This window comes from Bos javanicus, chromosome 23, assembly GCF_032452875.1.
Source record: "Bos javanicus breed banteng chromosome 23, ARS-OSU_banteng_1.0, whole genome shotgun sequence".
Lineage (NCBI taxonomy): Eukaryota > Metazoa > Chordata > Mammalia > Artiodactyla > Bovidae > Bos > Bos javanicus.
The window spans coordinates 50,958,302-51,088,769 of NC_083890.1; the positions used below are offsets into that span (position 1 = coordinate 50,958,302).

Genomic DNA, 130,468 nt, shown 5'->3' on the forward strand with positions numbered 1-130,468 from the left:
CATGGATGAAGCTTAAATGACTATTTCTCAGTAAAAGGCCAGTCTGAAAAGGCCACATACTGTTTGATTCCATTCTGTGACATTTTGGAAAAGGCAAACTACACATGCAATAAGAAGATCAGTGGTTAAAAAAAAAAAAAAAATCAGTGGTTGCCAGAAGTGTGGGCATAGAAGGGGAGGAATGAACAGGTGAAGCACAGGGAATTTCAGTCGAGTGAAACTATTCTATATGACACTATCACGTTGAGTACATAAGATCAGACATGTCAAAACCCACAGAACTTGACTACACCAAGAATGAACTTTATGCTCCTAATAATTTAAGAGGTCTGGAGATTAAAAAAAAAAAATGTAGACTGTGACAAGAGAGCGTAACTATCACAAAAGTACAAAACGACCACACCAAGGAGAGCTGGGGGTGGGGAAGTGCTGATCTCGGTCTCTGTGGAAAGGAGAGGAGTCCCTAAGACTAAAGCAGAAGGAACTGCACACAGGACAGCACTTCAGGGGATAAAGTCAGTTCCAACGGTGCACCAGTTCACACAGAACAGCCCTTCAGGGGACAAAGTTGGTTACCACGGTGCACTGGTTCACACAGGACAGCGCTTCAGTGGATAAAGTCAGTTCCCATGATGCACCAGTGCACACAGAACAGCGCTTCAAGGGACAAAGTTGGTTCCTATGGTGCACCAGTTCATACAGGACTGCACTTCAGAGGACACAGTTGGTTACCACGGTGCACCGGTTCACACAGGACAGCCCTTTGGTGGATAAAGTCAGTTCCCATGATGCACCAGTGCACACAGGACAGCGCTTCAGGGACAAAGTCAGTTCCCACGGTGTACCGGTTCACACAGGACAGCGCTTCAGGGGACAAAGTCGGTTCCTACGGTGTACCAGTTCACACAGGACAGCGCTTCAGGGAATAAAGTTGGTTTCCATGATGCACCGGTTCACACAGGACAGCCCTTCAGTGGATAAAGTTGGTTCCCATGGTGCATCAGTTCACACAGGACAGCTCTTCAGTGGATAAAGTCGGTTCCCATGGTGCACTGGTTCACACAGGTCAGTGCTTCAGTGGATAAAGTCAGTTCCCACTGTGAACCGATACACCAGACAGCGCTTCAGGGGACAAAGTCAGTTCCCATGGTCCACCAGTTCACACAGGACAGTACTTCAGGGGATAAAGTCAGTTCCCATGGTGCACCAGTTCACACAGGTCAGCACTTCAGTTGATAAAGTCAGTTCCTGCGGTGTACCAATTTCACAGTTCTGACGCCATTATACATGTTTGCTGGGTCTGAACAATTGAGCAGATGGATGGTGGATGGTGGAAGCCAGTTTTCTTGTCAGAGAATTTACAGATAAGAAAGGGGGGGAAGCTAGAATAATCCACATGGAAGGGACAGAGTAGACGATGGTAAGAACTTAATGTGGATACAGATGGCTGCACAGAGAAATACTTACAGATACAGACATACACATACGTTGGCTGCACACATACATTTCTTTACTCTGCCAGCTGAGGGAGCCTGAAAGAGCAACCAGCAGGCCCAGTGACCAGAACTTGTTTCCAAAATGGTTCTCAGTGGCCAAAGCTGGAAGACATTGAGCAAGATACCTTAAAAGTTGCATCGGAGCTTCCCTGGTAGCTCAGTTGTAAAGAACCCAACTGCCAATGCAGGGACATGGGTTCCATCCCTGGTTGGGGAAGATTCCACATGCCAAGGAGCAACCCAGCCTGTGCTTCACAACTACTGAGTCTGGGCTTGGCAGCCTGGGAGCAGCAACTACTGAAGCCCACACTCCCTACGGTCTGTGCTCCACAACAAGAGGAGCCACCACAAGGAGAAGCCCGTGCACTGCAACAGAGAGTACCCCTGCTCTCTGCAGCCAGAGAAAAGCCCGCATGGCAATGAAAATCCAGCAGCCAAAAATAAGTAAATAAATAAAATTATTTTTTTTTAAGTAGCATTGGATTATAACCTAAAGTAGAAAATAACATCCATGAATGCATACTGATACAAATAAATTACTAAATAAATAGGGAAGAAATAAATCTCCTATGCAGAAGAATTCCAAATAAATTATAAATGTATTTATAACTATATAAATCCAAATAAATTATTTACAAACTTACTGTATTTACATACATTAGCCCCCTAGGCTAGCCAAGGGGGAGCATGACTCCCACTCTTCAAGTGTGTCATCCACAAGGTGACTTCTTTCCAAAGCACACACCATGGAAAGGTGGCATACAGAATACAATGGCTTCAGCCAGCTGATCAGATCAGGTTCAATACCAGTCATCATAAATCCTATTGTGAGTATGTACCCTCGACATGGTGAGATGAAAATGGCATTCTCCCTCTGATCTTCCTCAAACCATAACTCCAGCCTAGTGACGAAAAAGAAAAAAAAAAAAAATCAGGCACATTTGATTAGAGGGACATCCAATATAGCTGACCAACATTCTTCAAAACCCTTAAGGTCATTGAAAGTGAGAATCTCAGCATTCTCACAGATAAAAGAAGCCTAAGAAGACATGACAACTAAATACAACATGGTATCATGAACGGAACCCTCGAACAGAAGAAGAGACATTAGATAAAAACCAAGATCATCTGGATAAACTATGGACTTTTAAAAATAATAAGGTATCACTGTTAGTTCATTAATTGTAACAAGCATGCCATATTAAAGTAAGATAATAAAGGCGAGAGTGCCAGGCTGCGATGGCGCAGGAGCTGCCGAGAGGACCTATCCCACGTGCAAGGTCAGGGGCAGTGCCCAAGAGGAGCTACCCCATGTCTGAGGTCAGGGGCAGTGCCCAAGAGGAGCTACCCCATGTCTGAGGTCAGGGGCGGTGCCCAAGAGGAGCTACCCCATGTCCAAGGTCAGGGGCAATGGCTGAGAAGAGCAACCCCACGTCCAAGGTCAGGGACAGCTGCTGAGAGGAGCAACTCCATGTCCAAGGAGTGCGGGCGCAGGAGGGCCGAGAGGACCTACTCCACATTCAAGGTCAGGAGGGGAGACTTGTCCTAGGTAGGGAGCAGTGGCTGCGCTTAGCTGAAGCAGCCATGAAGAGTTACCCCACGTCCAAGGTAAGAGAAACCCAAGTAAGACGGTAGGTGTTTTGAGGGCATCAGAGGGCAGACACACTGAAACCATAATCACAGAAAACTAGACAGTTTGATCAAACGGACACAGCCTTGTCTAACTCAATGAAACTAAGCCATGCCATGTGAGGCCACCCAAGACGGATGGGTCATGGTGGAGAGGTCTGACAGAATGTGGTCCACTGGAGAAGGGAATGGCAAACTATTTCAGTACCCTTGCCTTGAGAACCCCATGAACAGTATGAAAAGGCAAAATGATAGGATACTGAAAGAGGAACTCCCCAGGTCGGTAACTGCCCAATATGCTACTGGAGATCAGTGGAGAAATAACTCCAGAAAGAATGAAGGGATGGAGCCAAAGCAAAAACAATACCCAGTTGTGTATGTGACTGGTGATAGAAGCAAAGTCTGATGCTGTAAAGAGCAGTATTGCATAGGAACCTGGAATGTAAGGTCCATTAATCAAGGCAAATTGGAAGTGGTCAAACAGGAGATGGCAAGAGTGAACGTCGACATACTAGGAATCAGTGAACTAAAATGGACTGGAATGGGTGAATTTAATTCACATGACCATTATATCTACTACTGTGGGCAGGAATCCCTTAGAAGAAATGGAGTAGCCATCACTGTCAACAAAAGAGTCTGAAATGCAGTACTTGGTTGCAATCTCAAAAATGACAGAATGGTCTCTGTTCATTTCCAAGGCAAACCATTCAGTCTCACGGTAATCCAAGCCTATGCCCCAACCAGTAACACTGAAGAAGCTGAAGTTGAATGATTCTATGAAGACCTAGAAGACCTTTTAGAACTAACACCCAAAAAAGATGTCCTTTTCATTATAGGGGACTGGAATGCAAAGGTAGGAAGTCAAAAAACACCTGGAGTAATGGGCAAATTTGGCTTTGTAGTATGGAATGAAGCAGGGCAAAGGCTAATAGAGTTTTGCCAAGAGAACACACTGGTCATAGCAAACACCCTCTTCCAACAACACAAGAGAAGATTCTACACATGGACATCACCAGATGGTCAACACCGAAATCAGACTGATTATATTCTTTGCAGCCAACGATGGAGAAGTTTATGCAGTCAGCAAAAACAAGACCAGGAGCTGACTGTGGCTCAGATCATGAACTCCTTATTGCCAAATTCAGACTGAAATTGAAGAAAGTAGGGAAAACCACTAGACCATTCAGGTATGACCTAAATCAAACCCCTTATGATTATACAGTGGAAGTGAGAAATAGATTTAAGGGCCTAGATCTTAGATAGAGTGTTTGATGAACTATGGATGGAGGTTCATGACATTGTACAGGAGACAGGGATCAAGACCATCCCCATGGGAAAAAAATGCAAAACAGCAAAATGGCTGGCTGGAGAGGCCTTACAAATAGCCGTGAAAAGAAGAGAAGCAAAAAGCAAAGGAGAAAAGGAGCTATTCCCATTTGAATGCAGAGTTCCAAAGAATACCAAGGAGAGATAAGAAGCCTTCCTCAGTGATCAACGCAAAGAAATAGAGGAAAACAACAGAATGGGAAAGACTAGAGATCTCTTCAAGAAATTTACAGATACCAAGGGAACATTTCATGCTAGGATGGGCTCGATAAAGGACAGAAATGGTATGGACCTAACAGAAGCAGAAGATATTAAGAAGAGGTGGCAAGAATACACAGAAGAACTGTACAAAAAAGAGCTTCATGATCCAGATAATCACGATGGTGTGATCACTCACCTAGAGCCAGACATCCTGGAATGTGAAGTCAACTGGGCCTTAGAAAGCATCACTACGAACAAAGTTAGTGGAGGTGATGGAATTCCAATTGAGCTATTTCAAATCCTGAAAGATGATGCTGTGAAAGTGCTGCACTCAATATGCCAGCAAATTTGGAAGACTCAGCAGTGGCCACAGGACTGGAAAAGGCCAGTTTTTATTCCAATCCCAAAGAAAGGCAATGCCAATGAATGCTCAAACTACCGCACAATTGCATTCATCTCACACGCTAGTAAAGTAATGCTCAAAATTCTCCAAGCCAGGCTTCAGCAATACATGAACTGTGAACTTCCAGATGTTCAAGCTGGTTTTAGAAAAGGTAGAGGAACCAGAGATCAAACTGCCAACATCCGCTGGATCATCGGAAAAGCAGGAGAGTTCCAGAAAAACATCTATTTCTGCTTTATTGACTATGCTAAAGCCTTTGACTGTGTGGATCACAATAAACTCTGGAAAATTCTGAAAGAGATGGGAATACCAGACCACCTGACCTGCCTCTTGAGAAAACTATGTGCAGGTCAGGAAGCAACAGAACTGGACGTGGAACAACAGACTGGTTCCAAATAGGAAAAGGAGTACATCAAGGCTGTATATTGTCACCCTGCTTATTTAACTTATATGCAGAGTACATCATGAGAAACGCTGGGCCGGAAGCAGCACAAGCTGAATCAAAATTGCTGGGAGAAATATCAATAACCTCAGATATGCAGATGACACCACCCTTATGACAGAAAGTGAAGAAGAACTAAAGAGCCTCTTGATGAAAGTGAAAGAGGAGAGTGAAAAAGTTGGCTTAAAGCTCAACATTCAGAAAACGAAGATCATGGCATCTGGTCCCATCACTTCATGGAAATAGATGGGGAAACAGTGTCAGACTTCATTTTTGGGCTCCAAAATCACTGCAGATGGTGACTGCAGCCATGGAATTAAAAGACGCTTACTCCTTGGAAGGAAAGTTATGACCAACATAGACAGCATATTCAAAAGCAGAGACATTACTTTGCCAACAAAGGTTCGTCTAGTCAAGGCTATGGTTTTTCCTGTGGTCATGTATGGATGTGAGAGTTGGACTGTGAAGAAACCTGAGTGCTGAAGAATTGATGCTTTTGAACTGTGGTGTTGGAGAGGACTCTTGAGAGTCCCTTGGACTGCAAGGAGATCCAATCAGTCCATCCTAAAGGAGATCAGTCCTTTGTGTTCATTGGAAGGACTGATGCTAAAGCTGAAACTCCAAAATTTTGGCCACCTCATGCGAAGAGTTGATTCATTTGAAAAGACCCTGATGCTGGGAGGGACTGGGGGCAGGATGAGAAGGGGACGACAGAGGATGAGATGGCTGGATGGCATCACCGACTCAATGCACATGAGTTTGGGTAAACTCCGGGAGTTTGTGATGAACAGGGAGGCCTGGCGTGCTGCGATTCATGGGGTTGCAAAGATTCAGACACGACTGAGCGACTGAACTGAACTGAACTGAACTGAATAAAGGGGAAACTGTATCCATGGGCGTGCAGAAATTCTGCCCTATCTTTCAATTAGTCTATAAATCTAAACTGTTCTTTTAAATGGTCTATTAATTTTTAAAATGCTAAAAAAGATCAGTCGGCTGTACTTGTGTGGGTGTATCCCTCTCTCTTTAGTTGATCTTGTGTTCATTACTGCAGCTTTAGGGTAAGTCTTCAAGCTGGGCAGTGTGGATCCAAATGTATGCTTTCTCAAAACTGTTTTAACTATTCCAGCTTCTTTGCCTTTTTCTATACATTTGAGCATCAACTTCTCTGTATTTACCAAAAATCTAGGATTTTGACTGGAACTGTATTAAATGGATGTATAAGGGAATGTGTAAGGGGGTGGCTGGGGAGAATTGACTTACTATTGATTCTTCCAATCCACAATTACGGTGTGTTTCTATATTTAAGGATCTACTCTAATTTTTTGTTATCAGTGTATAGTTTTCAGCATAGAGACAGTGTTCATGTTTTGTTACATTATTTCATTTTTCTCTCATAAATATTTTAGTTTCAGTTTCCAACTGTACATTGCTATTATATAGAAATACAGCTTGCTATTGTATCTTGTGACCTCACTAAACTCTCTAATTTGTTCTGGAAGTTTTTTTTGTATATTCTTCAAAATTTTTTATGTAAGCAATCATATAATCTACAAACAGGGACAGTTTTAGTTTTTCCTTTGCTGTGTGTGTAACTTCCATGTCTTTTCCTTGTTGCCCTGACTAGGTCTTCTAGGGTGATATGGAATAGGAGTGGTGGGTGGACATCTTTGCCCTAGTCTTTATCAGAAAAAGTTTAACATTAGCTGTAGGTTTTTGTGAAAGTGAAAGTCACCCAGTCGTGTCCACCTCTTTGTGACCCCATGGACTATACATATACAGTCCATGGAATTCTCCAGGCCAGAATACTGGAGTGGGTAGCCTTTCCCTTCTCCATGGGATCTTTCCAAACCAGGGATTGAACCCAGGTCTCCCAAATGCTCCGTATCAGCTTGCCGCTGCTGCTGCTAAGTCGCTTCAGTCGTGTCCAACTCTGTGCAACCCCACAGACAGCAGCCCACCAGGCTCCCCCATCCCTGGGATTCTCCAGGCAAGAACACTGGAGTGGGTTGCCATTTCCTTCTCCAATGCATGAAAGTGAAGAGTGAAAATGAAGTCGCTCAGTCATGTCTGACTCTTCTCGACCCCATGGACTGCAGCCCACCAGGCTCCTCCGTCCATGGGATTTTCCAGACAAGAGTACTGGAGTGGGGTGCCATTGCCTTCTCTGCTGTATCAGCTTAGGGACATTTCTTTCTATCCACGTTTGCTGAGAAAGTTTTGTTTTTGTTTGTCATGAAGGATTCTACTGTGCTAATTAACGTAATCATTTACTTTTTCTGCATTAATGTATAATGGATTGCATTGATTTTTAATTACTGGACTGCCTTGCATGCCTGAGATATATACCCACATTGTCATGCCATTTATAAATTTGACCTTGGAGTACAAAATGAAGCAGTTCAAAGGCTAACAGAGTTTTGCAAAGAGAATGCACTGCTCATAGCAAACACCCTCTTCCAACACAAGAGAAGACTACACATGGACATCACCAGATGGTCAACACCAAAATCAGATTGATTATATTCTTTGCAGCCAAAGATGGAGAAGCTCTATACAGTTAACAAAAACAAAACCGGGAGCTGACTATGGCTCAGATCATGAACTCCTTATTGCCAAATTCATACTTCATTGAAGAAAGTAGGGAAAACCACTAGACCATTCAGGTATGACCTAAATTAAATCCCTTATGATTATACAATGGAAGTGACAAATAGATTCACGGGATTAGATCTGATAAACAGAGTGCCCGAAGAACTGTGGATGGAGGTTCGTGACACTGTACAGGAGGCCGGGATCAAGACCATCCCCAAGAGAAAGAAATCCAAAAAGGCAAAATGGTTGTCCGAGGAGGCCTTACAAATAGCTGAGAAAATAAGAGATGTGAAAGGCAAAGGAGAAAAGGAAAGATAAACCCATTTGAATGCAGGGTTCCAAAGAATACCAAGAAGAGATAAGAAAGCCTTCCTCAGTCATCAATGCAAAGAAATAGAGGAAATCAATAGAATAGGAAAGACTAGAAATCTCTTCAAGAAAATGAGAGATACCAAGGGAATATTTCATGCAAAGATGAGCACAATAAAGGACAGAAATGGTATGGACCTAATAGAAGCAGAAGATATTAAGAAGTGGCAAGAATACACAGAAGAAATATACAAAAAAGATCTTCATGACCCAGATAACCATGATCGTGTAATCACTCACTGAGAGCCAGACATCCTGGAATGCGAAGTCAAGTGGGCCTTAGGAAGCATCACTACCAACAAAGCTAGTGGAGGTGATGGAATTCCAGTTGAGCTATTTCAATCCTAAAAGATGATGCTGTGAAAGTGCTGCACTCAATGCCAGCAAATCTAGAAAACTCAGCAGTGGCCACAGGACTGGAAAAGGTCAGTTTTCATTTAAATCCCAAAGAAAGGCAATGCTAAAGAATATTCAGAGTATCACACAACTGCACTCATCTCACATGCTAGCAAAGTAATGCTCAAAATTCTCCAAGCCAGACTTCAACAGTATGTGAACTGTGATCTTCCAGATGTTCAAGCTGGATTTAGAAAAGGCAGAGGAACCAGAGATCAAATTGCTAACATCCATTGGGTCATCGAAAAAGCAAGAGTTCCAGAAAAACATCAACTTCTGCTTTATTGACTACGTCAAAGCCTTTGACTGTGTGGATCACAATAAACTCTGGAAAATTCTTCAAGAGATGGGAATACCAGACCACCTGACCTGCCTCTTAAGAAATCTGTATGCAGGTCAAGAAGCAACAGTTAGAATTGGACATGAAACAACAGACTGGTTCCAAATAGGAGAAGGAGTACGTCAAGGTTATATATTGTCACCCTGTTTATTTAACTTATATGCAGAGTACATCATGAGAAACACTGGGATGGATGAAACAAGCTGGAATCAGGATTGCTGGAAGAAACAGCAATAACCTCAGATATGCCAGGAGAAGTAAATGGCCACTCCATTATTCTTGCCTGGAGAATCCCATGGGCAGAGGAGCCTGGTAGGCCATGGTCCATAGGGTCACAGAGAGTCAGACACTACTGAAGCGACTAAGCACGCCCGCAGATATGCAGATGACAGCACCCTTATGGCAGAAAGCAAAGAAGAACTAAGTCTCTTAATGAACGTGAAAGAGGAGAATGAAAAAGTTGGCTTAAAACTCAACATTCAGAAAACTAAGATCATGACATCCGGTCCCATCACTTCATGGCAAATAGATGCGGAAACAATGGTGAACAGTGACAGACTTTATTTTTTGGGCTCCAAAATCACTGCAGATGGTGACTGCAGCCATGAAATTAAAAGACACTTGCTCCTTGGAAGGAAAGTTATGACCAACCTAGACGGCATATTGAAACGCAGAGACATTACTTTGCTAACAAAGGTCAGTCTAATCAAAGCTATGATTTTCCCAGTAGTCATGTATGGATGTGAGAGTTGGACTATAAAAAAGCTGAGCACTGAAGAACTGATGCTTTTGAACTGTGGTGTTGGAGAAGACTCTCAAGAGTCCCTTGGACTGCAAGGAGATCCAACCAGTCCATCTTAAAGGAAATCTGTCTTGAATATTCATTGGAAGGACTGATGCTGAAGCTGAAACTCCAATACTTTGGCTTCCTGACGCGAAGAGCTCACTCATTTGAAAAGATCCTGATGCAAAAAATGGGCCAAAGAACTAAATAGACATTTCTCCAAAGAAGACATACAGATGGCTAACAAACACATGAAAAGATGCTCAACATCACTTATTATCAGAGAAATGCAAATCAAAACCACTATGAGGTACCATTTCACACCAGTCAGAATGGCTGCGATCCAAAAGACTACAAATAATAAATGCTGGACAGGGTGTGGAGAAAAGGGAACCCTCTTACACTGTTGGTGGGAATGCAAACTAGTACAGCCACTATGGAGAACAGTGTGGAGATTCCTTAAAAAACTGGAAATGGAACTGCCTTATGATCCAGCAATCCCACTGCTGGGCATACACACTGAGGAAACCAGAAGGGAAAGAGACACGTGTACCCCAATGTTCATCGCAGCACTGTTTATAATAGCCAGGACGTGGAAGCAACCTAGATGTCAATCAGCAGATGAATGGATAAGAAAGCTGTGGTACATATACACAATGGAGTATTACTCAGCCATTAAAAAGAATACATTTGAATCAGTTCTAATGAGGTGGATGAAACTGGAGCCTATTATACAGAGTGAAGTAAGCCAGAAGGAAAAACATAAATACAGTATACTAACACATGTATATGGAATTTAGAAAGATGGTAACAATAACCCGGTGTACGAGACAGCAAAAGAGACACTGATGTATAGAACAGTCTTATGGACTCTGTGGGAGAGGGAGAGGGTGGGAAGATTTGGGAGAATGACATTGAAACATGTAAAATATCATGTAAGAAACGAGTTGCCAGCCCAGGTTCGATGCACGATACTGGATGCTTGGGGCTAGTGCACTGGGACGACCCAGAGGGATGGTATGGGGAGGGAGGAGGGAGGAGGGTTCAGGATGGGGAACACATGTATACCTGTGGCAGATTCATTTTGATATTTGGCAAAACTAATACAATTATGTAAAGTTTAAAAATAAAATAAAATTAGAAAAAAAAAAAAGGAAAAGATCCTGATGCTGGGAAAGATTGAAGGCAGGAGGAGAAGGGGACGACAGAGGATGAGATGGCTGGATGGCATCACTGACTCAATGGACATGAGTTTGAGTAAGCTCCGGGAGTTGGTGATGGACAGGGAAGCCTGGTGTGCTACAGTCCATGAGGTCGCAAAGAGTTGGACATTACTGAAAGACTGAACTGATAAGTCACTGGGTCTGATTTGCAAACTTTTTGCTGAGAATTTTTGCTTTTATGTTAAAAACACACAGTGGTATAGTGATATGCCACAGGTATAGTGAGAAAGAATTATTTATTTACTTAATTGCTGTTATGGTAATGTTAGCTTTGTAAAAGGAGTTGGGAAATATTCTCTCTTTTATTTTCTGGATCAGATTGTGTAGAATTGATTTTTTCCTCATTTAAATAGTTGGTAGAACTCACCAGCAAAACTATATGGACTTAGAGACTTCGTTTTTGAAAGGTTATAAATTCAGTTTCTTCAGTAATCCTAGGACTATTAATTCTGTCTATTGCAACTTGGGCACATTTTAGTGGTTTGTAGTTTTCAAGGAATTGGTCCATTTCATCTAAAGTTTATGTGTGTAAAAATGTTTATAGTATTATTGGCATCTTAGTTTTTTTATTGTCTGCAGGTTTGTAGTGACATCCTGTCTTTAATAATTGTATCAATAATCTGTGTCTTTTCCTTTGTTGCTTTGTCTTTCTAGAGATTTATCAATCTCACTATTGTTTTAGAGAACCAGCTTTGAATTTAATTGATTTTCTCCATTGTTTTTTTTTTTAATGTCACTTCTACTCCTATCTTTATTATTTCCTTACTTTTGTTTCTGTTGGGTGTATGTAGCTCTTTTTATTTTTACTTCTTAAGGTGGATGCTTAGATTGATTCAAGACCTTCTTTTCTAATATAAGCACTGAATGCTATAAATTTCTCTCTGCTGCTGCTACTGCTGCTAAGTCGCTTCAGTCGTGTCCAACTCTGTGCGACCCCATAGATGGCAGCCCACCAGGCCCCTCCGTCCCTGGGATTCTCCAGGCAACAACACTGGAGTGGGTTGCCATTTCCTTCTCCAATGCATGAAAGTGAAAAGTGAAAGTGAAGTCGCTCAGTCGTGCCCGACTCTTAGCGACCCCATGGACTGCAGCCCACCAGGCTCCTCCATCCATGGGATTTTCCAGGCAAGAGTACTGGAGTGGGGTGCCATTGCCTTCTCTGAAATTTCTCTCTAGGCACTTCTCTAGCCGCATCTCACATATTTTCATGTTGTATTTTCATTTTCACTTAGTTCAAAATATTAAAAAAAAATATTTTCTAATTTCTCTCAAGACTTCCTCTTTGACCCATGAATTATTACCGTATTTATTATTTTGGGCTATTCTGGGTCTCTTGCTTTGCACGGGCTTTCTCTAGTTGTATCGAGCGGGGCCTACTCTTCCCTGCAGTCCGCAGGCTTCCCATCGTGGTGGCTTCTTACTGCGGAGCACAGGCTCCAGGGCTGGGGGCTCCAGTGCTGTGGCGTCCGGGCTCCAGAGCAGAGGCTCAGTAGTTGTGGCACGTGGGTTTGGTTGCCCTGCAGCGTGTGGGCTCTTCCCCAAGTGAAGTCTCTGTGTCAGCTCATCCTCACATCTGTGTCCTCTTGGTGTTAGCATCTCTTGATTTTCTTTTCCATGCAATTTGAGATCTTCCTGGTTCTTTGAACTCCAAGCAGTTAGTTTTGAACTGTGTTCTAGCTAAGTTTCATATTATGTCATGAAACCCTGGGTCTTACTGAAATCCCATGGAGAATTCTGTTAGTTTTTTTTTTTTTTAAGCAGGTAACCAACCTGCAATGAGGGAGACCTGGGTTTGACCCCTGGATTGGGAAGATCCCCTGGAGAAGGGAAAGGCTACCCACTCCAGTATTCTCACCTGGAGAAGTCCGTGGACTGTGTAGTCCATGGGGTTGCAAAGAGTCAGACACGACTGAGCGACTTTTACTTTCCCTTTAAACCTGGTTAGGTTCAGCCCGGTAGTCCCAGAGGCCATCAGTGGGCTGTGGTTCCAGGCCGTGCAGGTCTTAAAACCTCGGCCGGGCTGTTCCGACGCAGCTCGTGTGTGCCACCTAGTGTCCAGTCTGGAACCTGAGCTGTGCTCTGCTCTCAGTCCTTGGTCAGGGGACTGGAGTCAGAGCTACATGGTGGTAGCTTGCAGGTGAGCCCAGGAGTTCACAGGCAACTTGAGGCTATGAATTTCCTGTGCTCCTGTCTCTGCCTCTCCATGGTCTCCCCAGTACTCTGTGGTACTATGGGACCTTATTTCCAGTGTGCAGAGAGAAAGCTGGGACTTTAATTTTCACAGACTCTGACACATGCCCCACTAAGTGCACCCCTGTCTGGAGTCAAGAGATGGGAGGAGACAAATGGAAAGAGTCACGGGGTCTGATCCCAGGGTCTTGGGGCCATGGTGTCACTGACTGGAGAGGACGGCTTTGGGATATCCCAGGCTTCATTAATTGCCATGGCAGGATTACTTGCAAGCTGGATTGCTAAAGAAAAAGAATGGAATATTTCACACTTCCCTGAAAAGGAGCAATTCTCATTCTTGCCATTCAACCCAGAACCAGAGGGCTTCTCCTGGAGATGTTCTGTCCTTCAGCCTATGCCTACTTCAGGGTCTGGGGCTGTGCTGAGTTCAGGGGGATTCCCATTGCCAGGCTGGTAGGACTTCAAGCACTGGCCGTCCCCAATCTGTCTGCAATTTCACTTGCTACACTCCTGTAATAGCTTCTCAAAGCATCTCTCCCTGGTGGCTCAGAGGTTAAAGCATCTGCCTGCAATGTGGGAGACCTGGGTTCGATTCCTGGGTCAGGAAGATCCCCTGGAGAAGCAAATGGCAACCCACTCCAGTATTCTTGCCTGGAGAATCCCATGGACGGAAGAGCCTGGTGAGCTACAGTCCACAGGGTTGCAAAGAGTCGGACACGACTGAGCGACTTCACTTCACTTCACTTCAAGCATCTCTCCAGGCTTTACAGCCGCAGTTAGCAGGAGAGACTAGGTAGAAGACTGTGCCTTTCTTACCTAATTCAGAACCATAAAATCAAGCCAGAACTTCACATCCAGATGGTTCTACAGGACAGTTCTACCAAACATTCAAGGAACAAACAATTTCACTCTTAATCAAGTTAATCCAGGATACAGAGAAAGAGGCTGCACTCCCAACTCATTTTTTTTGCGGTTAAGTTTCATATTAAAATCTGACAAGGAAAGAGGAAAGAAAATTACAGGCTAATCTTAACTCATCAACATAAATGCAAAATCCTCTATTAGCAAACAATTCATAGAGATATAAAAAAGATAATACACAATGGCCCAAGTAGGTTTCCCAAGAAAGCATGGTTAGTTTATAATCAGGAAAGCAATCACTAAAATTTACTGAGTCAAGAGATTGAAGTTTAAAACATGCTTACCTTAATACATTTATACAAATAATGGAGAAATTCATCAATGATTCTTCATACTAATGGTGAATCCTTAAAAGCATTCACATTAAGATTAGTAATAAGACAAGGATGTCCAGCTATGGTATAGGAAGTTTCCCTAAAAACACAAGAAGGCGAAAGTGGACAAGAGTTGGAAAAGAAGAAACGAAGCGATCCTGTCCATGGATGAATGATGCCTCTGGTGGGGGTGGGGGCAGCTCAGAGCTGGCGCTCACAGGGTACCCCCGGGAGGTGCAGAGCTGTGCACCACGGGGACGTGGGGAGATGACGTGTCCTCCCGGTGGCCGGCAGCGAGGACAGTGACAAGCTGCGTGCACCTCTGGCAGAGGAGAGGCAGAGGCGGCACTGGCAGGAAGAGCTCTCATGCTTGGTTTTCTGAAAACAGACGGACAGTGCTTGTTGCCCAGTCCTCGTACACAAATATGCTTACACACACATGTACACACACATGTACACATTGCACACAGAACAATGGCAAAGCAAACAGGACCACGTCAACAAAACTAGTTTTTCATGCCTTTTTCCTTCTGTCTCCGCGCTTCATGCCTACTTTACATTCTGCTGTTGGGAAGGGCGAGGCCCCGAGGGCACTGAGCCTGCTGAGTGTTCCCGTGCTCCAGTCCTGTCCCTTCACCCAGGGGCTTCCCAGGGCTGTGTCTACAGTGGGCGGCTGCCAGGGAGGTGCTAGCATCTCTGTTCAGGAAACAGCAGGCTCGCCTTGGCTTCCTCTAAATGCAGTGACTTCTCTTTTTTTTTTTTTCCCCCCTGTTTAGGAAGCATAAGCTAGGGTTCTGCTTCTGTAGAGCTGCCCTCTGCCGGTGAAGGCACCCTCGGGAGGGTCTTGGGGAAGGGAGGGGAGGGGGACCCACCACAAAAGAAGGATAAGCTCTAGCACCGCTCTCGCTGTGGGTCACAGCATCCTGTGTCTTGCCCAGAGTCTCACGACTTCTGCCGAAATAGGATGTGACAGGCTGGCTTGTCAGCCCTAGGAGCTGCCCCTTCTTTGGTAAAAAAAAAAAAATAGTAAAAGTGTTAGTCACTCAGTTGTGTCTGACTCTCTGTAATCCCATGGACTGTAGCCCCTCAGGATTCTCTGTCTGTGGAATTTTCCAGGGAAGAATACTTGAGTGGGGTGCCATTCCTTTACGCCAGGGGATCTTCCTGACCCAGGGATTGAACCTGGGTCTCCTGCATTGTAGGCGGATTCTTTACTGTCTGAGCCACCAGGGAAGCTCATTCTTCTTCATCTTTTTTTATTTTGATGTATTTCTTTTTCACTGAAGGATAATTGCTTTACAATATTGTGTTGGTTCCTACATCAACATGAAGCCCATTCTTAATGATTGCATAATCCTGCTTCACCTGATTCCAACTCACAGTGAGCAGGTTTCTAGGCCATGAGTAACACCATGTATTTTTCCTCTCAGTTTGTGCCATTATGTCAGTGTGATACAGTGAAACTTGCTTCATCAAATAATACTTAGAATTTTCTTCATTAAAAAAAAAAGTAACTTGGTGATTTTTAAACAATTTTCTTCAGATAAGTCCTCAAGAATGAACTTAAGACTCTGATGCTGGGAGGGATTGGGGGCAGGAGGAGAAGGGGATGACAGAGGATGAGATGGCTGGATGGCATGACCGACTCAATGGACATGAGTCTGAGTGAACTCTGGGAGATGGTGATGGACAGGGAGGCCTGGTGTGCTGTGATTCATGGGGTCACAAAGAGTCGGACACGACTGAGCGACTGCACTGAACTGAACGGAATATTTTCTTCATAAATTCTCATTACTTCCAGAAAGGAGAAACAGCAAGGGTAGAAGAACACACGGCTCCGTACACGTATCTGTGACGAGAAATCACCGTAGTGGAGAATGAGGTCCATGAAAGCACCAGACAGCATCATGGGACGTGAACCCAGGGGTCTCTGGAACAGCCTTTGAAGATGTGGAAAGGCTCGACTTGACTGGAAGATATCAGTCACCCTAATTCATGGAAGTTTCTGACCATATGGGTTATTGATCATGAAGCCTTTATGTGCAACATGAAATGGAGCTGTCCCAGTGCAATCAGGAGAGTTGGACCATAAAGAAGGCTGAGCGCCGAAGAATTGATGCTTTTGAACTGTGGTGTTGAAGAGAGTCCCTTGGATCCAACCAGTCCATCCTAAAGGAAATCACTCCTGAATATTCATTGGAAGGACTGATGCTGACGCTGAAACTCCAATACTTTGGCCACCTGATGTGAAGAGCTGACTCATTAGAAAAGACCCTGATTCTGGAAAAGATTGAAGGCAGGAAAAGGAGGTGACAGAGGATGAGATGGTTGGATGGCATCACTGACTCAATGGACATGGGTTTGAGTAAACTCCGGGAGTTGGTGAAGGACAGGGGATCTGGCGTCCTGCAGTCCATAGAGTCACAAAGAGTTGGACGCGACTGAGCAACTGAACTGAACTGAGGAGGTAGAAGGCACATAGGAGGTTAAATAGGAGTTTAACATGAGGAATGTATCAGAGGAGCAATGAAAGAGCGCATGGAAGCCCTCAGCAACTCTCCAGGCGCCCCCGGGCCGAGGGACACAGCCCGCCAGAGCACAGCTGGCGGGGGGTTCAGGCCCAGTGGAGAAGGTGCGCCTCAGGCTGGCGTGGCTCTGGAGCTGCTGGGCGAGCAAGAGGCCACCCTGGGGAGCAGCCCCGAAACCCCAAGTGAGCAGGGCCGAGGCCTCCACGCACGGGCTGCATAGACCCTCCCTCCCAGCCGCAGGTGGCTGGGTGCGACCGGGGGTCTGGTTCCCCTGCGGAGGGGGCCGTGCTGGTGGCATGTTCAGCTCCCTGCTGGGTAGGATCCAGTGGGCGTCCTGACACTGTGCCGTGGACCCCTGGCCTCCCTGGAGACTGCCCCAGAGCCAGTGGCCCCCTCTGTGGGCTGAGTGCCCGGCTGGTTACTGCCCAGGTTATTGGTTATTGTCCTCAGAGGACTGCCAGCCCCGGGGCCACAGTGCCCATCACTTTCCTTTCTCTGAGGCGGCCTCGGGAGCAAAACTCATGTGATGGCAAGGACCTCAGACGTACAAATGTGCAGCCCACAGCACGGACATCACACAGGACCGTCAGCTGGAACCCCCCCCCCCCGCCTCCCCCGCCACGTTCACTCAGAGAAATGAGCATCCCAAAGCCCCTTCAAGACAGGCTGAATGCCCCTAAGCTCAAAGCAGACGCCCTAATGCGGCCTAGCCAAGCAGACTGAGTGGGGTCAGGCCCAGTGCACAGGATGTCCTGGAGTGACGCCTGCGGTTTTTCTGCCTTCTGCCTGCGGCTGAGACCAGCTATGGTCCAGGTCCCATGGAGCAAGAAGGCAGTTTCCCGTGGTGGCCATCACACTTCAGAATTCCACTCTCAGAGCCTCCAGCCACCCCCTTTCTGAGCAGACACGCTTCCTCCTGGAGACGGTCTTCTCTTCGGCCTTTGCTCCACGTAGACGTCCTGCATCCTGCAGGGAGCAGCATGAGGTGGCTGCGCTTGGTTCCAGATGCCCTGGGGGCACCATGCTGGCATGTGTCATCCTGCTGCAGCCTCAGCCTGGGGGTGCCTGGTGCACCGCGTCAGAGAACGCACCCAGAAGGGCTGCCCTGGGCTCCGTCCCGAGGACTCGGGGTCAGTGCTCAGCGGGCATCGCTGGAAGGTGCTGTCCTTTATTAGCACAGTGGTCCCCAACCTTGCTGGCACCAGGGACTGCTTTCGTGGAAGACAACTTTTCCCTGGATGGTGTGGGTGGGGGATGGCTTCTGGATGATTCACGTGTATTACACTTATTGTGCCGTTATTACTACATCAGCTCCACCTCCGATCATCAGGCATTGGGCCCCGGAGGCTGGGGACCCTTGCTTCAGCACAAAGCTTCACACAGCGCCAGAGAGGAGGCCACGAGGGCAAGGTAGGCGATCACGTCCCAACTGGAGTTTCGTCTTTATGTTCAGATTCAGCTCTTCAAGCTGATGACTGATTGTCCAGGCTGACTGTCAGGGCGGATGGGGGAGGGCCGGCTCACACCCCTGCCGCAGGGAGCAGGGCCGGGAGGAGGTGAGCTCAGTGGGACCTGCTTGGGCTGGGGTGTCTGTCGTGCTGCACCCCTGGGAATGAAGGAGGGGAGGGAACAGTTGGGGGAAGAGCCGAGGTGACACCCAGCACAGGGTGTTCATGATAGACTGGGATGGGAGGAACCCAGGGGATGGGGGAGAGTCACGGAGCCCCTCCAGGGAGGCCACCTGGTCCCTGCTCCCTCCAGCACCCGCCACCAGAGGGAAGCAAACGCCCAGCCCAGCCCGTCCCCCTCGGTGCTGGGGAGTGGGTCAGAGGCCCAGGCTCGGGGCTTCCTTCCCTCTGAGTCACTGGAGACCCAGACACCCTGGGGCTTGTTTGCTCTTCCACAGGCCCAAGGCCAGGATGTACGGTAGGGGGCTTGCCACAGGGGGCTCCATGGCTTAGGGTGGCCGCACCTCAGATGAGAATTGGTATGTGGGCAGGTGTTGACTCTCTCAGGCCAGTGTCCATGTGTGAAGATCACGAGCAGGGGACAAGCGTCAGGGTGCACAGAGACATGGGGGACTCTCCTCCAGTCCTCCAGCCTTGTCGGGCAGGAGTCCTGGGATCCCAGGGACCAGGACAACGGTGGCAAGGCCAGGTCCAAGCTGGCCACAGCCGGGCGGAAGGAATGCGGCTGACTGAGAAGCCTCAGCTGTGTCTGGCTTGGAGACTCAGAACATCAACTTTGTGGTCCTTGCGGTTCTGACTGTGTCCCCAGGACCACCCTCCCGTGGACTCGGACATCAATAACAACTAAGTGTGGACGCGTGTGAAGTACTAGATGGTGTACGACACGGAATGCCTGCTGCATAGAGACATTCTTTTCCGTAAAATACACAAGCTTGAAGCTTGTTATCTCCATCCTACAGACGCTGACACCAAGCTGCTGAGAAGATGACCTGCTCAACATCCCAGACTCAGCATCTGGCAGGACCAGGATGGCAGAGTCGGAGATCAGAACCATTAGCGGTGGAGCACGTGCCTAAGAGTTTATGAGCATGCTTTGTCTTGAGTGGGCAAAGTCCGAACCTGTTCTGATATCCTAAGTTTAAAACTCTGCTGTCCTTTTTTTTTTTTTTTGGACCTGTTATTTGGATAGGAAAGAGAGAGGGAGAATGACGGAGCATGAGGTCTTGTATTTATGAGAAAACCTGCCCTTATGAGAGCTTCCAGTCACTTGTGACCTACAGGCTTGAGGTATCAGGTAGTGCTGTGTTAATGAACAATGTCGTGTGCGTACACATACTTCATGCAAACGTCTGTGCTAGGTGCTCCATCTTTTGAGGACAGCAAACAGAACCAGTACAAGCTGTCGGGTCAGATGAGACTGGTCTAGTCCAGCAGCGCTGAAAGCCCATCTCAGGCCCATGAGCTTGGTCAATCGGTAGCTCAAAGGGCTCATTTGTCTGCACTTGGACTGGAAACGGATGTTCATGGCTTTGAAATGTAAGGGGGTACCACCAGCTCCTCTCCCTAAACCCCACTCCTGGATTTTGTTTTGCCATTCAACACGTGGTCACAGCTGGATAATTTCTTATGAAGAAAAAGAAGGGAAACCTTTAGAGAATGGGTGTAAATATCAACTGTAAACTCACCAGAGGCATCTTCCCTGCAGCCCTCAGCTCCGCGTCCACCACACAGAGATGGCACGGTACAGCCGCGGCCCTGCCGGCTCAGCTCAGCCACCTCCGGGGCACTTCAGGGATCCACTGAAAGACAACGGACAGTGACCACCTTCTTACCTAAATCTGGAAAGAAAGCCTCCCGGGAAAAAATTCCTCTCGGTGGTAATTCAAGGAAGAAGAAAAGCATCAGCAGCCTTACTGCGGCCCAGCTGAGCAGGAAGGCTTGCTCAGTGCACACTCTTTAACACAGAGATGGTTCACACTCAGCGGTAACTTGCACTGTTCACTGTCACTCGATTTCACAACACATACACCTGGAAAATAGGACAGCCTAAGTCACATCCTCTCATGATGAAACAAGCAAACCATTAGAAATCTTGTCTAACTTTGTTATTTTAGGTGATCAGTTTTGTGCTCTTCTGAAGATAAAAGGAGTTCACGTTGTAGACCCAGGCTGATGGGGCACTGATTCTGCCCTCAGCCACAGCCACACCCCGACAAGTATCGACCTGATTGTATTGTCTTCTCCTCCAGTCCTGGACTCAACCCACAGTGGGAAGGACTGGCCTAAGCTCCCTGAGACTGAGACCCATTACACTCAGATGGCAGGGTGACCACAGAGGCACAGGACCTGGGAAGGCCTGCAGGCTCGCTTGTCCTGTGCCTCGCTGTCCCCGGCCAGGGGCTCTGGGCTCTCGGATGCCCCTGTGAGGATGTTCGTCCTCCCAGGAGGTGGGATGGGAAATACCCCCATGCCAGGGGGCAGCACCAAAGGCCAAACGCTGGGCTGGGGGACAGAGCGATGCAATTACATCGTCAATTCTTGTTCTGCATCAGACCTTAAAAAGATAATACATACATAACCCAAAAGTGTTTTAGGTCATTCTTCCAAGGAGTTTGAAATTCAAGTAAAATTCTTGTCAAGGCTTTTCATCCTCATCTCCAATAGCCCATGCTTCTAAACCTGCCACCTCTTGGAAAGATGGTTTTCTTCTTCCTGAAGAATTTATTCAGGGTTCCCAAATGGATGTTGCCAAAGGGGCCCTCTGTGAGCTCTGGCTTGTCTGCCAGCCCCAAACCCAGGGCCGTGGGCTGGGAGAGGACGGTCTTCAGAGGAGGGGTGGACAGAAAGGCCTGGGCTGGCAGGGCCCTGCTCCAGCAGCAGCTCAGGCCACCTGCGGCACCAGCTTCGGGCACAAATCCTTCGTGTTCCTCCAGTCAATCCCATGGGTCCTTAAATGCCCTTATTCACTGGGCTCCCCACTTCTACCCAAACTGCACAAAATTCTTGTTTGTTTTCTAGGGGTTTTCACTTATAACCCCTAAGAGGTGAAGGGCTTAGAAGTCTGAACTGCCCGCCAGCACTGTGTCTCTGACCCGGCCATCTGGGGGTCACAGTCAGGTTTGGACTGAGCACAGCCTCTGGACTTAGTCCACTGAGACAGTCACGTCTTAGATGGTTCAGAGCCCACCCAGCCCCTGGGGCTCCCACGGTAGGCTCTGAAAAAGCAACTCTCTCAGCTCATTCCCTCAGAAGGCTTTACAACAGTAAATACCTAGACTGACTCTTGTTACTTTTGCAAATGATTTCGAATGTATAGCTGTCATAGCTGATTTCTCAAAGGTCAGTAAAGACCTTTGTGCCCCTCCCATCACACTCCTATTCTGAATATTTCATTTTCATTCTACCACCTCAGTAGAATCTCCAGATGAGTTTGTGTCTGGCGTGTTTGTACACTTGGTCACGTGATCTTCTGTGACACTCGACATTATGCCTGAAGTGCATACATCCACTCTCTCTCTATCCGTGTCTAACCAACTGCTTCACCTAGTCACTATTTTTTCAAACCCATTTGGTCACTTTTGAGTGTCTCTTGTTTGCTGCTCAGGTTTGATTCCATTTCCATTTCTTTAAATACCTTATACGCTGTTACTTTGTGTTATCTATCTCATAGCACTGATATCTGAAGCTCCTGCGTGGTAAAATTTACCACCTGGTGTTTCTGCTGATTTTCATCTCGTGCGGTCTCTGCATGTATTTGGCCATCTGGGGGTTTCTGTGAGGCTGACTTGCTCAGGGAGCATCCTCACAGGCGTAAGATGATGTTTTTCTCTGGAGCAAATCTGTTGACTTCTTCCTCTACTGAGGACATTGTGAAGTGAAAGTCACTCAGTCATGTCTCTTTGTGAGCCCATTTGATTATACAGTCCATGGAATTCTCCAGACCAGAATACTGAAGTGGGTAGCCTTTCCCTTTTCCAGTGGATCTTCCCAACCCAGGAATCGAATCGGGGTCTCCTGCATTGCAGGCAGATTCTTTACCAATTAAGTGGGCCCACTTAATTTCTTTAGATTTCCCCTTGCTCTGTAGATGCGGGCAGAATTAGTCCCACTCCAGGACCCCACAGTGCAGGAGAGAGACTCTTCTACCCAGAGCTGAGACGGAGACAGCTCAGCGTCCTGTCTTACTGTGAGAAGGGCCTCCTTCTCAGGTGGGCAGCCCTCTCTATGCAAGGTCTCAACTGAGCTGCCCCCAGTGCACACACCCAGGGCCTGGTCTCTCGCTTCTTTCTGTGCTGGAATACTGGTATCGTAGAGCACTGCTAGTAGACAGTACTCGTAACACAGGGTATTGGTGTCAGCATGTGACCCGGAAGGTCCATATTTCTGTCCATTCTGCCGCCAGGAGCTCGTTAGGTGTTGTTATGGGACAAGGCTGCTGTGTGTGTTGCGGGGGGAGGGTGGACAGAGCTGGGACATTTCCCCGTTTCCTAAGATGTGTTTTTAGAAGTGTGTTTCTTGCATTTAAATGGGCTGTGGGGGCAGTGCTGCAGGAGGCCTTTTGAGAAATCTCATCTGCCATCTGCCAGGAGAAGGAACTGGAAGTCTCAGTAGGATTTCAGTCTCAGTAGGATTTCAGTCTCAACCAGAAACTCTGTGGAGGCACCCGTATGACCCACAAACATGGGGCCCTTGCTGGGCTGGGCACTTGGCTCAGATTTCCTCTTTCCCCACGATGAACTCACCATGGGGTCTCTGTACACCATTTCTCAAAAAGGGCCTCTGTTCAGTGCTGCCCCAACCTCTGCCAGGTTTCTGAACCTGAGTGGCTGTGAGCCCAGGTGCCCTGCTGTGAGCCCAGGAGATCCCAGCAGAGAAATCCATCTCCTGGGCAGCAGCCAATGACACCCCCGGAAAGAAGGCTGGTTCCCCGACACTGCTGAAGACATCAGCTCCATACATCAGGCTACCTGGCTTCTCCGTGATGGTGCGTCGGTCAGGTTCCTCTGCAGACACACACGATGGTGTAGCAAAGCCGAGACACCTCTGCAGAGAAAACCCAAACCCCCAACCTCAGGAGCAGGGGAGCAGGGGAGAAAGGCCTTGGGCTGATGGCTGGCTTGTCCCCAGACATCGCAGCAAAGCCTTCCACGCCCTTTCTAGCCAACGCAGCATGACCACCAAGGAGATGATCTTAACAGGAGATGGCGCTGCCGTTTTCTGAAGAGTGAATCACATGTGAACATCTCCGCATGGAGAAGAAATCAAGTGAGGGCCTGGATACTGAAGGGCAGAACAAGGCTCAGGAGAGGTGCAAGCTCCCCAGGAAGTGGTCTCTCAATAAAAGCCGCAGGACTGTCCCGAGCAAGCTGTGACTGAGCTGTGACCGAGCCAACATCATCAAAGATGCTTTGTTGTGTGGATTCTGAGGATGGTCCACACATGCTGAAGGGGGCAGAGGAAACCTCCGAGGAGTGTGTCCAAGGTCTGGGCCAGTTAGGAAGCTCCTCCTCTTGGACAGATGTCCAGATACAACCTGTGTCCCAAGGGCACAGAGGAGACTGGTGGCTAGATTCAAACCCTCCATGGGAAGGACATTTGGTGATTCTCACACCTTTGTCCCAGGATGGGACCAGGCTGAGGAGACCCCAAGAGAACGAGGGTCGCTTCAGTGTCCTGAGGCCACAAGGGCAGTCAGTGTTCAAACCCCATCTTTGCTTCAAAGCACAGGGTCTCCTATGTAAGGTCCTGCCTGAACATCCCAGCACACCAGGATGAAGGCTGAAGAAGCTGCAGCAAGCACGGCATTTAAAGAATTGACACATGAAAGATAGAAAACACAGAAGACGGGAGGTTTTGAAGAAGATGCGTCTGAAAAAGTTGCTCAAAAAGAGGGCCCAAAGAGTGTCTGAAGAAGCCAGTTCCAACGGTTTGAAAAGAACGATCTCGAGAGAACCGAGGCTCAAAAGAGATGATGAAGACAGTCTGGAGGGGACCCTGAGCAGGCACCTGGGGGGACAGCCCCAGAGAGGGTCTGGGATGGTGGCGCTGAAAGAAAACGCGGGGACGCTCTGAAAAAGCCTGAAGAAAATGGTGTCGAGAAAGGCAGAAAGAAATGACCCTGAAAAATCAATCTGATTCGAAGATAACAGCTCTGAGAGAGGGATGAAGATGTGAAGGGAAGCTAAGAACACGGAACACCGTCTGGTGGTGGATCAGGTGAAGAGGAGAAAGAAAATGAGGGTGGAGGAGGGTCTGAAGACACCTGTGGGGCCAGGGGGGTGGACAGGGAGGAGGCAGGTGAGGGCGTGTGACCAGGAGGTGCAGCTGGGAGTGTGATGGGGATGGTGGTGGAGCTGCTGAGGAGAAGGGCCCCGTCCTGGGCAGTGATGACGACCATGAAGAGGAGGGGCGGGGGGCGGGGAGACACTCTGGCTACATGTGCCCGCACCTCGGGGCCACGGCCAGTCCCATTCCCGGGACTCGTGCACACTGACAGACGCCTTCTCACTAAGGCCAGTGCCCTCACTTAGTAACCGGCCCTTAGGAATTGTAAAGAGATGCTGAGTAGTGCTCAATTAAAACTTAACACTCATGATATAAAAAGAAAAATGCACAAGAAGTTTAAACAGAGCACTACGACACAAGCTGTGAACAGATTACATTTTCCTCTGAAAAACAGAAATTCAAGTCAGTTGCAGAATAAAACAAATATCTAACAAATCCAGTCTCGTGCCAAAACTACAGACAAACACTACCTGCGAAGGCTGAATAAAGGAGAAGGAAAGGTATTAGAAACAAAAAGCGAGCCTGGGAGAAGGACCTGCCACCCCTCAGCAGAGAATCTGGGACAGCCAGCGGGGGGTGGGAGCCAGCCCGCAGGACCCTGGAGACACAGTCACACCCTGGCTGTCGTGACATCCTTTATTACATGCGCCTGAGTGGCATTACACGCGTCACAGCTCCCGTGTGGCCCCCGCAGTGTGGCGTGGCCTCCGTCACTGCCCAAAGTACCACGGGGGCGAGCACTGGATGGGCTCCTCCTCCCAGAGGGTCTTCAGCCTCTGCGCCCAGGAGGCCACCATCCCCTTTCTTTCTTCTTCGGACGCCATTTCAGGACCAAAACTGATCTGAGGGGCAAGGACTTTAAATCCGCAGAAGTGCAGTGTGCCGTGCTACAGCGCAAAGAGGGGAGCGCGGTGAGAAGCCGCCTGCCGCTCAGTCACCGGGGGAACGTGCACAGCTGGCCTCCAGGGAGCTCAGAGAACCTCCCACCACCAGGGAGCCGAGAATGCGGGCGCTGCCCTGCAGCCTCAGGGCCTGGCCGCTCCTGGGGGGCAGCGAGTGCTGGGTGGCTCCGACACAGCTGTCTAATCTCTGCTGCTGAGTCGCACACTAAGTTTTATTGTTTTGATTGCTTAGGTAAATTATGGCAACTCATGAAAGGGAAAGTTGCTCAGTCATGCCGGACTGTGCAACCCCATGGACTATACAGGCCAGAATACTGTAGGGTAGAATAGGGTAGCCTATTCCTTATCCAGGGGATCTTCCTGACCCAGGAATCAAACTAGGGTCTCCGGCATTGCAGGTGGATTGTTTACCAACTGAGCCACCAGGGAGCCCTGAATGAGGCTATTCCAGCTAAATGTGCCACCACGGAAGGCTGCTCAAGACACGTGTTAGGTGTAACAACAAGAAATGTGAAGCAGTACTTGCGGTGCACTGTTCATGTAAGAAAAGAAAGAAATATGATAGGCTGAGTCATCAAATGGACATGTGTAAGAACACAGGGCCCTCCCTGGTCCAGCCAGCCCAGTGGCCGGCACTCCATGCTCCCCGTGCAGGCGCCTGGATCCCATGTGCTGCAGCTGAGGGTGAGCATGCCACAGCTGAGGAGTCTGCATGCCCTGGTGGAGACCTGGCTCAGCCAAATAAATACGTGGATAAATGTTTTTTAAAAAGAATATACATGGGCTGTAAGGAAATACATTAATCATTGAAAGTGATTGTTTTCAAAGGCATTAAGAGAACTGAATTTCTCTTTTTCACAGTCTCTTTGTTCCCATATGTACTTTTGCAAACTGAAACAAATGTGAAGAGTTTTAAAGCAGGAAGAATTGAAGCTCATGACACACGGAGCCACCTCAGGGCTCCTGTTTACCCAGAGCGGATACCGGCCAACCGGGCTCGGCTTGGCCTCTGGCCAAATAGCATCAAAGGTTCTCATGATCACAGAGTTTTCTCCATCAGGCAACCTTTTCAGGGCTGCCAAGTAAAACATCCAAAAGGCTAAGAGGTTATGATATCCTGCTTCCAGGGGAGTCAGCATGGCCTGGCCTTCAGGCCCCCCTCTCACCCGGGAGGAGCTAGGAGAGCTGTGTGTGGGGGGTGCATACCTGGAGGGGCCACAGGAAGTACCGGAAGTCTCCGTTCACCCCAGTCTTGGAGAACATGCTGGCCGTGCCGCCTGTGGTTAAGGACAGGATGGCCAGCTTCCCCTGTGGAGGACAGCACGGGATTGTGGACCCAGGGAGGGTCATCTATAGTGACTGGAGGGAAACCGAGGCCAGCTCCCCCGCCCCAGCTTCCCTAATGGACGGACACACACTCCCATCTCTGTCCGGCCCAGCGGCAGGCGACAGCGACATCTGACAGGGCGGGGGAGGGGCAGCCAGAGGGAGTGGGCTGGATGGACAGCGCTAACGGGCCTGATGCTGGGGGAGTGGGCTTCGGGGGTGTGGGTGCGGGGGTTGGCTGGGAGGGTGCATGACGCCTGCAGCCAGCGGGGCCAGGCTCCCGGGGCTGGTCAGCAAAGGGCTGAGTCTCTTCACGGCCTGAGACGCCTCTCACGTCTCAGCGCTCTGTTTGTGCACACTTGTTTTCTGAGGCTTTTGGAACTTGAACATCATCTGCTTGCACAGGAAATCCACAGCTACCATATCCTGTGCAGCGGCTGGGTCCACCATCCACTCGGGTTATCCTGCTTTCAAGGTGGGTCCAGGTGCTGAGAGGCGAACAGGTGCATGGCCAGGCACGAGTCCACGCTGCAGGGCAGGTGCCCCAGACCCCTGGCCGAGCACGCCGCCGGACGTGGACACCCTGCACCCTTTGCTGGAGGAAAGGGCTGTGACCCCAGGAACCGTGCTTTCTCACCCGTGTAAGCCCTGCACACAGATGGTGCTCCGTGGGAGTTTGGTTAACAAAGGCAAACCAGAGGTGACTTGCTGAGATGCCCCGTCCTTCTCTGATGGACAAGGGTCCCTCATCCCAGTGGGTAGGGGTCATACCTTGAGGAAGCCGTCATCGTAGGAGCCGGGGAAGTCGAAGGCAAAGCCCTGGCAGAGCACCCTGTCCATCCAGCCCTTCAGCACGGCAGGCACGCTGAACCAGTACAGCGGGAACTGCGGGGGAGCAGGAGGGGGTGCTGGGGTGTCCGTCCGCCTGGGGCTTCGGGGGTGCCGCCCCCTCCCCGGCCTGGGCAGGCGGGTGCCCCCTGGGGCCACACGCGTGGGCAGCTCTTCCCCCTGCTCTGAGGTGTGTAGGGTGGCGGCGGCGGCGGGCTGGGCGGGCAGGGCTGACAGTGTTTTGGTGGCTGCCGCAGGTGGCTCTGGGTCCCCCTGACGTCGCGACTGTGGGCCCCTGCCTGAGCCCGCTCTGGGGCAGCAGAACCATGATCCCAACCACGGGGCCAGGGGGAGGGTGCGGGAAGGAGCCTGCCCCCTCTCCGCCTGGGGTGAGACGTGGCGTCTGGGAGTTGGGCCCAGAGGTTCTGAGGAGCTGAGCCTGACTCCACACTGCAGCAGGGAGGTCTCCCTGGAGCCACTGTGGTCCCCACAGAAGCCCCAACACCGCGTCCAATGACAGTGTCAGGGAAAAGAGACGAACACAGGCAACAGTCCGTTCCCAGAGGGGGAAGGGAACCCGCGCTGGGGGCCGTACACCGTGGCCAGCAGCGTCTCTGGACAGAGTCTGCACACAGAGCCGGTACAGCAACGAAAGGGAAAACCAACCTGGAATATCACCAGGTCGGCCTCCTGAAGCTTCTTCTGCTCCTCAATGATGTCACTGCTCAGAGACTGCTTCTTGTAGGCCTTGTGGGCCTCCACGCCATAGTTGAAGAAGCCAGGGTTGGAGAGGGTGCCTGGGAAGCAGGACAAAGGCTCCCACTCAGCGGGACATCCATGGCCCGCCAGCCCCACAGTGACACTGCTGCCTGGATGCCCCCCAGCAAGGTCACTGAGACCTGACCGGGGGGTGGGCCCTGGGGTCAGACTGTGGACACAGAGGAACAGCTAGGGTCCTCACCTTGGAGGGGCCAGAGTCCGGGAGGGACAAATAACCACATGATTAACACGGAGCACGACAGGGCAGTGAGCTCAGGGCAGCCCCATGGCACACGGACCTCACTGCCCAGATGCGGGGGCCTCGCCCATGTGGGCAGCAGGTGAGCAAAGCGTCACGGGGATTTGACGATGGAGCAGGAGTTCTGCAGGCGGTGTGGAGGACCGGAGGGGAGGGGGCTCCAGTGCGTGATACATAGGGGACCGCAGCGCTGGCCAGAGGCAGGCCTCGGGGAGCTGCCGGGCCAGGGCAGGAGGCCGGGGGCCGCGGGTGGCCTGGCTGCAGGGCTGCAGCTCGGCCACGGGGGCTCAGCTCTGCGTGCACATGGGTTGCAGAGGGGGCCCATGGTTTATGCAGGAAACAGCCATTTTCTCGATTCAGCTCTGAAAAAGCTGTGGCCTCAGCAATTCTGGAGCAGGCCTGGTTGCAGGGGTGGGCTCAGGCAGCAGCAGGGCTGGGCCCTGAGGCAGGACCCCCACAGTTAAACGGAAAGACGAGGCCTCGGTGGGTTCCTGTCCAGCAGCACGACTCGCCTAAGCACTGCCCAGTGTTAACTGGTGGTTGAGGGTCTCCTCGTACCTCACTGGGCTCTAACCTCATCATAACAGGCTGTTTCTACCTTTCATAACAACACGAGGGGCCAGGTAATTCCCAAGCGACCAGAGAGGAGTGGGAGGCTCAGGGTGGCCCCCCAGCACACAGGCCTTCAGGGTGGCCTGAGTAGAGCCGGCGCCACCTTTGGGCACCACGGCCGAGAGCATCCCAGGGCCCAGACTCCCCGGGCCTCACCTTCACTCAAAAGCTTGGCTGGGACCCTTCTGTGCGTGAGGTTGTGTGCTGACCAGAGCCCCCAAGGAGGAGAGCCTGTGTCTCAGGCAGGCTGCCACCCCCAGGTGTGGAGCCCACCGCGGCCTCTGTGTGCTGCTGAGAGTGGTAAACAGATAACACGTGTGTGGGCCACATGTACTCCAGGTAGAGTTTAAAGGTGAGAGCAGAGCAGAGGTGTGCAAGCGTCGGGGAAATGGGGATGTTTTATATGTGTGGGTGTGGATGCACTTTTTAGTAAGGCAGGAAATCCAGAGTCATGCAGACATACTGACTCACAGATTGAAACCAAAGATGGAGACAAAGCTAAATCAACATGGGAACTGGTAAGTTATAACATGTACCCTGAAGTGACACGGTCGTTAATAAGACTCCTGAAAGCTCCTCTGAAGGAGTAAATCCCTGTTTGTACCTGTATCTGCAGAGCTCCTAAGCTCTACAGGAATGTGCGCTTTGTTAACATCTGGAGTAAAATCTACAATGAGCCACACCAAAGAGTTCTGCCTGCTTGACCTTGGGGCCGCGGGACAAGGAGGGTGTGTGAAGGGGCTGCTAGTGTTCACCCTCTGCCCACTGTTTACCACACTTAAAATGCTGTTTCTGCAGAGCCCGTGTCTTACCTGATTCCCTGAAACGCCAGTGGCCCCAGCACACAATACTCTGTGCCTCCCTAGCCCCTGCTCTGTTGCTTTTCAGTGAAAAGAGCTGTTTGGTTTATTAAAAGGGAAGGAAGACAAGGAGAGGCAAGGATACAACCATTACCACCAGTACTAAATGCTAAATCTGGACTCTTGTTAACACAACTGCAAACAGGAGGGACCTAAAGGTATTTAATTTACTGGGAATTACTGGAAAGGCACGGGTGAAATTATTACTTGCAGATGGTTTGACTGTGTATCAGGAAAGACCCAGAGAATTGGCTTAAAACTACAAACAGTGAGAAAGTCGTAGCAGCCGCATGCACGCACGCACACAGACATGCACAGATCAGTCCTCTTCATGTAGAGGAACAAAACCCAGTAAGTAAGATTTATGCAAGATCTGCGTGAAGAGAACTCATAAATACACCTGGAGGGTTGTAAAAGAACGTGATCACATGAGGAACCACGCCTGTTGCTGGAACAGAAAGAAGTGGCACTGAAGTTCCGCTGTAAACAATCCGTTACCTTTAGAATCTTGCCAACTAAAGGCTGGAGCTTGCCATCTGCTCTATAGGGATTAAGTCACAAGCTACTATAGCCATTGATCTCCAACACCCCCCTGGAAGGAGTTCAGGGTGGAGATCAGGAATGAGGCGCTCTGTGCTCCGGGAAAAAGTAGAAAAACATGCCTTCAGATAGGTGTTTTCAGAAGATTTTCTGAGCCCAATTCTTGTAAGTCCTCATGTCTTTAAAGCACTAAAATCATTAACGGTGGCATCTGCTCCTCATGGCTAGCAGCAATGTTCTGCCAAAATGAGCGCCTGATGACTGCATGACCCCTCTTCACCAAATCCCACACATCCTGACCTTCCCTCCACCTCTCTGGAGCAGTTTCAGAGATAGCCGAGAGGCCATCTCCCGGGCCATAGTCCTCACTTTACCCCACACAAAACTTAACTCACAGCTGTCTTTCCTGGTGGTTCAGACAATGAAGAATCTGCCCACAATGCGGGAGGCCTGGGTTTGATCCCTGGGTTGGGGGCGCCCCCTGGAGGAGGGCATGGCAACCCACTCCAGTCTTCTTGCTTGGCGAACCCCATGGACAGAGGAGCCTGGTGGGGTACAGTCCACGGGGTCACAAAGAGTCGGACATGACTGAGTGACTAAGCACAGCACAGCTGGCATGGTGTGCTTTTTATTTTTTCAGTCAACAATCTGGAAAGATAATTCAAAAAATCTTTATGGAAAAGTCAAAGTAGCTGTAAAAAAAAGTAAGACAAATGAAGGTGACCTAACTCTATGAGATAGTAAATGATTTGCCAAAATAATGAAAGTCACATGGTGCTGAGTCATGGACAGGAAAATAAACCAGCGCACAAAGGCAGAAGACGCCAAAACATGGGAATTCACGTCACAACAAGGGTGGCTTTTAAGTCAAGGCAAACAGCTAGATAATGTAATAAATGGGGATGAGAGCTGAGTACATACTTGGGAAAAACTGAATCCACACCTCACATCACACATTGAGAGAAATTCTGAGTAGAGAAAGTATTTAACTTTAAAAAGTGGAACCTGCCAAATACTATAGCACCTTAAAAAAAATAAGCTTAGAGTTTATATAACACAAAATGCACAGGTCTAAATTAAAAGAGAAGCCACCACAGCAAAGCCAAAACAAAAATTAGGTATAAATGTATTTACAATTCATATTTCAAACCCTATACCAGAGACCATTTTCCACCTGTCTGATTGGCAGTTATCAGAAACTCGGTATAACAAGGAAACGAGCACTTGCGAGCACTGTGGGCTGGAGAGTGAGCTGGTACAGCACTCACGGAAAGCAGTTTGATATTGTCTATGAACATTCGAGACACACATTCCCCCTGCCCAGCAGCTCCGTCTACTCGCACACGCAGGAAAGTGCCGGCCACCGTTCTTGCCGCAGTCCTGCTATCACAGCCAAAGAGAGAAGCAGCCAACACGGCCTGAGTGCGCACTATGGAAACCGCGGTGCCTCCAGACAACGGGGGTTCTGAGGCAGAAAGAGAGAGCAACACGCAAAACAACTCGTGGGAACGCATGTTCCCATTTTTAAAAAGCGGAGAGAAAAGCCGTTATACTGTGAATTGCTTTAGGCACACCCAGAGACAGCACAAACTCGCCCCAGAAAGATGCAGAGGCAGTGGGAGACCCTGGTTCCTGTGGGAGCAGAGAAGCTGGCTGGCTGGGCGTGCGGGAAAAGCCACGCACTGCAGACCTTTTCCACATGAGAATTGTACATCACGTCCAATGATGAGTTTTGTTTACAAACTTTTTTTTTAATTAAAAAAATAATTCAAAGAAGGCAAAAAAACTCCTAACAATCTTATTTAAAAACAGGCAGAGGATTTGAACAGGTATGTTTCTGAAGAAAACACAGATGGCCAACAGGCATGTGAAAAGACGCTCAACATCACTGATTATCAGGGACACAAAGCAAAACCACGGCGAGATACCACCTCTTGCCGGTCAGAATGGCCGTCAGCAAGACAAGACACACCCAGCGCTGGTGAGGACGTGGAGGACGGCGGACCCTCGTGCGGCTGGCGTAAAGTGAAGCCACCATGCGGAACAGTGTGGAGATTCCCCAAGAAAGTTAAAAAAAAAAAAACCCAGAGCATTTATGACTCACCAGTGATATCCTTCCCTGTGGCCCTGGGCTCAAAGTTCATGGCATAGAGGTCCGAAACGATGACGCTGCAGCCCTGCTGGCTCAGTTCAGCCACCGCCACGTCCTTCAGGGACCCGTTCAGAGACCTGGGCTCTTGGTGTGCGTAGACGATGAGCACTTTCTTACCTAAACCCAGACAAGAAACCATTTGTCTTGAAGAATAATTCCTCTCTGTCAAAGCTCCACAAGGACCAAGCTGACGAGAGGGCGCACACAACGGTTGAAGCTAAGTATGGAAGACCAACGCTTTTTACGGGAGACGGCTGTAAAACAAGGAGCATTTTAGGAACCTGGTTGTATCAGTTCACCACTACTTGAGTTTACTAACACAGGAGTCCAGTTACGACTCCCCAAGAATGACATGACTGCATTCTTTCAAAGCCCAATCTACTCTGGTTATCCACCAGGAGACGCTTTAGCCACGTTGCCTAAGCTCAGAATAAGAAACCACTGTGACTAATCTTTTGTGCTAACCCCTTGTTGGCAGGTCAGTCGCTGACACACAGCTCTGCTTCCTTCGTCTCCGCTGAAAACTGACACATAAGGTATTTAAAAAAAAAAAAATCAGATCCTGAGTCCCATGGGAAGGCAGGGCCTATATGAAGCCTGGCTTCAGTGGAGAGCCTAACAACAGAGGCTCCATCCACTGCCTGGCGGTGTCATTCATACCAACAATCTCTGAAGCTGCACGGAGAAGGCAATGGCACCCCCCTCCAGTACTCTTGCCTGGAAAATCCCATGGACAGAAGAGCCTAGGAGGCTGCAGTCCACGGGGTCACAAAGAGTCAGACACAACTGAGTGACTTCACTTTCACGCATTGGAGAAGGAAATGGCAACCCACTCCAGTGTTCTTGCCTGGAGAACCCCAGGGACGGCGGAGCCTGGTGGGCTGCCGTCTGTGGGGTCGCACAGAGTCGGACACGACTGAAGCGACTTAGCAGCAGCAGCAGCTGAAGCCGCACTGTCCTCCTTCAGGACATTCTCCAAGGTCACGTACCAGTTCCTTCTAGAAGGCAGCTGTGGGGATGTGTTTAAATTTTCTGTGGGAACCTCTTAAGACTAAGATATTTAAACTCTTGATCCATATTATTCTGTTTAGGCCCTTAAGGAGAAAATATAAATGTTAGTTTGAAGCAAAGAGCTTTGGGGCACTCAGCAGAGTGTAAAGGCTGAACTGCACGAGTGAAATTAATGATTAACAGTTTTAACTTCTCAGACTCATTTGTTATAAAGGAACTTGGGGGCTTAACAGGAAACAGGATACAAATGAAATATCCACACTGATGGTTCTCAGCCAGGGAGTGCTACCTCCCAGGGAGTGTTTCACAACATCTGGAGACATTTCTTGGCTGTGGCATCTGCAGGGAGGCACTGCTGGGTCGTGGAAGACAGAGAGCAAGGCTGCTGCGGAACGCAGCTGGGGACAGGCCCCCGACAGAGCGCTGATGCCAGCAGCGCCGCAGGTGAGAAACCCTAATGTACAACATATGCGTAAAATAACGTGAATTTTTATGTTATGAAATGCAAGGATTTTCATGCTATGGTGTTGAACAAAAAGATGTCACAATGGGATGCCTGAGTCATGCGGTTATTTCTAACCATGGTCACTCTTGGGGCTCAGTCACTCCATATCTATTGACTGAGCGGCTATGATGTCCCAAGGGGTCATCCCAGAGGCTGGAGGCAAAGCAAAGACAAGTTAAGCATTCTATTTTGGTGGGGCTGAAATGAACAATAAAACAAGTAAGAAAATACAAAACAAGATAATTCCAGGTAGCAGTCCACATTATAAACAAGATTTATACACCAGTGTTGTCTGGAGTTTTTATAACAAAGTATTCAATTTCTAATAAATTTTTCTTTTAACAAAGTTTAACTCCCCCATAGCTAATAGTCACCTGCCATGTCCCAGGAAGATGGGTATTTTCTCTCTGAATCCTGCCGAGAGGAGGGTGTGCAGGGGGCCCTGAGCTCTCAGGCACGGTCACGCTCAGTGATGCCAATGACCTAGAAGAGGAAACAAATGCTGAGGGAGGTGGGGAGACACGGTGGGCAGCTGAGCATGCAGCCGTGGGCAGGCTGAGGCAGGGGAACAGCAAGCATGAGGCAGCGTTGGGACTGGCCTGGGGTGCTCAGAGAGCCTACACGGTGGACATGTGGTTACAACAGAGCTGGGTGGTGGGAGATTCCGTCCAAGGGCTGGGTGGGTCAGTAGTGCAGGGGTGAGGACTTTATCCTGAGCCTAGCAGAAGCCCCCGGAACATGTCCAGAGAGTGATGGGCTGCAGACTCAGGGAGTACCTGGTCCTGAATTCCCCGGGGTCAGGGCCCAAAGACAGTCTGGTTTAGGAAGAAAAGCTTGCATTTCAGTGCTGACAGCAGGGGAGGCATCCCCTTATCGCCCTGCCTGGTCCAGTGTACCTAGTCACGTCACCTGCCAGGCCGCTGGAGGCCTTGGAGTTCTGACTCCTCGTGGGGTCCAATTCTCCTAGTTGTACAGAATGAGAAACTGAGGCTCAAGAAGCAGGCCACTTGCCCAGCACTTCCCCACTGACCTTGCGCCACAGCAGGGAGAGCCTTCTCCTTCCGTGGAGAGGGTGCCCTTATCAGGCCCACAGGAAAACAGAAGCGTGCGGCTGCTAAACTACGTACATCAGGCCACACCAAACGCGCTGACACCTTTTATGCACTCTATTTCGTTCCAGCCTCCTCGATCGCTCCTCTCGTGTTCCCTCCATCCCCCCTAGAACCATAAACATCGGCGCAGGAAGCACACACCACATACATGTCCCACTTCTTGGATTTTCTGGCTGAGATTCTCAGGGACTAAGGTTGGAGAAGCTGAGTTTCGGGTCCTGGCACCCGGGGCAAAGGCCGAGCCGGAACCCCGAGGGCCCAGGCCTGGTCTCCGCGCCGCCCGCTCGCCGACCCCAGGCGGCCCCTTGCCGTCCGCGCGTGGGGTAAGCGCGGGCCGAGTCCAGGGCGGAGGGCAGCGGCTGGGGGCAGTGACGGGCCTGCGCACACCTGCGCCCCAGGCCTCGCAAGTGCAGGGGGAAGCTTGGGCACGCCGGGGTGGAAGCCCGCGGAGACCCAGGTCCCGGGAAGCGGCCCCCGGAGAGCGCGGACACTCACCTCGGCCAAAACGCCCGAGACGACCGGCAGGACGAGACTTCCCTCTGGGAGAACGTCCAGCGTCCACGCCACGATCCGGCCGCGCGGACTACGCACTCGCAGGCGTCGCGAGCGGACAATGCAGATACTCTCCTCTGGGCAGGACGCGGGGGCAAGGCCGGCGGGGCCCCGCCCATGCCCCGCCCACGAGCGCCGAGGCCACGCCCCTCCCCTCCTCTGTCCGGAGCGCAGCCCCGCCCCCGACCTGTCTGGACCTCTCCTCGCGCTCGGCGTCCCGCCCCGGCATAAGCCCCGCCCACACGCCCTTCGCTCCGCCCCTGCCCTGTCCTAGCCCCTGGGAGCCGGACCGGGTGGCTCCGCGCCGCGGCGGCTGAAGGGATGGCAGTTTTAGTTCTGGGAAGGGGGGGCGCCGTGTCTGCCCCTCCCGCCGCCTCCGCCCCTAGGCCCACTCAGGGTCAAAACACTCAGCCGTAAAAAGGATGAACGATCGGGGCCGCAGCAGCTGGGGCGAATCTGCAGAGAAATACGCTGCATGAAAATCGCCAATCCCTGAGGGTCCCCTCTGAACGATCACGTTTATGTAACATGCTTGAGATGAGATTCTAGAAACGGAGAACAGGTTAGTGGTTGCCGGGTTTCTGGTGGGCAGGTGTGATTCTAAGAGGGACCTTGTCGTGTCCCTCTTAGTCGTGTGCTGATGGGAATGTGCGGTGTGTGATCGTTCAGGCGGTGGCGTTGTTCTGTGGTCTGGCCTGACGTTCTTATTGGGGAGTCTGGGGGTAAAGGGCACACAGGCTGGTTCAAGGCCAAGGAGATGCCCGGAAGGCAGAGAGGCACCGAACTGGAGCCTGCAGACATGTGTGGGAGGGCTGCTGGTGGGCACTTTGGGCCAACTGTCTCTTTTCTCTCTTTCCAGCACTTTCTGGCCTGCACCACCTCATTTGTAGATCGCCCTGCCATTGGGACTCACTCGAGGACCCTCCCAAACTCTGCCTTGATTTCTGGTGTCCCGGGATGGCCCTTGGGGCTCTCCTGGTGGCTCAGACGGTAAAGAATCTGCTTGCAATTCAGGAGACCCAGGTTTGATCCCTGGGTCAGGAAGATACTCTGGAGATGTTCATGGCAACCCACTCCAGTACGCTTACCTGGAGAATTCCATGGACAGAGGGTCCATGGGGCTGCAAAGAGTTGGACACCACTGAGCGACTAACTCTTTCACCTTCAGGATGGGCCTAGAGAGCGAAGGCTGGTTCCCCTTGGAGCATAACCTTCCTGATGCAAACAGCTGCAGCGTCCGCAGCGTCTGGGTGGTCTGTCCGAGGCTGCTGTCTTTCTTGGGTTCAGAGTGAGGACGTGGCCTCTATGCGTGACATGCCCTCATGCCAGCAGTGGACAGGCCACCTTATCTTGTGAGCCTGGGAGGTGCTGGAGGCCGCTTTCATTTTAGAATGACCTTCACCTGAGGGAAAAGTTGTGGAGGCATTTCCAAATGTTCCAGAATGTCCTCAAAGATGAGATCTGGCTTAGTTTTCTTCCCTCTTTCTTGTCAGACTGAGATGATGTCCGCAAATCATCTTTGAGTCACGTGAAATGATTGCGACTAAGAAAGGCGGATGCAGGGACTCTGGGGCGACCTTCCAAGGGGGGTGACTGACGCTGTTGTCCCTTGGGAGGGGGGTTGTTCACGTCTTTGGTGCCGTGAGGTTGTGGTTGTTTATGCAAAGTCGTGTTCAACTCTTGTGACCTCATGGGCTGTGTAGCCTGCCAGCCTCCTCTGGGATTTCCCAGACAAGAATACTGGATTGGTTTACCATTTCCTCCTCCAGGGCATCTTCCCAACCCAGGGATGGAACCTGCATCTCCCACTTGACAGGCAGATTCTTAACCACTGAGCCACCAGGGTGGTGTGAGGACCATTAAGGAAAGCAGCCAGATCTCGCGGTGACTGTGGAGCCGCAGGCGACCAGCCCGGGAGCCGTCTAGACCCTGGTGTGTGGGTGGAAGTGCTGGGCCGGAAAGGAGACCAACGTGCGACCCCGCCTCTGAAAACTCGCAGGTGCAGGGAGCTTCTGGGTCCAGCCGCGCTTTGATCCTAGTCCGCGACGAGGCAGCACCATCTGGCGGCCGCACGCGGGAATCGCAGGTGCGGAGGGGACGTCGCCCTCCGGACAAGGTCAGCTGGCCAGCCGGCAGGCCCTCGCCTGGGTCTTCAGGATGGTGAAAGCGCCAGCGGTGGATTGGATAGGGGCCCGTCTGACGAAGAGAAACATGATTCCCTGCTAATCTGGCATTTACTGCAAACAAGACATTCCTACCGTGAGACTAAGGAGGAGGCGGTGCTATTAAAATGTAGGTGTAGCAAGCATGACCTCTAAGGGTCACGAGTGGACTGTTCATTTCACCTCTTGCAGTGGAGAAATAGGCTTAGGCTTTCCGGCAGGTTGGGGGCGGGGGAGGCAGTTAAGCCAGCTGCATACTTCTTTCGCTCAGCTGCCCCTTATTTTGTGTTTCAGATGAAAATTAATACCGAGGGTTACCTTAAGACTAATCGAAGTAGTTTGAACGTTTTCCTAGAGAAGTAGTTCCTTTTGGTTTTATTTAATGGATTTTCTTTCCTCTACGAACAGCATCTGCCTTCTTTTGGGAAACAAACTTCCTGAGAACTCAGGTTGTGTTTATAAATATATTTATCCATCTCTCTGCCTGGCCGCACTGGGTCTTGGCTGGGCTTGTGGGATCTAATTCTCCCACCAGGGATCAAACCCCGGGCCCCTGCATTGGGAATGTGGAATCCTATCTCCTGATCACCAGGGAAGTCCCTCTAGTTAATCTTTTTTTTTATGGTGGTAAAATCTCTGTAACAAAGATCTGTCATTTCAACCACTGTAAGTACACAATGGCATTAATTCTATCCAGTGGCATTAATTACACTCATAATGCTATGCAATGTCACTATTTTTATTTCTGACAATTTTTCTTCACCCCGAACAGAAACTCACTAATCCTTAGGCAGTACCTCCAAACTCCCCACTCCCCACCCAGGTTCTGCACCGATAATCTTTCTGCTTTCTGTGAATTTGCCTTTTCTAGGTATTTCATACAAGTGGAATCATACAACAGGCAGCCTTTTGTGACTGGGTTCCTTCACTTAGCCTAATGTTTTCAAGGTTCATCCATATCGTAACACGTATCAGAACTTCACTCCCTTTTACTGCTGACTAATATTTTATTTTATGCATATACCACGTTTTATCTGTTCATGTTGTTTTAACCTTTCACAGGTTGGTGGACACTTGGGTCATTTGGCTGTTGTGAATAATGCTGAAATAATTATTGGTGCACAAGTGTCTGAGCCCCTTTTAAACATCTTTTGGGTGTATGCCAAGGAGCGACATTGCAGCGTCATGTAGTAACGATTTTGCTTTTTAAGGAGCTGCCAAACCGGCTTTCACAGTGGTTCCACTGTTTTGGAGTAGGATCTGGCAATCCACTCCAGTTTCTTGCCTGGAGAATTCCATGGACTGGCTACAGTCCATGAAGTTGCAAAGAGTCAGACACGACCGGGAGACTAACACGTCACGTCCACTGCTTTACATTCCGATTGACTTCACTACATTTCTCATCAACATTTGTTATGTTGCTTTTTTTATTGTTGTTGTAGCTGCCCTAGTGGTTTTCGTACTGTCTCACTGTGGTTTTGTTCTGCTTTTCCCTGGTGACTAATGATGTTCAGAAGCTTTTCTTGTGCTCACTGGCCATTTGTTTACCTTTGATGAAATAGCTATACAAATCCTTTGTCTATTATGTAATTGGGTTGTTTGTCTATTTGTTGTTGAATAATAGGAGCTCTGTATATATTCTGGATGTTATCAGATTTATAATCTGCATTTTCTCCCATTCTGTAGGTTGTCTTTCACTTTTGGGGGGAGGGTCCTATTCCTCTAAAAGCAATTAACCAGACTTTTTCTTAGTTCCCTCTTATGGTTACTTCTCTTGATGAAAGTGAAAGAGGAGAGTGAAAAAGTTGGCTTAAAGCTCAACATTCAGAAAACGAAGATCATGGCATCTGGTCCCATCACTTCATGAGAAATAGATGGGGAAACAGTGGAAACAGTGACAGACTTTATTTTGGGGGGCTCCAAAATCACTACAGATGGTGACTGCAGCCATGAAATTAAAAGACGCTTACTCCTTGGAAGGAAAGTTATGACCAACCTAGATAGCATATTCAAAAGCAGAGACATTACTTTGCCAACAAAGGTCAGTCCCGTCAAGGCTATGGTTTTTCCTGTGGTCAGGTATGGATGTGAGAGTTGGACTGTGAAGAAAGCTGAGCGCCGAAGAATTGATGCTTTTGACCTGTGGTGTTGGAGAAGACTCTTGAGAGTCCCTTGGGCTGCAAGGAGATCCAACCAGTCCATTCTAAAGGAGATCAGCCCTGGGTGTTCATTGGAAGGACTGATGCTAAAGCTGAAACTCCAGTACTTTGGCCACCTCATGCGAAGAGTTGACTCATTGGAAAAGACTCTGATGCTGGGAGGGATTGGGGGCAGGAGGAGAAGGGGACGACAGAGGATAAGATGGCTGGATGGCATCACCAACTCATTGGACATGAGTTTGAGTGAACTCTGGGAGATGGTGATGAACAGGGAGGCCTGGCGTGCTGCGATTCATGGGGTCACAAAGAGTCGGACACGACTGAGCAATTGACCCGAACTGAACTGATAGTTGTTTCTAGCTTGCTGCTGAGTTCCCCAGGATAAGACTTGGAAGATGGTTGGAGGCATTGTCTTTGCTCAGGGAACAGGCTGGTTGTCTGAATCTCTTCAGGTTTCTTTGGACATTTCAGGATTAGCAGATGTCTTGTGTTTTCAGGGTGTCCCTTGTCTCCCTTTGAAGATCATCCAAACCCGGAAATTTCAAAAAGCAACATAGTGGCTTTTCTCAAATGTAACTAGAAGACATCGACCTGGCCAGTTTCGTTAGGAAATTAGCTATTATGATGATTCCCTTACAAAACCCCTGGTTTCTGAGAACTTTCACTTCCTGTGGTATTTTGGGAAGACCTGCTGCTTGTCAAGAGTGATCCATCTTGATTCCTCAAATGCTATGGCTGGGATTCTAATGGCAACATGTCATGAACTGGCTTTTTCATTAATAAGTCGTACGTGGATAATGTCCTAACAAAATGGTAATCTGGAGACCAGATTCAAGTAAAAAACTCTGTGGCTAACTAGGTTTTTTATGTTAAATGGCCAGTCATGCCATGAATAATTGACTCATTAAAAACGAGAATGCAGGCATCTCATATTTTAACTTATTTTAAATCATTGGCTCAATGGACATGAGTTTGAGCAAACTCCAGGAGATAGTGAAGGACAGGGAAGCCTGGCATGCTGCAGTCCATGGGGTCGCAAAGAGTGGGGCATGACTGAGTGACTGAACAATTCAGCAGTTAGTTGACAATCAAATACTGGCAAATTCAACATGCTTTTTGAAATTACTTTTGCATGTGCTTGGACCCAAGCAAACCTATAACTCCCTGTTTTTACCCGAAACCAATCGTGTTTTGGCAACTGTAGGAATAGAGATATTAGGCTCTCACGGTACACAGTGATCTATGGTGAGTGAGAGTTTGACTGAAAATTAAAAGTAAAGGGTACTTTCAAGCGTACTACTGGAATTGCAAAGATATTCGAGCAGAATTCTGTTCTATGACTTGTCTTCCTACTTCATGACTCAGTGATGAGTGTTGGATGAGAGGATGTGAATTGAATAAGTCCCTCTGCTATTCAAGGACAAGCTAGAACGGCACTTGATATTTCTGAGTAATTACTAGAAATAAGAACAGTGGGTTCGTGCCATTAGCATCAACACAGCGCTTACTGAATGCCCGCAGTGTGCTGCGTTCTTTTTGTGGATTAGCTGACTTAGTCCCAACAGCAGCACCCAATGCAGTTTCTATTGTTATTCCCATTTCACAGATGAGAAAACTGAGGTCCAAAGAGTCTAGTAAAGGTGCAAAGCACCCTAGCTCGAGAGCCCACCTTAAACTACGATACTGCATTAAAGATAAGTGTCCCCAGGGATAGGGCTGAAAGGGGGTGCAGGGACGTAGGAGGTTGTTCATTTCTCATAAGGTTAAAAAAAAGAACATCAGCCCAAACCACATTCCCTGCAACAGTAGAGGCTCGTAGGGGCGGGAGCAGCCTCTGACGTGCATGAACGTGACTCAGAGCACTGAGCGCGCAGCACTCCTGTGCCTGTGTGCGTCGTGGGTGGCCCTTAATTCAAGCTTGGTTTCCGGCGTCCCTTACTTTCTTGATAATGTCCTTAGACACATGCAGCTTTTCAATTTTGATGAAATCCAATATATCTATTTTTTTGTTTTTGTCTTGAATTTTTGGTGTCATATCTAAGAGCCCATTGCCGAGTCCAAAGGTCCTGGACATTCACTCCTGTGTTTTCTTCTAACAGTTTTATAGTTTAGTTCTTATATTTAGGTTTTTGATCAATTTTGAGTTTTTTTTGTAAGGGGAGAACTTCATCCTTGAGTATGGAAATCCAGTTGTTCAGAATCACCTACGGAAGAGAACACCCGTCCCCCACTGAATGAAATCAGTTGACCATAGATGTTTTAAACGAGGTTTCTCTTATTTGTTTTCACAAAATGATCGTGTGTGTTTTTCCCCCTCTTCATACTATTCCTGTGACGTGTGGCAGTGATAGCCTCTCTTACGCTGAGTCACCATTGTGTCCTGGACGAAGTCCCTCGTGGTCATGATGTGTAGTCCTTTTAATATCTTGTTGGATGCGATTTGCTAGTGTCTTGCTGAGGCTTTTGCATCAATATTCATACGGAATATTGTCCTGTAATTGTACTTTCCCCTGGCGTCTGTGTCTTACTTTGGTGTTGGCCTGTGAGTTCACAAGTCCTCCCCACCCGGTTTCCTGTAAGAATTTGGGAAGGGTTAGTGTGAGAATTTGCCAGTGGGCTACCTGGTCCTGGAATCTGTTGGGAGGTTTTCCTTTTCCTTTTTAAAAAAACTTAACATTGAAGTGAGATATTTGGTTTGTGGGGAGTCAGTGAGGGAACTTGAGGAGTCAAGAATTATGTGTAATTTAATTCAGGCCCATACGACCTCATAATGATGTAACAGTTTCTTAATTTATTTCCTGTGATAGACTTGCCCATATTCTGGTCGTTCCAAATATTATGGTAATTATGTTTCCTAAATCATTGCTTTTCCTTGTCACGCAATACTCAAAAAGCGCGAATGTCTTCCTGTTGCTTGTAGAATTATTCATAATTTTTAAAATTTCATGAATTTTAAACAGATAACTTATTAATTCAAATTAATAATTTTAAAAGTGTAAATAATTGTAGAATTATTAATAATTTCAAAAAGTTTTAGCATTCTACTCAATCTTCCTTTTGACTCTTTCTCACCTAACCTCTAAATAAGCTGCTTCTCCTGCCCTTATGGGAACTGTGTTCCAGAAAGACTGGTTCATTCATTCTCACTTCCGTAACTACTTCTTTCTGGTTAAACCTGAAATAAGGAAGTGTTTAAGAGCAAAGCCCTACCAATTATAAGCCATGATCTTGAGCAGTCATCCCAAAGATACATATGTGTGCATTTTTAATTCACGTTGGGCTTTTTAAATAAAGAGGCTTTAAGTGGAGACTCTTATGCTGATGTTACATGTTCTGCCTCAGTGCAAATGTACATTGCCTGTGTTTTTCCCAGACCTTAGGAACAGAAGCTAATTATCAGGCTCTGCGAACGCCTTTTGTTCCCAGGGAGAAGTGAAACGAGTTTAGTGTAATGTCTCCGCCATTCATCTGCCGGTGTGTCTGAAAGTCCCGCTGGAGCCTCCTTCCCCTCCCTCCTTCCAGCAACTCCGGGCCTGACCAGGTTGCCCTCATGAGCTCTTCCTTCCAGGCCCCAGGCCCCAGGCACGGCCCTGCTCACCGCCTGCCACCTTTCCTCTGAAGCATCGCTGCACGGACACCCCGCGCCCAGGGAGCAAACCTCCGCCTCCCCACCCCGCGCTGCTGCAGAGCCATCTTCCCGATGCACCTTTCTGCTGTGTGACCCCAGCGCTCGGAATCCTCCAGGGACTCCCGCTGCCCGTCAGACAAAATACACACGTGTAGGCTGACAGACGAGGCCCTTTGTAGGTGTCCGGCCTGAACTGCCTCATATTTGTGGCCCAGCAGTAGTGACTTGTGTGTCTCCCCAGCCACGTGCACTTTTCCGTTTTCCCATCGCTGGTTTGGAAGCCCCTCCTCCTGCGGGCCTCTGGGCTCATCCTCCTCTTCGCATCTCCACTGAGAGCAGTGGGTTCAGGACCCCTCGCTGAGTCTCCAGCCAGGCTTCTTGCTGTGTCTACTCACGCTGCCCCTCAAACGCAGCGTCATCACAGCACTGTGGTTTAGTTGCTAAGCCACACCACGTCAAATGCTGTTTATTTGCATGTCTGTGCGAGGAAAAACCTCAGTTCAGTCTTTCCCTAAATGGGGAAGAACCCAGTTCCTCCCTCCCAGGGTCTCTCTTCCTTATTCCTCACACAAAGCACTTCCCTGCTGACTCTTCTGGTGACCAAATGCGTGGAAGGCTTTCCCATACCAGTCAGTTCTCACGACACCAGCTGGGCGTCCTACAGTTTAAGTCGATTCCGACACTTTGTACCTGGAGACAGGGTCAGATCCCAGAGGCTAAGGGCTCAGCCCCGCAAGGCCGCTCGCTTGTCCCCCAAGTACCAGTCTGTCGCAGGTGACCCAGGGCTCCTGTCTGATATGACAACAAATCAGAGGTTCCCACGGCCCCCTCCTGAGGCTTGATTAACTTGCTAGAATGGCTCCTAGAACTCAGTGAAAGGCTTACTCATCTTTACCTGTTTACTAAAGCATGTGATAAAGGACACTAATAAAGAGCCACCCACGGTGAGGTCTGGGTGGGTCCCAAGAGTCTCTGTCCCCATGGACTTAGGGTGCGTCCCCTCCCCGTGTGAATGTGTTCATCCATCTGGAAGCTCTCCAGGCCCCACACTATTCGGATTTTATGTGCAGAGGCTTGATCAATTATTAACTCCATTTTCAGACCTTCTCCCTTCTCAAGAGAATGTGGGGGTGAGGCTGAAGTTTCCAAGCTTCTCATCATGGCTTGGTCTTTCTGGGGAGCAGCCCTCATGCAGGAGCTCCACCCAGTCATCTCATGAGAACTGAAGACACTCCCATCAACCAGGAAATTACACGGGTTCCAGGAGCTCCATGTCAGCAGCTGGGGTCAGAGACCAAGACACTCCCAGTGTTCTTATCACTTAGAAAATTACCAGAGTTTCAGGGACTCTGTGCCAGGGGCTGGTGGCAGACACAAATCACATATTTTTCTACTATCTCACAATATCTATCTGGTATCCTGAGGCCGGGACTATGTCTCTTACCATGACGTCCCCAGACCCCAGGGCAGCTCCTGGCCTACAGCGGGTACTCAATAGCAGGCTGTGGAAGGGGGCCTTCCCTGGGGGTCCAGTGGTGAAGAATCTGCCTTTCAACGCAGAGAACTCGGGTTCAATCCCTGGTTGGGGAACTAAGATCCCACCCACCTCGGGGGCAACCCTGCACACAGCAACTAAGACTCCATGTGGCAGAATAAATAAAATGAAAAAGAATAAAAGAGAAGTTCTGTAAGTTACACATTAAAAAAAAAAAAGTCTGTGGGATGAATGAAATAATTAGTTGTCGCACCGGCTGGTGTTGTCACCGTGGGCATTTCATGAATTCTGGGTGTTCAGGTAAAAAGTCATTGAGGGCGACGCAGTCACGCGTCATCTGAGAATACTCCGTAGACGAGCCCAGGGCTGGCCGCGGCCCAGACGGCTCACAGGAGGAGCGGCCCCAGGTCCTCGCGCAGGTCCGCGCTGCCTTTGGAGTCGGGGAGCCCTGGAAGCGGGGGCAGTGTGTGCGCTGCTGCGACTTGGCGCGGAGGGGAGGGCGGCCCAGAGGCGAAGGCAGACTTCCCGCCCGCGTTGCGCTCTGTCCCCTCCTGACGAGGGGCTGGCGGGTGGGCGACCTACGGGCGCATGGGCACCTAGAATGTGCTGAAAGTGCTTGCTTTCTTTAGAAAGAAGGAAAATGTTCTGAGCACCCTCCCCAAGCAGGAATAAGGAAAAATGCGTATCTCATGTCCCTTTTGGCTTCCGTCCGGACGCCTGTGAAACTTTAATGAATGGAAACCCTGGGTAGACAGACAGGGGTCCAGCAGGGGGCGCTCTCGCCCTGCAGCCACAGCGGAGCCCCACCGTGGAAGGGGGAGTCCCCTTCCTCCCCGCCAGGACTCCGCCGTGAGAAGCCCAGGCTCTGTTTACCCAGCCGGCCCGGCCCGTGTCCCCTCTATGAAAGCTGCTCCTTCCCTTGCCGGGTGGGGTCTTGCATGTGGCCGCCACGGCAGAGAGCCTTAAGTGCAACTCCCTGCTGATCCCGAATTGAATAAACCCAACTTTGCTGCAGAAACACCTGCGGTCTGTTTGCTTCAGGTCAACAGACGCAAGCTTGCATTTTGGAATGTAACCTCCTGCCCTTTGTGGGAAACCCAGCAAGTCTTCAAGGCCATCCCGCTCCCGGAGCACTAGGCCTGGCCAAGAAGGCACCCCCCTAAACCTCCAAGGCCATGCCCTACAGAGCAGGTCCCATTTCAGGCCCCGTGCCCCAGGGCACCACCTGCTGGGGTGGCAGCATCTGGGCGGTCTTGGCGGAAATTGGCCTCGTAACAGCTGAGCCCTGCTTGCCACAGCTTTTGTTCGTTTAGTTTTGGCAGATTCGTTGCCGCAGGGCCCGGTGAGGACTGCTCTGATCAAACCACTAGGTCTCTCTTGGCATTTGAGGAGGCAGTTCTTGGAGCTTCTCACGAAGATTCACCCAGCTCCCTTCCATGACGCTGCCCGGTGGCGGGCCCCATCCTGGACAGCGGGCCCTGGCTCATCTTGCTCTTCACTTCTTGTGACATGAGTCACCCAGGTGATTCCAGAGAAAGTGAGTGTCTCTAGATAAGAAAAGGAAAGAGAAAAAAGTAAGGGTGGGGGACCTTCTATTCAGTTATTTCACTATTTCTTAAAATTTTATGATCAGCAATGTTAAAAAATCTTGAGTAACAAGATTCCCTTAATTTAACTCAGATTTTAAGTGAGAGCATAACTGCAAAATAGATGACAAGTGAATAACTGGATCCAGTAAAATGGTGAGACCCAGATTCTGAAGGACCTCTTCCAGGTTTCAGGTGATTCAAGCCCAGGTAAAGCCCCTCTGTGCCTCACAGACCTTGCTGTGGGCACCTGTCTTTCAGATGCTGGGTTGATATGTACAGCTGGAAAGTACAAGTTTCATCTGAGCCACTAGATTAAAGACCTAAAATAATGACAAATACTTACCAAGCTAGAAAAAGCAGGGTTATTTTGCTTTGCTCTTGTGAAAGTGGAAGTTGCTCAGTCGTGTCTGACTCTTTGTGACCCCAGGCACCGTAGCCAGCCAGGTTCCTCTGTCCGTGGAATTCTGCAGGCCAGAATACTGCAGTGGGTAGCCATTCCCTTCTCCAGGGGATCTTCCCAACCCAGGGATGGAACCCAGGTCTCCCGTATTGCAGGTGGATTCTTTACCAGCTGAGCCACCAGGGAAGCCCAAGAATACTGGAGTGGGTAACCATTCCCTTCTCCAGGGGATCTTCCCAATCCAGGAATCAAATCAGGGTCTGCTGCATTGCAGGCAGATTCTTTACCAGCTAAACTACCAGGGAACCCTGGCTCTTGTACTCTTGACAAAATAATCATTTTCCGGTTTAGATTTTCCTAATTTCCTAATATTTTACAGTTGTTTCTGATTGTCACCATTCAGAAGGCAAGCGACACGCTCCTCTCCATTCTGTCCTTAGAACACAACCTTCCTTCCAGTTCCTGCGGCTCCGGCCAGCATGCTCCCTCTCCCTCCTCCCTCTCCCTCCTCCCTCTCCCTCCTCCCTCTCCCTCCTCCCTCTCCCTCGGATTCCCCGATTCTGGGGCTTGTAGGGCAGTGTTGATCTGTGGTGAGGAGCAGCCCCTCACCCTCCTAACTCTCCACTTCCTCCTCAATTAAAGCAGACAATACCGGCCCCTTCTGGACACTACAGTCCAGCTTCCACCTGGCCTTCTCCTCCTCAGTCTTCCTGGCTAGGTGCCCTTTCCGCTTTTTAACTGCTGATTAGCTCAGCTGAAAAAGAATCTGCCTGCAGTGCGGGAGACCTGGGTTCAATCCCTGGGTTGGGAAGATTCCCCTGTAGAAGGGAAAGACTACCCACTCCAGCATTCTGGCCTGCAGAATACTATACATGACCATACAGTCCATGGGGTCGCAGAGTCGGACATGACTCAGTGACTTTCACTTGCACTCTGGCGGAGCCTCAGCTTCTGTCCTCAGCTATGACTCTGACACACAGGCGCAGCTGGGCCGGTGAATCCCGCACGGGGCTCCTGCACCTACGTTCCATATCCTGTTCTGTTCCTACTTGTCTCCTGGACACCTTCACCTAATGCTCCGCAAGCACCACGAGTCCTCTTTGACAGAAGATGCGGGTTTGATCCCTGGGTCAGAATTCCCTGGAGCAGGAAATGAAAATCCTACGGGTGGATTTTCAGTCCATGGTGGGCGACAGTCCACAGGGTCTCAAGGAGTCCGGCACGACTGACGACTGACGACTGAGCACAGCAATGCTATGCTACACCCCTGACCCTCCCCTTCCCCGGGAGGCTCTCTTTCAGTTAATCACATCACAATGAGTACAGATACCTGAGTTACACTAGTAACTGGCACCTGCATCTCCACTCCTTTCCTGGCCCCTTGCCCCCAGTCCACCTGGTTCTCACATCCTGTGATGCCCGCCCTCATCAGCTCTGGGCAGCATCCCGTCACTGCTGCACTGCCCAGGCTCAGGCCCACCTGGCTGTGCCCTGGTCCCCAGAGCCGAGTCCTAGGGGCCCCTGGGTCCTCTCCCCCTGCACCCAGTCCATCCTGAGGGCCGGTGCTAGAGTCAGAAAGGAAACGGGAGGGAAGGAGGGGAGGATATGGATGAATGAAGGAATCACATTACTCGTCCAGTTTCAATCTTACAATGGTTCCCAATGTTCTTGTTCAGTCCCTCAGTCGTGTCTGACTCTTCACAACTCCGTGGTCTGCAGCACGCTAGGCTTCCCTGTCCATCACCATCTCCCGGAGCTTGCTCAAACTCATGTCCATTGAGTCAATGATGAATCCAACCATCTCATCCTCTGTCGTCCCCTTCTTCTCCTGCCTGCAATCTTTCCCAGCATCAGGGTCTTTTCCAATGAGTCAACTCTTCACATCAGGTGACTAAAGTATTAGAGCTTCAGCTTCAGCCTCAGTCCTTCCAATGAATATTCAGGATTTACTTCCTTCAGGATTATCTGGGTGATTGCCTTGCAGTTCAAGGACTCTCAAGAGTCTTTTCCGACACCACAGCGCCATGACTGACGGATAAAACCCCAATTCCTCAGAACGGCCTCCAGGTTCTTTCCAGTCCAGCCCTGCTCAATCCTTCCAGCCCGCCTGCCTCACCTTGGGCGCTCCCCGGCCCACACCCTCTGCCCGGTCCTGAGTGTACCTCCTGGGAGCGGGAGCCCTTTCCCACCAGTGACTCCGCCTGGTTGTTCCTCCTCCAGCCGCCCCTGGACCTCACCCCTCCCTCGGGCTCGGCTCCTCTGTCACCCGGGGAGCCCAGCCCACGCCCCACCGCATCACTAGCTCTGACCCTCTGGCCCCTTCGGGCCGGCTACGTGCCCATCAGAGCCTCCACCCGCTGCACAGAGACACAACCTCTTTCCTGTCCCTCTGAACCCACAGAAGAGGAAGAGCGTGTTTGATCAGTTCTATCCCTCACCTCCTTTGTGACCAGACAGAGTCTTCCATACAATCAGCTTCCAACCCATAGAGCGTGGGGGTTCCAGCTCTGCTACCTAGTGGGGCTTCGTGGGTAGGAAGATCTGTTGCTCCCGGTGCAGGTCTGTCTGTTGCCCCGCCCTCCTACATGGCCCGGTCCTCCCCGCCCCTCCCGCTCTGCCCCGCCCCCCGGTCGTCCCGGCCCGCCCCGCCCCTCTGGTCGCGATATTTGGGCCCCAGAGCCGCGATCCCCGCCCAGCCCGCTCCTGTCGCACTCCGTAGCATATGTGTGGGGCGGTGGGGCCGCGACAACTGCCTGTGCGAGGCGGAAGGCGGGCGGACCGGGCGGGAACTCGCGCTGGGCTGGGTTTCCTTTCGGACCCGGTGGCCGCGGCAGACGTCACGACGCTGTGACTGTGGATCCTGGACCCCCGTGCCTGCTCGGGATCCTGGTGCAACGTGTATGGTTCTTACTGGCATGTGCATGCAATGCAGAAGAGCTGTCCCTTAATGTAAAAGTCCCACTAGATGGTTTATCGGTTTTTTTTGGTATCTGCAATGTCTTTATGATAAACTGCTTAAATTTGGTCCCAAGTTTTTTTTCTTTTTTAGGATAAGACTTCTTTAATCTTTTTATGATTGACCAACCCTAACCCTAACCCACTCCAGTACTCTTGCCTGGAGAATCCCATGGACGGAGGAGCCTGGTAGGCTGCAGTCCATGGTGTCACTAAGAGTTGGACACGACTGAGCGACTTCACTTTCACTTTTCACTTTCATGCATTGGAGAAGGAAATGGCAACCCAGGACTGAAGCGACTTAGCAGCAGCAGCAGCAGCAGTAAGGATTTTTATGTTATTACAAAGTGATCATGAAAGTCAGCTTATGATTATGTGACAGGTTATTTTCAAATTCATGGCTCAGGACAAACAAGAAGGATCTTAGTAAGTGGTACTCAGTGTTTGGAGATTTACTTCACAGTTGACAGAGGAACTAGGTAATGAACGAAGAAGTGGTTTTTAAACGTGAAAGTATTGTTTTCCTCTGCTCATAAAAGTAGTTTGTAGATGTGTGACCATGTATTCAGCTTCTGTCTCTCGTGTTGTTCAGTCGCTCAGTCATATCCGACTCTTTGTGACCCCATGGACTCCAGCCCGCCATGCCTCCCTGTCCTTCACACACTCCCAGAGTTCATCCAAACCCAAGTCCATTGAGTCGGTGATGCCATCCAACCATCTGATCCTCTGTTGTCCCCTTCTCCTCCCGACTTCAATCTCTCCCAGCATCAGGGTCTTTTCAAATGAATCAGTTCTTCGCATCAGGTGGCCAAAGTATTGGAGCTTCAGCTTCACCATCAGTCCTTCCAATGAATATTTAGGTCTGATCTCCTTTAGAATGAACTGGTTGAAACCTTAGCTGCCTCTTTATCTCCAGTACCAGCGGCAGGATGGAAAGTCACCCGGTGTACATCCATGACGTGGTCAGAACCGACCCCATCTCGTGAACAGGACCTGTCTGCTCATCTCTGACCCCGGGGGCAACTGAACATGCTCAGGGAGTGTGCACGGTCAAGCGCTTGAACACGCCTCTGACCACAGATCCTCCAGTGCAGACACAGTGGCTCATTGATGGACATCTCCCGGTCTGGGTTCATGGCCCTCCCCTCTTCTGCTGCTTTATGGAGGGCTCACATTTTGTCTCCCCTCGGCTGCCATAGCCTCTGCTTCGCTCTGGTCTCAGGAGCAGGGCCACTGAGCAGAGGAGAAAGGGAAGCCCCGCTCATCCTTCCAGGCCTGGAGCAGACAGCGCTCTCCCCGAAGGCCTGGACGGGGTGGGCGGAGGGAGGACCCAGAGAGCAGGCAGCCAGTGCTCTCCACCGACGGGACCACCGAGCACCCGCCTCCGATGGCAGCTGCAATTTTGAGAAGGCACGGGACACGAGAACACATGGGCACACACACACACACAGACACAGACACACATGCACACGCACACGCACACAGACACAGACACACACAGGCGCGCCCACACACACACATACAGACACAGACATACACAAACACACAGACGTACACACACACACAAGTCACACACACAGACACACACAGACACACACACAGACACACACAGGCACACGCGCACACATACACACACACAGACACACAACACAAACTCACAGGCGGTCTCAATCAGCCCTTTATTTGTGGACCTTCACCAAGGTCACCTGGGTTCCAGCTCTTTGCAGAGATTGGGGAGAGCGGTGAGGAGCACTGGGGGCCCCCCCACCTCGTCACGGCGAGCAGAAGCGGCCGCAGAACAGGATGGCCCCGGTCTTGCTGTGCTGGATGAAGAAGAGGAAGGGGTGGTCGGCACAGAAACGGGGCACGATCCTCAGGATTCTCGGGGTGATCCTGGCCACTGTGGCGGCTGCGGCCTCTGTGCCCTCTTCAGTGACCTCCACGAAGGACTTGTGCACGATCTTGGACAGATGCAAGTCTTGCTGGCACGACATCCCGCTGAAGTCAGCCTGGGCCGCCTCGAAGGCGTCGGTCACGCCCAGGTCTCGGAGGACGCACTCCATGTCGTAACTCTCCTCCAGCGTGAAGCGGGGCAGGAACACCTCCACCTCGTCCTCGTCCATCACATCCAGCTTCGTCCAAGTGACGAATTTCTCATAGGTCAGGGCCTTCTCCACCTGGAGGAGAAGGTAGAAGATCTCAGGGTCTGCAGCAGCGCTGCCCCGGGCACCTTCCACTGTGACCCGCACACTGTGCCTTGCGGGCCCGGGGCAGCCTGCCGGCTGCACACGAGTTCCCAGAGCCCAGTGCCCAGCATGGATCCCGATGAGACCCCATGGGGCCACGGCTGGCTGGTTACCGTGTTCAAGTCTGTGCTCTCACTGGGCAGCAGGATGACCATGTTCAGTTCTTTGCCTACGTAAGGAAGCACCAGAATCTGGGTGCTTATTTCTCCAATGTAGGTTGATTTAAAGGTGGACTTCTTGAACATCATTTGCACAGGTTTCTCCATGTTCTATAAAAGGAATAGATAAATGTTAAGTTGAAACAAGACCTGTGGACACGCTGGATGAGTCATCAGAGCCATCCACCTGAGCCCACACATTCTGTCCTGTCTTCCAGACCCACCCCAGCTCCGTGTCGTCAGCTCGTCTGCACGGCTCCAGCTCCCACCCCTGGTTCCCAGCACTCAGGCCTCAGGCTGCTGTTCTCCTGCTGACCCAGGAGGGCTCCACACAGACTTACCCAGCAGGACCTCTTCCCCGGCACCTGCCCACCTGACATCTGCATCTGGATGCAAAGGAGCCTTCAGGTTGGCTCCCACACTGGCGTCTTGTGTTCCCCTCGACCTGTTCCATCTATACTTTCCCATCTCTGCTCATGGCGACACCACTCATCCCCCAGGCAGACCCTAGAGTGTCTTGGGCCCCTGTCCTTCTCACCTGATAGCTGACCCATGAACAACCATGTTGGCTCTACTTTTAAAGACAACAGGGCTGCCCTGGTGGCTCAGGGGTAAATAATCTGCCTTCCAATGCAGGAGACACAGGCTCCATCCCTGGTCTGGGAACACCCCACAGCCCAGGGGCTTCTAAGCCCACGGGCCACAACTACTGAGCCTGGGCTGAGAGCCCGGGAGCCGCAGCTCCTGAAGTCATGGGCCTGGAGCCTGAGCTCTGCACCAACAGAAGCACCGGCAGGAGAAGCCCGAGCACCGAGCCAAGAGGGTCTCTGCCACGGCAGCTGCAAGAAAGGCTCTGCGGCAACAAGACCCTGCACAGCCAAATAAATAGATACAATTATTAAAAAACAAAACAAAACAATCTGACTTGTGCTTCCTACCCCCACCACTCTCAGCCCAGCCATGGTCATCAGGAAAACTTCCAAGTAACCTCCCTGGTCCTGCACACGGGCCCACAGGGCTCTGGGGGATCAGAGCCACTGTGAGAGGCCACAGGCTCTGTGAGAGCTCAGAGGAGGGACACAGGAACCAGGAACCTGGGCTGCGGAGACCGCTAGGAAGGTTTCTGGACAGCCCTGCAGAGAAAGGCGTCTGTGTAGGTAGCTCCTGATGGGAGGGGGACAGACGGTAGGAACCAGGCCCATGGAGCGTCACAGCCACAGTCTGGAGTTTGAACTGGATCTCAGGGGTTTTAGGAGGCCCAGACACCTGCAAGCTGCCCCGTGGGATGTGTGATACAAGACGGAACACCGGCCGCACAGACCTCCCCTGATGATACAGCAGAGGAGGAGCAGGGGGAGAGGAAGCCAGGGTTTGCCCAGGTCTACATCTGGGCCGCCAAGGCCACGAGAGGCACAAGTTCCTTGAGGTCAGCCTCCTGGCAGGCTCCGTAAACCAAGGGGTTTCCAGGGACCGTTTCCAAGAACCTCCTCCCTTATTATGACACATTCTTGTTCACCTTGCTGACTCTGAAAGGCCTTTCCTTGGTGTGCTCTTTGTTAAACTGTGTGTCCCAATTCCCTTTGAAGTAGATGGCATTCACGAGAACGAGACGTGTCATGGGGTTAACTGAATTTGCAGGGAGCAAGTCTCTAATTTTACCTGCAAAGAAGATTTAAAGACACCAGTTAGCTAACAGGGTTTCCTGGTGGAGGTGCTGGGCACAGTACTTACTGGTCCGTCCCCTGGAGGAGTCAGTGCACAGACCAGAGGGTTCCCTGTCCCCCATACAACCACGTACAGGGAGTTGTCTGTTTACTCGTTAAGTTGGGTCCCACTATTTGTGACCCCATGGACTGTAGCCCACCAGGCTCCTGCGTCCATGGGATTCCCTAGGCAAGAATACTGGAGCAGGTTTCCATTTCCTTCTCCAGGGGATCTTTTGACCCAGGGATCCAACCCGCCTCTCCTGCATTGGCAGGTGTATCTTTACCATCCGAGCCACCAGGGAAACCCATGCAGGGAGCCTGGCCCCTAAAGCTAAATCAGCGACAAAAACCTTAAAGTCTCCGCTCAGTAAAATACCATGAGTTGCATAAAACACATACAATGAACAAATAATAGGGCAGGATAATTCACAGTGACAGAAAAAGGAATGTTTGGTCTACAACGTGAGGGGACTGTCCTGAAGGGGAGAGGCCGAAGCCAGCGTGCAGAGCACGAAAATGAAGAAGCGCAGGTGGACGAGGGCTTGACCGAGTGTCCTGCAGTGATGCTCAGCGACCCGCAGAGCACGCGCTCTGCTGCACAGGCAGGGAGGTGGAGCCCAATCCAGAGTCTTCCTTCCGCCCTTTTTGAAAAGGCAGACTATATGAACATTAACTGCAACAGCCAAAAGTCAAAGTGTGATTGTTCTGGAAGAGGTGCACCAAATATTGATAAGGAGGGGAAAAGCTAGAGAAATTGATTACTGATTAAATTTCAGAAGTGGATTTGAAAGTTTCCAGTTCTTTAGAGAAAAAAGCCATTTCTGTTTACATTTGATGGTCTTGGGAAGGAACTTGTGGAAAATAAGACTCATTCAAATACTGTGTGAACAGAATTAGTGACATGTCCTCACCTTCTGTCTTTTCGGCTACCCAGGTGTTTATGTGCTTCCTGGACTCCTCTGTAGCGCTGAGAAAGTCCAGCTCTTCCATCTCTGCTTGGTAGAATATGCGGCAGGAATCTTTGAAAGACTAGGAGAGATGGAATGACAGAATCACATGGCTACAGAAACAGACAACGCCAAGAGCTTACTTCTTCACCGTGCCGACCTCAACACTGATCATTTGACGGTTACTTGTGTAATGTACAAACGAATGTGCAGAATTAACCTTCAATCTGGTTTCTCAGTTTTCAGCTACATTGAATAAATAACTGAGTAAAATCACAGGCTTCCCAGGTGGCACAGTGGTAAAGAATTTGCCTGCAAACGTTGGAGACAAGGGTTTGATCTCGTGCGGAAGATCCCCTGGAGAAGGAAATGGGAACGCACTCCAGTATTCTTGCCTGGACAGTCCCACGCACAGAGGAGCCTGGAGGGCTACAGTCCATGGGTTGCAAGGAGTCAGACACGACTTAGCGACTAAACAACAACAACACAGCCATTCAAGAGAGGCGATGCGGCAACACTGCCGCCAGCACACGTTCCGGGCGTCACTGCCGTGTGACCCTGGAAAGGTGCAGCGTCTCTCTGGCTTCCTCGCCCCCTGGAAGCAAGGACGCAGCAGTAGCTACGTCTCAGAGGTGCTCTGAGGACCAGGAGAATTGGCTCTGCCGATGTCACGTGGCTGAGTTCTCCGCACACTGTGGACCCTGCATGTCGTGGTCCGGGTGCCTCCTTTCATAGAATCCTCACATCATTCAGGCTCTGCCAACCTACTGCTCCACTTCTTAATTGGGGCTTTTGAAAAAGATGTCAGTCTCCCAGTCTAAGAAAATAGTCTGGAAGCAAAGTGGTCACCTACAAGTCGATACCTCATCATACGCTTGGTGACTTCAACAGCTTTTAAACACATCTGAAAACAAGTGCCTGCTTCTTAAAATACTATTTAGTAAGTAATGACCAGTCAAAAAGCAAACTAAAGCAATATCTAATCATACATTGTGATTGGTATTGGATTCTTGGATACTTGATCAGTATGAAATAACTGACAAATATTTCTCATCTTTTGATTTTATATTCCATACCAAAATAATGTTCTAAATATCAGTGCTTTTCTTGGGATTTCCTAAGAAGGCAGAGGAATAGGATGGGGAGACCACTTTCTCCCCCACAAATTCATCAAAAGAACAATGAGTGCTCACTTAGGCAGCACATACAGTAAAATGGAACGATACAGAGAAGATTAGCATTGCCCCTGAGCAAGGATGACACTCAAATTCGTGAAATGTTCCATATGTTTACCCAAAGCAATCTATAGGTTCAATGCAATCCCTATCAAACTACCAACGGTATTCTTCACAGAGCTAGAACAAATAATTTCACAATTTGTATGGAAACACAAAAAAGCTCAAATAGCCAAAGCAATCTTGAGAAAGAAGAATGGAACTGGAGGAATCAACCTGCCTGACTCCAGGCTCTACTACAAAGCCACAGTCATCAAGACAGTATGGTACTGGCACAAAGACAGAGATCTAGATCAATGCCACAAAATAGAAAGCCCAGAGATAAATCCATGCACCTATGGACACCTTATCTTTGACAAAGGAGGCAAGAATATACAATGGAGAAAAGACAATCTCTTTAACAAGTGGTGCTGGGAAAACTGGTCAACCACTTGTAAAAGAATGAAACTAGAACACTTTCTAACACCATACACAAAAATAAACTCAAAATGGATTAAAGATCTAAACGTAAGACCAGAAACTATAAAACTCCTAGAGGAGAACATAGGCAAAACACTCTCCGACATAAATCACAGCAGGATCCTCTATGATCCACCTCCCAGAATCTTGGAAATAAAAGCAAAAATAAACAAATGGGACCTAATTAAAATTAAAAGCTTCTGCACAACAAAGGACACTCTAAGCAAGGTGAAAAGACAGCCTGCAGAATGGGAGAAAATAATAGCAAATGAAGCAATGGACAAAGAACTAATCTCAAAAATATACAAGCACTGCTGCAGCTCAAATCCAGAAAAATAAATGACCCAATCAAAAAATGGGCCAATGAACTAAACAGACATTTCTCCAAAGAAGACATACAGATGGCTAACAAACACATGAAAAGATGCTCAACATCACTCATTATCAGAGAAATGCAAATCAAAACACAATGAGATACCATTTCATGCCAGTCAGAATGGCTGCTATCCAAATGTCTACAAGCAATAAATGCTGGAGAGGGTGTGGAGAAAAGGGAACCCTCTTACACTGTTGGTGGGAATGCAAACTAGTACGGCCACTATGGAGAACAGTGTGGAGATTCCTTAAAAAACTGGAAATAGAACTGCCTTATGATCCAGCAATCCCACTGCTGGGCATACACACTGAGGAAACCAGAATTGAAAGAGATGCCTGTACCCCAGTGTTCATCGCAGCACTGTTTATAATAGCCAGGACATGGAAGCAACCTAGATGTCCATCAGCAGACGAATGGATAAGAAAGCTGTGGTACATATACACAATGGAGTGTTACTCAGCCATTAAAAAGAATACATATGAATCAGTTCTAATGAGGTGGATGAAACTGGAGCCTATTATACAGAGTGAAGTAAGCCAGAAAGAAAAACACCAATACAGTATACTAACGCATATATATGGAAGTTAGAAAGATGGTACTGATAACCCTGTATGTGAGACAGCAAAAGAGACACAGATCTATAGAACAGACTTTTGGACTCTGTGGGAGAGGGTGAGGGTGGGATGATTTGGCAGAATGGCATTGAAACATGTATAATATCATATATGAAAGGAATCGCCAGTGCAGGTTTGATGTAGGATACAGGAAGCTTCGGGCTGGTGCACTGGGATGACCCAAAGGGATGGTATGGGGAGGGAGGTGGGTTGGGGATTCAGGATGGGGAACGTGTGAACACCCATGGCGGATTCATGTTGATGTATGGAAAAACCAATACAATATTGTAAAGTAATTAGCCTCCAATTAAAATAAATAAATTTATATTAAAAACAACACAAAACAGAAGAACAATGAACACTGAGTAAATTCCATAAAACAACTTCTGAATGCTGGCAGAGGACATCAGGCACCCAGAAGAGTAGCCCATTGTCTTTGAAAGGAGGTCGGAAAAAAATACAAAAGATAAAAAGAGAGACAAATGAGGTAGGTACGGAGATCCATCCCAGGAAGGGAGTCTTAAAAGAGAAGTTTCCAAACACCAGGAAACACTCTCACTGCAGAGTCTGTGGCAAGCTTTGGAACTTCAGAGGGCAACATAACTGGGAGGAAGAATAAATAAATAATTAAAACTCACAGATTACGTGCCCAATGGTAACTGCAAGCGGAGGAGCAGCGCAGACGCCTGCATTGCCACTAGCAAGTGGGGGCTGGGCAGGGAGCTGCGGGCTGCATTGATTAGAGTAAGGACCGGGCCTGAATGCCCCGAGGACAATCTGAGGGAACTAGCTTGAGATAGCAAACCAGACTGTGGGATAGCTACCCCGCGAAAAGCTCTCACCTAAGACACCGCCAGGCCCGCTCACAGGAACAAAGGAGTGACTAGAGCTAGCCGGCTGCGGACCAGCCCATCCCCCGTGGAGACAGGCAGGTGAGGGCAGACAGACCCAGACGGGGGCAATCATGGCCCCAGAGAGGCATCATCTACCAAAATGCAAGCAGGCCTCGTCGCTAACCAAGACTTCTTGGGATTCTGGACGGTCGACATCTGCTGGGAGGGTCGCAGTCAGAGATCAGCTCCCCAGAAGAGACACATGGCACACCTGAGAAGGCACACCTACTGTACACCCAGAAAACAGAGCAGCAGGGATGGGGGAGGCAATAAGTCGCAGCCTTCAACTGGGGGCGACTGCTCGCCAAGCACCTGGTCACCTGAGCTGCTTGGACCTGGGAAGGGCACAAAACACAGGCCCAACCAAGTCTGTGCCTTTGAAGAGTATCCAAGTGCCCAAATCTGAGCGGCTTAGACCTGGGAGGTGCATGCAGCCCAGGGCCAGCCTCAGACAGTTCCCGGCAGAGCAACCTAGAGCCTAAGCAGCATAGACAGGGAAAGCACACATGCCGTGAGCGGTGGCAAACCCAGTGTGGCCGAGACACGGCGAGCACTCCCCACACACGCCAGTGATATTTGATTTCAGCGTCCCTCCCTCCCCACAGCACGACTGAACCAGTGAACCTAAAAAAGTGTCCACTACCGTCCCCTTGTGTCAGGGCAGAAATTAGACACTGAAGGGACCAGCAAATAGAAGAAGCTAAAACAGAGGGAACCGCCTTGGAAGTGACAGCTGCAATAGATTAAAACCCTGTAGTTAGCACTGACTACATAGGAAGGGGCCTATAGATCTTGAGAAATATAAGCCGGATCAAGGAACTATCTGAAAATGAACTGACCCCACACGTCCACAACAACACCAGAGAAAGTCCTAGATATATTTTTACTATTATCATCCTTTAAATTAAAAAAAAAAATTTGTTTTTAAGTCCTCTATTACTCCTTTAATTTTCATTTTTCTAACCTACTATTACTTTGCAACAAAAAAGGCCATATTTTTTAAAGGAAACTTCATATATATCTATTTTATAATTTTTGTGACTTTTTTGTCCTTTAATATTGTATTTTTGAGAATCCAACCTCTACTCTTGATTTTAATCTTTGCTTTTTGGTATTTGTTATCAATTTTGTACCTTTAAGAACCCAATCTTCAATACCCATTTTTACCTGGGAGCAAGATTACTGGCTTGACTGCTCTCTCCCTTTGGATGCTCCTTTTTCTCCACCAGGTCGCCTCTATCTCCTCCCTCCCCCTTCTCTTCTCTACCCAACTCTGTGAATCTCTCTGTGTGTTCCGGATGGTGGAGAACATTTAGGGAACCGATTACTGGCTGGATCTGTCTCTCTCCTTTTGATTCCCCCATTTATCCTCCAGGCCACGACTGTCTCCTTCCTCCCTCTTCTCTTCTCTGTGTAAATCTGTGAACATCTCTGAGGGATCCATACTGTGGAGAGCACGTAGGGATGTGATTACTGGCTAGCTTGCTCTCACCTCTTTTGATTCCCCTTCTCCTACTGGCCACCTCTGTCTCCTTCCTCCCTCTTCCATTCTCTGTATAACTCCATGAACATCTCTGAGCAGTCCAGACTGTGGAGAGCACATAGGGACGTGATTACCAGCTAGCTTGGTCTCTCCCCTTTTGATTCCCCCTCTTCTTCTCCTGCTCACCTCTATCTCCCTCCACCCTCTTCTCTTCTCCATGTAACTCTGTGAACCTCTCTGGGTGTCCCTCACCATGGAGAAACTTTTCATCATTAACCTAGATGTTTTATCATCGGTGCTGTATGGATGGAGAAGTCTTGAGGCTACTGTAAGAATAAGACTGAAAATCAGAGGCAGGAGGCTTAAGTCCAAATCCTGAGCACACCAGAGAACTCCTGACTCCAGGGAACATTAATTGATAGGACCTCATCAAACGCTTCCGTAACTACACTGAAACCAAGCACCACACAAGGGCCAACAAGTTCCAGAGCAAGACTTACCACGCAAATTCTCCAGCAACACAGGAACATAGCCCTGAGCTTCAATATACAGGCTGCCCAAAGTCACTCCAAACCCAGTGACATCTCATAACTCATTACTGGACACTTCATTGCACTCCAGAGAGAAGAAATCCAGCTCCACCCACCAGAACACCGACACTAGCTTCCCTAACCAGGAAACCTTGACAAGCCACCCGTCCAACTCCACCCACAGTGAGGAAATTCCACAATAAAGAGAACTCCACAAACTGCCAGAATATGGAAAGGCCACCCCAAACACAGCAATATAAACAAAATGAAGAGGCAGAGAAATACCCAGCAGGTAAAGTAACAGGATAAATGCCCACCAAACCAAACAAAAGAGGAAGAGATAGGGAATTTACCTGGTAAAGAATTACAAATAATGATAGTGAAAATGATCCAAAATCTTGAAAACAAAATGCAGTTACAGATAAATAGCCTGGAGACAAGGATTGAGAAGATGCAAGAAACGTTTAACAAGGATCTAGAAGAAATAAAAAAGAGTCAATATATAATGAATAATGCAATACATGAGCTCAAAAACGCTCTGGAGGGAACCAACAGTAGAGTAACAGAGGCATAAGATAGGATAAGTGAGGTAGAAGATAGAATGATAGAAATAAGTGAAACAGAGAGGAAAAAAGAAAAATGAATTAAAAGAAATGAGGACAATCTCAGAGACCTCTGGGATAATGTTAAACACCCCAACATTCAAATCATAGGAGTCCCAGAAGAAGAAGACAAAATGAAAGACCATGAGAAAATACTTAAGGAGATAATAGTTAAAAACCTCCCTAAAATGGGGAAGGAAATAATCACTCAAGTCCAAGAAACCCAGAGAGTCCCAAACAGGATAAACCCAAGGCAAAACACCCCAAGACACATATTAATCAAATTAACAAAGATCAAACACAAAGAACAATATTAAAAGCAGCAAGGGAAAAACAACAAATAACACATAAGGGGATTTCCATAAGGATAACAGCTGATCTTTCAATAGAAACTCTTCAGGCCATAAGGGAATGGCAAGACATACTTAAAGTGATGAAAGAAAATAGCCTACAGTCCAGATTACTGTACCCAGCAAGGATCTTATTCAAATATGAAGGAGAAGTCAAAAGCTTTATAGACAAGCAAAAGCTGAGAGAATTCAGCACTACCATACCAGCTCTCCAACAAATGCTAAAGGATCTTCTCTAGACAGGAAACACAGAAAGGGTATATAAACTCAAACCCAAAACAATAAAATAAATGGCAATGGGGTCATACTTATCAATAATTACCTTAAATGTAAATGGTTGAATGCCCCAACCAAAAGACAAAGACTGGCTGAATGGATACAAAGACAAGACCCCTATATATGTTGTCTACAAGAGACCCACCTCAAAACAAGGACACATACAGACTGAAAGTGAAGGGCTGGAAAAAGATATTCCATGCAAATAGAGACCAAAAAAAAAAAAAAACAACACAGGAGTAGCAATACTTATATCAGATAAAATAGACTTTAAAACAAAGGCTGTGAAAAGAGACAAAGAAGGACACTACATAATGATCAAAGGATCAATCCAAGAAGAAGATATAACAATTATAAATATATATGCATCCAACATAGGAGCACAGCAATATGTAAGACAAATGCTAACAAGTATCAAAGGGGAAATTAACAATAACACAATAATAGTGGGAGACTTTAATACCCCATTCATACTTATTGATAGATCAACTAAACAGAAAATTAACAAAGAAACACAAACGTTAAATGATACAATAGACCAGTTAGACCTAATTGATATCTATAGGACATTTCACCCCAAAACAATGAATTTCACCTTTTTCTCAAGCACACATGGAACCTTCTCCAGGATAGATCACATCCTGGGCCATAAATCTAGCCTTGGTAAATTAAAAAAGAATTGAAATCATTCCAAGCATCTTTTCTGACCACAATGCAGTAAGATTAGATCTCAATTACAGGAGAAAAACTATTAAAAATTCCAACATACGGAGGCTGAACAACACGCTGCTGAATAACCAACAAATCACAGAAGATATAAAAAAAGAAATCAAAATACGTGTAGAAACGAATGAAAATGAAAACACAACAACCCAAAACCTCTCGGACACTGTAAAAGCAGTGCTAAGGGGAAGGTTCATAGCAATACAGGCATACCTCAAGAAACAAGAAAAAAGTCAAATAAATGACCTAACTCTACACCTAAAGCAACTAGAAAAGGAAGAAATGAAGAACCCCAGGGTTAGTAGAAAGAAAGACATCTTAAAAATTAAGGCACAAATAAATGCAAAAGAAACAAAAGAGGCCATAGCAAAAATCAACAAAGCCAAAAGCTGGTTCTTTGAAAGGATAAATAAAATTGACAAACCATTAGCCGGACTCATCAAGAAACAAAGAGAGAAAAATCAAATCAATAAAATTAGAAATGAAAATGGAGAGATCACAACAGACAACACAGAAATACAAAGGATCATAAGACACTACTATCAGCAATTAATGCCAATAAAATGGAAACTTGGAAGAAATGGACAAATTCTTAGAAAAGTACAACTTTCCAAAACTCGACCAGGAAGAAACAGAAAATCTTAACAGACCCATCACAAGCACGGAAATTGAAACTGTAATCAAAAATCTTCCAGCAAACAAAAGCCCAGGTCCAGATGGCTTCACAGCTGAATTCTACCAAAAATTTAGAGAAGAGCTAACATTTATCCTCCTCAAACTCTTCCAGAAAATTGCAGAGGAAGGTAAACTTCCAAACTCATTCTATGAGGCCACCATCACCCTAATACCAAAACCTGACAAAGATGCCACAAAAAAAGAAAACTACAGGCCAATATCACTGATGAACATAGATGCAAAAATCCTTAACAAAATTCTAGCAATCAGAATCCAACAATATATTAAAAAGATCATACATCATGACCAAGTGGGCTTTATCCCAGGGATGCAAGGATTCTTCGATATCCACAAATTAATCAATGTAATACACCACATTAACAAATTGAAAAACAAAAGCCATATGATTATCTCAATAGATGCAGAGAAAGCCTTTGACAAAATTCAACATTCATTTAAGATAAAAACCCTCCAGAAAGCAGGAATAGAAGGAACATACCTCAACATATAAAAGCTATATACGACAAACCCACAGCAAACATTATCCTCAATGGTGAAAAATTGAAAGCATTTCCCCTAAAGTCAGGAATAAGACAAGGGTGCCCACTCTCACCATTACTATTCAACATGGTTTTGGAAGTTTTGGAAACAGCAATCAGAACAGAAAAAGAAATAAAAGGAATCCAACTTGGAAAAGAAGTAAAACTCTCACTGTTTGCAGATGACAAGATCCTCTACATAGAAAACCCTAAAGACTCCACCGGAAAACTACTAGAGATAATCAATGAATATAGTAAAGTTGCAGGATATAAAGTCAACACACAGAAATCCCTTGCATTCCTATACACGAATAATGAGAAAATAGAAAGAGAAATTAAGGAAACAATTCCATTCACCATTGCAATGAAAAGAATGAAATACTTAGGAATATATCTACCTAAAGAACAAAAGACCTATATATAGAAAACTATAAAACACTGGTGAAAGAAATTAAAGAGGACACTAATAGACGGAGAAATACACCGTGTTCATGGATCAGGAGAATCAATATAGTGAAAATGAGTATATAACCCAAAGCAATCTATAGGTTCAATGCAATCCCTATCAAACTACCAACGGTATTCTTCACAGAGCTAGAACAAATAATTTCACAATTTGTATGGAAATACAAAAAAGCTCAAATAGCCAAAGCAATCTTGAGAAAGAAGAATGGAACTGGAGGAATCAACCTACCTGACTCCAGGCTCTACTACAAAGCCACAGTCATCAAGACAGTATGGTACTGGCACAAAGACAGAGACCTAGATCAATGCCACAAAATAGAAAGCCCAGAGATAAATCCATGCACCTATGGACACCTTATCTTTGACAAAGGAGGCAAGAATATACAATGGAGAAAAGACAATCTCTTTAACAAGTGGTGCTGGGAAAACTGGTCAACCACTTGTAAAAGAATGAAACTAGAACACTTTCTAACACCATACACAAAAATAAACTCAAAATGGATTAAAGATCTAAACGTAAGACCAGAAACTATAAAACTCCTAGAGGAGAACATAGGCAAAACACTCTCTGACATACATCACAGCAGGATCCTCTATGACCCACCTCCCAGAATCTTGGAAATAAAAGCAAAAATAAACAAATGGGACCTAATTAAAATTAAAAGCTTCTGCACAACAAAGGACACTCTAAGCAAGGTGAAAAGACAGCCTGCAGAATGGGAGAAAATAATAGCAAATGAAGCAATGGACAAAGAACTAATCTCAAAAATATACAAGCAACTGCTGCAGCTCAATTCCAGAAAAATAAATGACCCAATCAAAAAATGGGCCAATGAACTAAACAGACATTTCTCCAAAGAAGACATACAGATGGCTAACAAACACATGAAAAGATGCTCAACATCACTCATTATCAGAGAAATGCAAATCAAAACACAATGAGATACCATTTCATGCCAGTCAGAATGGCTGCTATCCAAAAGTCTACAAACAATAAATGATGGAGAGGGTGTGGAGAAAAGGAAACCCTCTTACACTGTTGGTGGGAATGCAAACTAGTACAGCCACTATGGATAACAGTGTGGAGATTCCTTAAAAAACTGGAAATAGAACTGCCATACGACCCAGCAATCCCACTGCTGGGCATACACACTGAGGAAACCAGAATTGAAAGAGACACCTGTACCTCAGTGTTCATTGCAGCGCTGTTTATAATAGCCAGGACATGGAAGCAACCTAGATGTCCATCAGCAGACGAATGGATAAGAAAGCTGTGGTACATATACACAATGGAGTATTACTCAGCCATTAAAAAGAATACATATGAATCAGTTCTAATGAGGTGGATGAAACTGGAGCCTATTATACAGAGTGAAGTAAGCCAGAAAGAAAAACACCAATACAGTATACTAACGCATATATATGGTCCTACAGGCAATGACCAAACAGTTCCAGGAAGCGTGAGGTCGTGACTGGGGTCCCACACCCCACCCTCCGTGTGGGTCTCAGCCCACAAGGCCAGTCTGCAACACAAGGCCTGCCTCCCGTCTCCACACGACCTCGGTCTCTATCTGCTTCGGGCAATCAGGAGTATGACTTACCGAGAGGAAATCGTAAGTCTTCTCTCCAAAAAGCCTGTTGGCGGTTCTGAGCAAGTACTGTGTGTCCGTCCTATTAACTTCCATGAGAAGGTTCTGGAAACCCTGGTGGACATCTTCACCTCCCCCACTGCTCTTGTTTAGAGAAAGCGTCTGAAAAAAAAAAAAAAAAACAGATAAAAAAGCACAAGTGCAGTACACCCTGACTACAGGAGAGTGAGGCCTGTCTGCCGAGCGAGGCCTGTCTGCCGAGCAAGGCCTTTGGGATTCGGATCACGGACACCGGCTCACGGGCCAAGGAAAGAGCATCGGCCGCCGCCCAGAACCGGCTTCCCGAACGTACCTGGCACATCTGGGCTGCGGTGTTGCCCCTGGCTCCCATGAGGACCATGGCCAGGGCAGAGGAGATGCTTAGGGGCGAGATAAACACATTTTCCGAGCTGCCCTCACCCAGCTTTTTCAGAAGGTTCAAGGCGAAGGTGCCGTTTGCTTCTGACAGTGCATCCATGGTGGCGAAGCTGAAAGGATGGATTTAAAATCAGTGTCACGCAAATTCAGGCCACAGGTCGGCCACGTCTCACTCCGCTCTTAACTGTTGTTAGCACTGACGCTCTGCTTGGACGAGCAAACAGCTACACGCACAAAACTCGGTTTCCTCGGGGCCTCAGACCCCCCCGTGGGCTTCTAACACGTGAACACGGCTGAGACATGCTGCTGACACACAGAGTGTGCTGGGACACGGCCTGGGAGGGTCGGGAAGGAGCTGTGGGCTTTTGCTCCCATTTCTAGATTGTTCGGTGTGTTTGGGGCCTATAGGTACGATTTTATAACAAGAATCATTCAAAATGATCAATCAAAATGCACAGTTACACAAGTTGGACATTATGTAAAGAGAGAGAAAGACCCCAGCCTTGAGATAAAAGAAGTAAATCCCGTACAAAGAAGCATGAAAGCCTCAAAGACAAACCCCCTGACGCCCATGTCTCCTCCTATGGGACCTCCACCTGTGCCAAAGTTCAAATCCAGGGCCCTGTGCCCAGGCCCAGGGTCTGCTCACCCTGCTTGGGACAAGGGCTTGGGATGCCCCCATGTCCACCTCCAGGGCCCGGCCTCAGAGGTCGACAGCCCCGCCACGGAGGGCGTTTGGTCCAGAACAGGACACTGTGGGGAGGGGCGGGGGTGCGCAAGGGTTCAGGGCCTCTCTGCCTGGTGGGAAGGGATGACAGCTGAGAGATCCCCAGTTCTTCAACAGAAAGCAGCGTCAGTCCTAGATACCGACGTGGGAGAAACAGGCAGGTGAGCCCGAGGAAAGGGCGCGAAGCCGCAGGGCGTGCAGGCTGGCAGCCCCGCTCCGGGCCCTGCGTCAGCTCCCTGATTTCTGCTCCCTGCATGAGGACAGGGACGCACCAGGTAATCTGTGCTCCTGATGGCGTGCAGGGCAGCTCACCCCAAAACACTCCACGGCAGCACACTGATTGCTCTGAAGTAAAGAGACTTGAGAAACAGCTGGTGCAAAAAGCATGCTCTGCTCTTCTTCTGCTCACCCTGAAAGCTGAAAATAAATCTCCATGTGGAAATACCCTCCTGTACCAGGAGGTAGAGAGACATCTTTATGGCCAAAGAGGGAAACAAAAGGCTGAAAAGGCTGTACAAGGAACCAGCAAACCCTGTTTCTTCACAAACTTGCTCCCCAGGCAAAAACCCCTTGTTTTGTCAAATCTTCACACACACACAAAGCTGCCTGCCTTGTCACTTCTTGAGTCTTATATCTTCGAGGTTCACACAAAATTCAGTGGGGTTGGTTTTTTGCTATTGATTTGTCTTAGGTCAATTTAATTTCTAGACCAGCCAGGCAGAATGTAGAGGAGAGGAAACACTCCCCCCACACACATTCTCTTCCATCTTTAATATCCAATTTCTTGCTTAGTAGCTAAGTCATGTCTGACTCTTTGGTGATTCCATGGACTACAGCCTACCTGGCCCCCCTGTCCATGGATTTTCCAAGCAAGAATACTGGAGTGGGTTGCCATTTCCTTCTCCAGGGGATCTTTCCGACCCAGGGCTGAACCCGAGGCTCCTGCATTGCAGAAGAATGCTTTCCACTGAGCCAGCAGGACAGGCCTTAATATCCAATACCTTAACACTAATACAGAAAAAAGCAGAGTGCACTTGTCTTCAAAGGCCACAGCGATGCTGGTGGTAGTTCTTTCTGCCCACTGACAACAGTTGCTGATGGTCATTAAAGGTGAGCGCACACCCACTCCCTGTGAAACCGCTAAACTGAAAAGGAAGGAATGAAGACATGAGGCCCAGAGGTTTGTTCAGGGTACTCTGACGGCAGAAAATACGTCAATCGCGAGATAAGTGAACAGCCCACGCTGATACAGGCCCCGAAATCAGACTGGAAGCGGTGCTTCGTGCACTCCCCGGGGAACTGAGACAGAACACCAGAGGCAGCACTGTGCTCCCCAGGCAGGAACTCGGGAGGGTCCTGTACCCAGGGCTGGTGTGAATTGCTCTGATAGTTCAGGCCCTGCAGACTCAACTCAGGAAACAATGCAAAGGAAAGTTATCAGAAACAACACAAAATGAGCATAATTAGCAAACTATGTGATGGCTGACCTGCAGAGCAGCCAGAATCAAGGAAGAAGTCTTAAAACAGGGAAAAGAATGGAGCAAAACCAGCTCCAGAAATAGCTGATTTAAAAAGCAGCTTAGCTCTGCTGGGCTCCAAGGAACAGAGTGAGAGCTGAGCACCAGGTCATGACTCTGCAGTGCAGCCTTCATCATTATGGCAGCGCCCCCTCACCAAAAAGACACACAGAGAGAGAGGGGTGGAGAGCAAACCAAAACACCCTTTTTCAAACAGAAACGTGAACAGGTTGAGAACCATTCGTTTCCAATACTGACAAAGTAAGACAGGGATTCTTCTCACCCTGTGCAAGTGATGCTATAAAGTGCTGCCCCAGTGTTTCCAGTGTAATTAAGAATTGCTGTTGCTGTTCAGTCATAAGTCGTGTCCGACTCTTTGATGACCCCGTGGGCTACAGCCCGCCAGGCTCCTCTGTCCATGGGATTCTTCAGGCAGGAATACTGGAGTGGGTTGCCTCCTCCAGGGGATCTTCTGGACCCAGAGATCAAACCTGAGTTTCCTGCACTGGCAGGTGGATTCTTTCACACTGAGCCACCGGGACAGCCTCAAATACACTTCAGAGTGCAGAGAACAGCACAGCGTCTATGAAATGCACTTCTGCAGCTGTGCTCAAGTCAAGTGCAAAGAAAGGTATTCGTGAAAGTGAAGGTGAATGTCGCTCAGTCATGTCCGACTCTCTCGACCCCATGGACTATACAGTCCATGGAATTCTCCAGGCCAGAATACTGGAGTGGGTAGCCTTTCCCTTCCCCAGGGGATCTTTCCAACCCAGGGATCGAACCCAGGTCTGCCACATTGCAGGCGGATTCTTTACCAGCTGAGCCACAAGGAGGCCCAAGAATCCTGGAGTGGGTAGTCTATCCATTCTCCAAGGGATCTTACAGACCCAGGAATCGAACCAGGGTCTCTTGCATCGCAGGCAGATTCTTTACCAACTGAGCTATCAGGAAAGCTCATTATCACCTTTAGGGAAGGTATACGAAGATATAACAAAGATAAGATAGTCCCATGGACTTCCCTAGTTGCTCAGTTGGTAGAGAATCTGCCTGCAATGTAGGAGACCCCACTTTGATCCCTGGGTCGGAAAGCTGTGCTGGAGAAGGGATAGGCTACCCACTTCAGTATTCTTGGGCTTCCCTTGGTTCAGCTGGTAAGGAATCCGCCTGCTTATTAACAGTCTCACGACTTGGTACAGATGAGATATTTCAATTAGCTTAGATACATAATGAAATTGGACTTCCCTGGTGGCTCAGATGGTAAAGAATCTTCCTGCAGTGCAGGAGCTCCAGGTTCGAGCCATGGGTGGGGAAGATCCCCATTAAGGGGCAGCTCTTCTCCATTCAATGCACATGCCAGTAAGAAGCATACACATTTCACAGGACCCCAAGAGAGCGCAGGGGCCAGGATCCACACTCACAGCGTCGTGACGTCCGCCGCTCCACCTGGTCCGAAAGGAAACCCAGCCTGGTGCCAGCCCCCGCCCAGCCCACTGCCTTCTGCCTCGGGCAGGCCGGTGCCACGGCCCCACCGCCCCACACGTACCAAGCACGGTAGGAACAGGCTGGGCAGGGATGGAGGCGCTGGGGCCCAAATACCTGGGCTGGAGGGGCGGGGCTGAGCGGACGATGGAAGATGTGGGCAGAGCGGGAGGGGCTGGGCTGACCCAGCCATGCTGGAGGGCGGGGCAACAGCCCTGCACGGGGAGCAACAGCATCTTCCTACCCTGCAGCCCCACTAGGTAGCAGAGCTGGAAACCCCACGCTCTATGGATTGGAAGCTGATTGTATGGAAGACTGTATCTGGTCACAAAGAGGCGAGGGATAAAACTCATCAAACACGCTCTTCCTCTTCTGTGGTTTCAGAGGGACGGGAAAGAGGTTTTGTCTCTGTGCAGTGGGTGGCAGCTCTGATGGGCAGGTAACCAGCCCAATGGGGTCAGAAGGATGGAGATAGTGATGCAGTGGGGCTTGGGCTGGGCTCCCCGGGTGACAGAGGAGCCGAGCCCGAGGGAGGGGTGAGGTCCAGGGGCGGCTGGAGGAGGAACAACCAGGCGGATTCACTGGTGGGAAAGGGCTCCCGCTCCCAGGAGGTACACTCAGGACCGGGCAGAGGGTGTGGGCCGGGGAGCGCCCAAGGTGAGGCAGGCGGGCTGGAAGGATTGAGCAGGGCTGGACTGGAAAGAACCTGGAGGCTCTTCTGAAGAACTGGGGTTTTATCCATCAGTCATGGCCCTGTGGTGTCGGAAAAGACTCTTGAGAGTCCCTTGAACTGCAAGGCAATCAACCCAGACAATCCTAAAGGAAGTAAATCCTGAATATTCATTGGAAGGACTGAGGCTGAAGCTGAAGCTCTAATACTTTAGTCACCTGATGTGAAGAGCTGACTCATTGGAAAAGACCCTGATGCTGGGAAAGATTGCAGGCAGGAGGAGAAGGGGATGACAGAGGATGAGATGGTTGGATTCATCATTGACTCAATGGACATGAGTTTGAGCAAGCTCCGGGAGATGGTGTGCTGCAGTCCACGGGGTTGCAAAAAGTCAGACACGACTGAGGGACTGAACAAGAACATTGGGAACCATTGTAAGATTGAAACTGGATGAGTAACGTGATTCCTTCATTCATCCATATCCTCCCCTCCTTCCCTCCCGTTTCCTTTCTGACTCTAGCACCGGCCCTCAGGATGGACTGGGTGCAGGGGGAGAGGACCCAGTGGCCCCTAGGACTCGGCTCTGGGGACCAGGGCACAGCCAGGCGGGCCTGAGCCTGGGCAGTGCAGCAGTGACGGGATGCTGCCCAGAGCTGATGAGGGTGGGCATCACAGGATGTGAGAACCAGGTGGACTGGGGGCAAGGGGCCAGGAAAGGAGTGGAGATGCAGGTGCCAGTTACTAGTGTAACTCAGGTATCTGTACTCATCGTGATGTGATTAAGTGAAAGAGAGCCTCCTGGGGAAGGGGAGGGTCAGGGGTGTAACATAGCATTGCTGTGCTCAGTCGTCAGTCGTGCCGGACTCCTTGAGACCCTGTGGACTGTCGCCCACCATGGACTGAAAATCCACCCGTAGGATTTTCATTTCCTGCTCCAGGGGAGCTTGCTGACCCAGGGATCAAACCCGCATCTCCTGTCAAAGAGGACTCATGGTGCTTGCAGAGCATTAAGTGAAGGTGTCCAGGAGACAAGTAGAAACAGAGCAGGATATGGGACGTGGGTGCAGGAGCCGCATGCGGGATTCACCGGCCCAGCTGCGCCTGTGTGTCAGAGTCATAGCTGAGGACAGAAGCTGAGGTCCCGCCAGAGTGCGAGTGAAAGTCACTCAGTCGTGTCCGACTCTGCGACCCATGGACTGTGTGGTTCATGTTTAGAATTCTGCAGGCCAGAATGCTGGAGTGGGTAGCCTTTCCCTTCTACACGAGATCTTCCTGACCTAGGGATTGAACTTGGGTATCTGCCATCACAAGCCAATTCTTTACCATCTGAGCCACCAGAGAAGCCCCAAAGAGATACATAGGGGACATGAACTCCTTCTAACAATCAGTTAAAACTCAAAAGATTTTGACATGTTATCTTTTCCAACTAAATTTTCCCTATGTGATTACTTTTAAGAACGTAGCATTGTATCTGAAAAATATTTCCCTATCTGGTTGAATCTGAAGGATCCTGACAAAAAAAAAGAAAAAAAGAAAAACAGGGCATTGAACTTCCCGACCCAGGATGCAGTGAGTATAACCATAGTGTCAGTGCAATCAACACTTACAAGAGGTCTTCTGGAAGCTATTTCAGAAGTTTCCCAACACTGTCCAGAAGGGACGAGGTTTCCGCGTTTTTCAAAGGCTTTATTTCATGATCTGACTTTCAGCTCTAGAGAAGAAACAGAGTTGGTTCTGGCAAGCGCACCCCAACAGGTCTGGGTCACCCGTCAGAGCACCATCTCCCACCACCACCAAGGTCAGTCCCTCTTGGCTTCCTAACTTTCAGCCCAGTGAGTCCTGTCTGGGTATTGTTAGCAAAAGACCATACCTGCTGCTCAGCCCGCGGGCACTCAGATGCCATTTCTCAGCAGCCTACAAAGAGCAATGCTGAGCATGGCCCTGTTCTGCAAAGGTTTCTGGAACTTTGAAGGCGTTTCTCCCTCTAAACTTGGTTTTTCCTTAACTTTGAAGACCTTTCTCCCTCTAAACTTGGTTTTTCCTTAACTTTGAAGACCTTTCTCCCCCTAAACTTGGTTTTGCCTTAACTTTCAAGACCTTTCTCCCTCTAAACTTGGTTTTGCCTTAACTTTGAAGACCTTTCTCCCCCTAAACTTGGTTTTGCCTTAACTTTGAAGACCTTTCTCCCTCTAAACTTGGTTTTTCCTTAACTTTGAAGGCCTTTCTCCCTCTAAACTTGTTTATTCCTTAACTTTGAAGACCTTTCTCCACCAAAATTGATTTTTCCTTAACTTTGAAGACCTTTCTCCCTCTAAACTTGGTTTTTCCTTAACTTTGAAGACCTTTCTCCCTCTAAACTTGTTTATTCCTTAACTTTGAAGGCCTTTCTCCCTCTAAACTTGTTTATTCCTTAACTTTGAAGACCTTTCTCCACCAAAATTGATTTTTCCTTAACTTTGAAGACCTTTCTCCCTCTAAACTTGGTTTTTCCTTAACTTTGAAGACCTTTCTCCCTCTAAACTTGGTTTTGCCTTAACTTTGAAGAACTTTCTCCCTCTAAACTTGGTTTTGCCTTAACTTTGAAGACCTTTCTCCCTCTAAACTTGGTTTTGCCTTAACTTTGAAGACCTTTCTCCCTCTAAACTTGTTTATTCCTTAACTTTGAAGACCTTTCTCCCTCTACACTTGGTTTTTTCTTAACTTTGAAGACCTTTCTCCCTCTAAACTTGGTTTTGCCTTAACTTTGAAGACCTTTCTCCCCCTAAACTTGTTTATTCCTTAATTTTGAAGACCTTTCTCCCTCTACACTTGGTTTTTTCTTAACTGTGAAGAACTTTCTCCCCCTAAACTTGGTTTTGCCTTAACTTTGAAGACCTTTCTCCCTCTACACTTGGTTTTTCCTTAACTTTGAAGTCCTTTTTCCCTCTAAACTTGTTTATTCCGTAACTTTGAACACCTTTATCCATCTACACTTGTTTTTTCCTTAAATTTGAAGACCTTTCTCCCTCTAAACTTGGTTTTTTCCTTAATTTTGAAGACCTTTATCCTTCTAAACTTGGTTTTTCCTTACCTTGGAAGACTTTTATCCCTCTCAACTTGGTTTTTCCTTCATTTTGAAGACCTTTCTCCCTCTACACTTCTTTCTTCCATAACTTTGAAGACCTCTGTCCCTCTAAACTTGGTTTTTCCTCAATTTTGAAGAACTTTATCCTTATAAACTTGGTTTTTCCTTACCTTGGAAGACTTTTATCCCTCTCAACTTGGTTTTTCCTTCATTTTGAAGACCTTTCTCCCTCTAACTTCTTTCTTCTGTAACTTTGAAGACCTTTGTCTCTCTAAACTTTTTCTTCCTTAACTTTGAAGAACTTTCTCCTGCTAAACTTGTTTCCTCAATGAGTGGTCCACCCTTGCTTAATGAAGATTGTTACCTCAAGTAGCAGGGAAGTCTCAGCCTCTCCCATGAATGTGGCACTGGGCTGGGCGCTGGGCACCTGGCTGAGGACACAACCTCCGACCTGAGGTGCCTTACAGGTGATGAGAACACCAGAAGTGCTCAGAGGTATTTCCTAGATCTTATGAGAAAACATCCAGATGGTGGCAGCCACACACAAATTCCCCAAGAAAGTCCCCGGCAGACACTTCACTCCGGACGGACTTTATGGAGGAGCTTCTGTGTTCCCCACTAGGTAACCGGCCTTAGGACAGCCTCATTCTCCTTGACTTGATTTTGTGTCCATACAATCAACCGCAGTGACTGGACTGATTTCTAAAGGGATGGTGAGGCTTCCTGAAGGATGTGATTATACACAAATGTTAAAGCTCTTCAGCCAGACGCAGAGGGAAACAGCATTTTAGATCTGGGTCTTCCCGGTGATGTCAGAGAACATGTCCTCTGAGAATGACCTGGGAGGTCCTGGGAGGTGGCCATTGGGGGATGGGGGCATGTGTTCAGGAGGGGATTGAGGAGAAGTCGGTGGCAGGAAGGAGCCTTGAAATCCAAGTCAGCCAGATCGGGAAGGGCCTGCATCCAGCTCACGGAACCCAGAGAAGGGCGCCCGGTGGTTCCAGGTTTCCGCTCATAAAGTGCTGGGCAGTCGGCTCCCCTGCTCACTGCAGCCCTGTCCTCAAGTGTTTTAGCTTCTGTAAAGAAACAAGAGGTGGCCAGGAGGAGGGGACCCAAGCCCAGGAAGGTGTCCCAGTGTTTGGCAACACTGAAAGACAGATCAGGCTGATGGATAAAAACGAACGTTGATTAACCAGGAGATTCCTGGATCCCGAGACTGACCCAGCACCACCCCCAGTGAGGTCAAGCCCCCGAAATGGCACCAGGAGCTGAGAGGAACGATGTGAGTCACAGAGGCAGCCCAGTCAGAGGGCCGGGACCCCTCCTCTGGCTCACTAATCTCCCCCCACCACCACGCTGCGTGTCACATGGCAGAGAAGCGGGACTTCAAGTATGGCCGTTCGGAGGGTTTTTTCCAGACCAAGGAATTTTATGAAAACTACACAGATTGAAAGCTTCAGTTTCACAAGAGGCTTCTCTCTAAAAACCCTGTTCAGTCCTAATGTGGATTTATGACACAGAGGAAAGGACCAGGTTGGACCTAAAGAGACACTTAAGAAGCAAGTCAAATGATAGGGGTAAAATTCCCTGAGACTCAGAACTGAAGCAATCGCAGTGTGCCTCAGAAAGAGGTGAGAGGTCCTGGGTGGGCGGTGAGGGTGGCGGTGACCTGCCCAGGAGCGGAGATCTGGGAAGGGAGGACCCAGGGTGGTCCTCCTACAGGACAGCGGGAACAGGGAGTCGGGGGGACGCACAGGCTGGGCTACATGGGGTGGGTGTATTGGGAGTGACGCCAGGGAGGGGGGCTGCAGAAACAAGAAAGAAGGCAGACATAATTCAGAAGCAATATTAAAATGCAAGATCAGAGTCAGACGGGTATCTCTCAGCCCGCGTTTAAGACATGTGCTAGCGTTGCTGGTATTTCCTTTTCACGAATGTCTGAACCTGACTTCCTGACAGCATTTACACCTATTTGCTCCACAGAGTTGGTGGGCAGTTTCCAGAAGACACTGCATGTCACGTTCGTTAACTTCAGTGAGAAGTGATGGGAAGCTTGGTAAACATCTGCCTCCACCACTGTTGATGGGAAATACCACCACTGACTTTGCATGTCACCTGCTAGGCCCCCGAAGAGAAACCTCCAGACACACCGCTGTGCTGGAGATGTGGTGGGTTCCGACATGAAAGGGGCCCGATTATGTGTCCAGCCAGCATTGCTCACAGGCAGCATAGCTGACGAGTGGGGTCAGATGACCATTCCTGACGTGGTTCCTGTGCTCCTCCACTAGAGGCCAGCTGCACCTCCCTCCATTATGACAACAAAAATACCTCCGGGCGCGCTACCTGTCTTCAAGGGGGACAGTGCCCACCAGCTGATAATGGTGTCACAGACTCATTCAGCCCAGGAGGGCATAAATCATGATAACCGGAGGAAGACAGGAAAAATCTCTTTGGGACTGAATCTAACCTGGCCTGGGGAATACAGGGAAGAGCATATGTAGAAATGAAAGTGAAAATGGTTCACCAGCAACTTCATAGAATTTTCCAGACCCAGAGGAGACTTTGTCAAAATGAGAGTATAGGTGATTCCTGTATCCCCCACCACCCCGACCCCCACCCTGGCCAGAGATTACCTGCTCCATGAGCAGAACCAGGACCCCGGGGAACCCCAGTTGGGTTCCCTGGACGCACCTCAGGTGAATGTGCACACACCCTGGCACTGACTGCTGTTGTTGATCATATTACATGTGAATTATACACAGGATATCGAGCATATGTTAACATCGTGCATATGGCAAGGTTCCATGACACATTCACCCTGATTTGTGGTGATCGGTTATCGGAAACCAAGACACCTGATTACTCACAAGCAGCCAGTCGTGGCTGCCCAGGCTCATAACCTGTGACTCTGGGCATCAGGCCCTGGTGGGCGAGAGCCCCTTTCCCTGTGCACCAGCCACCAACACTTCTCTGAGCCGGAACCACGCACACTCAGCTCTTAGAACCTCACAGCCTCAGAGCCGCACGCCCGGGGCAGGGCAGGTGTGACCCAGCTGTAAGCAGGGGGAGATGTGGCTGAGGAAGCAGGTGAGTCTGAGCCGAGAACCGCAGAGAGCCCCGACTGCTGCTGGCTCACCTTCGGGTTGCTGTCTGCCCTACCATCCAGGACAGAGTTCTGCAGATAAAGAGCGCTGTTCTCCGCAAAGAAGAGCCATATTTAAATCCCCATGTCCTGAATTGGTTTGCCAGAAGTTTTACCTTCATTTTCCTTTCGAAGGATTCCTTAACAAGGAAAATCCCATGTTCTGTTCAGCTCAGCCCCTCAGTCATGGCCAACTCTTTGTGACCGCATGGACTGCAGCATTCCAGGCCTCCCTGTCCATCACAAACTCCTGGAGCTTGCTCAAACTCATCGAGTCGGTGCAACCATCTCATCCTCTGTCACCCCCTTCTCCTCCAGCCCTCAGTCTTTCCCAGCATCAGGGTCTTATCCAATGAGTCAGGTTTTTGCTTCATGTTGCCAAAGTATTGGAGCTTCAGCTTCAACATCAGTCCTTCCAATATTCAGGACTGATTTCCTTTAGGATTGACGGGTTTGATCTTCTTGCAGTCGAAGGGACTTTCGAGAGTCTTCTACAACACCACAGTTCAAAAGCATCAATTCTGTGATGCTCAGTCTTCTTTATGATCCAACTGTCCTATCCATATATGACTAATGGAAAAACCATAGCTTTCCCTATATGAACCTTTGTCAGCAAAGAAACGTCTTGCTTTTTAATATGCAGTCTAGGTTAGACAAAAGTTTTCATCCACGGAGCAAGCGTCTTAATTTCACAGCTGCAGTCACCATCTGCAGTGATTTTGGAGCCCAAGAAAATGAAGTCTCTCACAGCTCCATTGTTTTCCCATCTATTTGCCATGAAGTGATGGGACCAGATGCCATGATCTTCCCTTTTTGAATGCTGAGTTTTCAGTCAAATTCTCCTTCTTCTCTTTCACTTTCATCAAAGGCTCTTTAGTTCCTCCTCGCTTTCTGCCATAAGGGTGGCGTCATCTGCATATCTGAGGTTATTGATATTTCTCCTGGCAATCTTGATTCCAGCTTGTTACACACAAATAAACAGGTTTAATTGTCAATAGATTCCTTGACTTAATTTCAGCATGCAGGTATAAGAAGAAAAGAAATAGAAACCATAGAGAGAAGTGACAGCACTCACATCACCGAGGTGGGTTCCCAGCCGACCTCCAGACTGGAGTTTCCCTGGGAAATGCCGAATGAGGTCGGTCTGGACCCCCAGCTAGGAAAGGATCCCGGGCTGTTGAGACTTCACACTGCACTTATGGGGGCTGCCATTTATAATCCCAGGCTGCACATTGATATCATCATCGGCTCAGTGAAAAAAACGCAGCTCCGGTTTTTTCTTTAACTGTGACAATGCTGTTTGTTTCACCTTGTGAGTCAGAAGGTAACTTAGACTGGGGCCTAACATCAGGAGCTAAGAAATTCCAAGGCCCACGCACTTTCATATCTGAAGTGCCCCTTGACTTGCTGGTAACGATTGTCATGCTTGCAGGCAGGTATGAGGGACAGCAGGGTCCAGGGTCTGAAGTCGGTCAGAGGTATGCTGCCCTTTTCCTGAAGCCTGAACCAGGCTACCTCCACTTTAATTTAAACTCGGGAGATTGTGGAAGAAAGGGAGGACAGATTTTGGCAAGAATGTGAGTGGGATCGCACAGGATTTGTTCTTTTGGACGGGTGTGTTTCACTTGGCGTCACATCCCCAAGGGTCATCCGTGTCAGAGCCTGTGTCCGGCTCACCTTCCTCTTAAAGGCGGGTGCGTCTCCGTTGTGTGGAGACTACACTCTGTTACCGTTTGTCTCGGATGGACAGGTGGGAGGCCTGCACGCCTGGCTGCTGAGAATAACGCTGCTGCAGACACGGGGCTGCGAGTGTCTGTCTGAGACCCTGCTCTCAGTTCTTCTGGGGACATACCCAGAGGTGGAACTGGGCCTCATGCGGGCCTTCTGTGTGGAGGCTGTGAGGAATGGCCATATTGTTTCAGCCCCATTTTCACGAGCAGATGGATCATCATGGGATCTTTCCTCCAGATTCCCAGTGGATGGCAAAGCGCTTGGCTCTGCGGTCCTGAGACCACTCCATGAAGCCGGGGAAGGGCCGTCTGTGCCTCTGGGGGCACCTGAGGACAAAAGCAGGCCTGGGTGGGTAAGACGGGGAGCGGGGCGTGACTGTGTCAACCGGCACCTCTCTGCTCGAGGCTTTATCTTACTTGCTTTGCTCAGTCGCTAATTTGTGACCAACTCTGCGACCCCGTGGACTGTAGCCCACCAGGCTCCTCGGTCCACAGGGTTTCCCAGGCAAGAATCCTGGAGGGGTAGCCATTTCCTCCTCCAGGGGATCTTCCCGACCCAGGGATCAACCCTTCATCTGCTGCACTGGCAGGCGGATACTTCACCGGAGAAGTCCACAGGAACGCTGAGGGTGACTCCAAGGCCAGAGGGACACTGACACGAGGACGCTGGCTCAGAAGAGGAAGATGACTGTTCCTACCAGGAGCGGGGAACATGCCGCCTGCACCTTGACCTCAGATAACCAAGGAAAGTTGCAAATAGAGGCAGGGCGAGCTTCCAGGACCATCCGCGTCCTCCTTCCGGGAGGCTGTGAGTGAGTGGTGGAACTACAGGGCTGGGCAGTGCAGGCGCTAAAGCAGACAGCCACCATTTTCCGGGCGATTTCTGAGGTTTGAACACAGAGAGAGGAAGGGACGGGGGAGACTGTGCCCTGGAAGGGAAGGGTTCTGTGCAGCCTGAGTCCACAGGCCTCTGGAGGAAAGCGCCTCTTCCTTAGGGGACCTCAGTCACGTTCAACTGACTGGATCAGGCCCACCCACGTGCTGGCGGCCAGTCTGCCTTACTCAAAGTCGACTCATTTAATCCTCATCTCCTGTAAAAGCTACCTTCACGGAAACATCTTGATTGGTGTTAGACCAGCTAACTGGTCCTCTGGCCCAGTCAAGGCGACACACAAAATCAACGGTCATGCTGGGCTGCCTCATCTTTCCCATGCTCACGTGTGGATGGGAGAGCTGGACAGTAAAGAAAGCTGAGTGCCGAAGAATTGATGCTTTTGAACTGTGGTGTGGAGAAGACTCTTGAGAGTCCTTTGGACTGCAAGGAGATCCAACCATTCCATCCGAAAGGAAATCAGTCCTGAATGTTCATGGAAGGACTGATGCTGAAGCTGAAACTCCAATACTTTGGCCACCTGATGCAAAGAGCTGACTCACTGAAAAAGACCCAGATGGTGGGAAAGTTTGAAGGCAGGAGGAGAAGAGAAGGCAGAGGATGAGATGCTTGGATGGCATCACCGACTCGATGGACATGAGTTTAAGTAAACTCCGGGAGTTGGTGATGGACAGGGGGGCCTGGCGTGCTGCAGTCCATGGGCTTGCAAAGAATAAGACACGGCTGAGCGACTGAAATGACCTGAACTGGGCTACTTCTTTCTCTCATGGAAACACATGCTGTGTGGAGTTCAAAAGCCAACTATGGAAATATCCCGACCAAAATGCGTATATAATTTAATGTGGAAACAGTGGATTGAGAAGATCTTTCATTTCTCAGGATTTGCTTTGAGCTTACCTGCTACTCAACATCTGAAAAAAAGACTATTTTTCTCCATAAAAGGTACTATAGTCCACGGCAGGACTGGCTCCGTAATTTGCAGGGTCTGGAGCAAAATGAGAACGCAGGACCCTCTGCTTAAAAGCTATAAAGGATCTGAAGACAATGAAAGCAGAGCACTGAGCCGGGGGTCCTTCTGGGGGGCTCAGGAAGGCCCACCAGCCACTCCTCCTTGAAGCCGAGCTGGTCACAGACAAGATCAATTGGGAGGAAAGTAAGTGAGAGTGAGAAGGCTCGGCCACGTCTGTCTCTGCGACCCTGAGTCCGTGGGATTCTCTAGGCCGGAATCCTGGAGTGGGGAGCCAGTATCTCCCGGGGACCTTCCCAAACCAGGGATCGAAGCCCGATCTCCCGCACTGCAGGCGATTCTTCCCAGTCTGAGCCACCAGGGAAGGACTATGACGAGGACAGGAATTCCAAGTTTATTGATCACAAACACACGGAAGATTCTAAGGCGATTTTATTTAAACATTTTAATAAGATCATATTGAAAAATACAGTTTTGCAGAAACTGCCAATGACATTTAACGCAGTAGATCCAGCTAAGAAAGAGATGTGCAGAGGCCCAGCTGTGTGACAGGTTCTGTAACACACGGGCCTACTGTGTCCATCGTCACAGCTTCCCACTGACGGCCTGGTGGGGACGAAGGACAGACGCCTCAGACCCTGGAGGGACAGACAGCTCATTTCCGGTGACAGTGGTCCAGGCTGGGGAGAGGGGGGCGCTGACGCCGCTGGCCCACCCGCCGCTGCTCCCAAGGGCAGGGTCTCTGCAGCCTGTCTCTCCTCACGGTCAGGTGCTGACTTGGGAGCATCAGAGACAGCGGACTAGAGACAGGCTGAGAATGTTGGTCACACCATTAGGTTAGAGGGAGCCCAGCTTCTGATGACACCACAGGGAAGCCAGTGGACATCGCATCGCTCTCTACCCAAACCTCAGCATTGGCTTGGCGTGGGCCCCACGTCTCAGCAGGGAACATGGGCAGCTGCAGAAAGCTTCATGCAGTTCAGTCGCTCAGTCGAGTCCGACTCTTTGTGACCCCATGAATCGCAGCATGCCAGGCCTCCCTGTCCATCACCAGAGTTACTCAAACTCATGTCCATCGAGTCAGTGATGGCATCCAACCATCTCATCCTCTGTCATCCCCTTCTCCTCCTGCCTTCAATCTTTCCCAGCATCAAGGCCTTTTCAAATGAGTCAGTTCTTCGCATCATGTGGCCAAAGTATTGGAGCTCAGCTTCAGCGTCAATCCTTCCAATGAACATTCAGGACTGATTTCCTTTAGGATGGACTGGTTGAAACCTTAGCCGCCTCTTTATCTCCAGTACCAGTGGCAGGATGGAAAGTCACCCGGTGTACATCCATGACGTGGTCTGAAACGCCCCCATCTCGTGAACAGGACCTGTCTGCTCATCTCTGACCCCGTGGGCAACTGAGCATGCTCAGGAGTGTGCACGGTCAAGCAGTTGAACTCGCCTCTGACCACAGACCCTCCAGTGCAGACACAGTGGCTCGGGGATGGACTTCTCTGGTCTGGGTTCACGGCCCTCCCCTCTTCTGCTGGTTTCTGGAGGGCTCACGTTTGGGGGTCTCTGAGGCCTGCTCCTCCTGCCTGTGGCTGCCATAGCCTCTGCTTCGCTCTGGTCTCAGGAGCAGGGCCACTGAGCAGAGGAGACAGGGAAGCCCCGCTCATCCTTCCAGGCCCAGAGCAGACAGTGCTCTCCCCAAAGGCCTGGACGGGGCGGGCAGAGGGAGGACCCAGAGAGCAGGCAGCCAGTGCTCCCCACCGACAGGACCACCGAGCACCCACCTCCGATGGCAGCTGCAGTTCTGAGAAGGCACGGGACACGAGAACACATGGGTAGGCACACACACACACATACGCACACACACACGCACACACACACACACACAGACATACACACATCACAGACACACAGACACACACACACAGACACACACCCATAAACAGACACACACACAGACACACACGCACACAGGCGCGTGCACACACACACACATACAGACACACAGACACACACACAGACATACACACACCAAAGACAGACACACACACAGACACACACGCACAGATACACACAGGCGAGCACACACACACAGACACACACACACGCACACTAAAGAGACACACACAGACACACACAGGCGCATACACACACACACACGGGCGCATGCACACACACAGACACACACAGACACACAGGCACGCAAACACACACACAGACACACCCACAGACACACACACACACAGAGACACACACAGGCGGACTCGATCAGCCCTTTATTTGTGGACCTTCGCCAAGGTCACCTGGGTTCCAGCTCTTCGCAGAGATCGGGGAGAGCGGTGAGGAGCACCGGGGGCCCCAACCACCTCATCACGGCGAGCAGAAGCGGCCGCAGAACAGGATGGCCCCGGTACTGCTGTGCTGGATGAAGAAGAGGAAGGGGCGGTTGGCACAGAACCGGGGAACGGTCCTCAGGGATAGCCCCCTGATCCTGGCCTCTGAGGCGGCCACGGCCTCCGTGCCCTCCTCAGTGACCTCCACGAAGGGCTTGTGCACGACCTTGGACAGGTGCAGGCCTGGCTGGCACGACAGCCCGCTGAAGTCGGCCCGGGCCGTGTTGAAGCCGTCGGTCATGCCCAGGTCTCGGAGGACGCACTCCATGTCGTAACTCTCCTCCAGCGTGAAGCGGGGCAGGAACACCTCCACCTCCTCCTCGGCCAGCATGTCCGGCTTCGTCCACATGACAAATTTCTCGTAGGTCAGGGCCTTCTCCACCTGGAGGAGAAGGTAGGAGATCTCAGTGGCTGCATCAGTGCTGCCTCTGGGACCGTCCGCTGCGACCCACGCTCCGCGCCCTGTGGGCCCGGGGCGGCCTGCCGGCTGCACACGAGTTCCCAGAGCCCAGTGCCCGGCAGGGATCCAGATTAGACCCTGGGCCCCGGGGCCATGGCTGCCTGGTTACCGTGTTCAAGTCAGTTCTTTCTCTGGGCAGCAGGATGACCATGTTCAGCTCTTGGCCGACATAGGGAAGCACCAGAATCTGGGTGCAGATTTCTGCAATGTAGGTCATTTTAAAGGTGGACTTCCTGAACATCATTTGCACAGGTTTCTGCACATTCTATAAAGGAAATGGATAAACCTTAAGTTGAAATAAGACCTGTGGACATGCTGGACGAGTCATCAGAGCCGTCCACCTGCGCCCACACACTCTGTCTTGTCTTCCAGACTCACCTCAGTTCTATGTCATCAGCTCATCTGCACGGCTCCAGCTCCCACCCCTGGTTCCCAGCGCTCAGGCCTCAGGAGCTGTTCTCCTGCTGACCCAGGAGGTCTCCACATGGACTTTGTCGGCAGGACCTCTCCCCCGGCTCCTGCCCACCTGACATCTGCATCTGGACGCAAAGGAGCCTCCAGTTCGGCTCCCACCCTGGCGGCTCGTGATCCCCTCCACCTGCTCCATCTATACCTTCCCATCTCTGCTCGTGCCGACACCACTCATCCCGCCGTCAAACCCTGGAGAGTCCTGGGTGCCTTTTGCGCCCCACAGGTGACCCATGAGCAAACCATGTTGCTCTAGTTTTAAAGACAACAGGGCTGCCCTGGTGGCTCAGGGGTAAATAACCGCCTTCCAATGCAGGAGACACAGGCTCCATCCCTGGTCTGGGAACACCCCACAGCATAGCGGGTTCTAAGCCCACGAGCCACAACTACTGAGCCTGGGCTGAGAGCCCGGGAGCCGCAGCTCCTGAAGTCACGGGCCTGGAGCCTGAGCTCTGCACCAACAGAAGCACCGGCAGGAGAAGCCCGAGCACCGAGCCAAGAGGGCCTCCGCCACGGCAGCTGCAGGAAAGGTTCGCGGCAAGAAGACCCGGCACAGCCAAGACAAATGGATACAATTATTAAAAAGAAAATACAAAACAATCTGACTTGTGCTTCCTACCCCCACCACTCTCAGCCCAGCCACGGTCCTCAGGAAAACTTCCAAGTAACCTCCCTGGTCCTGCACATGGGCCCGAGGGGCTCTGGGAGATCAGAGCCACTGTGAGAGGCCACGGGCTCTGTGAGAGCTCAGAGGAGGGACACAGGAACCAGGAACCTGGGCTGGGGAGACCGCTAGGGAGGCTTCTGGATAGCTCTGCAGAGAAAGGCATCTGTATAGGTAGCTCCTGACAGGAGGGGGACAGATGGTAGGATCCAGGCCCATGGAGCATCACAGCCACGGTCTGGAGTTTGAACTGGATCTTGGGGGTTCTCGGAGGCCCAGAGACCTGTGAGCTGCCCCGTGGGATGTGTGATACAAGACGGAACACCGGCCGCATGGACCTCCCCTGATGATACACCAGAGGAGGAATAAGGGAAGAGGAAGCCAGGGTTTGCCCAGATCCACATTTGACCACCAGGGCCACAAGAAGCACAAATTCCTTAAGGTCAGCCTCCTCTCAAGCTCCATAAACCAAGGGGACCCCAGAGACCATTTCCAAGAACCTCCTTCGCTTTATGACACATTCTTATTCACCTTGCTGACTTGGAAAGGCCTTTCCTTGGTGTGCACTTTGTAAAACTGTTTGTCCCAGTTCCCTTTGAAGTAGATGGCATTCACGAGAACCAGACATGTCATGGGGTAGACAGAATTTGCAGACAGCAAGTCTCTAATTTTACCTGCAAAGATTTAAAGAACCAGTTAGCTAACAGGGTTACCTGGTGGAGGTGAAGGGCACAGTACTTACTGGTCCATCCCATGCAGGAGTCAGTGCACAGACCAGAGGGTTCCCTGTCCCCCAGACAACCACGAACAGGGAGTTGTCTGTTTACTCACTAAGTTGGGTCCCACTCTTTGTGACTCTGTGGACTGTAGCTCACCAGGGTGTTGCATCCATGGGGTTCCCCAGGCAAGAATACTGGAGCAGGTTCCCATTTCCTTCTCCAGGGGATCTTTCTGACCCAGGGATCCAACCCGCCTCTCCTGCATTGGCAGGTGTATCTTTACCATCCGAGCCACCAGGGAAACCCATGCAGGGAGTCTGGCCCCTAAAGCTAAATCAGCGACAAAAACCTTAATGTCTCCGCTCAGAAAATACCATGAGTTGCATAAAACACATACAATGAACAAATAATAGGGCAGAATAATTCACAGTGACAGAAAAAGGAATGTTCGGTCTACAACGTGAGGGGACTGTCCTGAAGGGGAGAGGCCGAAGCCAGCGTGCAGAGCACGAAAACGAAGAAGCGCAGGTGGACGAGGGCTTGACCGAGTGTCCTGCAGTGATGCTCAGCGACCCGCAGAGCACGCGCTCTGCTGCACAGGCAGGGAGGTGGAGCCCAATCCAGAGTCTTCCTTCCGCCGTTTTTGAAAAGGCAGACTATATGAACATTAACTGCAACAGCCAAAAGTCAAAGTGTGATTGCTCTGGAAGAGGTGCACCAAATATTGATGAGGAGGGGGGAAGCTAGAGAAATTGATTACTGATTAAATTTCAGAAGTGGATTTGAAAGTTTCCAGTTTTATACAGAAAAAAGCCATTTCTGTTTACATTTGATGGTCTTGGGAAGGAACTGATGGAAAATAAGACTGATTCAAATACTGTGCAAACAGAAGTAGTGACACGTCCTCACCTTCTGTCTTTTCGGCTACCCAGGTGTTTATGTGCTTCCTGGACTCCTCTGTAGCGCAGACAAAGTCCAGCTCTTCCATCTCTGCTTGGTAGAATTTGCGGCAGGAATCTTTGAAAGACTAGGAGAGACGGAATGACAGAATCACATGGCTACAGAAACAGACAACACCAACAGCTTACTTCTTCACTGCGCTGACCTCAACACTGATCATTTGACGGTTACTTGTGTAATGTACAAACGAATGTGCAGAATTAAACTTCAATCCGGTTTCTCCATTTTCAACTACACTGAATAAATAACTGAGTAAAATCACAGGCTTCCCAGGTGGCACAGTGGTAAAGAATTCGCCTGCAAACGTTGGAGACAAGGGTTTGATCTTGTGCGGAAGATCCCCTGGAGAAGGAAATGGCGTGTGGAAGATCCCCTGGAGAAGGAAATGGGAACACACTCCAGTATTCTTGCCTGGACAGTCCCACGCACAGAGGAGCCGGGAGGGCTACAGTCCATGGGTTGCAAGGAGTCAGACACGACTTAGCAACTAAACAACAACAACACACCCATTCAAGAGAGGCGATGCGGCAACACTGCCGCCAGCACACGTTCCGGGCGTCACTGCCGTGTGACCCTGGAAAGGTGCAGCATCTCTCTGGCTTCCTCGCCCCCTGGAAGCAAGGACGCAGCAGTAGCTACGTCTCAGAGGTGCTCTGAGGACCAGGAGAATTGGCTCTGCCGATGTCACGTGGCTGAGTTCTCCGCACACTGTGGACCCTGCATGTCGTGGTCCAGGTGCCTCCTTTCACAGAACCCTCACATCATTCAGGCTCTGCCAACCTACTGCTCCACTTCTTAATCGGGGCTTTTGAAAAAGATATCAGTCTCTCAGTCTAAGAAAATGGTCTGGAAGCAAAGTGGTCACCTACAAGTCGATACCTCATCATACCCTTGGTGATTTCAACAGCTTTTAAACACATCTAAAAACAAGTGCCTGCTTCTTTAAATACTATTTAGTAAGTAATGACCAGTCAAAAAGCAAACTAAAGGAATATCTAATTATACATTGCAATTGGTATTGGATTCTGGGAATACTTGATCACTATGAAATAACTGACAAATATTTCTCATCTTTTGATTTTGTATTCCATATCAAAATAACATTCTAAATATCAATGCTTTTCTTGGGGCTTCCTAAGAAGGCAGAGGAATAGGATGGGGAGACCACTTTCTCCCCCACAAATTCATCAAAAAAACAATGAGTGCTCACTTCGGCAGCACATACAGTAAAATGGAACGATACAGAGAAGATTAGCATGGCCCCTGCGCAGGGATGACACGCAAATTCATGAAGCATTCCATATTTTACCCAAAGCAATCTATAGGTTCAATGCAATCCCTATCAAGCTACCAACAGTATTTTTCACAGAGCTAGAACAAATAATTTCACAATTTGTATGGAAACACAAAAAAGCTCAAATAGCCAAAGCAATCTTGAGAAAGAAGAATGGAACTGGAGGAATCAACCTGCCTGACTTCAGGCTCTACTACAAAGCCACAGTCATCAAGACAGTATGGTACTGGCACAAAGACAGAGATATAGATCAATGGAACAAAGTAGAAAGCCCAGAGATAAATCCACGCACCTATGGACACCTTATCTTTGACAAAGGAGGCAAGAATATACAATGGAGAAAAGACAATCTCTTTAACAAGTGGTGCTGGGAAAACTGGTCAACCACTTGTAAAAGAATGAAACTAGAACACTTTCTAACACCATACACAAAAATAAACTCAAAATGGATTAAAGATCTAAACGTAAGACCAGAAACTATAAAACTCCTAGAGGAGAACATAGGCAAAACACTCCGACATACATCACAGCAGGATCCTCTCTGACCCACCTCCCAGAATCTTGGAAATAAAAGCAAAAATAAACAAATGGGACCTAATTAAAATTAAAATCTTCTGCACAACAAAGGCCACTCTAAGCAAGGTGAAAAAACAGCCTTCAGAACAGGAGAAAATAATAGCAAATGAAGCAACGGACAAAAAACTAATCTCAAAAATATACAAGCAACTGCTGCAGCTCAGTTCCAGAAAAATAAACAATCCAATCAAAAAGTGGCCCAAAGAACTAAACAGACATTTCTCCAAAGAAGACATACAGATGGCTAACAAACACATGAAGAGATGCTCAACATCACTCATTATCAGAGAAATGCAAATGAAAACCACTATGAGGTACCATTTCACACCAGTCAGAATGGCTGCAATCCAAAAGTCTACAAGCAATAAATGCTGGAGAGGGTGTGGAGAAAAGGGAACCCTCTTACACTGTTGGTGGGAATGCAAACTAGTACGGCCACTATGGAGAACAGTGTGGAGATTCCTTAAAAAACTGGAAATAGAACTGCCTTATGATCCAGCAATCCCACTGCTGGGCATACACACTGAGGAAACCAGAATTGAAAGAGACACATGTACCCCAATGTTCATCGCAGCACTGTTTATAATAGCCAGGACATGGAAGCAACCTAGATGTCCATCAGCAGATGAATGGATAAGAAAGCTGTGGTACATATACACAATGGAGTATTACTCAGCCATTAAAAAGAATACATTTGAATCAGTTCTAATGAGGTGGATGAAACTGGAGCCTATTATACAGAGTGAAGTAAGCCAGAAAGAAAAACACCAATACAGTATACTAACGCATATATATGGAATTTAGAAAGATAGTAACAATAACCCTGTATGCAAGACAGCAAAAGAGACACAGATGTACAGAACAGTCTTTTGGACTCTGTGGGAGAGGGCGAGGGTGGGATGATTTGGGAGAATGGCATTCAAACATGTATAATATCATATATGAAATGAATCGCCAGTCCAGGTTTGATGCATGACATAGGATGCTCCAGGCTGGTGCAGTGGGATGACCCAGGGGGATGGTGTGGGGAGGGAGGTGGAAGGGGGTTCAGGATGGGGAACACATGTACACCCGTGGCAGATTCATAAGTATATCGCAAAACCACTACAATATTGTAAGTAATTAGTCTCCAATTAAAATAAATAAATAAATATCAATGCTTTTCTTTAAATAGCCACCAGAAAAAAAAAGAAGTTAGGTAAAATTAGCCAATTCTTTTTGTTTAATGGAAATTTTGCTTTTCTGTATATCTAAGGCTCATACAAAGAGACAATAAAATAGCATGTAGCTAAGACTGATAAAAACAAGTAAACCAGGTTGTAAAAAAAATTCACACCGAGCTGTACAAAATTACCAATATTTGCCCTCATGGTGACTACATTCACTCTACACCACCTGTTTTAAAACAGTTAATTTAGAGTCTGAAACAAGTGTGGAAAATAATGGAAAAAGTCATATAACAGAATAGGATTGCTATCCTAAACATACAAAGAACTAATTTTTTTTTAAAAAGACATAAACCCCAAAAGTAAAACTACACAAAGGACATATAAATAGGCAATTTTCAGAAAAGATACAAATGTTTGAGTGACATGCAAAGCTGCTCAGTCTCGTGAGCAATCAGAATGTTAAAGGCTGAGCACCTGCAGCGCTGAGGAGAGGGTGGACGTGCCCACCTGCTACCCTTCCTGAGGATGACGGGAAGGGCTGCAGCCGTCGGAGTGGGAATGAGGCAGAATTCACTGAGATCTGAGAGCCTCCCTCTGTCCCTTCCCTCTAAAGTCCATCTGGAGTAGCACGCACACACAGGACAGAACCACACACACAGGGTCCCTGCCGGCTCGGCCCAGGCTGGGCCCCACCCCACGCCCACCCGGGGCTGGCGGCTGTGTCTCGGTACAGCCACCCCTGAGCACGCCGCCCGCCACCGTGAGGAAGGGTGAGGCGGACACACGCTGCTGCCGAGGCTGAAGCCCCATCACTGTGGCCACCAGATACGAAGAGCCGACCCATCGGAAAAGACCCTGATGCTGGGAGACATCGAAGGCAAAGGAGAAGGGGGGACAGAGGACGAGGGGTTGGATGCATCATCGATTCAACGGACGTGACTCTGAGCAAACTCTGGGACGCAGTAGAGGACAGAGGAGCCTGGGCTGCTGCAGCCCACGGGGTCAGAAAGAGTCGGACACGGCTCAGCGACTGAACAGCAGTCACACAGGTAGTGAGATGCAAAGCCTTTCTCTAGGTACAGGGGACAAGCCCTCAGACTGGGCGCGGGGGCGACGTGGAAGAGAGTGTGGGAGGACTCTGGCTCTGTCTGCGTTTTATATAATAAGAACACACTCACAGGTTACTTGAGGTGTGTATGAAAAAAATTTAAAAATCATGAAGCACTGTAATTAAATAGAAACAGAGTCAAATAGACATAAACTTAAAAAAAAATTCTGCACAGGAAAAGATAATCAAAATATTTACATGTATAAAAGAATTGAGCAAGTCTCACAATGCACAAAATACTTCCAACATGTGAAAAACAACACCAGAAATATTCTATTTAATCACGTCTTTCTTTGGGCCAACTCCTCTGCAATTGTGGTATGATCCGTGTTAGTCCTCTGACAATCATCTCACTGAAGCTTCATGAATATGTGAACAAGGCTGTTACAGGGCTCCTCTTACAGCCAATGACCAAACGGTTCCAGGAAGTGTGAGGTCGTGACTGGGGTCCCACACCCCGCCCTCCGTGTGGGTCTCAGCCCACAAGGCCTGTCTGCACCACAAGGCCCACCTCCCGTCTCCACACAACCTCAGTCTCTATCTGCTTCAGGCAATCGGGAGTAGGACTTACTGAGAGGAAATTGTAAGTCTTCTCTCCAAAAAGCCTATTGGCGGTTCTGAGCAAGTACCGTGTATCCGTCCTATTAACTTCGCAGAGAAGGTTCTGGAAACCCTGGTGGACATCTTCACCTCCCCCACTGCTCTTGTTTAGAGAAAGCGTCTGAAAAAAAAAAACAGATAAAAACACACGAGTGAGGTACGCTCTGACTACAGGAGAGCAAGGCCTGTCTGCCGAGCAAGGCCTTTGGGACTCAGATCACAGACACTGGCTCACGGGCAAAGGAAAGAGCATCGGCCGCCGCCCAGAACCGGCTTCCCGAACGTACCTGGCACATCTGGGCTGCGGTGTTGCCCCTGGCCCCCAGGAGGACCATGGCCAGGGCAGAGGAGATGCTTAGGGGTGCAATAAGCACATTCTTCCAGTTGCCCTTACCCAGTTTTTTCAGAAGGGTCAAGGCAAACGTGCCGTTTGCTTCTGACAGCACATCCATGGTGGCGAGGCTGAAAGGATGGATTTAAAATCAGTGTCACGCAAATTCAGGCCACAGGTCGGCCACGTCTCACTCCGCTCTTAACTGTTGTTAGCACTGATGCTCTGCTTGGACGAGCAAACAGCTACACGCACAAAACTCGGTTTCCTCGGGGCCTCAGACCCCCCCCTGTGGGCTTCTAACACGTGAACACGGCTGAGACACGCTGCTGACACGCAGAGTGTGCTGGGACATGGCCTGGGAGGGTCAGGAAGGAGCTGTGGGCTTTTGCTCCCATTTCTAGATTGTTCGGTGTGTTTGGGGCCTATAGGTACAATTTTATAACAAGAATCATTCAAAATGATCAATCCAAACACACAGTTACACAAGTTGAACATTATGTAAAGAGAGAGAAAGACCCCGATTAGCATAACCTGAAGCCTTGAGATAAAAGACACGTAAATCCCGTACAAAGAAGCATGAAAGCCTAAACACAAACCCCCTTACGCCCAGGTCTCCTCCTATGGGACCTCCACCTGTGCCAAAGTTCAAATCCAGGGCCCTGTGCCCAGGCTCAGGGCCTGCTCACCCCACTCAGGACAAGGGCTTGGGATGTGCCCACATCCACCTCCAGGGCCCGGCCTCGGAGGTCAACAGCCCCGCCACGGAGGGCGTTCGGTCCAGAACAGGACACTGTGGGGAGGGGCGGGGGTGCGCGAAGGTTCAGGGCCTCTCTGCCTGGTGGGAAGGGATGACAGCTGAGAGATCCCCAGTTCTTCAACAGAAAGCAGCGTCAGTCCTAGATACCAACGTGGGAGAAACAAGCAGGTGAGCCCGAGGAAAGGCGCGAAGCCACAGGGCATGCAGGCTGGCAGCCCCGCTCCGGGCCCTGCGTCAGCTCCCTGATTTCTGCTCCCTGCATGAGGACAGGGACGCACCAGGTAATCTGTGCTCCTGATAGCGTGCAGGGCAGCTCACCCCAGAACACTTCACGGCAGCACACTGATTGCTCTGAAGTAAAGAGACTTGAGAAACAGTTGGTGCAAAAAACGTGCTCTGCCCTTCTGCTCACCCTGAAAGCTGAATATAAATCTCCACGTGGAAATACCCTCCCTGTACCAGGAGGCAGAGAGACATCTTTATGGCCAAAGAGGGAAATGAAAGGCTGAAAAGGCTGTACAAGAAACCAGCAAACCCTGTTACTTCACGAACTTGCTCCCCAGGCAAAAACCCCTTGTTTTGTCAAATCTTCACTGACGGGGTCCACCCCCAGCAGGATCCAAGGGTATCCTCGGGAAGGATGGCATTGGCGATAGAGATAACATGGGTCTTATAATGAACTGGAACCTGATGACCCGGGATTGAATGATAAGAGAATAAAGGAGAAAGAATAAAGAGAAAAAAGGAGCCTGATATTCCTTGGTTTACACAGAAAGCCAATAAAGCCCCCGGCACGGGACTTGCTCTGTTCACGGAGGCCACAGGCGCCCTCTTGGTGGGGTGAAGACGCAGGACACCTTCCCGATTTGGTCTTAGAAGCCCGGGCAAAAAAGTGAACTCAGAGAGCCTCTGTGCTCCAGGGAATCAGCCTGGAAAAAGAAAGAGAGAGAGAGAGAAAGAAAGAATGACACAGGGAGACCCAGCTTAGGTGGAATGGGTCTGTAACTTTATTTTCAAAAGGGGCTTTTATACCCTGAGTCACACATTTCCAGAAGTGAAAGATACAAAGTCATGCAGAATCAGCCCAACATTACATCAGTTTTACCTTTATCAAAACCAGGACATTTTTTGCATAGCTATTCATAAACAAGGGTCTTATGTTATGTCTGGCCCTGCGGCCTGTTAACATTTCATGACTCTTTCCTGATAAAGGGTGATCAGCCAGAAAACTTGTTTTCCGCTAAAGTGTTTTTTCTTTATTTCTCCCAGCCTCAGAAAGTACTAAATAGAGTTACATTCTCACGGAGCAAAGGTGCAGTGGGTCACAACAAAGAAAGAACGTACTAGCTCAAAGGTATGATGCGGTTAACACCAAGGCTGCTGCTTGTTTTCTTACATTCCAGCTACATTAACTAACGCACTCCCAGGTGCAAATGGACAGGGATATGGGAGCCTGGCAGCAAGCCCTGGCCGACAATGAAGCCCTTTACCAGTACTGTTCTAATAACCTTTCATCCCTCAAAGGGGTCTGTGCTCATTAGGACTTTTAGAATGCCTAGGCTTCCCGTGCCTTTCATGGTTGGGGAGTTGTGAGCAATGATGTGCGTTAGTTGTAAGGGCATGGATAAACCTGCCAAGCAAGCTAAAATGCGAACAGAGAGGTTAGGATTGAAATACTCCATTCAAGCCCAGGAGACTATAACTAGAGCCCTAAGTTGATTTTTTTTTCAGCGAAAGGTGGTCAGGGAGAGCCCCCTGCTAATGTCACAAGAGTTGGTGAAAGGCATAGTATACTAAACAGTGGACAGACAGACTTCGGTTTCAGGGCAGATGCTCCAGCAGGTCCAGGGGGTCCCTCGAGTCCTGATCCGCCTTTGCCTGTCAGGTCTCCTCTGCATGACCTTTGTCACGGGTGGGATCTCCCGTGGCAGCCCCCGGCACTTCACACACACAAAGCTGCCTGCCTTGTCACTTCTTGAGTCTTGTATATTCGAGGTTGGCACAAAATTGAATGGCGTTGGTTTTCTGCTATTGATTTGTCTTAGGTCAATTTAATTTCTAGACCAGCCGGGAAGAATGTAGAGGAGAGGAAACACTCCCCCCACACATATTCTCTTCCATCTTTAATATCTAATTTCTTGCTTAGTAGCTAGGTCATGACTGACTGTTTTGTGACTCCATGGACTACAGCCTACCTGGCCCCTCTGTCCATGGATTTTTCAGGCAAGAATACTGGAGTGGGTTGCCATTTCCTTCTCCAGGGGATCGTTCTGACCCAGGGCTGAACCCAAGGCTCCTGCATTGCAGAAGGATTCTTTCCACTGAGCCAGCAGGACAGGCCTTAATATCCAATACCTTAACACTAATACAGAAAAAAGCAGAGTGCACTTGTCTTCAAAGGCCACAGTGAGGCTGCTGGTAGTTCTTTCCATCCACTGACAACAGTTGCTGATGGTCATTAAAGGTGAGCACACACCCACTCCCTGTGAAATCGCTAAACTGAAAAGGAAGGAATGAAGAGGTGAGGCCCAGAGGTTTGTTCAGGGTACTCTGATGGCAGAAAATACGTCAATCGGGAGATAAGTGAACAGCCCACGCTGATACAGGCCCCGAAATCAGACAGGAAACGGTGCTTCGTGCACTCCCCAGGGCACTGAGACAGAACACCAGAGGCAGCACTGTGCTCCCCAGGCAGGAACTCGGGAGGGTCCTGTACCCAGGGCTGGTGTGAATTGCTCTGATAGTTCAGGCCCTGCAGACTCAACTCAGGAAACAATGCAAAGGAAAGTTATCAGAAACAACACAAAATGAGCATAATTAGCAAACTATGTGATGGCTGACCTGAAGAGCAGTCAGAATCAAGGAAGAAGTCTTAAAACAGGGAAAAGAATGGAGCAAAACCAGCTACAGAAACAGCTGATTTAAAAAGCAGCCTAGCTCTGCTGGGCTCCAAGGAGCAGAGTGAGAGCTGAGCACCAGGTCATGACTGAGAGAGTTATTTCCTAGGCAGGTTGATAAGGAGTCTAGGGGTCCCCAAGGAGAGAGGGGTCTGGAATTCTCAAGGAGGAAGAAAGGACAAACCTTTTTTCCTTCTCTACAGTCCTTAGGATTATATAACAATAATGTATCCTGCCTGAGGATAGTCTCTGGATTAAACTTTCTGGCTAATTCTGTTATCTTAAAATGTAAATTATGGGAGTAGGTCTGGTGAGGTCTTTACAACCTCCAGACATTCTTTGGATTCATTGGAGAGTATATAACTTCATTGCTAACACTAGCAAGGGGGTACTCTTTCTGCCCCCTTCTGATGCCTATGTCAGAAGCTTTCTCTATCTCCTTTATACTTTAATAAAACTGTTACACAAAAGCTCTGAGAGATCAGGCCTTGCCTCTGGCCCCAGATTGAATTCTTCTCCTCCGGGGGCCAAGAATCCCAGTGTCTTCGTGTGATTCAAAAACAACCTTTCATGACTCTGCAGTCCAGCCTTCATCATTATGGCAGCGCCCCCCATTCCCCAAAAAGACATAGAGAGAGAGAGGGGTGGAGAGCAAACCAAAACATCCTTTTTCAAATAGAAACATGAACAGTTCAAGAACCATTTGTTTCTAATACTGACAAAGTAAGACGGGGATTCTTCTCACCCTGTGCAAGTGATGCTATAAAGTGCTGCCCCAGTGTTTCCAGTGTAATTAAGGATTGCTGTTGCTGTTCAGTCATAAGTCGTGTCCGACTCTTTGATGACCCCGTGGGCTACAGCCCGCCAGGCTCCTCTGTCCATGGGATTCTTCAGGCAGGAATACTGGAGTGGGTTGCCTCCTCCAGGGGATCTTCTGGACCCAGAGATCAAACCTGAGTTTCCTGCACTGGCAGGTGGATTCTTTCACACTGAGCCACCGGGACAGCCTCAAATACACTTCAGAGTGCAGAGAACAGCACAGCGTCTATGAGATGCACTTCTGCAGCTGTGCTCAAGTCAAGTGCAAAGAAAGGTATTCGTGAAAGTGAATGTCGCTCAGTCATGTCCGACTCTCTCGACCCCATGGACTATACAGTCCATGGAATTCTCCAGGCCAGAATACTGGAGTGGGTAGCCTTTCCCTTCTCCAGGGGATCTTTCCAACCCAGGGATCGAACCCAGGTCTGCCACATTGCAGGCGGATTCTTTACCAGCTGAGCCACAAGGAGGCCCAAGAATCCTGGAGTGGGTAGTCTATCCATTCTCCAAGGGATCTTACCGACCCAGGAATCGAACCAGGGTCTCTTGCATCGCAGGCAGATTCTTTACCAACTGAGCTATCAGGAAAGCTCATTATCACCTTTAGGGAAGGTATACGAAGATATAACAAAGATAAGATAGTCCCATGGACTTCCCTAGTTGCTCAGTTGGTAGAGAATCTGCCTGCAATGTAGGAGACCCCACTTTGATCCCTGGGTCGGAAAGCTGTGCTGGAGAAGGGATAGGCTACCCACTTCAGTATTCTTGGGCTTCCCTTGGTTCAGCTGGTAAGGAATCCGCCTGCTTATTAACAGTCTCACGACTTGGTGAGACTGTTAATGAGATATTTCAGATGAGATGAGATATTTCAATTAGCTTAGATAGATAATGAAGTTGGACTTCCCTGGTGGCTCAGATGGTAAAGAATCCTCCTGCAGTGCAGGAGCTCCAGGTTCGAGCCATGGGTGGGGAAGATCCCCATTAAGGGACAGCTCTTCTCCATTCAATGCACATGCCAGTAAGAAGCATACACATTTCACAGGACCCCAAGAGAGCGCAGGGGCCAGGATCCACACTCACAGCGTCGTGACGTCCACCGCTCCACCTGGTCCGAAAGGAAACCCAGCCTGGTGCCAGCCCTCGCCCGATCTGCCCGCCTTCTGCCTCGGGCAGGCCAGTGCCACCGCCCAACCACCCCACACGTACCGAGCACGGTAGGAGCAGGCTGGGCAGGGATGGAGGCGCTGGGGCCCAAATACCTGGGCTGGAGGAGTGGGGCCGGGCGGGATGACCTGAGATCGGGGCAGAGCAGGAGGAGCGGGGTGGGAAGGGCGGGGCGGGGCGGGAGGGGGATGCAGTGGCGGGCGTGGTGGGGCGGGGCGGACCGGGCCATGCCGGAGGGCGGGGCGACAGTTAGACCTGCACAGGGAGCAACAGCATCTTCCTATCCCGGAAGCCCACCTAGGTAGCAGAGCTGGAACCCACAAGCTCTATGGGTTGGAAGCTGATTGTATGGAGGACTCTATCAGGTCACAAAGGAGGCGAGGGATAGAACTGATCAAACACGCTCTTCCTCTTCTGTGGGTTCAGAGGGACAGGAAAGAGCTGTGTCTCTGTGCAGCGTAACGGGCCCGATGGGGTCAGAAGGTCGGAGCTGGTGATGCGGTGGGGAGTGGGCTGGGCTCCCGGGGTGACAGAGGAGCTGGGCCCGAGGGAGGGGTGAGGTCCAGGGGCGGCTGGAGGAGGAACAACCAGGCGGAGTCACTAGTGGGAAAGGGCTCCCGCTCCCAGGAGGTACACTCAGGCCCGGGCAGAGGGTGTGGGCCTGGGAGCTCCCAAGGTAAGGCAGGCAGGGCTGGAAGGATTGAGCAGGGCTGGACTGGAAAGAACCTGGAGGCTCTTCTGAAGAATTGGGGTTTTATCTGTCAGTCATGGCGCTGTGGTGTCGGAAAAGACTCTTGAGAGTCCTTGAACTGCAAGGCAATCACCCAGATAATCCTGAAGGAAATAAATCCTGAATATTCATTGGAAGGACTGAGGCTGAAGCTGAAGCTCTAATACTTTAGTCACCTGATGTGAAGAGTTGACTCATTGGAAAAGACCCTGATGCTGGGAAAGATTGCAGGCAGGAGGAGAAGGGGACAACAGAGGATGAGATGGTTGGATTGATCATTAACTCAATGGACATGAGTTTGAGCAAGCTCCGGGAGATGGTGATAGACAGGGAAGCCTAGCGTGCTGCAGACCACGGAGTTGTGAAGAGTCAGACACGACTGAGGAACTGAACAAGAACATCGGGAACCACTGTAAGACTGAAACTGGACGAGTAACGTGATTCCTTCATTCATCCATATCCTCCCCTCCTTCCCTCCCGTTTCCTTTCTGACTCTAGCACCGGCCCTCAGGATGGACTGGGTGCAGCGGGAGAGGCCCCAGGGGCCCCTAGGACTTGGCTCTGGGGACCAGGGCACAGCCAGGCGGGCCTGAGCCTGGGCAGTGCAGCAGTGACGGGATGCTGCCCAGAGCTGATGAGGGCGGGCATCACAGGATGTGAGAACCAGGTGGACTGGGGGCAAGGGGCCAGGAAAGGAGTGGAGATGCAGGTGCCAGTTACTAGTGTAACTCAGGTATCTGTACTCATCGTGATGTGATTAAGTGAAAGAGAGCCTCCCGGGGAAGGGGAGGGTCAGGGGTGTAACATAGCATTGCTGTGCTTAGTTGCCGGACTCCTTGAGACCCTGTGGACTGTCGCCCACCATGGCCTGAAAATCCACCCGTGGGATTTTCATTTCCTGCTCCAGGGGAGCTTGCTGACCCAGGGGTCAAACCCGCATCTCCCATCAAAGAGGACTCATGGTGCTTGCGGAGCATGAAGTGAAGGTGTCCAGGAGACAAGTAGGAACAGAGCAGGATATGGGACGTGGGTGCAGGAGTCGCATGCGGGACTCACCGGCCCAGCTGCGCCTGTGTGTCAGAGTCATAGCTGAGGACAGAAGCTGAGGCCCCGCCAGAGTGAGAGTGAAAGTCGCTCTGTTGTGTCCGATTCTGTGACCCATGGACTGTGTGGTTCATGTTTAGAATTCTGCAGGCCAGAATGCTGGAGTGGGTAGCCTTTCCCTTCTACACAAGATCTTCCTGACCTAGGGATCGAATCTGGGTATCTGCCATCGCAGGCCAATTCTTTACCATCTGAGCCACCAGAGAAGCCCCAAAGAGATACATAGGGGACATGAACTCCTTCTAACAATCAGTTAAAACTCAAAAGATTTTGACATGTTATCTTTTCCAACTAAATTTTCCTTATGTGCTTACTTTTAAGAACGTAGCATTGTATCTGAAAAATATTTCCCTGTCTGGTTGAATCTGAAGGATCCTGACAAAAAAAAGAAAAAAAGAAAAACAGGGCATTGAACTTCCCGACCCAGGATGCAGTGAGTATAACCATAGTGTCAGTGCAATCAACACTTACAAGAGGTCTTCTGGAAGCTATTTCAGAAGTTTCCCAACACTGTCCAGAAGGGAGGAGGTTTCCGCGTTTTTCAAAGGCTTTATTTCATGATCTGACTTTCAGCTCTAGAGAAGAAACAGAGTTGGTTCTGGCAAGCGCACCCCAACAGGTCTGGGTCACCCACCACCACCAAGGTCAGTCCCTCTTGGCCTCCTAACTCTCAGCCCAGTGAGTCCTGTCCGGGTATTGTTAGCAAAAGACCGTGCATGCTGCTCTGCCTGCGGGCACTCAGATGCCATTTCTCAGCAGCCTACAAAGAGCAATGCTGAGCATGGCCCTGTTCTGCAAAGGTTTCTGGAACTTTGAAGGCGTTTCTCCCTCTAAACTTGGTTTTTCCTTAACTTTGAAGACCTTTCTCCCTCCTAACTTGTTTCTTCCATAACTTTGAAAAATCCTTCTTTAAACTTTTTTCTTCCTTAACTTTGAAGACCTTTCTCTCTCTAAACTTGTTTCTCCATGAGTGCTCCATCCTTGCATAATGAAGATCGTCAACTCAAATAGCAGGGATGTCTCAGCCTCTCCCACGTCATGGCACTGGGCTGGGTGCTGGGCACCTGGCTGAGGACATGACCTCCTACCTGAGGTGCCTCGCAGGTGATGAGAACACCAGAAATGCTCAGAGGTACTTCCTAGATATTATGAGAAAACATCTAGATGGTGGCTGCTGCTGCTAAGTTGCTTCAGTCGTGTCTGCCTCTGTGTGACCCCATAGACAGCAGCCCACCAGGCTTCCCCATCCCTGGCATTCTCCAGGCAACAACACTGGAGTGGGTTGCCATTTCCTTCTCCAGTGCATGAAAGTGAAAAGTGAAAGTGAAGTCGCTCAGTCGTGTCCAACCCTTAGCGACCCCATGGAATGCAGCATACCAGGCTCCTCCCTCCATGAGATATTCCAGGCAAGAGTACTGGAGTGGGTGCCATCGCCTTGTCCACTAGATGGTGGCAGCTACACACAAATTCCCCAAGAAAGTCCCCGGCAGACACTTCATTCCGGACGGACTTTATGGAGGAGCTTCTGTATTCGGTGTGGTTCCCACTAGGTGACTGGCCTTAGGACAGCCTCATTCTCCTTGACTTGATTTTGTGTCCGTACCTCAACTGCAGTGTCTGGACACATTTCTAAAAGGATGGTGAGGTTCCTGGGGGATGTGATTAAGTACAAATGTTAAAGCCCTTCAGCCAGAGGCAGAGGGAAACAGCATTTTAGAGCTGGGTCTTCCCGGTGATGTAAGAGAACAGGTCCTCTGAGAATGACCTGGGAGGTCCCGGGAGGTGGTGGTGAGGGGAAGGTACATGTGTCCTGGAGGGGACTGAGGAGAAGACAGTGGGAGGAAGGACCTTGAAATCCAAGCCAGATCGGGAAGGGCCTGCACCCAGCACACGGGACCCAGAGAAGGGCGCCCGGTGGTTCCGGGTTTCCGCACATAAAGTGCTGGGCAGTCGGCTCCCCTGCTCCCTGCAGCCCTGTCCTCAAGTGTTTTAGCTTCTGTAACGAAACAGGAGGTTGCCAGGAGGAGGGGACCCGAGCCCAGGAAGGTGTCCCAGTGCTCGGCAACACTGAAAGACAGATCAGGCTGATGGATAAAAACGAACGTTGATTAACCAGGAGATTCCTGGATCCCGAGGCTGACCCAGCACCACCCCCAGTGAGGTCAAGCCCCCAAAATGGCACCAGGAGCTGAGAGGAAGGATGTGAGTCACAGAGGCAGCCCAGTCAGAGGGCTGGGACCCCTCCTCTGGCTCACTAATCTCCCCCCCCGCCCCACCACGCTGCGTGTCACATGGCAGAAAAGCCGGACTTCAAGTATGGCCGTTCGGAGGGTTTTTTCCAGACCAAGGAATTTTATGAAAACTACACAGATTGAAAGCTTCAGTTTCACAAGAGGTTTCTCTCTAAAAACCCTGTTCAGTCCTAATGTGGATTTATGACACAGAGGAAAGGACCAGGTTGGACCTAAAGAGACACTTAAGAAGCAAGTCAAATGATAGGGGTAAAATTCCCTGAGACTCAGAACTGAAGCAATCGCAGTGTGCCTCAGAAAGAGGTGAGAGGTCCTGGGTGGGCGGTGAGGGTGGCGGTGACCTGCCCAGGAGCGGAGAGCTGGGAAGGGAGGACCCAGGGTGGTCCTCCTACAGGACAGCGGGAACAGGGAGTCGGGGGGACGCACAGGCTGGGCTACACACACACACACACACACACAGACACACACAGACACAGACACAGACACACACACACGCACAGACAGAAACTGACACAGACACACACACACAGGCGGACTCGATCAGCCCTTTATTTGTGGACCTTCGCCAAGGTCACCTGGGTTCCAGCTCTTCGCAGAGATCGGGGAGAGCGGTGAGGAGCACTGGGGGCCCCCCCATCTCGTCACGGCGAGCAGAAGCGGCCGCAGAACAGGATGGCCCCGGTCCTGCTGTGCTGGATGAAGAAGAGGAAGGGGCGGTTGGCATAGAAATGGTGCACGACGCCCAGGCTTCGCCTGATCCTGGCCTCTGAGGCGGCCACGGCCTCCGTGCCCTCCTCGGTGACCTCCAAGAAGGACTTGTGCATGACCTTGGACAGGTGCAGGCCTGGCTGGCACGACATCCCGCTGAAGTCGGCACGGGCCGCGTTGAAGGCGTCAGTCATGCCCAGGTCTTGGAGGACGCACTCCATGTCGTAACTCTCCTCCAGCGTGAAGCAGGGCAGGAACACCTCCACCTCCACCTCGGCCAGCACGTCCGGCATCGTCCACGCGACAAATTTCTCGTAGGTCAGGGCCTTCTCGACCTGGAGGAGAAGGTAGGAGATCTCAGGGTCTGCAGCAGTGCTGCCTTGGGGACCATTCACTGTGACCCACGCTCCGCGCCCTGTGGGTCTGGGCAACCTGCCAGCTGCACACGAGTTCCCAGAGCCCAGTGCCCGGCAGGGATCCAGATTAGACCCTGGGCCCCGGGGACATAGCCGCCTGCTTACCGTGATCAAGTCAGTGCTTTCAAAGGGCAGCAGGATGACCATGTTCAGCTCTTGGCCGACGTAAGGAAGCACCAGAATCTGGCTGCAGATTTCTGCAATGCAGGCCGTTTTAAAGGTGGACCAGTTGTAAATCATTAGCGCACGTTTCTGCACGTTCTATAAAGGACATGGATAAACGTTAAGTTGAAACAAGACCCGTGGACACACTGGACGAGTCATCAGAGCCGTCCACCTGCACCCACACACTCTGTCCTGTCTTCCAGACCCACCCCAGCTCCGCGTCGTCAGCTCGTCTGCACAGCTCCAGCTCCCACCCCTGGTTCCCAGCACTCAGGCCTCAGGCTGCTATTCTCCTGCTGACCCAGGAAGTCTCCACATGGACATTCCCAGCAGGACCTCTCCCCTGGCTCCTGCCCACCTGACATCTGCATCTGGACGCAAAGGAGCCTCCAGTTCGGCTCCCACACTGGCGGCTCGTGTTCCCCTCCGCCTTCTCCATCTATACCTTCCCATCTCTGCTCGTGCCGACACCACTCATCCCGCCGTCAAACCCTGGAGTGTCCTGGGCCCCTGTCCTTCGTGCCCCACAGCTGACTCTTGTACAAACCATGTTGGCTCTAGTTTTAAAGACAACAGGGCTGCCCTGGTGGCTCAGGGGTAAATAACCCGCCTTCCAATGCAGGAGACACAGGCTCCATCCCTGGTCTGGGAACACCCCACAGTCCAGGGGCTTCTAAGCCCACGGGCCTGAGCACCGAGCCAAGAGGGCCTCCACCACGGCAGCTGCAGGAAAGGCTCTGCAGCAAGAAGACCCGACACAGCCAAAATAAATAGATACAATTATTTAAAAAAAAATACAAAACAATCTGACTTGTGCTTCCTACCCCCACCACTCTCAGCCCAGCCACGGTCCTCAGGAAAACTTCCAAGTAACCTCCCTGGTCCTGCACATGGGCCCGAGGGGCTCTGGGAGATCAGAGCCACTGTGAGAGGCCACGGGCTCTGTGAGAGCTCAGAGGAGGGACACAGGAACCAGGAACCTGGGCTGCGGACACCGCTAGGGAGGCTTCTGGACGGCCCTGCAGAGAAAGGCGTCTGTGTAGGTAGCTCCTGACGGGAGGGGGACAGACGGTAGGATCCAGGCCCATAGAGCGTTACAGCCATGGTCTGGAGTTTGAACTGGATCTTGGGGGTTCTAGGAGGCCCAGAGACCTGTGAGCTGCCCCGTGGGATGTGTGATACAAGACGGAACACTGGCCGCACGGATCTCCGCTCATGATACAGCAAAGGCAGAGCAGGAGGAGAGGAAGCCAGGGTTTGCCCAGATCCACATCTGGGCTGCCAAGGCCACAAGAGGCACACGTTCCTTGAGGTCAGCCTCCTGGCAGGCTCCGTAAACCAAGGGGACCCCAGGGACCGTTTCCAAGAACTTCCTTCGCTTTATGACACATTCTTGTTCACCTTGCAGACGTTGAATATCCCTTCCATGGTGCGCCCTTTGAGAAATGGTTTAGCCCAGTTTCCTTTGAAGTAGACAGCGCTCACGAGAACCAGACGTGTCATGGGGTTAACTGAATTTGCAGGGAGCAAGTCTCTAATTTTACCTGCAAAGATTTAAAGAACCAGTTAGCTAAGAGGGTTACCTGGTGGAGGTGCTGGGCACAGTAGTCACTGGTCCGTCCCCTGCAGGAGTCAGTGCACAGACCAGAGGGTTCCCTGTCCCCCAGACAACCACGAACAGGGAGTTGTCTGTTTACTCACTAAGTTGGGTCCCACTCTTTGTGACCCCGTGGACTGTAGCCCACCAGGCTCCTGCATCCATGGGGTTCCCCAGGCAAGAATACTGGAGCAGATTGCCATTTCCTTCTCCAGGGGATCTTTCTGACCCAGGGATCCAACCCGCCTCTCCTGCATTGGCAGGTGGATTCTTTACCATCTGAGCCACCAGGGAAACCCATGCAGGGAGCCTGGCCCCTAAAGCTAAATCAGCAACAAAAGCCATAAAGTCTCCGCTCAGAAAATACCATGAGTTGCATAAAACACATACAATGAACAAATAATAGGGCAGGATAATTCACAGTGACAGAAAAAGGAATGTTCGGTCTACAACGTGAGGGGACTGTCCTGAAGGGGAGAGGCCAAAGCCAGTGTGCAGAGCACGAAAACGAAGAAGCGCAGGTGGACGAGGGCTTGACCGAGTGTCCTGCAGTGATGCTCAGCGACCCGCAGAGCACGCGCTCTGCTGCACAGGCAGGGAGGTGGAGCCCGATCCAGAGTCTTCCTCCCACCCTTTGTGAAAAGGCAGACTATATGAACATTAACTGCAACAGCCAAAAGTCAAAGTGCGATTGCTCTGGAAGAGGTGCACCAAATATTGATGAGGAGGGGGGAAGCTAGAGAAATTGATTACTTACTGAATATATTTCAGAAGTGGATTTGAAAGTTTCCAGTTCTTTAGAGAAAAAAGCCATTTCTGTTTACATTTGATGGTCTTGGGAAGGAACTGATGGAAAATAAGACTCATTCAAATACTGTGCGAACAGAAGTCGTGACACGTCCTCACCTTCTGTCTTTTCGGCTACCCAGGTGTTTATGTGCTTTGTGGACTCCTCCGTAGCGCTGACAAAGTCCAGCTCTTCCATCTCTGCTTGGTAGAATATGCGGCAGGCATTTTTGAAAGACTAGGAGAGACGGAATGACAGAATCACATGGCTACAGAAACAGACAACGCCAAGAGCGTACTTCTTCACCGCGCCGACCTCAACACTGATCATTTGACGGTTACTTGTGTAATGTACAAACTAATGTGCAGAATTAACCTTCAATCTGGTTTCTCAGTTTTCAGCTACATTGAATAAATAACTGAGTAAAATCACAGGCTTCCCAGGTGGCACAGTGATAATGAATCCACCTGCCAGTGTTGGAGACGAGGGTTTGATCTCTGTGTGGGGAAGATCCCCTGGAGAAGGAAGTGGCAACACACTGCAGTATTCTTGCCTGGACATTCCCACGCACAGAAGAGCCTGATCCACGGGATCGCAAGGAGTCAGACACGACTTAGCGACTAAACAACAACAACACAGCCATTCAAGAGAGGCGATGCGGCAACACTGCCGCCAGCACACGTTCCGGGCGTCACTGCCGCGTGACCCTGGAAAGGTGCAGCGTCTCTCTGGCTTCCTTGCCCCCTGGAAGCAAGGACGCAGCAGTAGCTACGTCTCAGAAGTGCTCTGAGGACCAGGAGAATTGGCTCTGCCGATGTCACGTGGCTGAGTTCTCCGCACACTGTGGCCCCTGTATCTTGTGGTCCAGGTGCCTCATTTCATAGAACCCTCACATCATTCAGGCTCTGCCAACCTACTGCTCCACTTCTTAATTGGGGCTTTTGGAAAAGATGTCAGTCTCCCAGTCTAAGAAAATAGTCTGGAAGCAAAGTGGTCACCTACAAGTCATTACCTCATCATACCCTTGGTGATTTCAACAGCTTTTAAACACATCTGAAAACAAGTGCCTGCTTCTTAAAATACTATTTAGTAAGTAATGACCAGTCAAAAACCAAACTAAAGCAATATCTAATCATACACTGCCATTGGTATTGGATTCGTGGAATACTCGATCACTGTGAAATAACTGACAAATATTTCTCATCTTTTGATTTTATGTTCCATATCAAAATAACATTTTAAATATCAATGCTGTTCTTCAAATATCCACCAGCAAAAAAAGGAAGTTAAGGAAAATTAGCCAATTTTTTGTGTTTATTGAAAATTTTGCCTTTTTGTACATCTAAGGCTCAAAGATGACAATAAACTTGCATGTAGCTAAGACTGATAAAAACAAGTAAACCAGGTTGTAAAAAAAAGTTCCCACCAAGCTGTACAAACCTTACAAATATTTGACCTCATGGTGACTTTGTTCACTTTACACCACCTGTTTTAAAACAGTTAATTTAGAGTCTGAAACAAGTGTGAAAAATAATGTAAAAAATCATATAACAGAATAGGATCGCTATCCTAACACATGATTAACTCATTAAAAAAAAAAAAAAAAGACATAAAGCCCAAAATAAAATACACATAGGGCATATAATAGGCAATTTTCAGAAAAGATACAAACGTTTGATCACCATGAAAAGCTGCTCAGTCTCGTGAGCAATCAGAATGTTAAAGGCTGATCACCTACAGCGCTGAGGGGAGGGTGGACGCGCCCACCCCGCTACCCTTCCTGAGGACGACAGGAAGGGCTGCAGCCATTGGAGTGGGAATGAGGCAGAATTCACTGAGATCTGAGAGCCTCCCTCTGTCCCTTCCCTCTAAAGTCCATCTGGAGTAGCACACACACACAGGACAGAACCACACACACAGGGTCCCTGCCGGCTCGGCCCGGGCTGGGTCCCACCCCACGCCCACCCGGGGCTGGCGGCTGTGTCTCGGTACAGCCACCCCTGAGCGCGCCGCCCGCCACCGTGAGGAAGGGTGAGGCGGACACATAACTGCTGCCGAGGCTGAAGCCCCATCACTGTGGCCACCAGATACAAAGAGCCGACCCATCGGAAAAGACCCTGATGCTGGGAGACATCGAAGGCAAAGAAGGGGGGACAGAGGACGAGGCGTTGGATGCATCACCGACTCAACGGACGTGACTCTGAGCAAACTCTGGGACGCAGTAGAGGACAGAGGAGCCTGGGCTGCTGCAGCCCACGGGGTCAGAAAGAGTCGGACATGGCTCAGCGACTGAACAGCAGTCACACAGGTAGTGAGATGCAAAGCCTTTCTCTAGGTACAGGGGACAAGCCCTCAGACTGGGCGCGGGGGCGACGTGGAAGAGAGTGTGGGAGGACTCTGGCTCTGTCTGCATTTTATATAATAAGAACACACTCACAGATTGCTTGAGGTGTGTATGAAAAAAATTTAAAAATCAGGAAAGCAGTGTGATTAAATAGAACCAGAGTAAAAAACACAAAAATTTAAAAAAATTTCTGCATAGGAAAAGATAATCAAAATGTTTACATGTGTAAAAGAATTGAGCAAGTCTCACAACGCACAAAATACTTCCAACATGTGAAAAACAACATCAGAAATATTCTATTCGATCACTTCCCTGTTTGGGCCAACTCCTCTGCAACTGTGGTATGATCCGTGTTAGTTCTCTGACAATCATCTCACTGAAGCTTCATGAGTATGTGAACAAGGCTGTTACAGGGCTCCTCTTACAGGCAATGACTGAACGGTTCCAGGAAGCGTGAGGTCGTGACTGGGGTCCCACACCCCGCCCTCCATGTGGGTCTCAGCCCACAAGGCCTGTCTGCACCACAAGGCTCGCCTCCCGTCTCCACACGACCTCGGTCTCTATCTGCTTTGGGCAATCAGGAGTATGACTTACCGAGAGGAAATCGTAGGGCTTCTGTCCAAAAAGCCTGTTGGCGGTTCTGAGCAAGTACTGTGTGTCCGTCCTATTAACTTCGCTGAGAAGGTTCTGGAAATCCTGGTGGACATCTTCACCTCCCCCACTGCTCTTGTTTAGAGAAAGCGTCTGAAATCAAAAACAGATAAAACCCACCACTGCAGTAAGCCCTGACTACAGGAAATGGACCCAACACTAAAGTCAGCCTAAGCACCACACTGATCCTCACCGCAGCTTAAAACAAGACTCACCCAGATAAAGGCACAGTGGCTCTGGGAAGTCCCCCAGCCTGCCTCCCGCAGGGGCTCAGGCAGCGACAGCGGGCGCAGAAATGCCCCTTGAGAGCCCAGGGCCCTGTGCTCACGGTCTGCCTGCAGACAGGGCCGTGGACAGGCCTCCTGTCTCTGCACAACAGGCCACATCTTTGGGTCTGGACTGGCCTTGGGACGGGCTCCGACCAGCGGGACACAGAAGTGGCTCTTCCGGGCCTGGGCTTTCGTAAAGGCCTGGCACCCCCACGTTCGTGTCTTGCCCCCTGTTGCCAGGGCGCAGAAATGCCCAGCCATCCTGCTGGGGCCTTGTGACAACACGGCAGAGCAGACACACGGAGGAGAGCACCTCGCGGGATCGGGGCCGCTCCTGGACCATGAGGAGCCCAGCGGGCACCATGCGGCCAGGACACAGAGTGCCAGGCACGGTCCCGGTCATTCTGGGTCATGGGAGGTTTGTTTGGGAGCCACCAAGAGAAGGTCCAGACAGACATTCGGCCCGGTTCCGCTGTAACACGAACCTAAAGCCTGGGCAAGGGCTTTGCACCCAGTGACCGGCTGAGGCCGGAGGGCCGGGGGGCACCACTGCTGGAGGAGAGGAGCTCAGGCAGGAGCCCTGGAGAGACCCCCATGCAGGGCGGGAAGGCTGGGCCTCCCCCTAAAATCGGAATCTGCACAGGAGGTGCCCAGAGAGAGGGCGGCCCCTTCAGAGTTGGGAGAGTGGGAGCGGAGACAGTGCCGAGCTCAAGAGGGGACTGCTCCCTTTTCAGCAGAACTTAAAGGGAACACATGCGTCTCCCAGGTGGCACAGTGGTAAAGGATCCACCTGCCAGTGCAGGAGACTCAAGACTCATGGGTTCGATCCCTGGGTCAGGAAGATCCCCTGGAGGAGGACATGGCAACCCACAGCAGTGTTCTTTCTGGAGAACCCCATGGACAGAGGAGCCTGGAGGGCTACAGTCCACGGGGAAGCAGAGAGTCAGAGATGACTGAGCACGAGCACCCGCGTATTTGCGCCCTAACACTTGCTGGGTGGAGGGTGCCAATGTTTCTCACTCCCAGCCTCTCCAGCTGGCACAGGACCCTGAAAGTGATGGCCTTAGGGCAAAGGTCAAACTCAAGGCCCAGGGTCAAGGGCGGGATCAGGACTCTGTTAAACCTGGAGACCCTCGGACCCCAGGCAATTGGGAACGGTAAGGGCACCCCACGTGTGGGAAGGCTGTGACCCCCAGGGGGCCAGAGGTCAGCGCCCCGAGGCCACTGCAGCCCAGGAGCTGGCGTCCACACCCTGTGCAGCCTGCCCGGGGCCGGCTCTGGGCGTCTCGGCAGGACGGGCCTCGGCCAGCAGGGCCTTGGGCAGCGGGTCCGAGCAGAGGCTCGATGACGCTTGCTCGTTCAAGCCTGTCCTGCTGGAATCGGGTGCTGCGCGGTCAGGAGCCCCAGACCACCAGCCAGAGAGACGTTGAGGGGACGCCCAGGGACGGGGCAGACGGGGGAGTAGGCCTGTCTGTCGAGCAAGGCCTTTGGGATTCAATCGTGTACACCAGCTCACGGGCCAAAGAAAGAGCTTCAGCTGCCGCCCAGAAGCGGCTTCCTGAACGTACCTGGCACATCTGGGCTGCGGTGTTGCCCCTGGCCCCCAGGAGGACCATGGCCAGGGCAGAGGAGATGCTTAGGGGTGCGATAAGCACATTTTTCGAGCTGCCCTCACCCAGCTTTTTCAGAAGGGTCAAGGCAAACGTGCCGTTTGCTTCTGACAGCGTATCCATGGTGGCGAGGCTGAAAGGATGGATTTAAAATCAGTGTCACGCAAATTCAGGCTACAAGTCGACAGCATCTCACTCTGCTCTTAACTGTTGTTAGCACTGACGCTCTGCTTGGACGAGCAAACAGCTACATGCACAAAACTCAGTTTCCTCGGGGGGCACTCAGACCCTCCTGTGGGCTTCTGACACGTGAACATGGCTGAGACACGCTGCTGACACAGAGAGGGTGCTGGGCCTGGGAGGGTGGAGGGAGCTATTGGCTTTTGTTCTCATTTCTATTGTGTTTGGGGCCTCTAGGTATGATTTTATACCAAGAATCACTCAAAATGATCAATCCAAACACAATTACACAAGTTGAATGTTTTGTAAAGAGAGAGAAAGACCCCACTGAGCATGATCTGAAGCCTTGAGATAAAGGACAAGAAAACCCCGTACCAAGAACACAAAAGCCTCAAAGACAAGCCCCCCTGACGCCCAGGTCTCCTCCTCTGGGACCTCTGCCTGTGCCAAAGTCCGAATCCAGGGCCCCGTTCCGAGCCCTTGCCGCCCCAGGCCCCAGCCCTGTCACCCCGCTCGGGACAAGGGCTCAGGACGCGCCCACGTCCACCTCCAGGGCCCGGCCTCGGAGGTTGACAGCCCCGCCACGGAGGGCGTTCGGTCCAGAACAGGACACTGTGGGGAGGGGCGGGGGTGCGCAATGGTTCAGGGCCTCTTTGCCTGGTGGGAAGGGATGACAGCTGAGAGATCCCCAGTTCTTCAACAGAAAGCAGCGTCAGTCCTAGATACCGACGTGGGAGAAACAAGCAGGTGAGCCCGAGGAAAGGGCGCGAAGCCGCAGGGCGTGCAGGCTAGCAGCCCCGCTCTGGGCCCTGCATCAGCTCCCTGATTTCTGCTCCCTGAATGAGGACGGGGACGCACCAGGTAATCTGTGCTCCTGATGGCGTGCAGGGCAGCTCACCCCAAAACACTCCACGGCAGCACACTGATTGCTCTGAAGTAAAGAGACTTGAGAAACAGCTGGTGCAAAAAGCATGCTCTGCTCTTCTTCTGCTCACCCTGAAAGCTGAAAATAAATCTCCATGTGGAAATACCCTCCTGTACCAGGAGGTAGAGAGACATCTTTATGGCCAAAGAGGGAAACGAAAGGCTGAAAAGGCTGTACAAGGAACCAGCAAACCCTGTTACTTCACGAACTTGCTCCCCAGGCAAAAACCCCTTGTTCTGTCAAATCTTCACACACACACAAAGCTGCCTGCCTTGTCACTTCTTGAGAATTGTATCTTCAAGGATCCTACAAAATTCAGTGGGGTTGGTTTTTTGCTATTGATTTGTCTTAGGTCAATTTAATTACTAGACCAGCCAGGAAGAACGTAGAGGAGAGGAAACACCCCCCTCACACACATTCTTTTCCATCTTTAATATCCAATTTCTTGCTTAGTAGCTAAGTTGTGTCCGACTCTTTTGTGACTCCATGGACTACAGCCTATCTGGCCCCTCTGTCCATGGATTTTCCAGGCAAGAATACTGGAGTGGGTTGCCATTTCCTTCTCCAATGCATGAAAGTGAAAAGTGAAAGTGAAGTCGCTCAGTCGTGTCCGACTCTTAGCGACCCCATGGACTGCAGCTCACCAGGCTCCTCCGTCCGTGGGATTTTCCAGGCAAGGGTACTGGAGTGGGGTGCCATGATTTGTCTTAGGTCAATTTAATTACTAGACCAGTCAGGAAGAACCTAGAGGAGAAGAAATACTCCCCCCACACATATTCTCTTCCATCTTTAATATCTAATTTCTTGCTTAGCAGCTAAGTCATGTCTGATTCTTTTGTGACTCCATGGACTACAGCCTACCTGGCCCCTCTGTCCATGGATTTTTCAGGCAAGAATACTGGAGTGGGTTGCCATTTCCTTCTCTAGGGGATCTTTCCGACCCAGGGCTGAACCCGAGGGTCCTGCATTGCAGAAGGATTCTTTCCACTGAGCCACCTGGCAGGCCTTAATATCCAATACCTTAACACTAATACAGAAAAAAGCAGAGTGCACCTGTCTTCAAAGGCCACAGTGAGGCTGCTGGTAGTTATTTCTGCCCACTGACAACAGTTGCTGATGGTCATTAAAGGTGAGCGCACACCCACTCCCTGTGAAACCGCTAAACTGAAAAGGAAGGAATGAAGAGGTGAGGCCCAGAGGTTTGTTCAGGGTACTCTGATGGCAGAAAATACGTCAATCGGGAGATAAGTGAACAGCCCACGCTGATACAGGCCCCGAAATCAGACAGGAAACGATGCTTCGTGCACTCCCCGGGGCACTGAGACAGAACACCAGAGGCAGCACCGTGCTCCCCAGGCAGGAACTCGGGAGGGTCCTGTACCCAGGGCTGGTGTGAATTGCTCTGATAGTTCAGGCCCTGCAGACTCAACTCAGGAAACAGTGCAAAGGAAATCTCATTATCAGCTTTAGGAAAGGTATAAGAACATATAACAAAGATGAAATAGACCCATGGACTTCCCTAGTTGCTCAGTTGGTAGAGAATCTACCTGCAATGTAGGAGACCCCACTTTGATTCCTGAGTTGGGAAGATCTGCTGCAGAAGGGATAGGCTACCCACTCCAGTATTCTTGGGCTTCACTTGTGGCTTAGCTGGTAAAGAATCCCCCTGCAATGTGGGAGACCTGGGTTCGACCCCTGGGTTGGGAAGATCCTCTGGAGAAGGGAAAGGCTACCCAGTCCAGCATTCTGCCCTGGAGAATTCCATGGACTATATAGGCCATGGGGTCTCAAAGAGTCGGACATGACTGAGTGACTTTAACTTTCACTAAGGTGACAGTGGCAGCCCACTCCAGTGCTCTTGCCTGGAAAATCCCACGGACCGAGGAGCCTGGTGGGCTGCAGTCCATGGGGTCGCTAGGAGTCGGACCTGTCTTAGGGACTTCACTTTCACTTTTCACTTTTCACTTTCATGCATTGGAGAAGGAAATGGCAACCCACTCCAGTGTTCTTGCCTGGAGAATCCCAGGGACAGGGGAGCCTGGTTGTCTATGGGGTCGCACAGAGTCAGACACGACTGAAGCGACTTAGCAGCAGCAGCAGGGTGACAGTAAGGCTTGTTTTAATGACTCTCTGGGCTTAAAGTAATCTTAAGGCGATACCCCTCGCCACACAGGGCACTGTGCCATCCCAGCTGCCCCCAAGTCACCCTGACTGCCAGGCACAGCTGAGGAGGAGGTGGGTCTTCTGAGCTTAGGTTCCCCCTTCACTGGGATTTTACCAGGCCTTGACCAAATACCGATTTTCAGTTCCTTGCAAACCGATGTCTTTCCTTAAAGTGAAGTTTGTGTGTTCCCCTATCTGGGTTGTGTAATGCAGGGTTCCATTGTATAAAGTGGCTCTGAGTCTCTTAGTTTAAATCTTGGGCCTTTAGGTTGGTTGATGTAACTACTGTGCTTGTGAGCCTCGCAGCCGGGAATAAGCACTTGTACGCAGCAATCACAGAGGGGTCTCAGGCAGCATTTCCTGGAACAGGATTGAAATCTTCTTGTGCCTTTTCAGAGCTCATCTTGTTTCCTTCATCCTGAGCTTATTAAGAGTCTAACGACTTTTTACAAACGAGATATTTCAATTAGCTTAGATAGATAATGAAATTCGACTTCCCTGGTGGCTCAGATGGTAAAGAATCCTCCTGCAGTGCAGGAGACCAAGGTTCGATCCCTGGGTCAGGAAGATCCCTTGGAGAAGGACACGACAACCCATTCAAGTATGCCCGGAGAATTCTCTGTCCATGACAGAGGAGCCTGGAAAGGTACAGTCCATGGGGTCCCAAGGAGTCACACTCGACTGAGGGACTAACCCCTGCCTTCTTCAAACTGGCAACTCAAGAAACTTCCCCTACCCCTTCCCCTCTGGGAACTTTTAAGGCCCCTGTCACCCCTGTGGACTGACTGTTCTCTGCATCTCCTACCGGCCGGCGCAGAAGCTGTTATCTGCAGGGCACTGGGCAAGGCATGGCTGCCTGCTGCGGGCAGAGAGCTCTGCTCTCATCTGCCTCCCTCTCCTGCATTTTCCATCTCATTTTCTGGAAGACACAGTTGACTTTCTCTTCCAATTTTTCTAGTGCTTTTCTCCAACCTTAGCCATTCTATCCCTCACTACTAAAGACTCCGAGTCCTCTGCTGTTCTTTCCTGCCCTCCGCTCCAGTTCCCTGGAGGATGTCAGTCACAGGCTGCTGCGTTGTCTTCTGCTCCTCTCATCGTCTCTCTTCTCCTGGGGTTTTTGCTGCTGTGGTTGGTGTTTATAATACTTGGCTGTCTTTCATACACAGGCTTTCCACAAATGCCTGACAATACTGGGATGTTCGTTATATTAAGGAGAAAACACAAAACAAGGTTGGAAATTGTTTACATGGCAGGATGTGAGTGATCTAGGGGTGAGCAGTTTTTTTTTTTTTTTTTGCTAAGGAACCAGCAAATGGAGGAGCCCCCTGGTCTGGCGGCAGGCAGGGTAGAGGCTGGGTGGTCCACAGGACCTGTAATCCCCTCCTTTCAGTATGAAGCAGGGCAAAGGCTAATAGAGTTTTGCCAAGAGAACGCACTGGTCACAGCAAACACAGGCTATGGCAAAGGCAGAGGAGCCAGAGACCAATTGCCAACATCCGCTGGATCATTGAAAAAGCAAGAGGGTTCCAGGAAAAGATCTATCTCTGCTTTATTGACTATGCCAAAGCCATTGACTGTGCGGATCACAATAAACTTGAAAATTCTGAAAGAGATGGGAATAGCAGACCACCTGACCTGCCTCTTGAGAAATCCGTATGCAGGTCAGGAAGCAACAGTTAGAACTGGACATGGAACAACACACTGGTTCCAAATAGGAAAAGGAGTACATCAAAGCTGTATATTGTCACCCTGCTTATTTAACTTATATGCACAGTACATCATGAGAAATGCCGGGCTGGATGAAACACAAGCTGGAATCAAGACTGCCAGGAGAAACATCAATAACCTCAGATATGCAGATGACACCACCTTTATGGCAGAAAGTGAAGAAAAACTAAAGAGCCTCTTGATGAAAGTGAAAGAGGAGAGTGAAAAAGTTGGCTTAAAGCTCAACATTCAGAAAACTAAGATCATGGCATCTTGTCCCATCACTTCGTGGCAAATAGATGGGGAAACAGTGGTTGACTTTATTTTGGCGGGCTCCAAAGTCACTGCAGAAGGTGATGGCAGCCATGAAATGAAAAGATACTTACTCCTTGAAAGAAAAGTTATGACCAACCTAGACAGCATATTAAAAAACAGAGACATTACTTTGCCAACAAAGGTCTATTTAGTCAAAGCTATGGTTTTCACAGTAGTCAGGTATGGATGTGAAAGTTGGACTATAAAGAAAGCTGAGCGGTGAAGAAGTGATGTTTTTGAGCTGTGGTGTTGGAGAAGACTCTTGAGAGTGCCTTGGACTGCAAGGAGATCCAACCAGGCCATCCTAAAGGAAATCAGTCCTTAATATTCATTGGAAGGACTGATGCTGAAGGTGAAACTCCAATTCTTTGGCCACCTGATGGGAAGAATTGACTCATTTGAAAAGACCCTGATGCTGGGAAAGATTGAAGGCAGGAGGAGAAGGGGATGACAGAGGATGAGACAGTTGGATGGCATCACCAACTCAATGGACATGAGTTTGGATAAACTCTGGGAGTTGGTGAGGGCAGGGAGGCCTGGCGTTCTGTGGTCCATGGGGTTGCAAAGAGTTGGACATGACTAAGCAACTGAACTGAACTGAACTGAGATAATCCAGGATTATCTCATTTCAAGATCCTTGATCACATTTGCAAAGACCCCCACTCCCAAGAAGGTCATGTGCACAGATCACAGGTGAGTCTCCTGAAGGGGCAAGTTTGGGTCTGTCACAGTGTGTGCGTGTGTGCTGACACAATCACACCGAGATACAGAGGGACATTGGAAGTATCTGATCAGGGCAGAGCTTGCACACTTATATGATTTTGGATAAACTCTGGGAGTGTGTGAAGGACAGGGAGGCCTGATGGGCTGCAGTCCATGGGGTCGCAAAGAGTCGGACGCGACTCAGCGACGGAACGACAACACGAGAGACAAGCTAAACACATGGTCACACGTCTACAAACTCTTTTTTGAGCAGAGTAAAACAGTACTTTCATGTTTAAAAACCACTTCCTCGCTTATTACCTGGTTTCTCCATCAACTGTGAAATAAATCTCCAAACACTGAGTACCATTTACTAAGATCCTTCTTATTTGTCCTGAGCCGTGAATTTGAAAATAACCTGTCACATAATCATAAGCTGACTTTCTTGTTCACTTTGTAATAACATAAAAATCCTTACTAGTCAATCATAAAAAGATTAAAGAAGGCTTAATCTTAAAAAAGAAAAAAAAAAGGACCAAATTTAAGAAATTTATCATAAAGACATTGCAGGTATCAAAGAAAACGATAAACAGTCTAGTGGGACTTTTACATTAAGGGACAGCTCTTCTGCATTGCATGCACATGCCAGTAAGAAGCACACACATTTCACAGGACCCCGAGCGGGCGCGGGGGTCCAGGATCCACACTCACAGCGTCGTGATGTCCACTGCCCGGCCACCCCACCTTCCGCCTCGCGCAGGCCAGTGCCGCGGCCCCACTGCCCCACAGGTACAGTAAGGAGCGCGGTCAGGAGCGGGCTGGGCAGGGACCCCGGCGCTGGGGCCCAAATACCTGGGTTGGAGGGGCGGGCAGAGCAGGAGGGGCGGATGGATTGAGCCATGCCGGAGGGCGGGGCGACAGTTAGACCTGTACAGGGAGCAACAGCATCTTCCTACCCCCGAAGCCCACCTAGGTAGCAGAGCTGGAAACCCCCACGCTCTATGGGTTGGAAGCTGATTGTATGGAGGACTCTATCAGGTCAGAAAGGAGGCGAGGGATAAAACTGATCAAACACGCTCTTCCTCTTCTGTGGGTTCAGAGGGACGGGAAAGAGGTTGTGTCTCTGTGCAGCGGGTGGAGGCTCTGATGGGCAGGTAACCAGCTCGATGGGGCAGAAGGTCAGAGCTAGTGATGCAGTGGGGCGTGGGCTGGGCTCCCGGGGTGACAGAGGAGCTGGGCCCGAGGGAGGGGTGAGGTCCAGGGGCGGCTGGAGGAGGAACAACCAGGCGGAGTCACTGGTGGGAAAGGGCTCCCGCTCCCAGGAGGTACACTCAGGACCGGGCAGAGGGTGTGGGCCGGGGAGCGCCCAAGGTGAGGCAGGCGGGCTGGAAGGATTGAGCAGGGCTGGACTGGAAAGAACCTGGAGGCCGTTCTGAGGAATTGGGGTTTTATCTGTCAGTCATGGCGCTGTGGTGTCGGAAAAGACTCTTGAGAGTCCTTGAACTGCAAGGCAATCCACCCAGATAATCCTGAAGGAAATAAATCCTGAATATTCATTGGAAGGACTGAGGCTGAAGCTGAAGCTCTAATACTTTAGTCACCTGATGTGAAGAGCTGACTCATTGGAAAAGACCCTGATGCTGGGAAAGATTGCAGGCAGGAGGAGAAGGGGATGACAGAGGATGAGATGGTTGGATTCATCATTGACTCAGTGGACATGAGTTTGAGCAAGCTCTGGGAGATGGTGATGGACAGGGAAGGGGTCGACTGGAAACAACAGGGTTCAAACTGGATGAGTAACATGATTCCTTCATTGATCCGTTTCCTCGCCTCCCTCCCTCCCGTTTCCTTTCTGACTCCAGCACCAGCCCTTAGGATGGACTGGGTACAGGGGGAGAGGCCCCAGGGGCCCTTAGGACTCGGCTCTGGGACCAGGGCACAGCCAGGCGGGCCTGAGCCTGGGCAGTGCAGCAGTGACGGGATGCTGCCCAGAGCTGATGAGGGTGGGCATCACAGGATGTGAGAACCAGGTGGACTGGGGGCAAGGGTCCAGGAAAGGAGTGGAGATGCAGGTGCCAGTTACTAATCTAACTCAGGTATCTGTACTCATTGTGATGTGATTAAGTGAAAGAGAGCCTCCCGGGGAAGGGGGCTTCAGGGGTGTAACATAGCATTGCTGTGCTCAGTGGTCAGTTGTGCCGGACTCCTTGAGACCCTGTGGACTGTCGCCCACCATGGACTGAAAATCCACCCGTAGGATTTTCATTTCCTGCTCCAGGGGAGCTTGCTGACCCAGGGGTCAAACCCGCATCTCCTGTCAAAGAGGACTCACGGTGCTTGCGGAGCATGAAGTGAAGGTGTCCAGGAGACAAGTAGGAACAGAACAGGATATGGGACGTGGGTGCAGGAGCCGCATGCGGGATTCACCGGCCCAGCTGCGCCTGTGTGTCAGAGTCATAGCTGAGGACAGAAGCTGAGGCCCCGCCAGAGTGAGAGTGAAAGTCGCTCTGTTGTGTCCGATTCTGTGACCCATGGATTGTGTGGTTCATGTTTAGAATTCTGCAGGCCAGAATGCTGGAGTGGGTAGCCTTTCCCTTCTACAGGGGATCTTCCTGACCTAGGGATCAAACCTGGGTATCCGCCATCACAGGCCAATTCTTTACCATCTGAGCCACCAGAGAAGCCCCAAAGAGATACATAGGGGGCATGAACTCCTTCTAACAATCAGTTAAAACTCAAAAGATTTTGAAATGTTATCTTTTCCAACTAAATTTTCCCTATGTGATTACTTTTAAGAACGTAGCATTGTATCTGAAAAGTATTTCCCTGTCTGGTTGAATCTGAAGGATCCTGACAAAAAAACGTAAAAGAAGGCATTGATCTTCTCGACCCCGGAATGCAGTGATTATAACCATAGTGTCAGTGCAATCAACACTTACCTTATAAGAGGTTTTCTGGAATCTATTTTAGAAGTCTTCCAACAATGTCCAGAAAGGAGAAGGCTTCTGCGTTTTTCAAAGTCTTTATTTTCATGATCTGACTTTCAGCTCTAGAGAGGAAACAGAGCTGGTTTCTGGCAAGCGCACCCCAGAAGGTCTGGGTAACCCAGCAGAGCACCATCTCCCACCACCACGAAGGTCAGTCCCTCTTGGCCTCCTAACTCTCAGCCCAGTGAGCCCTGTCTGGGTATTGTTAGCAAAAGACCGTGCCTGGAGCTCTGCCTGGGGGCACTCAGATGCCATGTCTCAGCAGCGTACAAATGGCAATGCTGAGCAAGGGCCTGTTCTGCACAGGATTCCGGAACTTTGAAGACCTTTCTCCCTCTAAACTTGATTTTCCTTAATTTTGAAGACCTTTCTCCCTCTAAACTTCTTTCCCCCATGAGTGCTGCATCTTCCATAAGGAAGACTGTCAACTCAAACAGCAGGGACATCTAGGCCTCTCCCACGAGCATTGCACTGGGCTGGGATCTGGGCACCCGGCTGAGGACACGACCTTTGGCCTGATGAGCCTCCCAGGTGATGAGAACCCCAGAAGTCCTCAGAGGTACTTCCTAGATGTTTTGAGAAAACATCTAGATGGGGGCAGCCACACACAAATTCCCCAAGAAAGTCCCGGGCAGACACCTCACTCCAGACAGACTTTATGGAGGAGCTTCCATATTCTGTGTGGTCCCCACGAGGTGACCGGCCTTAGGACAGCCTCATTCTCCTTGACTTGATTTTGTGTCTGTACCATCAACCACAGCGTCTGGAAAGATTTCGAAAGGCATGGTGAGGCTTCCTGGGGGATGTGATTATGCACAAATGTTAAAGCTCTTCAGCCAGACGCAGAGGGAAACAGCATTTTCGATCCAGGTCTTGCCGGTGATGTCAGTGAACAGGTCCTCTGAGAATGACCTGGGAGGTCCCGGGAGGTGGCGGTGGGGGATGCGTCCTGGAGGGGATTGAGGAGAAGACAGTGGCAGGAAGGAGCCCTGAAATCCAAGCCAGGCCAGATCGGGAAGGGCCTGCACCCAGCACACGGAACCCAGAGAAGGGCGCCCGGTGGTTCCGGGGTTCTGCACATAAAGTGCTGGGCAGTCGGCTCCCCTGCTCCCTGCACCTCCTGAACGTGACTTCAGGTTCCGGATTTGCCCCAGCTCAGAACCTCTCACATGTGAGTGGCTTTCCACCTAGAAAATCGTCAGATCCTAAATCCAGCAGACCTCGTCTGTCCCGCACATCTGTCTTATCACCCCCCATCCCAGCTCCTCACCCCCACACCTCAGAGCATGTGCATGATGGGCTCTGCTTCAAGACGATCCACAGACTGTTTTCCTCGCAGAAACACTGCAGGACCCATCCCAGAGTCTCGGGTGTTCCTGCCCTGTGAACACAAGGGTAAGACAGGAAACAGCCAGAGCAAGCAGAGGTTTTAAAAGAATGATTTGCCCTAAACTCGTTTAATATTTTTTTCATTTCAGTTATCTCCCAGCCAAGTGCTGGGTTTATTATGTTTATTTGTTCATGTCATGCACAATCCTCTGAGTCAGAAGGTGGTGTGTGAGATGAGAGGCAGACGTCTTGGCTCAGTGCTCTGAAGTGGAAGAGAAGGGTGTCGGGGTTCCCCAACCCCCTGAATGGGGTGCTCTTCCCAGAGAGGCCTGCAGCTCTGGCCATCCCTGGGCCCCTGTGCCAGCTGTCCGCCCGCCCAGGAGTTAGCGTCCAGTCTGGAGCCAGGCCTTGTTCAACGTGTCCGCAGGAAGGACAGGAGGCAGGGGGCTTTGTCCTGCTGCGGGCCTCTCTCTCCACAGGGCGTCCAGGTGAGCCCTGATCCAGGGCCGCCTGGACGCAGCGCCGGCCCCAGCCTCCCCTGATGTTCGCAGCCGTCAGGGCAGACGCCCGGGGAACGCCTCTGACCCCAGGAGGAGAGGCAGGAGGCCCGCAGGCCCGCCACGCGGCACCCCACCCTCTGCCTGCTCTCAGAGACGCTGCTTCAGGGCCCGGGCGCTGCAGGCCTCGCTGAGGGCGCTCCCACCGGGAGCCAGCAGGACGCCCACCCCCACTGTGCGCGGCGCCAGGGGCCTCTCCCGCTCATCCTCAGCCCCGGGCCTTCACGCTCCTGACAAGAGGGCTCTCTCTACCGTGGACGCGGCCGCCCCTGTGTGCCAAGGCCTGAGGGACTTCCCTCCGTCCGGCTTGTATCCCCGTGATAGGAGATGGGTTTAACCAAGGATGAAAAACCTGAGCTCGAAATGAGAAAAAAAGCTTTTCATTTTTTTCCCCCTCTTCTCCCAACAGTAGATACATGGACTATATCCCGCCAGGCTCCTCTGTCCATGGGATTCTCCAGGCAAGAATACTGGAGTGGGTGGTCGTTCCCTTCTCCAGGGGATCTTCCCAACCCAGGGATCAAACTGATGTCTCCCGTATTGGCAGGTGGGTTCTTTACTGTCTAAGCCACCAGAGAAGTCCCAAAAAGATACACAGGGGACATGAAATCCTTTTAACAATCAATTAAAAATCAAGAGATTTTGAAATGCTATCTTTTCTATCTGAAATTTCCCTATCTGATTATTTTTGAGAAAGTAGCATTGTATCTGAAAAATATTTTCCTATCTGGTTGAATCTGAAGGATCCTGCCAAAAAAAAAGAAAAAGAAAAAGAAGGCCCCTAGAAGGAAGCATTTTCGGAAGTTTTCCAGCACTGTCCAGAAGGGAGGAGGTTTCCATGTTTTCAAAGTCTTTATTTCATGACCTGACTTTCAGCTCTAGAGAAGAAACAGACTTGGTTTCCGGCAAGCGCACCCTAACAGGTCTGGGTCACCCATCAGAGCACCATCTCCCACCACCACCAAGGTCAGTCTCTCTTGGCCTCCTAACTCTCAGCCCAGTGAGTCCTGTCTGGGTATTGTTAGCAAAAGACCGTGCTTGCAGCTCAGCCTGCGGGCACTCAGATGCCATTTCTCAGCAGCCTACAAAGAGCAATGCTGAGCATGGCCCTGTTCTGCAAAGCCTTCCAGAACTTTGAAGGCCTTTCTCCCTCCAAAATTGTTTCTTCCATAATTTTGAAGACCTTTCTCCCTCTAAATTTGTTTCCTCCATGAGTGCTGCATCCTTCCACAATGAAGATTGTCAACTCAAATAGCAGGACCAGGTTGGACATAAAGAGACACTTAAGCAATTCAAATGATAGGGATAAAGATTTCCTAATTCAGAGCTGAGGCCGTAGCAGTGTGACTCAGAAGGTGGTAAGAGGTCCTGGGGGCAGGAGGGATGGTGGGGGTAGTGCTGACCTGCCCAGGAACCGAGGGAAGGGAAGGGAAGGGAGGACTCAGGGTGGTGGATTCCGACGTTAAAGGGGGCTGATTACGTGTCCAGCCAGCATTTCTCAAAGGCAGCACTGCTGACACTTGGGGTCAAATGACCACTCCTGCTTCTATTGGGTCCCTACCATTTCTGTCTTTTATTGTGCCCATCTTTGCATGGAATGTTCCCTTCAGATCAGATCAGATCAGTTGCTCAGTCGTGTCCGACTCTTTGCGACCCCATGAATCGCAGCACACCAGGCCTCCCTGTCCATCACCAACTCCCGGAGTTCACTGAGACTCACGTCCATCGAGTCAGTGATGCCATCCAGCCATCTCATCCTCTGTCATCCCCTTCTCCTCCTGCCCCCAATCCCTCCCAGCATCAGAGTCTTTTCCAATGAGTCAACTCTTCACATGAGGTGGCCAAAGTACTGGAGTTTCAGCTTTAGCATCATTCCTTCCAAAGAAATCCCAGGGCTGATCTCCTTCAGAATGGACTGGTTGGATCTCCTTGCAGTCCAAGGGACTCTGAAGAGTCTTCTCCAACACCACAGTTCAAAAGCATCAATTCTTCGGTGCTCAGCCTTCTTTACAGTCCAACTCTCACATCCATACATGACCACAGGAGAAACCATAGCCTTGACTAGACGAACCTTTGTTGGCAAAGTAATGTCTCTGCTTTTGAATATGCTATCTAGGTTGGTCATAACTTTCCTTCCAAGGAGTAAGCATCTTTTAATTTCATGGCTGTAGTCACCATCTGCAGTGATTTTGGAGCCCCCCCAAATAAAGTCAACCACTGTTTCCCCTGTTTCCCCATCTATTTCCCATGAGGTGATGGGACCGGATGCCATGATCTTCGTTTTCTGAATGTTGAGCTTTAAGCCAACTTTTTCACTCTCCTCTTTCCCTTTTATCAAGAGGCTTTTTAGTTCCTCTTCACTTTCTGCCATAAGGGTGGTGTCATCTGCATATCTGAGGTTATTGATATTTCTCCCGGCAATCTTGATTCCAGCTTGTGTTTCTTCCAGTCCAGCATTTCTCATGATGTACTCTGCATATAAGTTAAATAAACAGGGTGACAATATACAGCCTTGACGAACTCCTTTTCTAGGCTTCAGCAATATGTGAACCGTGAACTTCCTGATGTTCAAGCTGGTTTTAGAAAAGGCAGAGGAACCAGAGATCAAATTGCCAACATCTGCTGGATCATGGAAAAAGCAAAAGAGTTCCAGAAAAGCATCTATTTCTGCTTTATTGACTATGCCAAAGCCTTTGACTGTGTGTATCACAATAAACTGTGGAAAATTCTGAAAGAGATGGGAATACCAGACCACCTGCTCTGCCTCTTGAGAAATTTATATGCAGGTCAGGAAGCAACAGTTAGAACTGGACATGGAACAACAGACTGGTTCCAAATGTTCCCTTGGTATCTCTAATTTTCTTGAAGAGATCTCTAGTTTTTCCAATTCTATTGTTTTCCTCTATTTCACTGCATTGATCGCTGAGGAAGCCTTTCTTATCTCTTCTTGCTATTCTTTGGAACTCTGCATTCAAATGGGTATATCTTTCCTTTTCTCCTTTGCTTTACACTTCTCTTCTTTTCACAGCTGTTTGTAAGGCCTCCTCAGACAGTCATTTTGCTTTTTTGCATTTCTTTTCCATGGGGATGGTCTTGATCCCTGTCTCCTGTACAATGTCATGAACCTCCGTCCATAGTTCATCAGGCACTCTATCTATCAGATCTAGTCCCTTAAATCTATTTCTCACTTCCACTGTATAGTCATAAGGGATTTGATTTAGGTCATACCTGAATGGTCTAGTGGTTTCCCCCACTTTCTTCAATTTCAGTCTGAATTTGGCAATTTGGCTCATGATCTGAGCCACAGTCAGCTCCCACTCTTGTTTTTGCTGACTGTATAGAGCTTCTCCATCTTTGGCTGCAAAGAATATAATCAATCTGATTTCGGTGTTGACCATCTGGTGATGTCCATGTGTAGAGTCTTCTCTTGTGTTGTTGGAAGAGGGTATTTGCTCTGACCAGTGCGTTCTCTTGGCAGAACTCTATTAGCCTTTGCCCTGCTTCATTCTGTACTCCAAGGCCAAATTTGCCTGTTACTCCAGGTGTTTCTTGACTTCCTACTTTTGCATTCCAGTCCCCTATAATGAAAAGGATATCTTTTTTGGGTGTTAGTTCTAGAAGGTCTTGTAGGTCTTCATAGAACCATTCAACTTCAGCTTCTTCAGCGTTACTGGTTGGGGCATAGACTTGGATTACTGTGACATTGAATGGTTTGCCTTGGAAACGAACAGAGACCATTCTGTCGTTTTTGAGATTGCATCCAAGTACTGCATTTCAGACTCTTTTGTTGACCATGATGGCTACTCCATTTCTTCTCAGGGATTCCTGCCCACAGTAGTAGATATAATGGTCCTCTGAGTTAAATTCACCCATTCCAGTCCATCTTAGTTCGCTGATTCCTAGAATGTTGATGTTCACTCTTGCCATCTCCTTTTTGACCACTTCCAATTTGCTTTGATTCATGGTCCTAACATTGCAGGTTCCTATGCAATATTGCTCTTTACAGCATTGAACTTTGCTTCTATCACCAGTCCCATCTACAGCTGGGTGTTGTTTTTGCTTTGGCTCCATCCCTTCATTCTTTCTGGAGTTATTTTTCCACTGATCTCCAGTAGGATATTAGGCACCTACCTACCTGGGAAGTTCATCTTTCAGTATCCGATCTTTTTGCCTTTTCATACTGTGCATGGGGTTCTCATGAAATGGTAGGGACCTAACCGAAGCAGAAGATATTAAGAAGAGGTGGCAAGAATACACAGAAGACCTATACAAAAAAGATCTTCACAACCCAGATAATCACGATGGTATGATCACTCACCTAGAGCCAGACATCCTGGAATGTGAAGTCAAGTGGGCCTTAGGAAGCATCACTACGAACAAAGCTAGTGGAGGTGATGGAATTCCAGTTGAGCTATTTCAAATCCTGAAAGATGATGCTGTGAAAGTGCTGCACTCAATATGCCAACAAATTTGGAAAACTCAGCAGTGGCCACAGGACTAGAGAAGGTCAGCTTTCATTCCAATCCCAAAGAAAGGCAATGCCAAAGAATGCTCAAACTACTGCACAATAGCACTCATCTCACATGCTAGCAAAGTAATGCTCAAAATTCTTCAAGTCAGGTTTCAACAGTGTGTGAACCATGAACTTCCAGATGTTCTAGGTGGATTTAGAAAAGGCAGAGGAACCAGAGACCAAATTGCTGTTGGCTCAAAAAAGCAAGAGGAGTTCCTGGAAAACATATATTTCTGCTTTATTGACTATGCCAAAGCCTTTGACTGTGTGGATCACAATAAACTTGAAAATTCTGAAAGAGATGGGAATAGCAGACCACCTGACCTGCCTCTTGAGAAATCCGTATGCAGGTCAGGAAGCAACAGTTAGAACTGGACATGGAACAACACACTGGTTCCAAATAGGAAAATGAGTACGTCAAGGCTGTATATTGTCACCCTGCTTATTTAACTTATATGCAGAGCACATCATGAGAAATGCCGGGCTGGATGAAACACAAGCTGGAATCAAGACTGCCAGGAGAAACATCAATAACCTCAGATATGCAGATGACACCACCTTTATGGCAGAAAGTGAAGAAAAACTAAAGAGCCTCTTGATGAAAGTGAAAGAGGAGAGTGAAAAAGTTGGCTTAAAGCTCAACATTCAGAAAACTAAGATCATGGCATCTGGTCCCATCACTTCATGGCAAATAGATGGGGAAACAGGGGAAACAGTGGTTGACTTTATTTTGGGGGGCTCCAAAATCGCTGCAGATGGTGACTGCAGCCATGAAATGAAAAGACACTTACTCCTTGAAAGAAAAGTCATGACCAACCTAGACAGCATATTCAAAAGAAGAGACATTACTTTGCCAACAAAGGTCCATCTAGTCAAAGCTATGGTTTTCCCAGTGGTCATGTATGGATGTGAGAGTTGGACTATAAACAAAGCTGAGCCCTGAAGAACTGATGCCTTTGAACTGTGGTGTTGGAGAAGACTCTTGAGAGTGCCTTGGACTGCAAGGAGGTCCAACCAGGCCATCCTAAAGGAAATCAGTCCTGAATGTTCATTGGAAGGACTGATACTGAAGCTGAAACTCCAATACTTTGGCCACCTGATGTGAAGAACTGACTCATTGGAAAGACCCCGATGCTGGGAAAGATTGAGGGCAGGAGGAGAAGGGGACGACAGAGGATGAGATGGTTGGATGGCTTCACCAACTCAATGGACATGAGTTTGAGTAAATTCTGGGAGTTCGTGATGGACGGGGAGGCCTGGTGTGGCGCAGACCATGAAGTCGCAAAGAGTAGGACAAGACTGAGCGACTGAACTGACTGAGGATTGTATCCTGGGAGACAGCACCTCAGATAGCTCTGAGAAACTGCTCCAAAGAGGTAGTGGGGTAAATTAATATATTCGATTCTGGTGAATGGGGGAGTTCAATGCAATCACACACTTATGAGAGGTTTTCTGCTTCACAAAGAGCTGATGCTGCCATGAAAGGATTTAGTGCTTTCCTAGATATGATGAAGTGCAAGGAGTGGGATCATGAAACCAATTCCTGAAACTCTCTATCCAAAGACCTGTTCCACCAGTTTCCCAAGAGCACAGACTGCCTCAGTCCCTACCCTGAATTCCCCACAGCGGGTGTTGGAGGCTGGCACTGCAGCACAGGGTTCAATCCTGCTAAACCACCAGGCTCCTCTGCCCACGGGATTCTGCAGACAAGAATACTGGAGTGGGTTGCCATTTCCTTCTCTAGGGGATCTACTTGACCCAGGGATTGAACCAGGGTCTCCTGCATTGCATGCAGATGCTTTACCATCTGCGTCACTGGGGTTAACTAAAGTGAAAGTCACTCAGTCATGTCTGACTCTTTGAGACCCCATGGATGTATTCTTTACTATGAGAGCCACCAGCGAAAGACCTCGGCAAGCACCAATTTGTAGCTGACAATGCTGTGGATCCAAGCATCTGAATGTAAAAGGTGGTTTCTGGTTTGAAAAAAAAAAAAAAAAAGAAGTCCCCTTTTCTCAGTTTACAAAGCTGTGGGGTAAAATACTATCTCCTGGAAGGAGAGCAGTGCCTGGCCGCGTCTCTCTGTCTTCCCCTTGTAGTCAGTTATCTTAACTGTGACCATGGAGGCAGTAGATTCACACTGGATTTTCCTAAGAATTCTAGCAGGGACACAGAAAGGTCAACATCAGGCGGGTATTGAAGGACCCTGGGTTTACCCGCTTGCAGGTCATGGTCGCACTTAGGGAAGGAGAGCCAGTGGGGTGAGGAGTCTTGTCTAGCACGTGGTCCCTATGCATCTGGAAGGAGAGCTGGGTGACCCCCCAGAGAAACACGCTCCAGTGTCGGCGCCTGAAGCTCTGCGAGTCGGAAAGAAGGCAGGTTGTTTGCCCCAGTCCCCAAAAGCGCTCAAGGAAGCCGAGGTCTTTGCAGTAAATCTAGGAGCAGGGAGCGAGGTGGGAGGGGGTTGTCCTGCTTGGGTGGAGCTCAGGGCCCTTCCCAAACTGTCCCGAAAGAGAAGACATGGAGGAGCCTGGGGTCTGAAATCGTGTAGCGCTTCAGTGGAGAAGACTCTTGAGAGGCCCTTGGACTGCAAGGAGATCCAGTCAATCCTAAAGGAAATCAACCCTGAATTTTCATGGGAGGGACTGATGCTGAAGCTGAAGCTCCAATACTTAGGCCACCTGATGCAAAGAGCTGACTCACTGGAAAGACCGTGATGCTGGGAAAGATTGAAGGTGGAAGGAGAAGGGGATGACAGAGGATGAGATGGTTGGATGCCATCACTGACTCAGTGATTATGAGCTTGAGAAAACTCAGGAGATGGTGAAGGACAGGGAAGTCTGGTGTGCTGCAGGCCATGGGGTCGCAGAGTCAGATACGACTTAGCGGCTGAACAAGTGCCCCAAAGAGGGCGCAGTCTCATCATTCTTCTCTCTTCGGGCAGAGTCCGATTTTAACCCGCTTCCTTAATTACCTGGCACTTCCCAGGTGCACACTGGTAAAATGTCCGCCTGCTCGCTAGGAAAAGCAGGAGATATGGGTCCGATCCCTGAGTCGGGAAGACCCCCTGGAGAAGGAAGTGGCAACCCACTCCAATATTCTAGCCTGGCAAATCCCATGGATAGAGGAGCCTGGAGGGCTACAGTCCATGTCCATGGGGTTGCAAATGGTTGGCTGTGACTAAGTGAGCACACACACACTGGCAAAAGGCAAGGTTACAGGCATTCTGTCCATATGAGGGATCCAGGTCTGTGTCCACGGCCTCATAATGTGCCTGTCTGCTGCCCGCTGCTCTGTCTTTCAGAAGGACCAGGACTTGAGCACGTTTCACAACTGAATCTTTGGGTGTGGCTGCTGCAGTTTCTCTGGAAGTACTGCTGGGCCATCAGATCTGAAAAGCTTGTAAATACTGTGGATCGATAACCAGATATGCTCTGTGTCACCTGGATTACTTCTGTTGTTTGTGGGAAACATCCCAGGGTTCACTGTCTCTAAGGAAGCCAGACAGATATAGAAGCTGCCTGGAGCTTATTTCCTGGAACTTATTTCAGGTCCTCAATTGGAGGCCGGAAGTTCTGCCCCTGGACTAGTCTAGAGCTTTGCGTTACAGATGTTTGGTAAATGTCCGTTTAATTAGCGTGAATCAGTAAGCAATTGACATAATCATCGATGGTCTCACCCATTAGGGTAAGTCTTTTTTTGTTATGCGTCTAAGCCCCCAGTGGACTATTTAGAGACAGCCTTTCTTGGCTCCTTGACTGCAACCTGATTTTTAAAAGACACGGCTAAATCAATCTGCATGCATCTCCATCACGGACATCAGGCAGATACTCTCTAGCGTTTCATGAGTCCGTCAGTTCAGGCAATGCTGGAAAATTCACTTAGAAACAATCCTATTACTGGTGCAAACATCCCGGTGGAACCTGCGGTGAGGAGGTGAGCACCCTCTCCTTCTGTGTTGGAGCTGAAGCATCAGCAGGACAGAATGCACTGACCAGGGGGACGTTTAGTGGCTGCTCTGCGTCTGGTCCTGGGTGACTTGCTGTGTGTGTCAAAACTGACTTGTGTTAAGTGACCTGGATATGGGTTGCGACGTGCTTTCTAAATGTATTTTTGGCAGCATATCATTTCCAACATTTGAAAGAAGGATTATTTTCAAAAATAAAGCACAGCGAATGAAAACACTGACTTGTAACAATCCCAAATTCACAAATGACATAAGCTGTGTTTAGACCCATGATCAGCCTCCTTTGTCCGTGGTTCCAGATCATTGGCTGGAAATTCAGACTGCTTGATGCATGCCTAACGGGCTCTGTTTACTTGTATTTTCCTCGGAGTGCTGAGTCCTTTGAAATGGAAAGAGAAGAAACCAGCCCCCTACCTGGGGACAAGGAGGGAAAGAAAACATCCTTTCCTTTCTGAGGATCAGATGTTCTGTCAGGGTTAGCACCAGGGACCAGTTGGGCGGGGTCACAAAGACAAACTCTGTTGACATCATTCCTACCTTTGGGGCGAATCCTCTAAACACAAGACACCAACTGTTTGCCTGCAAGTTTTACTTTCCTTTTAAGTTCGAAGGATTCATTAACAAAAGAAACCACTTGTTATACACAATAAACAATTTCAATATTTAATAGAGGATCATCTGGTTTGATTTCAATCTGCGGTCATCAAAAGAAGAGAAATAGAAACAATAGGGAGAATTAAGTGTATCCATCACCAAACTGGGCTGACAGCCTACATCCAGACTTGAACAGTCCTGTGTGTGCGTGGTAAGTCGTCTCCCTGGTGTCCGAGTCTTTGCAATCGTGTCAGGCTCCTCTGTCCATGGGATTCTTCAGGCAAGAACACTGGAGTGGGTTTCCATGCCCTTCAGGGGACCTTCCCA

General features: G+C 49.5%; 3 protein-coding genes, 2 long non-coding RNA genes and 2 other non-coding genes across 14 annotated transcripts; 3 read left to right on the forward strand and 4 right to left on the reverse strand.

The window, feature by feature from the left end:
* Nucleotides 1-25,533: 25,533 nt before the first annotated feature.
* On the reverse strand, nucleotides 25,534-36,436 carry NQO2 (N-ribosyldihydronicotinamide:quinone dehydrogenase 2). Of its 6 annotated transcripts, XM_061398987.1 has the most exons (8): nucleotides 36,273-36,435; nucleotides 35,562-35,628; nucleotides 35,040-35,148; nucleotides 33,102-33,266; nucleotides 28,634-28,764; nucleotides 27,911-28,024; nucleotides 27,020-27,121; nucleotides 25,534-25,798 (listed from the first exon to the last, which is right to left on the reverse strand). In XM_061398987.1, the coding sequence occupies exons 3-8, from the start codon at nucleotides 35,044-35,046 to the stop codon at nucleotides 25,622-25,624; spliced, it is 696 nt and encodes a 231-aa protein (XP_061254971.1). In that variant the 5' UTR covers nucleotides 35,047-35,148; nucleotides 35,562-35,628; nucleotides 36,273-36,435; the 3' UTR covers nucleotides 25,534-25,621. The 6 variants fall into 6 exon arrangements, with proteins under 6 accessions (XP_061254971.1, XP_061254973.1, XP_061254968.1 ...); XM_061398989.1 differs by lacking the exon at nucleotides 35,562-35,628 and having other exon boundaries at nucleotides 25,534-25,753; nucleotides 36,273-36,436; XM_061398984.1 differs by lacking the exon at nucleotides 35,562-35,628.
* A 129-nt stretch (nucleotides 36,437-36,565) lies between these two features.
* LOC133236789 (uncharacterized) lies at nucleotides 36,566-43,958 on the forward strand. The gene is made up of 2 exons (XR_009733037.1): nucleotides 36,566-36,891; nucleotides 37,189-43,958. It is a non-coding gene; the product is annotated as an uncharacterized LOC133236789 (long non-coding RNA).
* Nucleotides 43,959-46,465: 2,507 nt separating this feature from the next.
* LOC133236790 (uncharacterized) lies at nucleotides 46,466-51,781 on the reverse strand. Its single transcript, XR_009733038.1, has 3 exons — nucleotides 50,201-51,781; nucleotides 47,706-47,826; nucleotides 46,466-47,320 (listed from the first exon to the last, which is right to left on the reverse strand). It is a non-coding gene; the product is annotated as an uncharacterized LOC133236790 (long non-coding RNA).
* A 648-nt stretch (nucleotides 51,782-52,429) lies between these two features.
* On the reverse strand, nucleotides 52,430-76,780 carry LOC133236785 (serpin B6-like). The gene is made up of 8 exons (XM_061398981.1): nucleotides 76,679-76,780; nucleotides 73,001-73,104; nucleotides 66,936-67,110; nucleotides 66,596-66,745; nucleotides 55,739-55,856; nucleotides 54,638-54,780; nucleotides 53,077-53,232; nucleotides 52,430-52,894 (listed from the first exon to the last, which is right to left on the reverse strand). Exons 3-8 carry the CDS (start codon nucleotides 67,098-67,100, stop codon nucleotides 52,490-52,492), a joined length of 1,137 nt encoding a protein of 378 aa, XP_061254965.1. The 5' UTR covers nucleotides 67,101-67,110; nucleotides 73,001-73,104; nucleotides 76,679-76,780; the 3' UTR covers nucleotides 52,430-52,489.
* Nucleotides 56,960-57,065, forward strand: LOC133237104 (U6 spliceosomal RNA). The gene has a single exon (XR_009733135.1). It is a non-coding gene; the product is annotated as a U6 spliceosomal RNA (small nuclear RNA).
* A 6,670-nt stretch (nucleotides 76,781-83,450) lies between the features above and the next one.
* Nucleotides 83,451-110,375, reverse strand: LOC133236781 (serpin B6-like). Of its 3 annotated transcripts, XM_061398974.1 has the most exons (7): nucleotides 99,875-99,992; nucleotides 91,886-92,060; nucleotides 91,570-91,719; nucleotides 86,801-86,918; nucleotides 85,704-85,846; nucleotides 84,150-84,305; nucleotides 83,451-83,962 (listed from the first exon to the last, which is right to left on the reverse strand). In XM_061398974.1, exons 2-7 carry the CDS (start codon nucleotides 92,048-92,050, stop codon nucleotides 83,558-83,560), a joined length of 1,137 nt encoding a protein of 378 aa, XP_061254958.1. In that variant the 5' UTR covers nucleotides 92,051-92,060; nucleotides 99,875-99,992; the 3' UTR covers nucleotides 83,451-83,557. The 3 variants fall into 3 exon arrangements, with proteins under 3 accessions (XP_061254958.1, XP_061254959.1, XP_061254960.1); XM_061398975.1 differs by lacking the exons at nucleotides 91,570-91,719; nucleotides 91,886-92,060; nucleotides 99,875-99,992 and adding exons at nucleotides 108,267-108,416; nucleotides 110,161-110,375; XM_061398976.1 differs by lacking the exons at nucleotides 83,451-83,962; nucleotides 84,150-84,305; nucleotides 85,704-85,846; ... (2 more) ...; nucleotides 91,886-92,060; nucleotides 99,875-99,992 and adding exons at nucleotides 102,167-102,698; nucleotides 102,885-103,040; nucleotides 104,346-104,488; ... (1 more) ...; nucleotides 108,267-108,416; nucleotides 110,161-110,366.
* Nucleotides 88,054-88,159, forward strand: LOC133237101 (U6 spliceosomal RNA). Its single transcript, XR_009733132.1, has one exon. It is a non-coding gene; the product is annotated as a U6 spliceosomal RNA (small nuclear RNA).
* Nucleotides 110,376-130,468: the final 20,093 nt, after the last annotated feature.

Bases quoted from the DNA above. Each gene is read 5' to 3' on its own strand.
- NQO2 (XM_061398984.1), bottom strand. The intron at 28,025-28,633 runs GTTGGTTTTCCC...GCTCCCCCGCAG, and splicing joins CCGACCTGGTGATATTCCAG to TTCCCGCTGTACTGGTTCAG. The intron at 25,799-27,019 runs GTATGCACCCCC...TTTGCGCTGTAG, and splicing joins ACTTCCTGTGGCCCCTCCAG to CACGGCACACTGCACTTCTG.
- LOC133236785 (XM_061398981.1), bottom strand. From the start codon at position 67,100: ATGGATGCACTGTCAGAAGCAAACGGCACCTTCGCCTTGAACCTTCTG. The intron at 54,781-55,738 runs GTGAGGACATGT...TCTTCTTTGCAG, and splicing joins GGTAGCCGAAAAGACAGAAG to GTAAAATTAGAGACTTGCTC. The intron at 53,233-54,637 runs GTGAACAAGAAT...TTCCTTTTATAG, and splicing joins GGCCTTTCAGAGTCAGCAAG to AACATGGAGAAACCTGTGCA.
- LOC133236781 (XM_061398975.1), bottom strand. From the start codon at position 110,325: ATGGATACGCTGTCAGAAGCAAACGGCACGTTTGCCTTGACCCTTCTG. The intron at 84,306-85,703 runs GTGAATAAGAAT...TTTCCTTTATAG, and splicing joins GGCCTTTCCAAGTCAGCAAG to AATGTGCAGAAACCTGTGCA. The intron at 83,963-84,149 runs GTAACCAGGCAG...CTTCTCCTCCAG, and splicing joins AAAGAACTGACTTGAACACG to GTGGAGAAGGCCCTGACCTA.